Here is a 141,059-nt window from a genome sequence, read left to right as displayed (position 1 = left end):
TTGAAGGGTTGAAGCCCCAAGTTAGGGGAAGGAACGTCAAAATTGTGGGGTCCCCCAAAATTGGGCGGAAGAACTTTTAATATTAGGGGGGAACCCAAAAAAGGAGGGTGGGGGACTCTACAATCGGTTGTGTCCCCCCCAAATTAGGGGAGGAACCCCCAAAATTGGGTGGGCGAATCCCCAAATTGGGGGGAAGAAGACTTAAATGGAAGTGTGAAATTCCAGAATTGAATGTGGACCCCCCCCAGACCTGGGGAGGAATCCCCAAACTTGGGGGGGACCCCCAAAATTGGGGTTAAAGCCCCAGATCCCGGGGAGCTAAGCCCCAAATTAAGGGAAGGAACCTCAAACATGTGGTGAGAACCCCAACATTGGGGGAAAGAACCTTAATATTAGGGTGGCAGGCCAAGAAAGGATGGTGGGGGCCTCCAAAATTGTGGGGGGCTTGGAACTGGGGGGAATCCCCAAAATGGAGGGGGAACCCCAAAAGTGGGGGGGGGGCGAAGCACCAAATTAGGGGAAGGAACCCCAAAATTGCGGGGAAGAACTCTGAAATGGAGAGCTGAAAACCCGAAATTGAGGGGAAACCCCCCAAAACGGCGGGAAAACCCTCCATAAACACGAAACCGGTAATGTAACAGAGCAAAAAATGGCGTCCTACGGCACGCTGCGAGGCTCAATTTTCTGGGGAGTGCTGGGAAATGTAGTTCTTGGCCACCGGGTTTCCGGGAGTCCATATTGTTTTCCCAGAGCATGCCGGGAGATGTAGTTCTCGGACACTGGGCTTCCGGGAGGCCATGTTGGTTTCCCATCTTTGCTAGACTCCGGGTGCTCTGGCTTCACAGAGAAACCCCCAAACTGAAAAATGTACCTGCTAATATATTGGGCTCTAAATGTAGCCCTGGGTTAATTGAATAACAATCCCTGGGTAAGATTGAAGTGCAGGAGGGGTTGGCTACGGTTTTAAGAGCCGGTTTGCAGAAAAGGGATTTCCCGTTAAGAAATGGCATATACTGATTGTTCTCTTCCTTGCTCTGCCAAGACCTGAAGCACATCTTGGAAGCCAGGCAGAATCCGTGGAGCCAATGGAGTTCTCAAGCTCGACTTCAGCTTCTTCCCAGCTAGAAGAAGCAAGGACACGCCGGCTGAGTTCCACAGGCAACGCGCCCGTATCTGTAGACGAGGATTTAGAGATGCTACTTTGGGAACTCTCAGACGGCATACTGGAAGCCGAGCTCGACTTGGACCCAGGGAAGGATGAGGATGACCTCCTCCTTGAGCTTTCCAAGATGATTGATGATTGAACTGCATAGTCCTATGGTATATTAAAAAAAAAAAAAAAAAAAAAAAAAGAAAACAACTCTTCTTCTTGTTGGATACCCTGAGGTGATCCTTTTTCTAACTGAGGCTTTGCAATGAGACTTAAAGCACAGTTGGAACTGGTAGAAATTGGCAGGATCTGCACTCAGTTGTCCTAAGTTTTCCTGCTGGTCAGAGTTAAGGTCTTGTGCATGGTTCCGTAACTATAGGTGGCTACCTTTGATATCAAGAGGACAAAGCACTTGTTTCTTTTGGCACAGAAAGATGTCCATCGGCACGCTGTGGTGGCTGTGAATTGACGTAGTGATGGAGCGATGCTCTGAAGGCTTAAACGGAAAGCTTCTTCCTTCCGCCCCCCTTGGCACAGCTCGATGTTGGGCACATTGTGAAGCCTGGGTGTTCTGATTTCTCGGACAGTTGATACCCAAATCCCGGAGTTACTATGTCAACTCTTGACTTTTATTTGTGTATGCCATTGTTTTGACTGTAATCTTTTCAGATGATGAAGCTGTAGGGGCGGGAGGGAGCAAAATAATTATTCTAGCGTTGTGGACCAAACATGCTGCCAGGAGTGGTGGTGGTGGGGTCAGCCCACCCGGCCTTACTTTCAATTATCAGGGATGATAAAATGGTGTGAAAAGCAGCAGCCCTGCGATACGGCTACGCTACCCCCACTCCCTTCTCTTGTGCTGTACCAAAGTTCCCCCAAGCTTTGGTTGGTGCTTTTTGCTGGTGACAGTAGGACTCCAGGGAGAGTAGTCGGGACTCTCCTGCAGTAACTGGGTCAATTAAGGGTTGGTTTAAGTGCCTCCTGGTTTTTAAAATTGCTCCCCTGAGCTGCTGGCTCTGCTGCCTGCTACAGCAAATGTTCGGGTGCCATCAGCGTCGCACTTGGGCGTGGGCACTGACCCTGCGGAGGAGAGCTGAGACTCGCGTGTATTGTGTACCCTGCCGCCAGTGATCGTTTTCCCCTAGCAGATCTATTTTGAATCATTTCCCTAAATTTTAGAGGAACTTTAGGCTCTTTGTGCTATGATTTGTGAAGCTGTAGGGGCCCTCAGGCATTTGCTGCTGGCAGAGGAAAACCGCTTGTCGAATTTGTTGTAAATACTTTCTGTTTGGACAACAACGCCTGTGTGTGTGTGTGTGTGTGTGTGTGTGTGTGTGCGTGCTTTGACGACCCCCTGCGATGCCCCAGCTCCGCGAGGGAAGCTTTGAAGCGGCTCTGGGAAAACCTCTGCGGAAGAAACCGCTGCTAGTGACTTGCGGAAAACGGACTCCACAATCAGTGAGATTGTAAAGTAGGTATGTTTATTCAGCGCTGGGCAGCACGGGAGGTCGTGGGCATGAAGATTGATGACTCTTCCTCGTCACCGCTAGTTGACCTCTTGTCTTTGCACAGACTCAGTTGCTCCTTGGCTCTTGTCCATCTGCAGGACCAGTTTCTCCCAGTTTCTTAAGACAGGCTCACTCTCTTATTAGGAGACTGACCTTGGTAAGGGGCCCAAGGCTTCTTGCTTTAGTTAATTGGCACAATGCACCATAGTTAGCAAAGACGCTAAGTAGCATCCTAGTTTAACGCTGTCAGCGCTCTATCTCTACTTGATAAGATTCTCCTAACTCCCTCTCTCACTGGAGCCCACGCAGCCCTCCGTCCTGCCGAAGGACTTCACGGGGACTTCTGCCGGCTCCGGGTGCCCGCACACAGACAGAAATGGCTTTGAGAGAAAACAATCAGGAGGAGGAGAGCTCAGAGACTGCGGCCGGCTTCGGCCACCTTCCCCTCGCTTTCCCTCTCCGTGTTCAAACCGAGCACTGTTCTGCCGTCAACCTTCGCTGCCTCTGCCCGCGGCGCTGGGCTTTCGCGTGTGCCATTGCTCCTCTACATATTTTATCCTTCCTTTTGTAAGGAATGGTCCAGCAATTCGTGTCACTAAGGGATTTGAAGGGTTAACATCGAGGCCCGGGTCTAGGTGATAAGAGAACAAAGGGGTTTTTAGGGAAAAGTGCTGACTACTGCAGGGGATGTTGCTAGAGTTTCTGAAATCCGGCGCAGAGGCTCCCAAACGAGGAGGAAGGGGGAGCTGAAGGACAATTGAAGGACAAAAGCCTGGGAGGAAGACAACCAGCATTCAGCCCGAGCAAGCCCCGAGAGACCACCAGAGACTGGTACGCAGGCGCCCCTGGGAGGGGTTTCGGATTCCGGAAACCAATTCTAATAACCCTGCCTCTTCTCGAAGTAGTAATGAATATGTATTAGCCTGGGAGCATCAAAACCAGCCGCCTTACGTAACAGGTGTGCGTCCTGGGGGAGCAGAGACTCCCGGCGCACCCAGCGCTGCTTGCTTGCCTCTATTCGTTTAATAAATTGTAAACTTTGATTGTAATCCTATTTGGATTTATAACAGCCATTTATAACACTTTTTATATTTGTATTTTATTTAAGGCTGTCTTGCCCCCCTCCCCCCCCAGCGTCGCTGCTCGCCAATAAAGCTGGCGCAGGGGCTAAGGGATTTGAAGGGCCTGCTTGTACACCTAAGGGATTTGAGGGCCTGCTTGTACACCTTTGGGGACTGCCTCTTTTGGGGGGGGGGTGGGGGGGTGTTAGGAGCTGCTTGTATACTTTTTTAGGCATTCCTCTGAGAGGGGGTTGGGAGCTTCGTGTATACTGGGGGGGGAGGGCCTCCCTCGAGGTGGAAGGGGGGGGGTTGGAGCGTTTCTACACTGTAGGGGCCTGCCTGTACACTTTTGGGGCCTGCCTTGGAGGGGTTGGGAACTGCTTGTACACCTTTGGGGCCTGCGTCTGCGCGGGGCGGGGCGGGGGGGGTTGGGGGGTTGGAGCTGTTTTTAACCTTTCGGGCTTGCATCTGGAGGGGGTTGGGGCCTGCCTTTGGGGGGGTGGTTGTGAGCTGCTTGTATACTGTAGGGGCCTGCTTGTACACCTTTAGGGCCTGCGTCTGGGGGGGGGTGGGAGCTGCTTGTACACTGTTAGGGCCTGCCTTGGGGGAGGGGTTGGGGCATGTGCCTTGGGGGCATGGGGTTGGGAGCTGCTTCTACGCTGTAGGGGTCTGGGTCTTGGGGGGTTGGGGCTGTTTGTACACCTTTGGGGCGTGCCTCTGGGGAGGATGGGGAGTTGCTTGTACACCTTTGGGGCCTGTGTCTGGGGGGGGGTTGGGGCCTGTGCCGGGGGGGTTGGGAGCTGCTTGTACGCTCTAGGGTCCTCTGGCAGGCTTTGGGGCCTCCCTTTGAGGGGGGCAGTTGGGAGCTGGTTGTACACCTTTGGGGCCTGAGTCTGGGGTGTGGGGGCTGGGGCTGAGGCCTGGGGCCTGGGGCATGCATCTGGGTGGTGGTGGTGGGGGTCCAGTTCATGGGGGGGGTGGGTTGGGAGCTGCTTGTGGACAGTTGGGGTCTGCATCCGGGTGTGGCTGGGGCCTGCTTGTAGACTTCTGCAGCCTGTGTCTGGTGTTTGGGGGCTTTTCTGTAGTGTTTGGGGATTGCATTTTGGCTTTGGGATGTGTCTAGAGCTTCTGGGGCCTAGCTGTAGTGCTTGGGGCCTGCGTCTGGGGCTTTTCTGTAGCATTTTGGTAGCGTGTTTGTGATTTGGGGTCTGTATCCAGGGTTTTGCCTTTTTTGTAGTTTTCAGCTTTGTGTCTGTTTCTTTGTTGGTTGCCTGGGGTTTGGGGTTTGGATCATTAGTCAGTGTCATTAGCGTCGGGGGGTTGATATGAAGGGTTAGGGTTGTGGTTAGAGTTGTTAGGGTTAAAGAGAATAAGGATTTTAGGGTAAGGGGATCAAGGTTGTGGGAATAAAAATGTTTTTGCACAGAGTTACATCGTTTAGAGGGAAGGAAGGTGGTATTGATATATGCTTGCAGTGATAAGAAAGCTTAACAGACAACCTTGTAAAATGCAGACAACCAGAATCCTTAGAGCAATTGGGTGGAAATCACGGTGTAAGAAACATTACCACCTCAAAGAGGAAAACAGTCAAGAAAAAAATAAAATTGACTAGTAACAGGCCAGCAGCTGTGTATTTTCTGTGAAGCACTGGATAGATTGTGAACATGGATTACCCAGTCAATGGGGAAACTGGGGAGGGTCCTGGTCACCGAGAGGAAAAAAAAATTATATAAACTGTGTTATGGAACTAGTAGGTGGCTTGTGGGACGCCTGCCATTGCAATCGTGAATAAAAATGCTACCTCACTGAGATACTTGCCTGAGCCTATGGTATTGGTTACAGAGTGTTTCTAATAAGGTGTTAGGGTGTTAAGGTTTCAGGGCTAAGGCACTAGGGTTGGGTTTCAGGGTTAGGGTTTCCAGGGTTTAGGGTTAGGATTTTAAGGTTGTTAGGGTTGGAGTTATAAGGGTTAGGGTTTGGGGGTTAGTGTGTTAAGGTTTTAAAGTATTTTGTGGTTTTAGTGTTGATAGGGTTTTTAGGGTTAGGGTCTTAGGGTTTTAGTTATGGTCAGGTATTTAGGGTTAGGGTTTTAAGGTCTTATTTTTTTTTTTTTTAAGGTTAGGGTCTCCAGCGTTAGGGCTTTGAGAATCTTTACGTTTTGGGTTAGGGTTTAGAGGGTCTTAATTTTTAGGGTTAGGGCTTTTAGGCGTAGGTCTAGTGTGGTAAATTTTATCGGGTTAGGACTGTAAGGGTTTTTAGGGTTAGGGTTTCTAGGGTTTTTTGGGGTAGGGGTTAGGGTTAGATCCGTGGGAGCCGTAGTGTTAGGGGTCAGGGTTCTTAGGGCTAAGGCCCAATATTAGGGTGGAAGGCCAAACTAAGGGGGGAGCCCCCCCCAAAATTGAAGGGTCGAAGCCCCAATTTAGGGGAAGAAACGTCAAAATTGTGGGGTCCCCCAAAATTGGGCGGAAGAGCTCTTAATATTGGGGGAAACCCAAAAAAGGAGGGTGGGGGACTCTAAAATTGGTTGTGTCCCCCCCCAAATTGGTTGTGTCCCCCCCCAAATTGGTTGTGTCCCCCCCAATTAGGGGAGGAACCCCCAAAATTGGGTGGGCGGACCCCCATATTGGGGGGGCAGAACACTTAAATGGAAGTGTGAAATTCCAGAATTGAATGTGGACCCCCCAGAACAGTCTTCAGGGGTTTAGTGTGGTAAATTTTATCGGGTTAGGGCTGTAAGGGTTTTTAGGGTTAGGGTTTCTAGGGTTTGTTGGGGTAGGGGTTAGGGTTAGATCCGTGGTTGCCATAGCATTAGGGGTCAAGGTTCTTAGGGGTTAGGCCTAATATTAGGGCGGAAGGCCAAAATAAGAGGGTGGGAGCCCCCCCCAAAATTGAAGGGTTGAAGCCCCAAGTTAGGGGAAGGAACGTCAAAATTGTGGGGTCCCCCAAAATTGGGCGGAAGAACTTTTAATATTAGGGGGGAACCCAAAAAAGGAGGGTGGGGGACTCTACAATCGGTTGTGTCCCCCCCAAATTAGGGGAGGAACCCCCAAAATTGGGTGGGCGAATCCCCAAATTGGGGGGAAGAAGACTTAAATGGAAGTGTGAAATTCCAGAATTGAATGTGGACCCCCCCCAGACCTGGGGAGGAATCCCCAAACTTGGGGGGGACCCCCAAAATTGGGGTTAAAGCCCCAGATCCCGGGGAGCTAAGCCCCAAATTAAGGGAAGGAACCTCAAACATGTGGTGAGAACCCCAACATTGGGGGAAAGAACCTTAATATTAGGGTGGCAGGCCAAGAAAGGATGGTGGGGGCCTCCAAAATTGTGGGGGGCTTGGAACTGGGGGGAATCCCCAAAATGGAGGGGGAACCCCAAAAGTGGGGGGGGGGCGAAGCACCAAATTAGGGGAAGGAACCCCAAAATTGCGGGGAAGAACTCTGAAATGGAGAGCTGAAAACCCGAAATTGAGGGGAAACCCCCCAAAACGGCGGGAAAACCCTCCATAAACACGAAACCGGTAATGTAACAGAGCAAAAAATGGCGTCCTACGGCACGCTGCGAGGCTCAATTTTCTGGGGAGTGCTGGGAAATGTAGTTCTTGGCCACCGGGTTTCCGGGAGTCCATATTGTTTTCCCAGAGCATGCCGGGAGATGTAGTTCTCGGACACTGGGCTTCCGGGAGGCCATGTTGGTTTCCCATCTTTGCTAGACTCCGGGTGCTCTGGCTTCACAGAGAAACCCCCAAACTGAAAAATGTACCTGCTAATATATTGGGCTCTAAATGTAGCCCTGGGTTAATTGAATAACAATCCCTGGGTAAGATTGAAGTGCAGGAGGGGTTGGCTACGGTTTTAAGAGCCGGTTTGCAGAAAAGGGATTTCCCGTTAAGAAATGGCATATACTGATTGTTCTCTTCCTTGCTCTGCCAAGACCTGAAGCACATCTTGGAAGCCAGGCAGAATCCGTGGAGCCAATGGAGTTCTCAAGCTCGACTTCAGCTTCTTCCCAGCTAGAAGAAGCAAGGACACGCCGGCTGAGTTCCACAGGCAACGCGCCCGTATCTGTAGACGAGGATTTAGAGATGCTACTTTGGGAACTCTCAGACGGCATACTGGAAGCCGAGCTCGACTTGGACCCAGGGAAGGATGAGGATGACCTCCTCCTTGAGCTTTCCAAGATGATTGATGATTGAACTGCATAGTCCTATGGTATATTAAAAAAAAAAAAAAAAAAAAAAAAAGAAAACAACTCTTCTTCTTGTTGGATACCCTGAGGTGATCCTTTTTCTAACTGAGGCTTTGCAATGAGACTTAAAGCACAGTTGGAACTGGTAGAAATTGGCAGGATCTGCACTCAGTTGTCCTAAGTTTTCCTGCTGGTCAGAGTTAAGGTCTTGTGCATGGTTCCGTAACTATAGGTGGCTACCTTTGATATCAAGAGGACAAAGCACTTGTTTCTTTTGGCACAGAAAGATGTCCATCGGCACGCTGTGGTGGCTGTGAATTGACGTAGTGATGGAGCGATGCTCTGAAGGCTTAAACGGAAAGCTTCTTCCTTCCGCCCCCCTTGGCACAGCTCGATGTTGGGCACATTGTGAAGCCTGGGTGTTCTGATTTCTCGGACAGTTGATACCCAAATCCCGGAGTTACTATGTCAACTCTTGACTTTTATTTGTGTATGCCATTGTTTTGACTGTAATCTTTTCAGATGATGAAGCTGTAGGGGCGGGAGGGAGCAAAATAATTATTCTAGTGTTGTGGACCAAACATGCTGCCAGGAGTGGTGGTGGTGGGGTCAGCCCACCCGGCCTTACTTTCAATTATCAGGGATGATAAAATGGTGTGAAAAGCAGCAGCTCTGCGATACGGCTACGCTACCCCCACTCCCTTCTCTTGTGCTGTACCAAAGTTCCCCCAAGCTTTGGTTGGTGCTTTTTGCTGGTGACAGTAGGACTCCAGGGCGAGTAGTCGGGACTCTCCTGCAGTAACTGGGTCAATTAAGGGTTGGTTTAAGTGCCTCCTGGTTTTTAAAATTGCTCCCCTGAGCTGCTGGCTCTGCTGCCTGCTACAGCAAATGTTCGGGTGCCATCAGCGTTGCACTTGGGCGTGGGCACTGACCCTGCGGAGGAGAGCTGAGACTCGCGTGTATTGTGTACCCTGCCGCCAGTGATCGTTTTCCCCTAGCAGATCTATTTTGAATCATTTCCCTAAATTTTAGAGGAACTTTAGGCTCTTTGTGCTATGATTTGTGAAGCTGTAGGGGCCCTCAGGCATTTGCTGCTGGCAGAGGAAAACCGCTTGTCGAATTTGTTGTAAATACTTTCTGTTTGGACAACAACGCCTGTGTGTGTGTGTGTGTGTGTGTGTGTGTGTGCGCGTGCTTTGACGACCCCCTGCGACGCCCCAGCTCCGCGAGGGAAGCTTTGAAGCGGCTCTGGGAAAACCTCTGCGGAAGAAACCGCTGCTAGTGACTTGCGGAAAAGGGACTCCACAATCAGTGAGATTGTAAAGTAGGTATGTTTATTCAGCGCTGGGCAGCACGGGAGGTCGTGGGCATGAAGATTGATGACTCTTCCTCGTCACCGCTAGTTGACCTCTTGTCTTTGCACAGACTCAGTTGCTCCTTGGCTCTTGTCCATCTGCAGGACCAGTTTCTCCCAGTTTCTTAAGACAGGCTCACTCTCTTATTAGGAGACTGACCTTGGTAAGGGGCCCAAGGCTTCTTGCTTTAGTTAATTGGCACAATGCACCATAGTTAGCAAAGACGCTAAGTAGCATCCTAGTTTAACGCTGTCAGCGCTCTATCTCTACTTGATAAGATTCTCCTAACTCCCTCTCTCACTGGAGTCCACGCAGCCCTCCGTCCTGCCGAAGGACTTCACGGGGACTTCTGCCGGCTCCGGGTGCCCGCACACAGACAGAAATGGCTTTGAGAGAAAACAATCAGGAGGAGGAGAGCTCAGAGACTGCGGCCGGCTTCGGCCACCTTCCCCTCGCTTTCCCTCTCCGTGTTCAAACCGAGCACTGTTCTGCCGTCAACCTTCGCTGCCTCTGCCCGCGGCGCTGGGCTTTCGCGTGTGCCATTGCTCCTCTACATATTTTATCCTTCCTTTTGTAAGGAATGGTCCAGCAATTCGTGTCACTAAGGGATTTGAAGGGTTAACATCGAGGCCCGGGTCTAGGTGATAAGAGAACAAAGGGGTTTTTAGGGAAAAGTGCTGACTACTGCAGGGGATGTTGCTAGAGTTTCTGAAATCCGGCGCAGAGGCTCCCAAACGAGGAGGAAGGGGGAGCTGAAGGACAATTGAAGGACAAAAGCCTGGGAGGAAGACAACCAGCATTCAGCCCGAGCAAGCCCCGAGAGACCACCAGAGACTGGTACGCAGGCGCCCCTGGGAGGGGTTTCGGATTCCGGAAACCAATTCTAATAACCCTGCCTCTTCTCGAAGTAGTAATGAATATGTATTAGCCTGGGAGCATCAAAACCAGCCGCCTTACGTAACAGGTGTGCGTCCTGGGGGAGCAGAGACTCCCGGCGCACCCAGCGCTGCTTGCTTGCCTCTATTCGTTTAATAAATTGTAAACTTTGATTGTAATCCTATTTGGATTTATAACAGCCATTTATAACACTTTTTATATTTGTATTTTATTTAAGGCTGTCTTGCCCCCCTCCCCCCCCAGCGTCGCTGCTCGCCAATAAAGCTGGCGCAGGGGCTAAGGGATTTGAAGGGCCTGCTTGTACACCTAAGGGATTTGAGGGCCTGCTTGTACACCTTTGGGGACTGCCTCTTTTAGGGGGGGGGGGGTGGTGTTAGGAGCTGCTTGTATACTTTTTTAGGCATTCCTCTGAGAGGGGGTTGGGAGCTTCGTGTATACTGGGGGGGGAGGGCCTCCCTCGAGGTGGAAGGGGGGGGGGTTGGAGCGTTTCTACACTGTAGGGGCCTGCCTGTACACTTTTGGGGCCTGCCTTGGAGGGGTTGGGAACTGCTTGTACACCTTTGGGGCCTGCGTCTGCGCGGGGCGGGGGGGGTTGGGGGGTTGGAGCTGGTTTTAACCTTTCGGGCTTGCATCTGGAGGGGGTTGGGGCCTGCCTTTGCGGGGGTGGCTGTGAGCTGCTTGTATACTGTAGGGGCCTGCTTGTACACCTTTGGGGCCTGCGTCTGGGGGGGGGGTGGGAGCTGCTTGTACACTGTTAGGGCCTGCCTTGGGGGAGGGGTTGGGGCATGTGCCTTGGGGGCATGGGGTTGGGAGCTGCTTCTACGCTGTAGGGGTCTGGGTCTTGGGGGGTTGGGGCTGTTTGTACACCTTTGGGGTGTGCCTCTGGGGAGGATGGGGAGTTGCTTGTACACCTTTGGGGCCTGTGTCTGGGGGGGGGTTGGGGCCTGTGCCGGGGGGGTTGGGAGCTGCTTGTACGCTCTAGGGTCCTCTGGCAGGCTTTGGGGCCTCCCTTTGAGGGGGGCAGTTGGGAGCTGGTTGTACACCTTTGGGGCCTGAGTCTGGGGTGTGGGGGCTGGGGCTGAGGCCTGGGGCCTGGGGCATGCATCTGGGTGGTGGTGGGGGGGGGTCCAGTTCATGGGGGGGGTGGGTTGGGAGCTGCTTGTGGACAGTTGGGGTCTGCATCCGGGTGTGGCTGGGGCCTGCTTGTAGACTTCTGCAGCCTGTGTCTGGTGTTTGGGGGCTTTTCTGTAGTGTTTGGGGATTGCATTTTGGCTTTGGGATGTGTCTAGAGCTTCTGGGGCCTAGCTGTAGTGCTTGGGGCCTGCGTCTGGGGCTTTTCTGTAGCATTTTGGTAGCGTGTTTGTGATTTGGGGTCTGTATCCAGGGTTTTGCCTTTTTTGTAGTTTTCAGCTTTGTGTCTGTTTCTTTGTTGGTTGCCTGGGGTTTGGGGTTTGGATCATTAGTCAGTGTCATTAGCATCGGGGGGTTGATATGAAGGGTTAGGGTTGTGGTTAGAGTTGTTAGGGTTAAAGAGAATAAGGATTTTAGGGTAAGGGGATCAAGGTTGTGGGAATAAAAATGTTTTTGCACAGAGTTACATCGTTTAGAGGGAAGGAAGGTGGTATTGATATATGCTTGCAGTGATAAGAAAGCTTAACAGACAACCTTGTAAAATGCAGACAACCAGAATCCTTAGAGCAATTGGGTGGAAATCACGGTGTAAGAAACATTACCACCTCAAAGAGGAAAACAGTCAAGAAAAAAATAAAATTGACTAGTAACAGGCCAGCAGCTGTGTATTTTCTGTGAAGCACTGGATAGATTGTGAACATGGATTACCCAGTCAATGGGGAAACTGGGGAGGGTCCTGGTCACCGAGAGGAAAAAAAAATTATATAAACTGTGTTATGGAACTAGTAGGTGGCTTGTGGGACGCCTGCCATTGCAATCGTGAATAAAAATGCTACCTCACTGAGATACTTGCCTGAGCCTATGGTATTGGTTACAGAGTGTTTCTAATAAGGTGTTAGGGTGTTAAGGTTTCAGGGCTAAGGCACTAGGGTTGGGTTTCAGGGTTAGGGTTTCCAGGGTTTAGGGTTAGGATTTTAAGGTTGTTAGGGTTGGAGTTATAAGGGTTAGGGTTTGGGGGTTAGTGTGTTAAGGTTTTAAAGTATTTTGTGGTTTTAGTGTTGATAGGGTTTTTAGGGTTAGGGTCTTAGGGTTTTAGTTATGGTCAGGTATTTAGGGTTAGGGTTTTAAGGTCTTATTTTTTTTTTTTTAAGGTTAGGGTCTCCAGCGTTAGGGCTTTGAGAATCTTTACGTTTTGGGTTAGGGTTTAGAGGGTCTTAATTTTTAGGGTTAGGGCTTTTAGGCGTAGGTCTAGTGTGGTAAATTTTATCGGGTTAGGACTGTAAGGGTTTTTAGGGTTAGGGTTTCTAGGGTTTTTTGGGGTAGGGGTTAGGGTTAGATCCGTGGGAGCCGTAGTGTTAGGGGTCAGGGTTCTTAGGGCTAAGGCCCAATATTAGGGTGGAAGGCCAAACTAAGGGGGGAGCCCCCCCCAAAATTGAAGGGTCGAAGCCCCAATTTAGGGGAAGAAACGTCAAAATTGTGGGGTCCCCCAAAATTGGGCGGAAGAGCTCTTAATATTGGGGGAAACCCAAAAAAGGAGGGTGGGGGACTCTAAAATTGGGGGGACCCCCCAAATTGGTTGTGTCCCCCCCCAAATTGGTTGTGTCCCCCCCAAAATTGGTTGTGTCCCCCCCAATTAGGGGAGGAACCCCCAAAATTGGGTGGGCGAACCCCCATATTGGGGGGGCAGAACACTTAAATGGAAGTGTGAAATTCCAGAATTGAATGTGGACCCCCCAGAACAGTCTTCAGGGGTTTAGTGTGGTAAATTTTATCGGGTTAGGGCTGTAAGGGTTTTTAGGGTTAGGGTTTCTAGGGTTTGTTGGGGTAGGGGTTAGGGTTAGATCCGTGGTTGCCATAGCGTTAGGGGTCAAGGTTCTTAGGGGTTAGGCCTAATATTAGGGCGGAAGGCCAAAATAAGAGGGTGGGAGCCCCCCCCAAAATTGAAGGGTTGAAGCCCCAAGTTAGGGGAAGGAACGTCAAAATTGTGGGGTCCCCCAAAATTGGGCGGAAGAACTTTTAATATTAGGGGGGAACCCAAAAAAGGAGGGTGGGGGACTCTACAATCGGTTGTGTCCCCCCCAAATTAGGGGAGGAACCCCCAAAATTGGGTGGGCGAACCCCCAAATTGGGGGGAAGAAGACTTAAATGGAAGTGTGAAATTCCAGAATTGAATGTGGACCCCCCCCAGACCTGGGGAGGAATCCCCAAACTTGGGGGGGACCCCCAAAATTGGGGTTAAAGCCCCAGATCCTGGGGAGCTAAGCCCCAAATTAAGGGAAGGAACCTCAAACATGTAGTGAGAACCCCAACATTGGGGGAAAGAACCTTAATATTAGGGTGGCAGGCCAAGAAAGGATGGTGGGGGCCTCCAAAATTGTGGGGGGCTTGGAACTGGGGGGAATCCCCAAAATGGAGGGGGAACCCCAAAAGTGGGGGGGGGGCGAAGCACCAAATTAGGGGAAGGAACCCCAAAATTGCGGGGAAGAACTCTGAAATGGAGAGCTGAAAACCCGAAATTGAGGGGAAACCCCCCAAAACGGCGGGAAAACCCTCCATAAACACGAAACCGGTAATGTAACAGAGCAAAAAATGGCGTCCTACGGCACGCTGCGAGGCTCAATTTTCTGGGGAGTGCTGGGAAATGTAGTTCTTGGCCACCGGGTTTCCGGGAGTCCATATTGTTTTCCCAGAGCATGCCGGGAGATGTAGTTCTCGGACACTGGGCTTCCGGGAGGCCATGTTGGTTTCCCATCTTTGCTAGACTCCGGGTGCTCTGGCTTCACAGAGAAACCCCCAAACTGAAAAATGTACCTGCTAATATATTGGGCTCTAAATGTAGCCCTGGGTTAATTGAATAACAATCCCTGGGTAAGATTGAAGTGCAGGAGGGGTTGGCTACGGTTTTAAGAGCCGGTTTGCAGAAAAGGGATTTCCCGTTAAGAAATGGCATATACTGATTGTTCTCTTCCTTGCTCTGCCAAGACCTGAAGCACATCTTGGAAGCCAGGCAGAATCCGTGGAGCCAATGGAGTTCTCAAGCTCGACTTCAGCTTCTTCCCAGCTAGAAGAAGCAAGGACACGCCGGCTGAGTTCCACAGGCAACGCGCCCGTATCTGTAGACGAGGATTTAGAGATGCTACTTTGGGAACTCTCAGACGGCATACTGGAAGCCGAGCTCGACTTGGACCCAGGGAAGGATGAGGATGACCTCCTCCTTGAGCTTTCCAAGATGATTGATGATTGAACTGCATAGTCCTATGGTATATTGAAAAAAAAAAAAAAAAAAAAAAAGAAAACAACTCTTCTTCTTGTTGGATACCCTGAGGTGATCCTTTTTCTAACTGAGGCTTTGCAATGAGACTTAAAGCACAGTTGGAACTGGTAGAAATTGGCAGGATCTGCACTCAGTTGTCCTAAGTTTTCCTGCTGGTCAGAGTTAAGGTCTTGTGCATGGTTCCGTAACTATAGGTGGCTACCTTTGATATCAAGAGGACAAAGCACTTGTTTCTTTTGGCACAGAAAGATGTCCATCGGCACGCTGTGGTGGCTGTGAATTGACGTAGTGATGGAGCGATGCTCTGAAGGCTTAAACGGAAAGCTTCTTCCTTCCGCCCCCCCTTGGCACAGCTCGATGTTGGGCACATTGTGAAGCCTGGGTGTTCTGATTTCTCGGACAGTTGATACCCAAATCCCGGAGTTACTATGTCAACTCTTGACTTTTATTTGTGTATGCCATTGTTTTGACTGTAATCTTTTCAGATGATGAAGCTGTAGGGGCGGGAGGGAGCAAAATAATTATTCTAGCGTTGTGGACCAAACATGCTGCCAGGAGTGGTGGTGGTGGGGTCAGCCCACCCGGCCTTACTTTCAATTATCAGGGATGATAAAATGGTGTGAAAAGCAGCAGCTCTGCGATACGGCTACGCTACCCCCACTCCCTTCTCTTGTGCTGTACCAAAGTTCCCCCAAGCTTTGGTTGGTGCTTTTTGCTGGTGACAGTAGGACTCCAGGGCGAGTAGTCGGGACTCTCCTGCAGTAACTGGGTCAATTAAGGGTTGGTTTAAGTGCCTCCTGGTTTTTAAAATTGCTCCCCTGAGCTGCTGGCTCTGCTGCCTGCTACAGCAAATGTTCGGGTGCCATCAGCGTCGCACTTGGGCGTGGGCACTGACCCTGCGGAGGAGAGCTGAGACTCGCGTGTATTGTGTACCCTGCCGCCAGTGATCGTTTTCCCCTAGCAGATCTATTTTGAATCATTTCCCTAAATTTTAGAGGAACTTTAGGCTCTTTGTGCTATGATTTGTGAAGCTGTAGGGGCCCTCAGGCATTTGCTGCTGGCAGAGGAAAACCGCTTGTCGAATTTGTTGTAAATACTTTCTGTTTGGACAACAACGCCTGTGTGTGTGTGTGTGTGTGTGTGTGTGTGTGTGTGCGCGTGCTTTGACGACCCCCTGCGACGCCCCAGCTCCGCGAGGGAAGCTTTGAAGCGGCTCTGGGAAAACCTCTGCGGAAGAAACCGCTGCTAGTGACTTGCGGAAAAGGGACTCCACAATCAGTGAGATTGTAAAGTAGGTATGTTTATTCAGCGCTGGGCAGCACGGGAGGTCGTGGGCATGAAGATTGATGACTCTTCCTCGTCACCGCTAGTTGACCTCTTGTCTTTGCACAGACTCAGTTGCTCCTTGGCTCTTGTCCATCTGCAGGACCAGTTTCTCCCAGTTTCTTAAGACAGGCTCACTCTCTTATTAGGAGACTGACCTTGGTAAGGGGCCCAAGGCTTCTTGCTTTAGTTAATTGGCACAATGCACCATAGTTAGCAAAGACGCTAAGTAGCATCCTAGTTTAACGCTGTCAGCGCTCTATCTCTACTTGATAAGATTCTCCTAACTCCCTCTCTCACTGGAGTCCACGCAGCCCTCCGTCCTGCCGAAGGACTTCACGGGGACTTCTGCCGGCTCCGGGTGCCCGCACACAGACAGAAATGGCTTTGAGAGAAAACAATCAGGAGGAGGAGAGCTCAGAGACTGCGGCCGGCTTCGGCCACCTTCCCCTCGCTTTCCCTCTCCGTGTTCAAACCGAGCACTGTTCTGCCGTCAACCTTCGCTGCCTCTGCCCGCGGCGCTGGGCTTTCGCGTGTGCCATTGCTCCTCTACATATTTTATCCTTCCTTTTGTAAGGAATGGTCCAGCAATTCGTGTCACTAAGGGATTTGAAGGGTTAACATCGAGGCCCGGGTCTAGGTGATAAGAGAACAAAGGGGTTTTTAGGGAAAAGTGCTGACTACTGCAGGGGATGTTGCTAGAGTTTCTGAAATCCGGCGCAGAGGCTCCCAAACGAGGAGGAAGGGGGAGCTGAAGGACAATTGAAGGACAAAAGCCTGGGAGGAAGACAACCAGCATTCAGCCCGAGCAAGCCCCGAGAGACCACCAGAGACTGGTACGCAGGCGCCCCTGGGAGGGGTTTCGGATTCCGGAAACCAATTCTAATAACCCTGCCTCTTCTCGAAGTAGTAATGAATATGTATTAGCCTGGGAGCATCAAAACCAGCCGCCTTACGTAACAGGTGTGCGTCCTGGGGGAGCAGAGACTCCCGGCGCACCCAGCGCTGCTTGCTTGCCTCTATTCGTTTAATAAATTGTAAACTTTGATTGTAATCCTATTTGGATTTATAACAGCCATTTATAACACTTTTTATATTTGTATTTTATTTAAGGCTGTCTTGCCCCCCTCCCCCCCCAGCGTCGCTGCTCGCCAATAAAGCTGGCGCAGGGGCTAAGGGATTTGAAGGGCCTGCTTGTACACCTAAGGGATTTGAGGGCCTGCTTGTACACCTTTGGGGACTGCCTCTTTTGGGGGGGGGGGTGGGGGGGTGTTAGGAGCTGGTTGTATACTTTTTTAGGCATTCCTCTGAGAGGGGGTTGGGAGCTTCGTGTATACTGGGGGGGGGAGGGCCTCCCTCGAGGTGGAAGGGGGGGGGTTGGAGCGTTTCTACACTGTAGGGGCCTGCCTGTACACTTTTGGGGCCTGCCTTGGAGGGGTTGGGAACTGCTTGTACACCTTTGGGGCCTGCGTCTGCGCGGGGCGCGGCGGGGGTTGGGGGGTTGGAGCTGGTTTTAACCTTTCGGGCTTGCATCTGGAGGGGGTTGGGGCCTGCCTTTGGGGGGGTGGTTGTGAGCTGCTTGTATACTGTAGGGGCCTGCTTGTACACCTTTGGGGCCTGCGTCTGGGGGGGGGGTGGGAGCTGCTTGTACACTGTTAGGGCCTGCCTTGGGGGAGGGGTTGGGGCATGTGCCTTGGGGGCATGGGGTTGGGAGCTGCTTCTACGCTGTAGGGGTCTGGGTCTTGGGGGGTTGGGGCTGTTTGTACACCTTTGGGGCGTGCCTCTGGGGAGGATGGGGAGTTGCTTGTACACCTTTGGGGCCTGTGTCTGGGGGGGGTTGGGGCCTGTGCCGGGGGGGTTGGGAGCTGCTTGTACGCTCTAGGGTCCTCTGGCAGGCTTTGGGGCCTCCCTTTGAGGGGGGCAGTTGGGAGCTGGTTGTACACCTTTGGGGCCTGAGTCTGGGGTGTGGGGGCTGGGGCTGAGGCCTGGGGCCTGGGGCATGCATCTGGGTGGTGGTGGTGGGGGGTCCAGTTCATGGGGGGGGTGGGTTGGGAGCTGCTTGTGGACAGTTGGGGTCTGCATCCGGGTGTGGCTGGGGCCTGCTTGTAGACTTCTGCAGCCTGTGTCTGGTGTTTGGGGGCTTTTCTGTAGTGTTTGGGGATTGCATTTTGGCTTTGGGATGTGTCTAGAGCTTCTGGGGCCTAGCTGTAGTGCTTGGGGCCTGCGTCTGGGGCTTTTCTGTAGCATTTTGGTAGCGTGTTTGTGATTTGGGGTCTGTATCCAGGGTTTTGCCTTTTTTGTAGTTTTCAGCTTTGTGTCTGTTTCTTTGTTGGTTGCCTGGGGTTTGGGGTTTGGATCATTAGTCAGTGTCATTAGCGTCGGGGGGTTGATATGAAGGGTTAGGGTTGTGGTTAGAGTTGTTAGGGTTAAAGAGAATAAGGATTTTAGGGTAAGGGGATCAAGGTTGTGGGAATAAAAATGTTTTTGCACAGAGTTACATCGTTTAGAGGGAAGGAAGGTGGTATTGATATATGCTTGCAGTGATAAGAAAGCTTAACAGACAACCTTGTAAAATGCAGACAACCAGAATCCTTAGAGCAATTGGGTGGAAATCACGGTGTAAGAAACATTACCACCTCAAAGAGGAAAACAGTCAAGAAAAAAATAAAATTGACTAGTAACAGGCCAGCAGCTGTGTATTTTCTGTGAAGCACTGGATAGATTGTGAACATGGATTACCCAGTCAATGGGGAAACTGGGGAGGGTCCTGGTCACCGAGAGGAAAAAAAAAATTATATAAACTGTGTTATGGAACTAGTAGGTGGCTTGTGGGACGCCTGCCATTGCAATCGTGAATAAAAATGCTACCTCACTGAGATACTTGCCTGAGCCTATGGTATTGGTTACAGAGTGTTTCTAATAAGGTGTTAGGGTTTTAAGGTTTCAGGGCTAAGGCACTAGGGTTGGGTTTCAGGGTTAGGGTTTCCAGGGTTTAGGGTTAGGATTTTAAGGTTGTTAGGGTTGGAGTTACAAGGGTTAGGGTTTGGGGGTTAGTGTGTTAAGGTTTTAAAGTATTTTGTGGTTTTAGTGTTGATAGGGTTTTTAGGGTTAGGGTCTTAGGGTTTTAGTTATGGTCAGGTATTTAGGGTTAGGGTTTTAAGGTCTTATTTTTTTTTTTTAAGGTTAGGGTCTCCAGCGTTAGGGCTTTGAGAATCTTTACGTTTTGGGTTAGGGTTTAGAGGGTCTTAATTTTTAGGGTTAGGGCTTTTAGGCGTAGGTCTAGTGTGGTAAATTTTATCGGGTTAGGACTGTAAGGGTTTTTAGGGTTAGGGTTTCTAGGGTTTTTTGGGGTAGGGGTTAGGGTTAGATCCGTGGGAGCCGTAGTGTTAGGGGTCAGGGTTCTTAGGGCTAAGGCCCAATATTAGGGTGGAAGGCCAAACTAAGGGGGGAGCCCCCCCCAAAATTGAAGGGTCGAAGCCCCAATTTAGGGGAAGAAACATCAAAATTGTGGGGTCCCCCAAAATTGGGCGGAAGAGCTCTTAATATTGGGGGAAACCCAAAAAAGGAGGGTGGGGGACTCTAAAATTGGGGGGACCCCCCAAATTGGTTGTGTCCCCCCCCAAATTGGTTGTGTCCCCCCCAAAATTGGTTGTGTCCCCCCCAATTAGGGGAGGAACCCCCAAAATTGGGTGGGCGAACCCCCATATTGGGGGGGCAGAACACTTAAATGGAAGTGTGAAATTCCAGAATTGAATGTGGACCCCCCAGAACAGTCTTCAGGGGTTTAGTGTGGTAAATTTTATCGGGTTAGGGCTGTAAGGGTTTTTAGGGTTAGGGTTTCTAGGGTTTGTTGGGGTAGGGGTTAGGGTTAGATCCGTGGTTGCCATAGCGTTAGGGGTCAAGGTTCTTAGGGGTTAGGCCTAATATTAGGGCGGAAGGCCAAAATAAGAGGGTGGGAGCCCCCCCCAAAATTGAAGGGTTGAAGCCCCAAGTTAGGGGAAGGAACGTCAAAATTGTGGGGTCCCCCAAAATTGGGCGGAAGAACTTTTAATATTAGGGGGGAACCCAAAAAAGGAGGGTGGGGGACTCTACAATCGGTTGTGTCCCCCCCAAATTAGGGGAGGAACCCCCAAAATTGGGTGGGCGAACCCCCAAATTGGGGGGAAGAAGACTTAAATGGAAGTGTGAAATTCCAGAATTGAATGTGGACCCCCCCCAGACCTGGGGAGGAATCCCCAAACTTGGGGGGGACCCCCAAAATTGGGGTTAAAGCCCCAGATCCCGGGGAGCTAAGCCCCAAATTAAGGGAAGGAACCTCAAACATGTGGTGAGAACCCCAACATTGGGGGAAAGAACCTTAATATTAGGGTGGCAGGCCAAGAAAGGATGGTGGGGGCCTCCAAAATTGTGGGGGGCTTGGAACTGGGGGGAATCCCCAAAATGGAGGGGGAACCCCAAAAGTGGGGGGGGGGCGAAGCACCAAATTAGGGGAAGGAACCCCAAAATTGCGGGGAAGAACTCTGAAATGGAGAGCTGAAAACCCGAAATTGAGGGGAAACCCCCCAAAACGGCGGGAAAACCCTCCATAAACACGAAACCGGTAATGTAACAGAGCAAAAAATGGCGTCCTACGGCACGCTGCGAGGCTCAATTTTCTGGGGAGTGCTGGGAAATGTAGTTCTTGGCCACCGGGTTTCCGGGAGTCCATATTGTTTTCCCAGAGCATGCCGGGAGATGTAGTTCTCGGACACTGGGCTTCCGGGAGGCCATGTTGGTTTCCCATCTTTGCTAGACTCCGGGTGCTCTGGCTTCACAGAGAAACCCCCAAACTGAAAAATGTACCTGCTAATATATTGGGCTCTAAATGTAGCCCTGGGTTAATTGAATAACAATCCCTGGGTAAGATTGAAGTGCAGGAGGGGTTGGCTACGGTTTTAAGAGCCGGTTTGCAGAAAAGGGATTTCCCGTTAAGAAATGGCATATACTGATTGTTCTCTTCCTTGCTCTGCCAAGACCTGAAGCACATCTTGGAAGCCAGGCAGAATCCGTGGAGCCAATGGAGTTCTCAAGCTCGACTTCAGCTTCTTCCCAGCTAGAAGAAGCAAGGACACGCCGGCTGAGTTCCACAGGCAACGCGCCCGTATCTGTAGACGAGGATTTAGAGATGCTACTTTGGGAACTCTCAGACGGCATACTGGAAGCCGAGCTCGACTTGGACCCAGGGAAGGATGAGGATGACCTCCTCCTTGAGCTTTCCAAGATGATTGATGAATGAACTGCATAGTCCTATGGTATATTAAAAAAAAAAAAAAAAAAAAAAAAGAAAACAACTCTTCTTCTTGTTGGATACCCTGAGGTGATCCTTTTTCTAACTGAGGCTTTGCAATGAGACTTAAAGCACAGTTGGAACTGGTAGAAATTGGCAGGATCTGCACTCAGTTGTCCTAAGTTTTCCTGCTGGTCAGAGTTAAGGTCTTGTGCATGGTTCCGTAACTATAGGTGGCTACCTTTGATATCAAGAGGACAAAGCACTTGTTTCTTTTGGCACAGAAAGATGTCCATCGGCACGCTGTGGTGGCTGTGAATTGACGTAGTGATGGAGCGATGCTCTGAAGGCTTAAACGGAAAGCTTCTTCCTTCCGCCCCCCTTGGCACAGCTCGATGTTGGGCACATTGTGAAGCCTGGGTGTTCTGATTTCTCGGACAGTTGATACCCAAATCCCGGAGTTACTATGTCAACTCTTGACTTTTATTTGTGTATGCCATTGTTTTGACTGTAATCTTTTCAGATGATGAAGCTGTAGGGGCGGGAGGGAGCAAAATAATTATTCTAGTGTTGTGGACCAAACATGCTGCCAGGAGTGGTGGTGGTGGGGTCAGCCCACCCGGCCTTACTTTCAATTATCAGGGATGATAAAATGGTGTGAAAAGCAGCAGCTCTGCGATACGGCTACGCTACCCCCACTCCCTTCTCTTGTGCTGTACCAAAGTTCCCCCAAGCTTTGGTTGGTGCTTTTTGCTGGTGACAGTAGGACTCCAGGGCGAGTAGTCGGGACTCTCCTGCAGTAACTGGGTCAATTAAGGGTTGGTTTAAGTGCCTCCTGGTTTTTAAAATTGCTCCCCTGAGCTGCTGGCTCTGCTGCCTGCTACAGCAAATGTTCGGGTGCCATCAGCGTCGCACTTGGGCGTGGGCACTGACCCTGCGGAGGAGAGCTGAGACTCGCGTGTATTGTGTACCCTGCCGCCAGTGATCGTTTTCCCCTAGCAGATCTATTTTGAATCATTTCCCTAAATTTTAGAGGAACTTTAGGCTCTTTGTGCTATGATTTGTGAAGCTGTAGGGGCCCTCAGGCATTTGCTGCTGGCAGAGGAAAACCGCTTGTCGAATTTGTTGTAAATACTTTCTGTTTGGACAACAACGCCTGTGTGTGTGTGTGTGTGTGTGTGTGTGTGTGTGTGTGTGCGCGTGCTTTGACGACCCCCTGCGACGCCCCAGCTCCGCGAGGGAAGCTTTGAAGCGGCTCTGGGAAAACCTCTGCGGAAGAAACCGCTGCTAGTGACTTGCGGAAAAGGGACTCCACAATCAGTGAGATTGTAAAGTAGGTATGTTTATTCAGCGCTGGGCAGCACGGGAGGTCGTGGGCATGAAGATTGATGACTCTTCCTCGTCACCGCTAGTTGACCTCTTGTCTTTGCACAGACTCAGTTGCTCCTTGGCTCTTGTCCATCTGCAGGACCAGTTTCTCCCAGTTTCTTAAGACAGGCTCACTCTCTTATTAGGAGACTGACCTTGGTAAGGGGCCCAAGGCTTCTTGCTTTAGTTAATTGGCACAATGCACCATAGTTAGCAAAGACGCTAAGTAGCATCCTAGTTTAACGCTGTCAGCGCTCTATCTCTACTTGATAAGATTCTCCTAACTCCCTCTCTCACTGGAGCCCACGCAGCCCTCCGTCCTGCCGAAGGACTTCACGGGGACTTCTGCCGGCTCCGGGTGCCCGCACACAGACAGAAATGGCTTTGAGAGAAAACAATCAGGAGGAGGAGAGCTCAGAGACTGCGGCCGGCTTCGGCCACCTTCCCCTCGCTTTCCCTCTCCGTGTTCAAACCGAGCACTGTTCTGCCGTCAACCTTCGCTGCCTCTGCCCGCGGCGCTGGGCTTTCGCGTGTGCCATTGCTCCTCTACATATTTTATCCTTCCTTTTGTAAGGAATGGTCCAGCAATTCGTGTCACTAAGGGATTTGAAGGGTTAACATCGAGGCCCGGGTCTAGGTGATAAGAGAACAAAGGGGTTTTTAGGGAAAAGTGCTGACTACTGCAGGGGATGTTGCTAGAGTTTCTGAAATCCGGCGCAGAGGCTCCCAAACGAGGAGGAAGGGGGAGCTGAAGGACAATTGAAGGACAAAAGCCTGGGAGGAAGACAACCAGCATTCAGCCCGAGCAAGCCCCGAGAGACCACCAGAGACTGGTACGCAGGCGCCCCTGGGAGGGGTTTCGGATTCCGGAAACCAATTCTAATAACCCTGCCTCTTCTCGAAGTAGTAATGAATATGTATTAACCTGGGAGCATCAAAACCAGCCGCCTTACGTAACAGGTGTGCGTCCTGGGGGAGCAGAGACTCCCGGCGCACCCAGCGCTGCTTGCTTGCCTCTATTCGTTTAATAAATTGTAAACTTTGATTGTAATCCTATTTGGATTTATAACAGCCATTTATAACACTTTTTATATTTGTATTTTATTTAAGGCTGTCTTGCCCCCCTCCCCCCCCAGCGTCGCTGCTCGCCAATAAAGCTGGCGCAGGGGCTAAGGGATTTGAAGGGCCTGCTTGTACACCTAAGGGATTTGAGGGCCTGCTTGTACACCTTTGGGGACTGCCTCTTTTGGGGGGGGGGTGGGGGGGTGTTAGGAGCTGGTTGTATACTTTTTTAGGCATTCCTCTGAGAGGGGGTTGGGAGCTTCGTGTATACTGGGGGGGGGGAGGGCCTCCCTCGAGGTGGAAGGGGGGGGGTTGGAGCGTTTCTACACTGTAGGGGCCTGCCTGTACACTTTTGGGGCCTGCCTTGGAGGGGTTGGGAACTGCTTGTACACCTTTGGGGCCTGCGTCTGCGCGGGGCGCGGCGGGGGTTGGGGGGTTGGAGCTGGTTTTAACCTTTCGGGCTTGCATCTGGAGGGGGTTGGGGCCTGCCTTTGGGGGGGTGGTTGTGAGCTGCTTGTATACTGTAGGGGCCTGCTTGTACACCTTTGGGGCCTGCGTCTGGGGGGGGGGTGGGAGCTGCTTGTACACTGTTAGGGCCTGCCTTGGGGGAGGGGTTGGGGCATGTGCCTTGGGGGCATGGGGTTGGGAGCTGCTTCTACGCTGTAGGGGTCTGGGTCTTGGGGGGTTGGGGCTGTTTGTACACCTTTGGGGCGTGCCTCTGGGGAGGATGGGGAGTTGCTTGTACACCTTTGGGGCCTGTGTCTGGGGGGGGGTTGGGGCCTGTGCCGGGGGGGTTGGGAGCTGCTTGTACGCTCTAGGGTCCTCTGGCAGGCTTTGGGGCCTCCCTTTGAGGGGGGCAGTTGGGAGCTGGTTGTACACCTTTGGGGCCTGAGTCTGGGGTGTGGGGGCTGGGGCTGAGGCCTGGGGCCTGGGGCATGCATCTGGGTGGTGGTGGTGGGGGGTCCAGTTCATGGGGGGGGTGGGTTGGGAGCTGCTTGTGGACAGTTGGGGTCTGCATCCGGGTGTGGCTGGGGCCTGCTTGTAGACTTCTGCAGCCTGTGTCTGGTGTTTGGGGGCTTTTCTGTAGTGTTTGGGGATTGCATTTTGGCTTTGGGATGTGTCTAGAGCTTCTGGGGCCTAGCTGTAGTGCTTGGGGCCTGCGTCTGGGGCTTTTCTGTAGCATTTTGGTAGCGTGTTTGTGATTTGGGGTCTGTATCCAGGGTTTTGCCTTTTTTGTAGTTTTCAGCTTTGTGTCTGTTTCTTTGTTGGTTGCCTGGGGTTTGGGGTTTGGATCATTAGTCAGTGTCATTAGCGTCGGGGGGTTGATATGAAGGGTTAGGGTTGTGGTTAGAGTTGTTAGGGTTAAAGAGAATAAGGATTTTAGGGTAAGGGGATCAAGGTTGTGGGAATAAAAATGTTTTTGCACAGAGTTACATCGTTTAGAGGGAAGGAAGGTGGTATTGATATATGCTTGCAGTGATAAGAAAGCTTAACAGACAACCTTGTAAAATGCAGACAACCAGAATCCTTAGAGCAATTGGGTGGAAATCACGGTGTAAGAAACATTACCACCTCAAAGAGGAAAACAGTCAAGAAAAAAATAAAATTGACTAGTAACAGGCCAGCAGCTGTGTATTTTCTGTGAAGCACTGGATAGATTGTGAACATGGATTACCCAGTCAATGGGGAAACTGGGGAGGGTCCTGGTCACCGAGAGGAAAAAAAAAATTATATAAACTGTGTTATGGAACTAGTAGGTGGCTTGTGGGACGCCTGCCATTGCAATCGTGAATAAAAATGCTACCTCACTGAGATACTTGCCTGAGCCTATGGTATTGGTTACAGAGTGTTTCTAATAAGGTGTTAGGGTTTTAAGGTTTCAGGGCTAAGGCACTAGGGTTGGGTTTCAGGGTTAGGGTTTCCAGGGTTTAGGGTTAGGATTTTAAGGTTGTTAGGGTTGGAGTTATAAGGGTTAGGGTTTGGGGGTTAGTGTGTTAAGGTTTTAAAGTATTTTGTGGTTTTAGTGTTGATAGGGTTTTTAGGGTTAGGGTCTTAGGGTTTTAGTTATGGTCAGGTATTTAGGGTTAGGGTTTTAAGGTCTTATTTTTTTTTTTTAAGGTTAGGGTCTCCAGCGTTAGGGCTTTGAGAATCTTTACGTTTTGGGTTAGGGTTTAGAGGGTCTTAATTTTTAGGGTTAGGGCTTTTAGGCGTAGGTCTAGTGTGGTAAATTTTATCGGGTTAGGACTGTAAGGGTTTTTAGGGTTAGGGTTTCTAGGGTTTTTTGGGGTAGGGGTTAGGGTTAGATCCGTGGGAGCCGTAGTGTTAGGGGTCAGGGTTCTTAGGGCTAAGGCCCAATATTAGGGTGGAAGGCCAAACTAAGGGGGGAGCCCCCCCCAAAATTGAAGGGTCGAAGCCCCAATTTAGGGGAAGAAACGTCAAAATTGTGGGGTCCCCCAAAATTGGGCGGAAGAGCTCTTAATATTGGGGGAAACCCAAAAAAGGAGGGTGGGGGACTCTAAAATTGGGGGGACCCCCCAAATTGGTTGTGTCCCCCCCCAAATTGGTTGTGTCCCCCCCAAAATTGGTTGTGTCCCCCCCAATTAGGGGAGGAACCCCCAAAATTGGGTGGGCGAACCCCCATATTGGGGGGGCAGAACACTTAAATGGAAGTGTGAAATTCCAGAATTGAATGTGGACCCCCCAGAACAGTCTTCAGGGGTTTAGTGTGGTAAATTTTATCGGGTTAGGGCTGTAAGGGTTTTTAGGGTTAGGGTTTCTAGGGTTTGTTGGGGTAGGGGTTAGGGTTAGATCCGTGGTTGCCATAGCGTTAGGGGTCAAGGTTCTTAGGGGTTAGGCCTAATATTAGGGCGGAAGGCCAAAATAAGAGGGTGGGAGCCCCCCCCATAATTGAAGGGTTGAAGCCCCAAGTTAGGGGAAGGAACGTCAAAATTGTGGGGTCCCCCAAAATTGGGCGGAAGAACTTTTAATATTAGGGGGGAACCCAAAAAAGGAGGGTGGGGGACTCTACAATCGGTTGTGTCCCCCCCAAATTAGGGGAGGAACCCCCAAAATTGGGTGGGCGAACCCCCAAATTGGGGGGAAGAAGACTTAAATGGAAGTGTGAAATTCCAGAATTGAATGTGGACCCCCCCCAGACCTGGGGAGGAATCCCCAAACTTGGGGGGGACCCCCAAAATTGGGGTTAAAGCCCCAGATCCCGGGGAGCTAAGCCCCAAATTAAGGGAAGGAACCTCAAACATGTGGTGAGAACCCCAACATTGGGGGAAAGAACCTTAATATTAGGGTGGCAGGCCAAGAAAGGATGGTGGGGGCCTCCAAAATTGTGGGGGGCTTGGAACTGGGGGGAATCCCCAAAATGGAGGGGGAACCCCAAAAGTGGGGGGGGGGCGAAGCACCAAATTAGGGGAAGGAACCCCAAAATTGTGGGGAAGAACTCTGAAATGGAGAGCTGAAAACCCGAAATTGAGGGGAAACCCCCCAAAACGGCGGGAAAACCCTCCATAAACACGAAACCGGTAATGTAACAGAGCAAAAAATGGCGTCCTACGGCACGCTGCGAGGCTCAATTTTCTGGGGAGTGCTGGGAAATGTAGTTCTTGGCCACCGGGTTTCCGGGAGTCCATATTGTTTTCCCAGAGCATGCCGGGAGATGTAGTTCTCGGACACTGGGCTTCCGGGAGGCCATGTTGGTTTCCCATCTTTGCTAGACTCCGGGTGCTCTGGCTTCACAGAGAAACCCCCAAACTGAAAAATGTACCTGCTAATATATTGGGCTCTAAATGTAGCCCTGGGTTAATTGAATAACAATCCCTGGGTAAGATTGAAGTGCAGGAGGGGTTGGCTACGGTTTTAAGAGCCGGTTTGCAGAAAAGGGATTTCCCGTTAAGAAATGGCATATACTGATTGTTCTCTTCCTTGCTCTGCCAAGACCTGAAGCACATCTTGGAAGCCAGGCAGAATCCGTGGAGCCAATGGAGTTCTCAAGCTCGACTTCAGCTTCTTCCCAGCTAGAAGAAGCAAGGACACGCCGGCTGAGTTCCACAGGCAACGCGCCCGTATCTGTAGACGAGGATTTAGAGATGCTACTTTGGGAACTCTCAGACGGCATACTGGAAGCCGAGCTCGACTTGGACCCAGGGAAGGATGAGGATGACCTCCTCCTTGAGCTTTCCAAGATGATTGATGATTGAACTGCATAGTCCTATGGTATATTGAAAAAAAAAAAAAAAAAAAAAAAGAAAACAACTCTTCTTCTTGTTGGATACCCTGAGGTGATCCTTTTTCTAACTGAGGCTTTGCAATGAGACTTAAAGCACAGTTGGAACTGGTAGAAATTGGCAGGATCTGCACTCAGTTGTCCTAAGTTTTCCTGCTGGTCAGAGTTAAGGTCTTGTGCATGGTTCCGTAACTATAGGTGGCTACCTTTGATATCAAGAGGACAAAGCACTTGTTTCTTTTGGCACAGAAAGATGTCCATCGGCACACTGTGGTGGCTGTGAATTGACGTAGTGATGGAGCGATGCTCTGAAGGCTTAAACGGAAAGCTTCTTCCTTCCGCCCCCCTTGGCACAGCTCGATGTTGGGCACATTGTGAAGCCTGGGTGTTCTGATTTCTCGGACAGTTGATACCCAAATCCCGGAGTTACTATGTCAACTCTTGACTTTTATTTGTGTATGCCATTGTTTTGACTGTAATCTTTTCAGATGATGAAGCTGTAGGGGCGGGAGGGAGCAAAATAATTATTCTAGCGTTGTGGACCAAACATGCTGCCAGGAGTGGTGGTGGTGGGGTCAGCCCACCCGGCCTTACTTTCAATTATCAGGGATGATAAAATGGTGTGAAAAGCAGCAGCTCTGCGATACGGCTACGCTACCCCCACTCCCTTCTCTTGTGCTGTACCAAAGTTCCCACAAACTTTGGTTGGTGCTTTTTGCTGGTGACAGTAGGACTCCAGGGCGAGTAGTCGGGACTCTCCTGCAGTAACTGGGTCAATTAAGGGTTGGTTTAAGTGCCTCCTGGTTTTTAAAATTGCTCCCCTGAGCTGCTGGCTCTGCTGCCTGCTACAGCAAATGTTCGGGTGCCATCAGCGTTGCACTTGGGCGTGGGCACTGACCCTGCGGAGGAGAGCTGAGACTCGCGTGTATTGTGTACCCTGCCGCCAGTGATCGTTTTCCCCTAGCAGATCTATTTTGAATCATTTCCCTAAATTTTAGAGGAACTTTAGGCTCTTTGTGCTATGATTTGTGAAGCTGTAGGGGCCCTCAGGCATTTGCTGCTGGCAGAGGAAAACCGCTTGTCGAATTTGTTGTAAATACTTTCTGTTTGGACAACAACGCCTGTGTGTGTGTGTGTGTGTGTGTGTGTGTGTGTGTGCGCGTGCTTTGACGACCCCCTGCGACGCCCCAGCTCCGCGAGGGAAGCTTTGAAGCGGCTCTGGGAAAACCTCTGCGGAAGAAACCGCTGCTAGTGACTTGCGGAAAAGGGACTCCACAATCAGTGAGATTGTAAAGTAGGTATGTTTATTCAGCGCTAGGCAGCACGGGAGGTCGTGGGCATGAAGATTGATGACTCCTCCTCGTCACCGCTAGTTGACCTCTTGTCTTTGCACAGACTCAGTTGCTCCTTGGCTCTTGTCCATCTGCAGGACCAGTTTCTCCCAGTTTCTTAAGACAGGCTCACTCTCTTATTAGGAGACTGACCTTGGTAAGGGGCCCAAGGCTTCTTGCTTTAGTTAATTGGCACAATGCACCATAGTTAGCAAAGACGCTAAGTAGCATCCTAGTTTAACGCTGTCAGCGCTCTATCTCTACTTGATAAGATTCTCCTAACTCCCTCTCTCACTGGAGTCCACGCAGCCCTCCGTCCTGCCGAAGGACTTCACGGGGACTTCTGCCGGCTCCGGGTGCCCGCACACAGACAGAAATGGCTTTGAGAGAAAACAATCAGGAGGAGGAGAGCTCAGAGACTGCGGCCGGCTTCGGCCACCTTCCCCTCGCTTTCCCTCTCCGTGTTCAAACCGAGCACTGTTCTGCCGTCAACCTTCGCTGCCTCTGCCCGCGGCGCTGGGCTTTCGCGTGTGCCATTGCTCCTCTACATATTTTATCCTTCCTTTTGTAAGGAATGGTCCAGCAATTCGTGTCACTAAGGGATTTGAAGGGTTAACATCGAGGCCCGGGTCTAGGTGATAAGAGAACAAAGGGGTTTTTAGGGAAAAGTGCTGACTACTGCAGGGGATGTTGCTAGAGTTTCTGAAATCCGGCGCAGAGGCTCCCAAACGAGGAGGAAGGGGGAGCTGAAGGACAATTGAAGGACAAAAGCCTGGGAGGAAGACAACCAGCATTCAGCCCGAGCAAGCCCCGAGAGACCACCAGAGACTGGTACGCAGGCGCCCCTGGGAGGGGTTTCGGATTCCGGAAACCAATTCTAATAACCCTGCCTCTTCTCGAAGTAGTAATGAATATGTATTAGCCTGGGAGCATCAAAACCAGCCGCCTTACGTAACAGGTGTGCGTCCTGGGGGAGCAGAGACTCCCGGCGCACCCAGCGCTGCTTGCTTGCCTCTATTCGTTTAATAAATTGTAAACTTTGATTGTAATCCTATTTGGATTTATAACAGCCATTTATAACACTTTTTATATTTGTATTTTATTTAAGGCTGTCTTGCCCCCCTCCCCCCCCAGCGTCGCTGCTCGCCAATAAAGCTGGCGCAGGGGCTAAGGGATTTGAAGGGCCTGCTTGTACACCTAAGGGATTTGAGGGCCTGCTTGTACACCTTTGGGGACTGCCTCTTTTGGGGGGGGGGTGGGGGCGTGTTAGGAGCTGGTTGTATACTTTTTTAGGCATTCCTCTGAGAGGGGGTTGGGAGCTTCGTGTATACTGGGGGGGGGAGGGCCTCCCTCGAGGTGGAAGGGGGGGGGTTGGAGCGTTTCTACACTGTAGGGGCCTGCCTGTACACTTTTGGGGCCTGCCTTGGAGGGGTTGGGAACTGCTTGTACACCTTTGGGGCCTGCGTCTGCGCGGGGCGCGGCGGGGGTTGGGGGGTTGGAGCTGGTTTTAACCTTTCGGGCTTGCATCTGGAGGGGGTTGGGGCCTGCCTTTGGGGGGGTGGTTGTGAGCTGCTTGTATACTGTAGGGGCCTGCTTGTACACCTTTGGGGCCTGCGTCTGGGGGGGGGGTGGGAGCTGCTTGTACACTGTTAGGGCCTGCCTTGGGGGAGGGGTTGGGGCATGTGCCTTGGGGGCATGGGGTTGGGAGCTGCTTCTACGCTGTAGGGGTCTGGGTCTTGGGGGGTTGGGGCTGTTTGTACACCTTTGGGGCGTGCCTCTGGGGAGGATGGGGAGTTGCTTGTACACCTTTGGGGCCTGTGTCTGGGGGGGGGTTGGGGCCTGTGCCGGGGGGGTTGGGAGCTGCTTGTACGCTCTAGGGTCCTCTGGCAGGCTTTGGGGCCTCCCTTTGAGGGGGGCAGTTGGGAGCTGGTTGTACACCTTTGGGGCCTGAGTCTGGGGTGTGGGGGCTGGGGCTGAGGCCTGGGGCCTGGGGCATGCATCTGGGTGGTGGTGGTGGGGGGTCCAGTTCATGGGGGGGGTGGGTTGGGAGCTGCTTGTGGACAGTTGGGGTCTGCATCCGGGTGTGGCTGGGGCCTGCTTGTAGACTTCTGCAGCCTGTGTCTGGTGTTTGGGGGCTTTTCTGTAGTGTTTGGGGATTGCATTTTGGCTTTGGGATGTGTCTAGAGCTTCTGGGGCCTAGCTGTAGTGCTTGGGGCCTGCGTCTGGGGCTTTTCTGTAGCATTTTGGTAGCGTGTTTGTGATTTGGGGTCTGTATCCAGGGTTTTGCCTTTTTTGTAGTTTTCAGCTTTGTGTCTGTTTCTTTGTTGGTTGCCTGGGGTTTGGGGTTTGGATCATTAGTCAGTGTCATTAGCGTCGGGGGGTTGATATGAAGGGTTAGGGTTGTGGTTAGAGTTGTTAGGGTTAAAGAGAATAAGGATTTTAGGGTAAGGGGATCAAGGTTGTGGGAATAAAAATGTTTTTGCACAGAGTTACATCGTTTAGAGGGAAGGAAGGTGGTATTGATATATGCTTGCAGTGATAAGAAAGCTTAACAGACAACCTTGTAAAATGCAGACAACCAGAATCCTTAGAGCAATTGGGTGGAAATCACGGTGTAAGAAACATTACCACCTCAAAGAGGAAAACAGTCAAGAAAAAAATAAAATTGACTAGTAACAGGCCAGCAGCTGTGTATTTTCTGTGAAGCACTGGATAGATTGTGAACATGGATTACCCAGTCAATGGGGAAACTGGGGAGGGTCCTGGTCACCGAGAGGAAAAAAAAAATTATATAAACTGTGTTATGGAACTAGTAGGTGGCTTGTGGGACGCCTGCCATTGCAATCGTGAATAAAAATGCTACCTCACTGAGATACTTGCCTGAGCCTATGGTATTGGTTACAGAGTGTTTCTAATAAGGTGTTAGGGTTTTAAGGTTTCAGGGCTAAGGCACTAGGGTTGGGTTTCAGGGTTAGGGTTTCCAGGGTTTAGGGTTAGGATTTTAAGGTTGTTAGGGTTGGAGTTATAAGGGTTAGGGTTTGGGGGTTAGTGTGTTAAGGTTTTAAAGTATTTTGTGGTTTTAGTGTTGATAGGGTTTTTAGGGTTAGGGTCTTAGGGTTTTAGTTATGGTCAGGTATTTAGGGTTAGGGTTTTAAGGTCTTATTTTTTTTTTTTAAGGTTAGGGTCTCCAGCGTTAGGGCTTTGAGAATCTTTACGTTTTGGGTTAGGGTTTAGAGGGTCTTAATTTTTAGGGTTAGGGCTTTTAGGCGTAGGTCTAGTGTGGTAAATTTTATCGGGTTAGGACTGTAAGGGTTTTTAGGGTTAGGGTTTCTAGGGTTTTTTGGGGTAGGGGTTAGGGTTAGATCCGTGGGAGCCGTAGTGTTAGGGGTCAGGGTTCTTAGGGCTAAGGCCCAATATTAGGGTGGAAGGCCAAACTAAGGGGGGAGCCCCCCCCAAAATTGAAGGGTCGAAGCCCCAATTTAGGGGAAGAAACGTCAAAATTGTGGGGTCCCCCAAAATTGGGCGGAAGAGCTCTTAATATTGGGGGAAACCCAAAAAAGGAGGGTGGGGGACTCTAAAATTGGGGGGACCCCCCAAATTGGTTGTGTCCCCCCCCAAATTGGTTGTGTCCCCCCCAAAATTGGTTGTGTCCCCCCCAATTAGGGGAGGAACCCCCAAAATTGGGTGGGCGAACCCCCATATTGGGGGGGCAGAACACTTAAATGGAAGTGTGAAATTCCAGAATTGAATGTGGACCCCCCAGAACAGTCTTCAGGGGTTTAGTGTGGTAAATTTTATCGGGTTAGGGCTGTAAGGGTTTTTAGGGTTAGGGTTTCTAGGGTTTGTTGGGGTAGGGGTTAGGGTTAGATCCGTGGTTGCCATAGCGTTAGGGGTCAAGGTTCTTAGGGGTTAGGCCTAATATTAGGGCGGAAGGCCAAAATAAGAGGGTGGGAGCCCCCCCCATAATTGAAGGGTTGAAGCCCCAAGTTAGGGGAAGGAACGTCAAAATTGTGGGGTCCCCCAAAATTGGGCGGAAGAACTTTTAATATTAGGGGGGAACCCAAAAAAGGAGGGTGGGGGACTCTACAATCGGTTGTGTCCCCCCCAAATTAGGGGAGGAACCCCCAAAATTGGGTGGGCGAACCCCCAAATTGGGGGGAAGAAGACTTAAATGGAAGTGTGAAATTCCAGAATTGAATGTGGACCCCCCCCAGACCTGGGGAGGAATCCCCAAACTTGGGGGGGACCCCCAAAATTGGGGTTAAAGCCCCAGATCCCGGGGAGCTAAGCCCCAAATTAAGGGAAGGAACCTCAAACATGTGGTGAGAACCCCAACATTGGGGGAAAGAACCTTAATATTAGGGTGGCAGGCCAAGAAAGGATGGTGGGGGCCTCCAAAATTGTGGGGGGCTTGGAACTGGGGGGAATCCCCAAAATGGAGGGGGAACCCCAAAAGTGTGGGGGGGGCGAAGCACCAAATTAGGGGAAGGAACCCCAAAATTGCGGGGAAGAACTCTGAAATGGAGAGCTGAAAACCCGAAATTGAGGGGAAACCCCCCAAAACGGCGGGAAAACCCTCCATAAACACGAAACCGGTAATGTAACAGAGCAAAAAATGGCGTCCTACGGCACGCTGCGAGGCTCAATTTTCTGGGGAGTGCTGGGAAATGTAGTTCTTGGCCACCGGGTTTCCGGGAGTCCATATTGTTTTCCCAGAGCATGCCGGGAGATGTAGTTCTCGGACACTGGGCTTCCGGGAGGCCATGTTGGTTTCCCATCTTTGCTAGACTCCGGGTGCTCTGGCTTCACAGAGAAACCCCCAAACTGAAAAATGTACCTGCTAATATATTGGGCTCTAAATGTAGCCCTGGGTTAATTGAATAACAATCCCTGGGTAAGATTGAAGTGCAGGAGGGGTTGGCTACGGTTTTAAGAGCCGGTTTGCAGAAAAGGGATTTCCCGTTAAGAAATGGCATATACTGATTGTTCTCTTCCTTGCTCTGCCAAGACCTGAAGCACATCTTGGAAGCCAGGCAGAATCCGTGGAGCCAATGGAGTTCTCAAGCTCGACTTCAGCTTCTTCCCAGCTAGAAGAAGCAAGGACACGCCGGCTGAGTTCCACAGGCAACGCGCCCGTATCTGTAGACGAGGATTTAGAGATGCTACTTTGGGAACTCTCAGACGGCATACTGGAAGCCGAGCTCGACTTGGACCCAGGGAAGGATGAGGATGACCTCCTCCTTGAGCTTTCCAAGATGATTGATGATTGAACTGCATAGTCCTATGGTATATTGAAAAAAAAAAAAAAAAAAAAAAAGAAAACAACTCTTCTTCTTGTTGGATACCCTGAGGTGATCCTTTTTCTAACTGAGGCTTTGCAATGAGACTTAAAGCACAGTTGGAACTGGTAGAAATTGGCAGGATCTGCACTCAGTTGTCCTAAGTTTTCCTGCTGGTCAGAGTTAAGGTCTTGTGCATGGTTCCGTAACTATAGGTGGCTACCTTTGATATCAAGAGGACAAAGCACTTGTTTCTTTTGGCACAGAAAGATGTCCATCGGCACACTGTGGTGGCTGTGAATTGACGTAGTGATGGAGCGATGCTCTGAAGGCTTAAACGGAAAGCTTCTTCCTTCCGCCCCCCTTGGCACAGCTCGATGTTGGGCACATTGTGAAGCCTGGGTGTTCTGATTTCTCGGACAGTTGATACCCAAATCCCGGAGTTACTATGTCAACTCTTGACTTTTATTTGTGTATGCCATTGTTTTGACTGTAATCTTTTCAGATGATGAAGCTGTAGGGGCGGGAGGGAGCAAAATAATTATTCTAGCGTTGTGGACCAAACATGCTGCCAGGAGTGGTGGTGGTGGGGTCAGCCCACCCGGCCTTACTTTCAATTATCAGGGATGATAAAATGGTGTGAAAAGCAGCAGCTCTGCGATACGGCTACGCTACCCCCACTCCCTTCTCTTGTGCTGTACCAAAGTTCCCACAAACTTTGGTTGGTGCTTTTTGCTGGTGACAGTAGGACTCCAGGGCGAGTAGTCGGGACTCTCCTGCAGTAACTGGGTCAATTAAGGGTTGGTTTAAGTGCCTCCTGGTTTTTAAAATTGCTCCCCTGAGCTGCTGGCTCTGCTGCCTGCTACAGCAAATGTTCGGGTGCCATCAGCGTTGCACTTGGGCGTGGGCACTGACCCTGCGGAGGAGAGCTGAGACTCGCGTGTATTGTGTACCCTGCCGCCAGTGATCGTTTTCCCCTAGCAGATCTATTTTGAATCATTTCCCTAAATTTTAGAGGAACTTTAGGCTCTTTGTGCTATGATTTGTGAAGCTGTAGGGGCCCTCAGGCATTTGCTGCTGGCAGAGGAAAACCGCTTGTCGAATTTGTTGTAAATACTTTCTGTTTGGACAACAACGCCTGTGTGTGTGTGTGTGTGTGTGTGTGTGTGTGTGTGCGCGTGCTTTGACGACCCCCTGCGACGCCCCAGCTCCGCGAGGGAAGCTTTGAAGCGGCTCTGGGAAAACCTCTGCGGAAGAAACCGCTGCTAGTGACTTGCGGAAAAGGGACTCCACAATCAGTGAGATTGTAAAGTAGGTATGTTTATTCAGCGCTGGGCAGCACGGGAGGTCGTGGGCATGAAGATTGATGACTCTTCCTCGTCACCGCTAGTTGACCTCTTGTCTTTGCACAGACTCAGTTGCTCCTTGGCTCTTGTCCATCTGCAGGACCAGTTTCTCCCAGTTTCTTAAGACAGGCTCACTCTCTTATTAGGAGACTGACCTTGGTAAGGGGCCCAAGGCTTCTTGCTTTAGTTAATTGGCACAATGCACCATAGTTAGCAAAGACGCTAAGTAGCATCCTAGTTTAACGCTGTCAGCGCTCTATCTCTACTTGATAAGATTCTCCTAACTCCCTCTCTCACTGGAGTCCACGCAGCCCTCCGTCCTGCCGAAGGACTTCACGGGGACTTCTGCCGGCTCCGGGTGCCCGCACACAGACAGAAATGGCTTTGAGAGAAAACAATCAGGAGGAGGAGAGCTCAGAGACTGCGGCCGGCTTCGGCCACCTTCCCCTCGCTTTCCCTCTCCGTGTTCAAACCGAGCACTGTTCTGCCGTCAACCTTCGCTGCCTCTGCCCGCGGCGCTGGGCTTTCGCGTGTGCCATTGCTCCTCTACATATTTTATCCTTCCTTTTGTAAGGAATGGTCCAGCAATTCGTGTCACTAAGGGATTTGAAGGGTTAACATCGAGGCCCGGGTCTAGGTGATAAGAGAACAAAGGGGTTTTTAGGGAAAAGTGCTGACTACTGCAGGGGATGTTGCTAGAGTTTCTGAAATCCGGCGCAGAGGCTCCCAAACGAGGAGGAAGGGGGAGCTGAAGGACAATTGAAGGACAAAAGCCTGGGAGGAAGACAACCAGCATTCAGCCCGAGCAAGCCCCGAGAGACCACCAGAGACTGGTACGCAGGCGCCCCTGGGAGGGGTTTCGGATTCCGGAAACCAATTCTAATAACCCTGCCTCTTCTCGAAGTAGTAATGAATATGTATTAGCCTGGGAGCATCAAAACCAGCCGCCTTACGTAACAGGTGTGCGTCCTGGGGGAGCAGAGACTCCCGGCGCACCCAGCGCTGCTTGCTTGCCTCTATTCGTTTAATAAATTGTAAACTTTGATTGTAATCCTATTTGGATTTATAACAGCCATTTATAACACTTTTTATATTTGTATTTTATTTAAGGCTGTCTTGCCCCCCTCCCCCCCCAGCGTCGCTGCTCGCCAATAAAGCTGGCGCAGGGGCTAAGGGATTTGAAGGGCCTGCTTGTACACCTAAGGGATTTGAGGGCCTGCTTGTACACCTTTGGGGACTGCCTCTTTTGGGGGGGGGGGTGGGGGCGTGTTAGGAGCTGGTTGTATACTTTTTTAGGCATTCCTCTGAGAGGGGGTTGGGAGCTTCGTGTATACTGGGGGGGGGAGGGCCTCCCTCGAGGTGGAAGGGGGGGGGTTGGAGCGTTTCTACACTGTAGGGGCCTGCCTGTACACTTTTGGGGCCTGCCTTGGAGGGGTTGGGAACTGCTTGTACACCTTTGGGGCCTGCGTCTGCGCGGGGCGCGGCGGGGGTTGGGGGGTTGGAGCTGGTTTTAACCTTTCGGGCTTGCATCTGGAGGGGGTTGGGGCCTGCCTTTGGGGGGGTGGTTGTGAGCTGCTTGTATACTGTAGGGGCCTGCTTGTACACCTTTGGGGCCTGCGTCTGGGGGGGGGGTGGGAGCTGCTTGTACACTGTTAGGGCCTGCCTTGGGGGAGGGGTTGGGGCATGTGCCTTGGGGGCATGGGGTTGGGAGCTGCTTCTACGCTGTAGGGGTCTGGGTCTTGGGGGGTTGGGGCTGTTTGTACACCTTTGGGGCGTGCCTCTGGGGAGGATGGGGAGTTGCTTGTACACCTTTGGGGCCTGTGTCTGGGGGGGGGTTGGGGCCTGTGCCGGGGGGGTTGGGAGCTGCTTGTACGCTCTAGGGTCCTCTGGCAGGCTTTGGGGCCTCCCTTTGAGGGGGGCAGTTGGGAGCTGGTTGTACACCTTTGGGGCCTGAGTCTGGGGTGTGGGGGCTGGGGCTGAGGCCTGGGGCCTGGGGCATGCATCTGGGTGGTGGTGGTGGGGGGTCCAGTTCATGGGGGGGGTGGGTTGGGAGCTGCTTGTGGACAGTTGGGGTCTGCATCCGGGTGTGGCTGGGGCCTGCTTGTAGACTTCTGCAGCCTGTGTCTGGTGTTTGGGGGCTTTTCTGTAGTGTTTGGGGATTGCATTTTGGCTTTGGGATGTGTCTAGAGCTTCTGGGGCCTAGCTGTAGTGCTTGGGGCCTGCGTCTGGGGCTTTTCTGTAGCATTTTGGTAGCGTGTTTGTGATTTGGGGTCTGTATCCAGGGTTTTGCCTTTTTTGTAGTTTTCAGCTTTGTGTCTGTTTCTTTGTTGGTTGCCTGGGGTTTGGGGTTTGGATCATTAGTCAGTGTCATTAGCGTCGGGGGGTTGATATGAAGGGTTAGGGTTGTGGTTAGAGTTGTTAGGGTTAAAGAGAATAAGGATTTTAGGGTAAGGGGATCAAGGTTGTGGGAATAAAAATGTTTTTGCACAGAGTTACATCGTTTAGAGGGAAGGAAGGTGGTATTGATATATGCTTGCAGTGATAAGAAAGCTTAACAGACAACCTTGTAAAATGCAGACAACCAGAATCCTTAGAGCAATTGGGTGGAAATCACGGTGTAAGAAACATTACCACCTCAAAGAGGAAAACAGTCAAGAAAAAAATAAAATTGACTAGTAACAGGCCAGCAGCTGTGTATTTTCTGTGAAGCACTGGATAGATTGTGAACATGGATTACCCAGTCAATGGGGAAACTGGGGAGGGTCCTGGTCACCGAGAGGAAAAAAAAAATTATATAAACTGTGTTATGGAACTAGTAGGTGGCTTGTGGGACGCCTGCCATTGCAATCGTGAATAAAAATGCTACCTCACTGAGATACTTGCCTGAGCCTATGGTATTGGTTACAGAGTGTTTCTAATAAGGTGTTAGGGTTTTAAGGTTTCAGGGCTAAGGCACTAGGGTTGGGTTTCAGGGTTAGGGTTTCCAGGGTTTAGGGTTAGGATTTTAAGGTTGTTAGGGTTGGAGTTATAAGGGTTAGGGTTTGGGGGTTAGTGTGTTAAGGTTTTAAAGTATTTTGTGGTTTTAGTGTTGATAGGGTTTTTAGGGTTAGGGTCTTAGGGTTTTAGTTATGGTCAGGTATTTAGGGTTAGGGTTTTAAGGTCTTATTTTTTTTTTTTAAGGTTAGGGTCTCCAGCGTTAGGGCTTTGAGAATCTTTACGTTTTGGGTTAGGGTTTAGAGGGTCTTAATTTTTAGGGTTAGGGCTTTTAGGCGTAGGTCTAGTGTGGTAAATTTTATCGGGTTAGGACTGTAAGGGTTTTTAGGGTTAGGGTTTCTAGGGTTTTTTGGGGTAGGGGTTAGGGTTAGATCCGTGGGAGCCGTAGTGTTAGGGGTCAGGGTTCTTAGGGCTAAGGCCCAATATTAGGGTGGAAGGCCAAACTAAGGGGGGAGCCCCCCCCAAAATTGAAGGGTCGAAGCCCCAATTTAGGGGAAGAAACATCAAAATTGTGGGGTCCCCCAAAATTGGGCGGAAGAGCTCTTAATATTGGGGGAAACCCAAAAAAGGAGGGTGGGGGACTCTAAAATTGGGGGGACCCCCCAAATTGGTTGTGTCCCCCCCAAAATTGGTTGTGTCCCCCCCAAAATTGGTTGTGTCCCCCCCAATTAGGGGAGGAACCCCCAAAATTGGGTGGGCGAACCCCCATATTGGGGGGGCAGAACACTTAAATGGAAGTGTGAAATTCCAGAATTGAATGTGGACCCCCCAGAACAGTCTTCAGGGGTTTAGTGTGGTAAATTTTATCGGGTTAGGGCTGTAAGGGTTTTTAGGGTTAGGGTTTCTAGGGTTTGTTGGGGTAGGGGTTAGGGTTAGATCCGTGGTTGCCATAGCGTTAGGGGTCAAGGTTCTTAGGGGTTAGGCCTAATATTAGGGCGGAAGGCCAAAATAAGAGGGTGGGAGCCCCCCCCAAAATTGAAGGGTTGAAGCCCCAAGTTAGGGGAAGGAACGTCAAAATTGTGGGGTCCCCCAAAATTGGGCGGAAGAACTTTTAATATTAGGGGGGAACCCAAAAAAGGAGGGTGGGGGACTCTACAATCGGTTGTGTCCCCCCCAAATTAGGGGAGGAACCCCCAAAATTGGGTGGGTGAACCCCCAAATTGGGGGGAAGAAGACTTAAATGGAAGTGTGAAATTCCAGAATTGAATGTGGACCCCCCCCAGACCTGGGGAGGAATCCCCAAACTTGGGGGGGACCCCCAAAATTGGGGTTAAAGCCCCAGATCCCGGGGAGCTAAGCCCCAAATTAAGGGAAGGAACCTCAAACATGTGGTGAGAACCCCAACATTGGGGGAAAGAACCTTAATATTAGGGTGGCAGGCCAAGAAAGGATGGTGGGGGCCTCCAAAATTGTGGGGGGCTTGGAACTGGGGGGAATCCCCAAAATGGAGGGGGAACCCCAAAAGTGTGGGGGGGGCGAAGCACCAAATTAGGGGAAGGAACCCCAAAATTGCGGGGAAGAACTCTGAAATGGAGAGCTGAAAACCCGAAATTGAGGGGAAACCCCCCAAAACGGCGGGAAAACCCTCCATAAACACGAAACCGGTAATGTAACAGAGCAAAAAATGGCGTCCTACGGCACGCTGCGAGGCTCAATTTTCTGGGGAGTGCTGGGAAATGTAGTTCTTGGCCACTGGGTTTCCGGGAGTCCATATTGTTTTCCCAGAGCATGCCGGGAGATGTAGTTCTCGGACACTGGGCTTCCGGGAGGCCATGTTGGTTTCCCATCTTTGCTAGACTCCGGGTGCTCTGGCTTCACAGAGAAACCCCCAAACTGAAAAATGTACCTGCTAATATATTGGGCTCTAAATGTAGCCCTGGGTTAATTGAATAACAATCCCTGGGTAAGATTGAAGTGCAGGAGGGGTTGGCTACGGTTTTAAGAGCCGGTTTGCAGAAAAGGGATTTCCCGTTAAGAAATGGCATATACTGATTGTTCTCTTCCTTGCTCTGCCAAGACCTGAAGCACATCTTGGAAGCCAGGCAGAATCCGTGGAGCCAATGGAGTTCTCAAGCTCGACTTCAGCTTCTTCCCAGCTAGAAGAAGCAAGGACACGCCGGCTGAGTTCCACAGGCAACGCGCCCGTATCTGTAGACGAGGATTTAGAGATGCTACTTTGGGAACTCTCAGACGGCATACTGGAAGCCGAGCTCGACTTGGACCCAGGGAAGGATGAGGATGACCTCCTCCTTGAGCTTTCCAAGATGATTGATGATTGAACTGCATAGTCCTATGGTATATTAAAAAAAAAAAAAAAAAAAAAAAAAGAAAACAACTCTTCTTCTTGTTGGATACCCTGAGGTGATCCTTTTTCTAACTGAGGCTTTGCAATGAGACTTAAAGCACAGTTGGAACTGGTAGAAATTGGCAGGATCTGCACTCAGTTGTCCTAAGTTTCCCTGCTGGTCAGAGTTAAGGTCTTGTGCATGGTTCCGTAACTATAGGTGGCTACCTTTGATATCAAGAGGACAAAGCACTTGTTTCTTTTGGCACAGAAAGATGTCCATCGGCACGCTGTGGTGGCTGTGAATTGACGTAGTGATGGAGCGATGCTCTGAAGGCTTAAACGGAAAGCTTCTTCCTTCCGCCCCCCTTGGCACAGCTCGATGTTGGGCACATTGTGAAGCCTGGGTGTTCTGATTTCTCGGACAGTTGATACCCAAATCCCGGAGTTACTATGTCAACTCTTGACTTTTATTTGTGTATGCCATTGTTTTGACTGTAATCTTTTCAGATGATGAAGCTGTAGGGGCGGGAGGGAGCAAAATAATTATTCTAGTGTTGTGGACCAAACATGCTGCCAGGAGTGGTGGTGGTGGGGTCAGCCCACCCGGCCTTACTTTCAATTATCAGGGATGATAAAATGGTGTGAAAAGCAGCAGCTCTGCGATACGGCTACGCTACCCCCACTCCCTTCTCTTGTGCTGTACCAAAGTTCCCCCAAGCTTTGGTTGGTGCTTTTTGCTGGTGACAGTAGGACTCCAGGGCGAGTAGTCGGGACTCTCCTGCAGTAACTGGGTCAATTAAGGGTTGGTTTAAGTGCCTCCTGGTTTTTAAAATTGCTCCCCTGAGCTGCTGGCTCTGCTGCCTGCTACAGCAAATGTTCGGGTGCCATCAGCGTCGCACTTGGGCGTGGGCACTGACCCTGCGGAGGAGAGCTGAGACTCGCGTGTATTGTGTACCCTGCCGCCAGTGATCGTTTTCCCCTAGCAGATCTATTTTGAATCATTTCCCTAAATTTTAGAGGAACTTTAGGCTCTTTGTGCTATGATTTGTGAAGCTGTAGGGGCCCTCAGGCATTTGCTGCTGGCAGAGGAAAACCGCTTGTCGAATTTGTTGTAAATACTTTCTGTTTGGACAACAACGCCTGTGTGTGTGTGTGTGTGTGTGTGTGTGTGTGCGCGTGCTTTGACGACCCCCTGCGACGCCCCAGCTCCGCGAGGGAAGCTTTGAAGCGGCTCTGGGAAAACCTCTGCGGAAGAAACCGCTGCTAGTGACTTGCGGAAAAGGGACTCCACAATCAGTGAGATTGTAAAGTAGGTATGTTTGTTCAGCGCTGGGCAGCACGGGAGGTCGTGGGCATGAAGATTGATGACTCTTCCTCGTCACCGCTAGTTGACCTCTTGTCTTTGCACAGACTCAGTTGCTCCTTGGCTCTTGTCCATCTGCAGGACCAGTTTCTCCCAGTTTCTTAAGACAGGCTCACTCTCTTATTAGGAGACTGACCTTGGTAAGGGGCCCAAGGCTTCTTGCTTTAGTTAATTGGCACAATGCACCATAGTTAGCAAAGACGCTAAGTAGCATCCTAGTTTAACGCTGTCAGCGCTCTATCTCTACTTGATAAGATTCTCCTAACTCCCTCTCTCACTGGAGCCCACGCAGCCCTCCGTCCTGCCGAAGGACTTCACGGGGACTTCTGCCGGCTCCGGGTGCCCGCACACAGACAGAAATGGCTTTGAGAGAAAACAATCAGGAGGAGGAGAGCTCAGAGACTGCGGCCGGCTTCGGCCACCTTCCCCTCGCTTTCCCTCTCCGTGTTCAAACCGAGCACTGTTCTGCCGTCAACCTTCGCTGCCTCTGCCCGCGGCGCTGGGCTTTCGCGTGTGCCATTGCTCCTCTACATATTTTATCCTTCCTTTTGTAAGGAATGGTCCAGCAATTCGTGTCACTAAGGGATTTGAAGGGTTAACATCGAGGCCCGGGTCTAGGTGATAAGAGAACAAAGGGGTTTTTAGGGAAAAGTGCTGACTACTGCAGGGGATGTTGCTAGAGTTTCTGAAATCCGGCGCAGAGGCTCCCAAACGAGGAGGAAGGGGGAGCTGAAGGACAATTGAAGGACAAAAGCCTGGGAGGAAGACAACCAGCATTCAGCCCGAGCAAGCCCCGAGAGACCACCAGAGACTGGTACGCAGGCGCCCCTGGGAGGGGTTTCGGATTCCGGAAACCAATTCTAATAACCCTGCCTCTTCTCGAAGTAGTAATGAATATGTATTAGCCTGGGAGCATCAAAACCAGCCGCCTTACGTAACAGGTGTGCGTCCTGGGGGAGCAGAGACTCCCGGCGCACCCAGCGCTGCTTGCTTGCCTCTATTCGTTTAATAAATTGTAAACTTTGATTGTAATCCTATTTGGATTTATAACAGCCATTTATAACACTTTTTATATTTGTATTTTATTTAAGGCTGTCTTGCCCCCCTCCCCCCCCAGCGTCGCTGCTCGCCAATAAAGCTGGCGCAGGGGCTAAGGGATTTGAAGGGCCTGCTTGTACACCTAAGGGATTTGAGGGCCTGCTTGTACACCTTTGGGGACTGCCTCTTTTGGGGGGGGGGGTGGGGGGGTGTTAGGAGCTGCTTGTATACTTTTTTAGGCATTCCTCTGAGAGGGGGTTGGGAGCTTCGTGTATACTGGGGGGGGGAGGGCCTCCCTCGAGGTGGAAGGGGGGGGGTTGGAGCGTTTCTACACTGTAGGGGCCTGCCTGTACACTTTTGGGGCCTGCCTTGGAGGGGTTGGGAACTGCTTGTACACCTTTGGGGCCTGCGTCTGCGCGGGGCGCGGCGGGGGTTGGGGGGTTGGAGCTGGTTTTAACCTTTCGGGCTTGCATCTGGAGGGGGTTGGGGCCTGCCTTTGGGGGGGTGGTTGTGAGCTGCTTGTATACTGTAGGGGCCTGCTTGTACACCTTTGGGGCCTGCGTCTGGGGGGGGGGTGGGAGCTGCTTGTACACTGTTAGGGCCTGCCTTGGGGGAGGGGTTGGGGCATGTGCCTTGGGGGCATGGGGTTGGGAGCTGCTTCTACGCTGTAGGGGTCTGGGTCTTGGGGGGTTGGGGCTGTTTGTACACCTTTGGGGCGTGCCTCTGGGGAGGATGGGGAGTTGCTTGTACACCTTTGGGGCCTGTGTCTGGGGGGGGGTTGGGGCCTGTGCCGGGGGGGTTGGGAGCTGCTTGTACGCTCTAGGGTCCTCTGGCAGGCTTTGGGGCCTCCCTTTGAGGGGGGCAGTTGGGAGCTGGTTGTACACCTTTGGGGCCTGAGTCTGGGGTGTTGGGGGCTGGGGCTGAGGCCTGGGGCCTGGGGCATGCATCTGGGTGGTGGTGGTGGGGGGTCCAGTTCATGGGGGGGGTGGGTTGGGAGCTGCTTGTGGACAGTTGGGGTCTGCATCCGGGTGTGGCTGGGGCCTGCTTGTAGACTTCTGCAGCCTGTGTCTGGTGTTTGGGGGCTTTTCTGTAGTGTTTGGGGATTGCATTTTGGCTTTGGGATGTGTCTAGAGCTTCTGGGGCCTAGCTGTAGTGCTTGGGGCCTGCGTCTGGGGCTTTTCTGTAGCATTTTGGTAGCGTGTTTGTGATTTGGGGTCTGTATCCAGGGTTTTGCCTTTTTTGTAGTTTTCAGCTTTGTGTCTGTTTCTTTGTTGGTTGCCTGGGGTTTGGGGTTTGGATCATTAGTCAGTGTCATTAGCGTCGGGGGGTTGATATGAAGGGTTAGGGTTGTGGTTAGAGTTGTTAGGGTTAAAGAGAATAAGGATTTTAGGGTAAGGGGATCAAGGTTGTGGGAATAAAAATGTTTTTGCACAGAGTTACATCGTTTAGAGGGAAGGAAGGTGGTATTGATATATGCTTGCAGTGATAAGAAAGCTTAACAGACAACCTTGTAAAATGCAGACAACCAGAATCCTTAGAGCAATTGGGTGGAAATCACGGTGTAAGAAACATTACCACCTCAAAGAGGAAAACAGTCAAGAAAAAAATAAAATTGACTAGTAACAGGCCAGCAGCTGTGTATTTTCTGTGAAGCACTGGATAGATTGTGAACATGGATTACCCAGTCAATGGGGAAACTGGGGAGGGTCCTGGTCACCGAGAGGAAAAAAAAAATTATATAAACTGTGTTATGGAACTAGTAGGTGGCTTGTGGGACGCCTGCCATTGCAATCGTGAATAAAAATGCTACCTCACTGAGATACTTGCCTGAGCCTATGGTATTGGTTACAGAGTGTTTCTAATAAGGTGTTAGGGTTTTAAGGTTTCAGGGCTAAGGCACTAGGGTTGGGTTTCAGGGTTAGGGTTTCCAGGGTTTAGGGTTAGGATTTTAAGGTTGTTAGGGTTGGAGTTATAAGGGTTAGGGTTTGGGGGTTAGTGTGTTAAGGTTTTAAAGTATTTTGTGGTTTTAGTGTTGATAGGGTTTTTAGGGTTAGGGTCTTAGGGTTTTAGTTATGGTCAGGTATTTAGGGTTAGGGTTTTAAGGTCTTATTTTTTTTTTTTAAGGTTAGGGTCTCCAGCGTTAGGGCTTTGAGAATCTTTACGTTTTGGGTTAGGGTTTAGAGGGTCTTAATTTTTAGGGTTAGGGCTTTTAGGCGTAGGTCTAGTGTGGTAAATTTTATCGGGTTAGGACTGTAAGGGTTTTTAGGGTTAGGGTTTCTAGGGTTTTTTGGGGTAGGGGTTAGGGTTAGATCCGTGGGAGCCGTAGTGTTAGGGGTCAGGGTTCTTAGGGCTAAGGCCCAATATTAGGGTGGAAGGCCAAACTAAGGGGGGAGCCCCCCCCAAAATTGAAGGGTCGAAGCCCCAATTTAGGGGAAGAAACATCAAAATTGTGGGGTCCCCCAAAATTGGGCGGAAGAGCTCTTAATATTGGGGGAAATCCAAAAAAGGAGGGTGGGGGACTCTAAAATTGGGGGGACCCCCCAAATTGGTTGTGTCCCCCCCAAAGTTGGTTGTGTCCCCCCCAAAATTGGTTGTGTCCCCCCCAATTAGGGGAGGAACCCCCAAAATTGGGTGGGCGAACCCCCATATTGGGGGGGCAGAACACTTAAATGGAAGTGTGAAATTCCAGAATTGAATGTGGACCCCCCAGAACAGTCTTCAGGGGTTTAGTGTGGTAAATTTTATCGGGTTAGGGCTGTAAGGGTTTTTAGGGTTAGGGTTTCTAGGGTTTGTTGGGGTAGGGGTTAGGGTTAGATCCGTGGTTGCCATAGCGTTAGGGGTCAAGGTTCTTAGGGGTTAGGCCTAATATTAGGGCGGAAGGCCAAAATAAGAGGGTGGGAGCCCCCCCCAAAATTGAAGGGTTGAAGCCCCAAGTTAGGGGAAGGAACGTCAAAATTGTGGGGTCCCCCAAAATTGGGCGGAAGAACTTTTAATATTAGGGGGGAACCCAAAAAAGGAGGGTGGGGGACTCTACAATCGGTTGTGTCCCCCCCAAATTAGGGGAGGAACCCCCAAAATTGGGTGGGCGAACCCCCAAATTGGGGGGAAGAAGACTTAAATGGAAGTGTGAAATTCCAGAATTGAATGTGGACCCCACCCAGACCTGGGGAGGAATCCCCAAACTTGGGGGGGACCCCCAAAATTGGGGTTAAAGCCCCAGATCCCGGGGAGCTAAGCCCCAAATTAAGGGAAGGAACCTCAAACATGTGGTGAGAACCCCAACATTGGGGGAAAGAACCTTAATATTAGGGTGGCAGGCCAAGAAAGGATGGTGGGGGCCTCCAAAATTGTGGGGGGCTTGGAACTGGGGGGAATCCCCAAAATGGAGGGGGAACCCCAAAAGTGTGGGGGGGGCGAAGCACCAAATTAGGGGAAGGAACCCCAAAATTGCGGGGAAGAACTCTGAAATGGAGAGCTGAAAACCCGAAATTGAGGGGAAACCCCCCAAAACGGCGGGAAAACCCTCCATAAACACGAAACCGGTAATGTAACAGAGCAAAAAATGGCGTCCTACGGCACGCTGCGAGGCTCAATTTTCTGGGGAGTGCTGGGAAATGTAGTTCTTGGCCACCGGGTTTCCGGGAGTCCATACTGTTTTCCCAGAGCATGCCGGGAGATGTAGTTCTCGGACACTGGGCTTCCGGGAGGCCATGTTGGTTTCCCATCTTTGCTAGACTCCGGGTGCTCTGGCTTCACAGAGAAACCCCCAAACTGAAAAATGTACCTGCTAATATATTGGGCTCTAAATGTAGCCCTGGGTTAATTGAATAACAATCCCTGGGTAAGATTGAAGTGCAGGAGGGGTTGGCTACGGTTTTAAGAGCCGGTTTGCAGAAAAGGGATTTCCCGTTAAGAAATGGCATATACTGATTGTTCTCTTCCTTGCTCTGCCAAGACCTGAAGCACATCTTGGAAGCCAGGCAGAATCCGTGGAGCCAATGGAGTTCTCAAGCTCGACTTCAGCTTCTTCCCAGCTAGAAGAAGCAAGGACACGCCGGCTGAGTTCCACAGGCAACGCGCCCGTATCTGTAGACGAGGATTTAGAGATGCTACTTTGGGAACTCTCAGACGGCATACTGGAAGCCGAGCTCGACTTGGACCCAGGGAAGGATGAGGATGACCTCCTCCTTGAGCTTTCCAAGATGATTGATGATTAAACTGCATAGTCCTATGGTATATTAAAAAAAAAAAAAAAAAAAAAAAAAAGAAAACAACTCTTCTTCTTGTTGGATACCCTGAGGTGATCCTTTTTCTAACTGAGGCTTTGCAATGAGACTTAAAGCACAGTTGGAACTGGTAGAAATTGGCAGGATCTGCACTCAGTTGTCCTAAGTTTTCCTGCTGGTCAGAGTTAAGGTCTTGTGCATGGTTCCGTAACTATAGGTGGCTACCTTTGATATCAAGAGGACAAAGCACTTGTTTCTTTTGGCACAGAAAGATGTCCATCGGCACGCTGTGGTGGCTGTGAATTGACGTAGTGATGGAGCGATGCTCTGAAGGCTTAAACGGAAAGCTTCTTCCTTCCGCCCCCCTTGGCACAGCTCGATGTTGGGCACATTGTGAAGCCTGGGTGTTCTGATTTCTCGGACAGTTGATACCCAAATCCCGGAGTTACTATGTCAACTCTTGACTTTTATTTGTGTATGCCATTGTTTTGACTGTAATCTTTTCAGATGATGAAGCTGTAGGGGCGGGAGGGAGCAAAATAATTATTCTAGTGTTGTGGACCAAACATGCTGCCAGGAGTGGTGGTGGTGGGGTCAGCCCACCCGGCCTTACTTTCAATTATCAGGGATGATAAAATGGTGTGAAAAGCAGCAGCTCTGCGATACGGCTACGCTACCCCCACTCCCTTCTCTTGTGCTGTACCAAAGTTCCCCCAAGCTTTGGTTGGTGCTTTTTGCTGGTGACAGTAGGACTCCAGGGCGAGTAGTCGGGACTCTCCTGCAGTAACTGGGTCAATTAAGGGTTGGTTTAAGTGCCTCCTGGTTTTTAAAATTGCTCCCCTGAGCTGCTGGCTCTGCTGCCTGCTACAGCAAATGTTCGGGTGCCATCAGCGTCGCACTTGGGCGTGGGCACTGACCCTGCGGAGGAGAGCTGAGACTCGCGTGTATTGTGTACCCTGCCGCCAGTGATCGTTTTCCCCTAGCAGATCTATTTTGAATCATTTCCCTAAATTTTAGAGGAACTTTAGGCTCTTTGTGCTATGATTTGTGAAGCTGTAGGGGCCCTCAGGCATTTGCTGCTGGCAGAGGAAAACCGCTTGTCGAATTTGTTGTAAATACTTTCTGTTTGGACAACAACGCCTGTGTGTGTGTGTGTGTGTGTGTGTGTGTGTGCGCGTGCTTTGACGACCCCCTGCGACGCCCCAGCTCCGCGAGGGAAGCTTTGAAGCGGCTCTGGGAAAACCTCTGCGGAAGAAACCGCTGCTAGTGACTTGCGGAAAAGGGACTCCACAATCAGTGAGATTGTAAAGTAGGTATGTTTATTCAGCGCTGGGCAGCACGGGAGGTCGTGGGCATGAAGATTGATGACTCTTCCTCGTCACCGCTAGTTGACCTCTTGTCTTTGCACAGACTCAGTTGCTCCTTGGCTCTTGTCCATCTGCAGGACCAGTTTCTCCCAGTTTCTTAAGACAGGCTCACTCTCTTATTAGGAGACTGACCTTGGTAAGGGGCCCAAGGCTTCTTGCTTTAGTTAATTGGCACAATGCACCATAGTTAGCAAAGACGCTAAGTAGCATCCTAGTTTAACGCTGTCAGCGCTCTATCTCTACTTGATAAGATTCTCCTAACTCCCTCTCTCACTGGAGCCCACGCAGCCCTCCGTCCTGCCGAAGGACTTCACGGGGACTTCTGCCGGCTCCGGGTGCCCGCACACAGACAGAAATGGCTTTGAGAGAAAACAATCAGGAGGAGGAGAGCTCAGAGACTGCGGCCGGCTTCGGCCACCTTCCCCTCGCTTTCCCTCTCCGTGTTCAAACCGAGCACTGTTCTGCCGTCAACCTTTGCTGCCTCTGCCCGCGGCGCTGGGCTTTCGCGTGTGCCATTGCTCCTCTACATATTTTATCCTTCCTTTTGTAAGGAATGGTCCAGCAATTCGTGTCACTAAGGGATTTGAAGGGTTAACATCGAGGCCCGGGTCTAGGTGATAAGAGAACAAAGGGGTTTTTAGGGAAAAGTGCTGACTACTGCAGGGGATGTTGCTAGAGTTTCTGAAATCCGGCGCAGAGGCTCCCAAACGAGGAGGAAGGGGGAGCTGAAGGACAATTGAAGGACAAAAGCCTGGGAGGAAGACAACCAGCATTCAGCCCGAGCAAGCCCCGAGAGACCACCAGAGACTGGTACGCAGGCGCCCCTGGGAGGGGTTTCGGATTCCGGAAACCAATTCTAATAACCCTGCCTCTTCTCGAAGTAGTAATGAATATGTATTAGCCTGGGAGCATCAAAACCAGCCGCCTTACGTAACAGGTGTGCGTCCTGGGGGAGCAGAGACTCCCGGCGCACCCAGCGCTGCTTGCTTGCCTCTATTCGTTTAATAAATTGTAAACTTTGATTGTAATCCTATTTGGATTTATAACAGCCATTTATAACACTTTTTATATTTGTATTTTATTTAAGGCTGTCTTGCCCCCCTCCCCCCCCAGCGTCGCTGCTCGCCAATAAAGCTGGCGCAGGGGCTAAGGGATTTGAAGGGCCTGCTTGTACACCTAAGGGATTTGAGGGCCTGCTTGTACACCTTTGGGGACTGCCTCTTTTAGGGGGGGGGGGGTGGTGTTAGGAGCTGCTTGTATACTTTTTTAGGCATTCCTCTGAGAGGGGGTTGGGAGCTTCGTGTATACTGGGGGGGGAGGGCCTCCCTCGAGGTGGAAGGGGGGGGGTTGGAGCGTTTCTACACTGTAGGGGCCTGCCTGTACACTTTTGGGGCCTGCCTTGGAGGGGTTGGGAACTGCTTGTACACCTTTGGGGCCTGCGTCTGCGCGGGGCGGGGGGGGTTGGGGGGTTGGAGCTGGTTTTAACCTTTCGGGCTTGCATCTGGAGGGGGTTGGGGCCTGCCTTTGCGGGGGTGGCTGTGAGCTGCTTGTATACTGTAGGGGCCTGCTTGTACACCTTTGGGGCCTGCGTCTGGGGGGGGGGTGGGAGCTGCTTGTACACTGTTAGGGCCTGCCTTGGGGGAGGGGTTGGGGCATGTGCCTTGGGGGCATGGGGTTGGGAGCTGCTTCTACGCTGTAGGGGTCTGGGTCTTGGGGGGTTGGGGCTGTTTGTACACCTTTGGGGTGTGCCTCTGGGGAGGATGGGGAGTTGCTTGTACACCTTTGGGGCCTGTGTCTGGGGGGGGGTTGGGGCCTGTGCCGGGGGGGTTGGGAGCTGCTTGTACGCTCTAGGGTCCTCTGGCAGGCTTTGGGGCCTCCCTTTGAGGGGGGCAGTTGGGAGCTGGTTGTACACCTTTGGGGCCTGAGTCTGGGGTGTGGGGGCTGGGGCTGAGGCCTGGGGCCTGGGGCATGCATCTGGGTGGTGGTGGTGGGGGGTCCAGTTCATGGGGGGGGTGGGTTGGGAGCTGCTTGTGGACAGTTGGGGTCTGCATCCGGGTGTGGCTGGGGCCTGCTTGTAGACTTCTGCAGCCTGTGTCTGGTGTTTGGGGGCTTTTCTGTAGTGTTTGGGGATTGCATTTTGGCTTTGGGATGTGTCTAGAGCTTCTGGGGCCTAGCTGTAGTGCTTGGGGCCTGCGTCTGGGGCTTTTCTGTAGCATTTTGGTAGCGTGTTTGTGATTTGGGGTCTGTATCCAGGGTTTTGCCTTTTTTGTAGTTTTCAGCTTTGTGTCTGTTTCTTTGTTGGTTGCCTGGGGTTTGGGGTTTGGATCATTAGTCAGTGTCATTAGCGTCGGGGGGTTGATATGAAGGGTTAGGGTTGTGGTTAGAGTTGTTAGGGTTAAAGAGAATAAGGATTTTAGGGTAAGGGGATCAAGGTTGTGGGAATAAAAATGTTTTTGCACAGAGTTACATCGTTTAGAGGGAAGGAAGGTGGTATTGATATATGCTTGCAGTGATAAGAAAGCTTAACAGACAACCTTGTAAAATGCAGACAACCAGAATCCTTAGAGCAATTGGGTGGAAATCACGGTGTAAGAAACATTACCACCTCAAAGAGGAAAACAGTCAAGAAAAAAATAAAATTGACTAGTAACAGGCCAGCAGCTGTGTATTTTCTGTGAAGCACTGGATAGATTGTGAACATGGATTACCCAGTCAATGGGGAAACTGGGGAGGGTCCTGGTCACCGAGAGGAAAAAAAATTATATAAACTGTGTTATGGAACTAGTAGGTGGCTTGTGGGACGCCTGCCATTGCAATCGTGAATAAAAATGCTACCTCACTGAGATACTTGCCTGAGCCTATGGTATTGGTTACAGAGTGTTTCTAATAAGGTGTTAGGGTTTTAAGGTTTCAGGGCTAAGGCACTAGGGTTGGGTTTCAGGGTTAGGGTTTCCAGGGTTTAGGGTTAGGATTTTAAGGTTGTTAGGGTTGGAGTTATAAGGGTTAGGGTTTGGGGGTTAGTGTGTTAAGGTTTTAAAGTATTTTGTGGTTTTAGTGTTGATAGGGTTTTTAGGGTTAGGGTCTTAGGGTTTTAGTTATGGTCAGGTATTTAGGGTTAGGGTTTTAAGGTCTTATTTTTTTTTTTTAAGGTTAGGGTCTCCAGCGTTAGGGCTTTGAGAATCTTTACGTTTTGGGTTAGGGTTTAGAGGGTCTTAATTTTTAGGGTTAGGGCTTTTAGGCGTAGGTCTAGTGTGGTAAATTTTATCGGGTTAGGACTGTAAGGGTTTTTAGGGTTAGGGTTTCTAGGGTTTTTTGGGGTAGGGGTTAGGGTTAGATCCGTGGGAGCCGTAGTGTTAGGGGTCAGGGTTCTTAGGGCTAAGGCCCAATATTAGGGTGGAAGGCCAAACTAAGGGGGGAGCCCCCCCCAAAATTGAAGGGTCGAAGCCCCAATTTAGGGGAAGAAACATCAAAATTGTGGGGTCCCCCAAAATTGGGCGGAAGAGCTCTTAATATTGGGGGAAATCCAAAAAAGGAGGGTGGGGGACTCTAAAATTGGGGGGACCCCCCAAATTGGTTGTGTCCCCCCCAAAATTGGTTGTGTCCCCCCCAAAATTGGTTGTGTCCCCCCCAATTAGGGGAGGAACCCCCAAAATTGGGTGGGCGAACCCCCATATTGGGGGGGCAGAACACTTAAATGGAAGTGTGAAATTCCAGAATTGAATGTGGACCCCCCAGAACAGTCTTCAGGGGTTTAGTGTGGTAAATTTTATCGGGTTAGGGCTGTAAGGGTTTTTAGGGTTAGGGTTTCTAGGGTTTGTTGGGGTAGGGGTTAGGGTTAGATCCGTGGTTGCCATAGCGTTAGGGGTCAAGGTTCTTAGGGGTTAGGCCTAATATTAGGGCGGAAGGCCAAAATAAGAGGGTGGGAGCCCCCCCCAAAATTGAAGGGTTGAAGCCCCAAGTTAGGGGAAGGAACGTCAAAATTGTGGGGTCCCCCAAAATTGGGCGGAAGAACTTTTAATATTAGGGGGGAACCCAAAAAAGGAGGGTGGGGGACTCTACAATCGGTTGTGTCCCCCCCAAATTAGGGGAGGAACCCCCAAAATTGGGTGGGCGAACCCCCAAATTGGGGGGAAGAAGACTTAAATGGAAGTGTGAAATTCCAGAATTGAATGTGGACCCCCCCCAGACCTGGGGAGGAATCCCCAAACTTGGGGGGGACCCCCAAAATTGGGGTTAAAGCCCCAGATCCCGGGGAGCTAAGCCCCAAATTAAGGGAAGGAACCTCAAACATGTGGTGAGAACCCCAACATTGGGGGAAAGAACCTTAATATTAGGGTGGCAGGCCAAGAAAGGATGGTGGGGGCCTCCAAAATTGTGGGGGGCTTGGAACTGGGGGGAATCCCCAAAATGGAGGGGGAACCCCAAAAGTGGGGGGGGGGCGAAGCACCAAATTAGGGGAAGGAACCCCAAAATTGCGGGGAAGAACTCTGAAATGGAGAGCTGAAAACCCGAAATTGAGGGGAAACCCCCCAAAACGGCGGGAAAACCCTCCATAAACACGAAACCGGTAATGTAACAGAGCAAAAAATGGCGTCCTACGGCACGCTGCGAGGCTCAATTTTCTGGGGAGTGCTGGGAAATGTAGTTCTTGGCCACCGGGTTTCCGGGAGTCCATACTGTTTTCCCAGAGCATGCCGGGAGATGTAGTTCTCGGACACTGGGCTTCCGGGAGGCCATGTTGGTTTCCCATCTTTGCTAGACTCCAGGTGCTCTGGCTTCACAGAGAAACCCCCAAACTGAAAAATGTACCTGCTAATATATTGGGCTCTAAATGTAGCCCTGGGTTAATTGAATAACAATCCCTGGGTAAGATTGAAGTGCAGGAGGGGTTGGCTACGGTTTTAAGAGCCGGTTTGCAGAAAAGGGATTTCCCGTTAAGAAATGGCATATACTGATTGTTCTCTTCCTTGCTCTGCCAAGACCTGAAGCACATCTTGGAAGCCAGGCAGAATCCGTGGAGCCAATGGAGTTCTCAAGCTCGACTTCAGCTTCTTCCCAGCTAGAAGAAGCAAGGACACGCCGGCTGAGTTCCACAGGCAACGCGCCCGTATCTGTAGACGAGGATTTAGAGATGCTACTTTGGGAACTCTCAGACGGCATACTGGAAGCCGAGCTCGACTTGGACCCAGGGAAGGATGAGGATGACCTCCTCCTTGAGCTTTCCAAGATGATTGATGATTAAACTGCATAGTCCTATGGTATATTAAAAAAAAAAAAAAAAAAAAAAAAAAAGAAAACAACTCTTCTTCTTGTTGGATACCCTGAGGTGATCCTTTTTCTAACTGAGGCTTTGCAATGAGACTTAAAGCACAGTTGGAACTGGTAGAAATTGGCAGGATCTGCACTCAGTTGTCCTAAGTTTTCCTGCTGGTCAGAGTTAAGGTCTTGTGCATGGTTCCGTAACTATAGGTGGCTAACTTTGATATCAAGAGGACAAAGCACTTGTTTCTTTTGGCACAGAAAGATGTCCATCGGCACGCTGTGGTGGCTGTGAATTGACGTAGTGATGGAGCGATGCTCTGAAGGCTTAAACGGAAAGCTTCTTCCTTCCGCCCCCCTTGGCACAGCTCGATGTTGGGCACATTGTGAAGCCTGGGTGTTCTGATTTCTCGGACAGTTGATACCCAAATCCCGGAGTTACTATGTCAACTCTTGACTTTTATTTGTGTATGCCATTGTTTTGACTGTAATCTTTTCAGATGATGAAGCTGTAGGGGCGGGAGGGAGCAAAATAATTATTCTAGTGTTGTGGACCAAACATGCTGCCAGGAGTGGTGGTGGTGGGGTCAGCCCACCCGGCCTTACTTTCAATTATCAGGGATGATAAAATGGTGTGAAAAGCAGCAGCTCTGCGATACGGCTACGCTACCCCCACTCCCTTCTCTTGTGCTGTACCAAAGTTCCCCCAAGCTTTGGTTGGTGCTTTTTGCTGGTGACAGTAGGACTCCAGGGCGAGTAGTCGGGACTCTCCTGCAGTAACTGGGTCAATTAAGGGTTGGTTTAAGTGCCTCCTGGTTTTTAAAATTGCTCCCCTGAGCTGCTGGCTCTGCTGCCTGCTACAGCAAATGTTCGGGTGCCATCAGCGTCGCACTTGGGCGTGGGCACTGACCCTGCGGAGGAGAGCTGAGACTCGCGTGTATTGTGTACCCTGCCGCCAGTGATCGTTTTCCCCTAGCAGATCTATTTTGAATCATTTCCCTAAATTTTAGAGGAACTTTAGGCTCTTTGTGCTATGATTTGTGAAGCTGTAGGGGCCCTCAGGCATTTGCTGCTGGCAGAGGAAAACCGCTTGTCGAATTTGTTGTAAATACTTTCTGTTTGGACAACAACGCCTGTGTGTGTGTGTGTGTGTGTGTGTGTGTGTGCGCGTGCTTTGACGACCCCCTGCGACGCCCCAGCTCCGCGAGGGAAGCTTTGAAGCGGCTCTGGGAAAACCTCTGCGGAAGAAACCGCTGCTAGTGACTTGCGGAAAAGGGACTCCACAATCAGTGAGATTGTAAAGTAGGTATGTTTATTCAGCGCTGGGCAGCACGGGAGGTCGTGGGCATGAAGATTGATGACTCTTCCTCGTCACCGCTAGTTGACCTCTTGTCTTTGCACAGACTCAGTTGCTCCTTGGCTCTTGTCCATCTGCAGGACCAGTTTCTCCCAGTTTCTTAAGACAGGCTCACTCTCTTATTAGGAGACTGACCTTGGTAAGGGGCCCAAGGCTTCTTGCTTTAGTTAATTGGCACAATGCACCATAGTTAGCAAAGACACTAAGTAGCATCCTAGTTTAACGCTGTCAGCGCTCTATCTCTACTTGATAAGATTCTCCTAACTCCCTCTCTCACTGGAGCCCACGCAGCCCTCCGTCCTGCCGAAGGACTTCACGGGGACTTCTGCCGGCTCCGGGTGCCCGCACACAGACAGAAATGGCTTTGAGAGAAAACAATCAGGAGGAGGAGAGCTCAGAGACTGCGGCCGGCTTCGGCCACCTTCCCCTCGCTTTCCCTCTCCGTGTTCAAACCGAGCACTGTTCTGCCGTCAACCTTCGCTGCCTCTGCCCGCGGCGCTGGGCTTTCGCGTGTGCCATTGCTCCTCTACATATTTTATCCTTCCTTTTGTAAGGAATGGTCCAGCAATTCGTGTCACTAAGGGATTTGAAGGGTTAACATCGAGGCCCGGGTCTAGGTGATAAGAGAACAAAGGGGTTTTTAGGGAAAAGTGCTGACTACTGCAGGGGATGTTGCTAGAGTTTCTGAAATCCGGCGCAGAGGCTCCCAAACGAGGAGGAAGGGGGAGCTGAAGGACAATTGAAGGACAAAAGCCTGGGAGGAAGACAACCAGCATTCAGCCCGAGCAAGCCCCGAGAGACCACCAGAGACTGGTACGCAGGCGCCCCTGGGAGGGGTTTCGGATTCCGGAAACCAATTCTAATAACCCTGCCTCTTCTCGAAGTAGTAATGAATATGTATTAGCCTGGGAGCATCAAAACCAGCCGCCTTACGTAACAGGTGTGCGTCCTGGGGGAGCAGAGACTCCCGGCGCACCCAGCGCTGCTTGCTTGCCTCTATTCGTTTAATAAATTGTAAACTTTGATTGTAATCCTATTTGGATTTATAACAGCCATTTATAACACTTTTTATATTTGTATTTTATTTAAGGCTGTCTTGCCCCCCTCCCCCCCCAGCGTCGCTGCTCGCCAATAAAGCTGGCGCAGGGGCTAAGGGATTTGAAGGGCCTGCTTGTACACCTAAGGGATTTGAGGGCCTGCTTGTACACCTTTGGGGACTGCCTCTTTTAGGGGGGGGGGGGTGGTGTTAGGAGCTGCTTGTATACTTTTTTAGGCATTCCTCTGAGAGGGGGTTGGGAGCTTCGTGTATACTGGGGGGGGAGGGCCTCCCTCGAGGTGGAAGGGGGGGGGTTGGAGCGTTTCTACACTGTAGGGGCCTGCCTGTACACTTTTGGGGCCTGCCTTGGAGGGGTTGGGAACTGCTTGTACACCTTTGGGGCCTGCGTCTGCGCGGGGCGGGGGGGGTTGGGGGGTTGGAGCTGGTTTTAACCTTTCGGGCTTGCATCTGGAGGGGGTTGGGGCCTGCCTTTGCGGGGGTGGCTGTGAGCTGCTTGTATACTGTAGGGGCCTGCTTGTACACCTTTGGGGCCTGCGTCTGGGGGGGGGGTGGGAGCTGCTTGTACACTGTTAGGGCCTGCCTTGGGGGAGGGGTTGGGGCATGTGCCTTGGGGGCATGGGGTTGGGAGCTGCTTCTACGCTGTAGGGGTCTGGGTCTTGGGGGGTTGGGGCTGTTTGTACACCTTTGGGGTGTGCCTCTGGGGAGGATGGGGAGTTGCTTGTACACCTTTGGGGCCTGTGTCTGGGGGGGGGTTGGGGCCTGTGCCGGGGGGGTTGGGAGCTGCTTGTACGCTCTAGGGTCCTCTGGCAGGCTTTGGGGCCTCCCTTTGAGGGGGGCAGTTGGGAGCTGGTTGTACACCTTTGGGGCCTGAGTCTGGGGTGTGGGGGCTGGGGCTGAGGCCTGGGGCCTGGGGCATGCATCTGGGTGGTGGTGGTGGGGGGTCCAGTTCATGGGGGGGGTGGGTTGGGAGCTGCTTGTGGACAGTTGGGGTCTGCATCCGGGTGTGGCTGGGGCCTGCTTGTAGACTTCTGCAGCCTGTGTCTGGTGTTTGGGGGCTTTTCTGTAGTGTTTGGGGATTGCATTTTGGCTTTGGGATGTGTCTAGAGCTTCTGGGGCCTAGCTGTAGTGCTTGGGGCCTGCGTCTGGGGCTTTTCTGTAGCATTTTGGTAGCGTGTTTGTGATTTGGGGTCTGTATCCAGGGTTTTGCCTTTTTTGTAGTTTTCAGCTTTGTGTCTGTTTCTTTGTTGGTTGCCTGGGGTTTGGGGTTTGGATCATTAGTCAGTGTCATTAGCGTCGGGGGGTTGATATGAAGGGTTAGGGTTGTGGTTAGAGTTGTTAGGGTTAAAGAGAATAAGGATTTTAGGGTAAGGGGATCAAGGTTGTGGGAATAAAAATGTTTTTGCACAGAGTTACATCGTTTAGAGGGAAGGAAGGTGGTATTGATATATGCTTGCAGTGATAAGAAAGCTTAACAGACAACCTTGTAAAATGCAGACAACCAGAATCCTTGGAGCAATTGGGTGGAAATCATGGTGTAAGAAACATTACCACCTCAAAGAGGAAAACAGTCAAGAAAAAAATAAAATTGACTAGTAACAGGCCAGCAGCTGTGTATTTTCTGTGAAGCACTGGATAGATTGTGAACATGGATTACCCAGTCAATGGGGAAACTGGGGAGGGTCCTGGTCACCGAGAGGAAAAAAAAATTATATAAACTGTGTTATGGAACTAGTAGGTGGCTTGTGGGACGCCTGCCATTGCAATCGTGAATAAAAATGCTACCTCACTGAGATACTTGCCTGAGCCTATGGTATTGGTTACAGAGTGTTTCTAATAAGGTGTTAGGGTGTTAAGGTTTCAGGGCTAAGGCACTAGGGTTGGGTTTCAGGGTTAGGGTTTCCAGGGTTTAGGGTTAGGATTTTAAGGTTGTTAGGGTTGGAGTTATAAGGGTTAGGGTTTGGGGGTTAGTGTGTTAAGGTTTTAAAGTATTTTGTGGTTTTAGTGTTGATAGGGTTTTTAGGGTTAGGGTCTTAGGGTTTTAGTTATGGTCAGGTATTTAGGGTTAGGGTTTTAAGGTCTTATTTTTTTTTTTTTAAGGTTAGGGTCTCCAGCGTTAGGGCTTTGAGAATCTTTACGTTTTGGGTTAGGGTTTAGAGGGTCTTAATTTTTAGGGTTAGGGCTTTTAGGCGTAGGTCTAGTGTGGTAAATTTTATCGGGTTAGGACTGTAAGGGTTTTTAGGGTTAGGGTTTCTAGGGTTTTTTGGGGTAGGGGTTAGGGTTAGATCCGTGGGAGCCGTAGTGTTAGGGGTCAGGGTTCTTAGGGCTAAGGCCCAATATTAGGGTGGAAGGCCAAACTAAGGGGGGAGCCCCCCCCAAAATTGAAGGGTCGAAGCCCCAATTTAGGGGAAGAAACGTCAAAATTGTGGGGTCCCCCAAAATTGGGCGGAAGAGCTCTTAATATTGGGGGAAACCCAAAAAAGGAGGGTGGGGGACTCTAAAATTGGGGGGACCCCCCAAATTGGTTGTGTCCCCCCCCAAATTGGTTGTGTCCCCCCCAAAATTGGTTGTGTCCCCCCCAATTAGGGGAGGAACCCCCAAAATTGTGTGGGCGAACCCCCATATTGGGGGGGCAGAACACTTAAATGGAAGTGTGAAATTCCAGAATTGAATGTGGACCCCCCAGAACAGTCTTCAGGGGTTTAGTGTGGTAAATTTTATCGGGTTAGGGCTGTAAGGGTTTTTAGGGTTAGGGTTTCTAGGGTTTGTTGGGGTAGGGGTTAGGGTTAGATCCGTGGTTGCCATAGCGTTAGGGGTCAAGGTTCTTAGGGGTTAGGCCTAATATTAGGGCGGAAGGCCAAAATAAGAGGGTGGGAGCCCCCCCCAAAATTGAAGGGTTGAAGCCCCAAGTTAGGGGAAGGAACGTCAAAATTGTGGGGTCCCCCAAAATTGGGCGGAAGAACTTTTAATATTAGGGGGGAACCCAAAAAAGGAGGGTGGGGGACTCTACAATCGGTTGTGTCCCCCCCAAATTAGGGGAGGAACCCCCAAAATTGGGTGGGCGAACCCCCAAATTGGGGGGAAGAAGACTTAAATGGAAGTGTGAAATTCCAGAATTGAATGTGGACCCCCCCCAGACCTGGGGAGGAATCCCCAAACTTGGGGGGGACCCCCAAAATTGGGGTTAAAGCCCCAGATCCCGGGGAGCTAAGCCCCAAATTAAGGGAAGGAACCTCAAACATGTGGTGAGAACCCCAACATTGGGGGAAAGAACCTTAATATTAGGGTGGCAGGCCAAGAAAGGATGGTGGGGGCCTCCAAAATTGTGGGGGGCTTGGAACTGGGGGGAATCCCCAAAATGGAGGGGGAACCCCAAAAGTGGGGGGGGGGCGAAGCACCAAATTAGGGGAAGGAACCCCAAAATTGCGGGGAAGAACTCTGAAATGGAGAGCTGAAAACCCGAAATTGAGGGGAAACCCCCCAAAACGGCGGGAAAACCCTCCATAAACACGAAACCGGTAATGTAACAGAGCAAAAAATGGCGTCCTACGGCACGCTGCGAGGCTCAATTTTCTGGGGAGTGCTGGGAAATGTAGTTCTTGGCCACCGGGTTTCCGGGAGTCCATATTGTTTTCCCAGAGCATGCCGGGAGATGTAGTTCTCGGACACTGGGCTTCCGGGAGGCCATGTTGGTTTCCCATCTTTGCTAGACTCGGGTGCTCTGGCTTCACAGAGAAACCCCCAAACTGAAAAATGTACCTGCTAATATATTGGGCTCTAAATGTAGCCCTGGGTTAATTGAATAACAATCCCTGGGTAAGATTGAAGTGCAGGAGGGGTTGGCTACGGTTTTAAGAGCCGGTTTGCAGAAAAGGGATTTCCCGTTAAGAAATGGCATATACTGATTGTTCTCTTCCTTGCTCTGCCAAGACCTGAAGCACATCTTGGAAGCCAGGCAGAATCCGTGGAGCCAATGGAGTTCTCAAGCTCGACTTCAGCTTCTTCCCAGCTAGAAGAAGCAAGGACACGCCGGCTGAGTTCCACAGGCAACGCGCCCGTATCTGTAGACGAGGATTTAGAGATGCTACTTTGGGAACTCTCAGACGGCATACTGGAAGCCGAGCTCGACTTGGACCCAGGGAAGGATGAGGATGACCTCCTCCTTGAGCTTTCCAAGATGATTGATGATTGAACTGCATAGTCCTATGGTATATTGAAAAAAAAAAAAAAAAAAAAAAAGAAAACAACTCTTCTTCTTGTTGGATACCCTGAGGTGATCCTTTTTCTAACTGAGGCTTTGCAATGAGACTTAAAGCACAGTTGGAACTGGTAGAAATTGGCAGGATCTGCACTCAGTTGTCCTAAGTTTTCCTGCTGGTCAGAGTTAAGGTCTTGTGCATGGTTCCGTAACTATAGGTGGCTACCTTTGATATCAAGAGGACAAAGCACTTGTTTCTTTTGGCACAGAAAGATGTCCATCGGCACGCTGTGGTGGCTGTGAATTGACGTAGTGATGGAGCGATGCTCTGAAGGCTTAAACGGAAAGCTTCTTCCTTCCGCCCCCCTTGGCACAGCTCGATGTTGGGCACATTGTGAAGCCTGGGTGTTCTGATTTCTCGGACAGTTGATACCCAAATCCCGGAGTTACTATGTCAACTCTTGACTTTTATTTGTGTATGCCATTGTTTTGACTGTAATCTTTTCAGATGATGAAGCTGTAGGGGCGGGAGGGAGCAAAATAATTATTCTAGCGTTGTGGACCAAACATGCTGCCAGGAGTGGTGGTGGTGGGGTCAGCCCACCCGGCCTTACTTTCAATTATCAGGGATGATAAAATGGTGTGAAAAGCAGCAGCTCTGCGATACGGCTACGCTACCCCCACTCCCTTCTCTTGTGCTGTACCAAAGTTCCCCCAAGCTTTGGTTGGTGCTTTTTGCTGGTGACAGTAGGACTCCAGGGCGAGTAGTCGGGACTCTCCTGCAGTAACTGGGTCAATTAAGGGTTGGTTTAAGTGCCTCCTGGTTTTTAAAATTGCTCCCCTGAGCTGCTGGCTCTGCTGCCTGCTACAGCAAATGTTCGGGTGCCATCAGCGTTGCACTTGGGCGTGGGCACTGACCCTGCGGAGGAGAGCTGAGACTCGCGTGTATTGTGTACCCTGCCGCCAGTGATCGTTTTCCCCTAGCAGATCTATTTTGAATCATTTCCCTAAATTTTAGAGGAACTTTAGGCTCTTTGTGCTATGATTTGTGAAGCTGTAGGGGCCCTCAGGCATTTGCTGCTGGCAGAGGAAAACCGCTTGTCGAATTTGTTGTAAATACTTTCTGTTTGGACAACAATGCCTGTGTGTGTGTGTGTGTGTGTGTGTGTGTGTGTGTGCGCGTGCTTTGACGACCCCCTGCGACGCCCCAGCTCCGCGAGGGAAGCTTTGAAGCGGCTCTGGGAAAACCTCTGCGGAAGAAACCGCTGCTAGTGACTTGCGGAAAAGGGACTCCACAATCAGTGAGATTGTAAAGTAGGTATGTTTATTCAGCGCTGGGCAGCACGGGAGGTCGTGGGCATGAAGATTGATGACTCTTCCTCGTCACCGCTAGTTGACCTCTTGTCTTTGCACAGACTCAGTTGCTCCTTGGCTCTTGTCCATCTGCAGGACCAGTTTCTCCCAGTTTCTTAAGACAGGCTCACTCTCTTATTAGGAGACTGACCTTGGTAAGGGGCCCAAGGCTTCTTGCTTTAGTTAATTGGCACAATGCACCATAGTTAGCAAAGACGCTAAGTAGCATCCTAGTTTAACGCTGTCAGCGCTCTATCTCTACTTGATAAGATTCTCCTAACTCCCTCTCTCACTGGAGTCCACGCAGCCCTCCGTCCTGCCGAAGGACTTCACGGGGACTTCTGCCGGCTCCGGGTGCCCGCACACAGACAGAAATGGCTTTGAGAGAAAACAATCAGGAGGAGGAGAGCTCAGAGACTGCGGCCGGCTTCGGCCACCTTCCCCTCGCTTTCCCTCTCCGTGTTCAAACCGAGCACTGTTCTGCCGTCAACCTTCGCTGCCTCTGCCCGCGGCGCTGGGCTTTCGCGTGTGCCATTGCTCCTCTACATATTTTATCCTTCCTTTTGTAAGGAATGGTCCAGCAATTCGTGTCACTAAGGGATTTGAAGGGTTAACATCGAGGCCCGGGTCTAGGTGATAAGAGAACAAAGGGGTTTTTAGGGAAAAGTGCTGACTACTGCAGGGGATGTTGCTAGAGTTTCTGAAATCCGGCGCAGAGGCTCCCAAACGAGGAGGAAGGGGGAGCTGAAGGACAATTGAAGGACAAAAGCCTGGGAGGAAGACAACCAGCATTCAGCCCGAGCAAGCCCCGAGAGACCACCAGAGACTGGTACGCAGGCGCCCCTGGGAGGGGTTTCGGATTCCGGAAACCAATTCTAATAACCCTGCCTCTTCTCGAAGTAGTAATGAATATGTATTAGCCTGGGAGCATCAAAACCAGCCGCCTTACGTAACAGGTGTGTGTCCTGGGGGAGCAGAGACTCCTGGCGCACCCAGCGCTGCTTGCTTGCCTCTATTCGTTTAATAAATTGTAAACTTTGATTGTAATCCTATTTGGATTTATAACAGCCATTTATAACACTTTTTATATTTGTATTTTATTTAAGGCTGTCTTGCCCCCCTCCCCCCCCAGCGTCGCTGCTCGCCAATAAAGCTGGCGCAGGGGCTAAGGGATTTGAAGGGCCTGCTTGTACACCTAAGGGATTTGAGGGCCTGCTTGTACACCTTTGGGGACTGCCTCTTTTGGGGGGGGGGTGGGGGGGTGTTAGGAGCTGCTTGTATACTTTTTTAGGCATTCCTCTGAGAGGGGGTTGGGAGCTTCGTGTATACTGGGGGGGGGAGGGCCTCCCTCGAGGTGGAAGGGGGGGGGTTGGAGCGTTTCTACACTGTAGGGGCCTGCCTGTACACTTTTGGGGCCTGCCTTGGAGGGGTTGGGAACTGCTTGTACACCTTTGGGGCCTGCGTCTGCGCGGGGCGCGGCGGGGGTTGGGGGGTTGGAGCTGGTTTTAACCTTTCGGGCTTGCATCTGGAGGGGGTTGGGGCCTGCCTTTGGGGGGGTGGTTGTGAGCTGCTTGTATACTGTAGGGGCCTGCTTGTACACCTTTGGGGCCTGCGTCTGGGGGGGGGGTGGGAGCTGCTTGTACACTGTTAGGGCCTGCCTTGGGGGAGGGGTTGGGGCATGTGCCTTGGGGGCATGGGGTTGGGAGCTGCTTCTACGCTGTAGGGGTCTGGGTCTTGGGGGGTTGGGGCTGTTTGTACACCTTTGGGGCATGCCTCTGGGGAGGATGGGGAGTTGCTTGTACACCTTTGGGGCCTGTGTCTGGGGGGGGGTTGGGGCCTGTGCCGGGGGGGTTGGGAGCTGCTTGTACGCTCTAGGGTCCTCTGGCAGGCTTTGGGGCCTCCCTTTGAGGGGGGCAGTTGGGAGCTGGTTGTACACCTTTGGGGCCTGAGTCTGGGGTGTGGGGGCTGGGGCTGAGGCCTGGGGCCTGGGGCATGCATCTGGGTGGTGGTGGTGGGGGGTCCAGTTCATGGGGGGGGTGGGTTGGGAGCTGCTTGTGGACAGTTGGGGTCTGCATCCGGGTGTGGCTGGGGCCTGCTTGTAGACTTCTGCAGCCTGTGTCTGGTGTTTGGGGGCTTTTCTGTAGTGTTTGGGGATTGCATTTTGGCTTTGGGATGTGTCTAGAGCTTCTGGGGCCTAGCTGTAGTGCTTGGGGCCTGCGTCTGGGGCTTTTCTGTAGCATTTTGGTAGCGTGTTTGTGATTTGGGGTCTGTATCCAGGGTTTTGCCTTTTTTGTAGTTTTCAGCTTTGTGTCTGTTTCTTTGTTGGTTGCCTGGGGTTTGGGGTTTGGATCATTAGTCAGTGTCATTAGCGTCGGGGGGTTGATATGAAGGGTTAGGGTTGTGGTTAGAGTTGTTAGGGTTAAAGAGAATAAGGATTTTAGGGTAAGGGGATCAAGGTTGTGGGAATAAAAATGTTTTTGCACAGAGTTACATCGTTTAGAGGGAAGGAAGGTGGTATTGATATATGCTTGCAGTGATAAGAAAGCTTAACAGACAACCTTGTAAAATGCAGACAACCAGAATCCTTAGAGCAATTGGGTGGAAATCACGGTGTAAGAAACATTACCACCTCAAAGAGGAAAACAGTCAAGAAAAAAATAAAATTGACTAGTAACAGGCCAGCAGCTGTGTATTTTCTGTGAAGCACTGGATAGATTGTGAACATGGATTACCCAGTCAATGGGGAAACTGGGGAGGGTCCTGGTCACCGAGAGGAAAAAAAAAATTATATAAACTGTGTTATGGAACTAGTAGGTGGCTTGTGGGACGCCTGCCATTGCAATCGTGAATAAAAATGCTACCTCACTGAGATACTTGCCTGAGCCTATGGTATTGGTTACAGAGTGTTTCTAATAAGGTGTTAGGGTTTTAAGGTTTCAGGGCTAAGGCACTAGGGTTGGGTTTCAGGGTTAGGGTTTCCAGGGTTTAGGGTTAGGATTTTAAGGTTGTTAGGGTTGGAGTTATAAGGGTTAGGGTTTGGGGGTTAGTGTGTTAAGGTTTTAAAGTATTTTGTGGTTTTAGTGTTGATAGGGTTTTTAGGGTTAGGGTCTTAGGGTTTTAGTTATGGTCAGGTATTTAGGGTTAGGGTTTTAAGGTCTTATTTTTTTTTTTTAAGGTTAGGGTCTCCAGCGTTAGGGCTTTGAGAATCTTTACGTTTTGGGTTAGGGTTTAGAGGGTCTTAATTTTTAGGGTTAGGGCTTTTAGGCGTAGGTCTAGTGTGGTAAATTTTATCGGGTTAGGACTGTAAGGGTTTTTAGGGTTAGGGTTTCTAGGGTTTTTTGGGGTAGGGGTTAGGGTTAGATCCGTGGGAGCCGTAGTGTTAGGGGTCAGGGTTCTTAGGGCTAAGGCCCAATATTAGGGTGGAAGGCCAAACTAAGGGGGGAGCCCCCCCCAAAATTGAAGGGTCGAAGCCCCAATTTAGGGGAAGAAACATCAAAATTGTGGGGTCCCCCAAAATTGGGCGGAAGAGCTCTTAATATTGGGGGAAACCCAAAAAAGGAGGGTGGGGGACTCTAAAATTGGGGGGACCCCCCAAATTGGTTGTGTCCCCCCCAAAATTGGTTGTGTCCCCCCCAAAATTGGTTGTGTCCCCCCCAATTAGGGGAGGAACCCCCAAAATTGGGTGGGCGAACCCCCATATTGGGGGGGCAGAACACTTAAATGGAAGTGTGAAATTCCAGAATTGAATGTGGACCCCCCAGAACAGTCTTCAGGGGTTTAGTGTGGTAAATTTTATCGGGTTAGGGCTGTAAGGGTTTTTAGGGTTAGGGTTTCTAGGGTTTGTTGGGGTAGGGGTTAGGGTTAGATCCGTGGTTGCCATAGCGTTAGGGGTCAAGGTTCTTAGGGGTTAGGCCTAATATTAGGGCGGAAGGCCAAAATAAGAGGGTGGGAGCCCCCCCCAAAATTGAAGGGTTGAAGCCCCAAGTTAGGGGAAGGAACGTCAAAATTGTGGGGTCCCCCAAAATTGGGCGGAAGAACTTTTAATATTAGGGGGGAACCCAAAAAAGGAGGGTGGGGGACTCTACAATCGGTTGTGTCCCCCCCAAATTAGGGGAGGAACCCCCAAAATTGGGTGGGTGAACCCCCAAATTGGGGGGAAGAAGACTTAAATGGAAGTGTGAAATTCCAGAATTGAATGTGGACCCCCCCCAGACCTGGGGAGGAATCCCCAAACTTGGGGGGGACCCCCAAAATTGGGGTTAAAGCCCCAGATCCTGGGGAGCTAAGCCCCAAATTAAGGGAAGGAACCTCAAACATGTGGTGAGAACCCCAACATTGGGGGAAAGAACCTTAATATTAGGGTGGCAGGCCAAGAAAGGATGGTGGGGGCCTCCAAAATTGTGGGGGGCTTGGAACTGGGGGGAATCCCCAAAATGGAGGGGGAACCCCAAAAGTGGGGGGGGGGCGAAGCACCAAATTAGGGGAAGGAACCCCAAAATTGCGGGGAAGAACTCTGAAATGGAGAGCTGAAAACCCGAAATTGAGGGGAAACCCCCCAAAACGGCGGGAAAACCCTCCATAAACACGAAACCGGTAATGTAACAGAGCAAAAAATGGCGTCCTACGGCACGCTGCGAGGCTCAATTTTCTGGGGAGTGCTGGGAAATGTAGTTCTTGGCCACCGGGTTTCCGGGAGTCCATATTGTTTTCCCAGAGCATGCCGGGAGATGTAGTTCTCGGACACTGGGCTTCCGGGAGGCCATGTTGGTTTCCCATCTTTGCTAGACTCCGGGTGCTCTGGCTTCACAGAGAAACCCCCAAACTGAAAAATGTACCTGCTAATATATTGGGCTCTAAATGTAGCCCTGGGTTAATTGAATAACAATCCCTGGGTAAGATTGAAGTGCAGGAGGGGTTGGCTACGGTTTTAAGAGCCGGTTTGCAGAAAAGGGATTTCCCGTTAAGAAATGGCATATACTGATTGTTCTCTTCCTTGCTCTGCCAAGACCTGAAGCACATCTTGGAAGCCAGGCAGAATCCGTGGAGCCAATGGAGTTCTCAAGCTCGACTTCAGCTTCTTCCCAGCTAGAAGAAGCAAGGACACGCCGGCTGAGTTCCACAGGCAACGCGCCCGTATCTGTAGACGAGGATTTAGAGATGCTACTTTGGGAACTCTCAGACGGCATACTGGAAGCCGAGCTCGACTTGGACCCAGGGAAGGATGAGGATGACCTCCTCCTTGAGCTTTCCAAGATGATTGATGATTGAACTCCATAGTCCTATGGTATATTAAAAAAAAAAAAAAAAAAAACAACTCTTCTTCTTGTTGGATACCCCGAGGTGATCCTTTTTCTAACTGAGGCTTTGCAATGAGACTTAAAGCACAGTTGGAACTGGTAGAAATTGGCAGGATCTGCACTCAGTTGTCCTAAGTTTCCCTGCTGGTCAGAGTTAAGGTCTTGTGCATGGTTCCGTAACTATAGGTGGCTACCTTTGATATCAAGAGGACAAAGCACTTGTTTCTTTTGGCACAGAAAGATGTCCATCGGCACGCTGTGGTGGCTGTGAATTGACGTAGTGATGGAGCGATGCTCTGAAGGCTTAAACGGAAAGCTTCTTCCTTCCGCCCCCCTTGGCACAGCTCGATGTTGGGCACATTGTGAAGCCTGGGTGTTCTGATTTCTCGGACAGTTGATACCCAAATCCCGGAGTTACTATGTCAACTCTTGACTTTTATTTGTGTATGCCATTGTTTTGACTGTAATCTTTTCAGATGATGAAGCTGTAGGGGCGGGAGGGAGCAAAATAATTATTCTAGCGGTGTGGACCAAACATGCTGCCAGGAGTGGTGGTGCTGGGGTCAGCCCACCCGGCCTTACTTTCAGTTATCAGGGATGATAAAATGGTGTGAAAAGCAGCAGCTCTGCGATACGGCTACGCTACCCCCACTCCCTTCTCTTGTGCTGTACCAAAGTTCCCCCAAGCTTTGGTTGGTGCTTTTTGCTGGTGACAGTAGGACTCCAGGGCGAGTAGTCGGGACTCTCCTGCAGTAACTGGGTCAATTAAGGGTTGGTTTAAGTGCCTCCTGGTTTTTAAAATTGCTCCCCTGAGCTGCTGGCTCTGCTGCCTGCTACAGCAAATGTTCGGGTGCCATCAGCGTCGCACTTGGGCGTGGGCACTGACTCTGCGGAGGAGAGCTGAGGCTCGGGTGTATTGTGTACCCTGCCGCCAGTGATCGTTTTCCCCTAGCAGATCTATTTTGAATCATTTCCCTAAATTTTAAAGGAACTTTAGGCTCTTTGTGCTATGATTTGTGAAGCTCTAGGGGCCCTCAGACATTTGCTGCTGGCAGAGGAAAACCGCTTGTCGAATTTGTTGTAAATACTTTCTGTTTGGACAACAACGCCTGTGTGTGTGTGTGTGCGTGTGCGTGTGTGTGCGCGTGCGTGCTTTGACGACCCCCTGCGACGCCCCAGCTCCGCGAGGGAAGCTTTGAAGCGGCTCTGGGAAAACCTCTGCGGAAGAAACCGCTGCTAGTGACTTGCGGAAAAGGGACTCCACAATCAGTGAGATTGTAAAGTAGGTATGTTTATTCAGCGCTGGGCAGCACGGGAGGTCGTGGGCATGAAGATTGATGACTCTTCCTCGTCACCGCTAGTTGACCTCTTTTCTTTGCACAGACTCAGTTGCTCCTTGGCTCTTGTCCACCTGCAGGACCAGTTTCTCCCAGTTTCTTAAGATAGGCTCACTCTCTTATTAGGAGACTGACCTTGGTAAGGGGCCCAAGGCTTCTTGCTTTAGTTAATTGGCACAATGCACCATAGTTAGCAAAGACGCTAAGTAGCATCCTAGTTTAACGCTGTCAGCGCTCTATCTCTACTTGATAAGATTCTCCTAACTCCCTCTCTCACTGGAGCCCACGCAGCCCTCCGTCCTGCCGAAGGACTTCACGGGGACTTCTGCCGGCTCCGGGTGCCCGCACACAGACAGAAATGGCTTTGAGAGAAAACAATCAGGAGGAGGAGAGCTCAGAGACTGCGACCGGCTTCGGCCACCTTCCCCTCGCTTTCCCTCTCCGTGTTCAAACCGAGCAATGTTCTGCCGTCAACCTTCGCTGCCTCTGCCCGCGGCGCTGGGCTTTCGCGTGTGCCATTGCTCCTCTACATATTTTATCCTTCCTTTTGTAAGGAATGGTCCAGCAATTCGTGTCACTAAGGGATTTGAAGGGTTAACATCGAGGCCCGGGTCTAGGTGATAAGAGAACAAAGGGGTTTTTAGGGAAAAGTGCTGACTACTGCAGGGGATGTTGCTAGAGTTTCTGAAATCCGGCGCAGAGGCTCCCAAACGAGGAGGAAGGGGGAGCTGAAGGACAATTGAAGGACAAAAGCCTGAGAGGAAGACAACCAGCATTCAGCCCGAGCAAGCCCCGAGAGACCACCAGAGACTGGTACGCAGGCGCCCCTGGGAGGGGTTTCGGATTCCGGAAACCAATTCTAATAACCCTGCCTCTTCTCGAAGTAGTAATGAATATGTATTAGCCTGGGAGCATCAAAACCAGCCGCCTTAAGTAACAGGTGTGCGTCCTGGGGGAGCAGAGACTCCCGGCGCACCCAGCGCTGCTTGCTTGCCTCTATTCGTTTAATAAATTGTAAACTTTGATTGTAATCCTATTTGGATTTATAACAGCCATTTATAACACTTTTTATATTTGTATTTTATTTAAGGCTGTCTTGCCCCCCTCCCCCCCCAGCCTCGCTGCTCGCCAATAAAGCTGGCGCAGGGGCTAAGGGATTTGAAGGGCCTGCTTGTACACCTAAGGGATTTGAGGGCCTGCTTGTACACCTTTGGGGACTGCCTCTTTTGGGGGGGGGGGGTGGTGTTAGGAGCTGGTTGTATACATTTTTAGGCATTCCTCTGAGAGGGGGTTGGGAGCTTCGTGTATACTGGGGGGGGGAGGGCCTCCCTCGAGGTGGAAGGGGGGGGGTTGGAGCGTTTCTACACTGTAGGGGCCTGCCTGTACACTTTTGGGGCCTGCCTTGGAGGGGTTGGGAACTGCTTGTACACCTTTGGGGCCTGCGTCTGCGCGGGGCGCGGCGGGGGTTGGGGGGTTGGAGCTGGTTTTAACCTTTCGGGCTTGCATCTGGAGGGGGTTGGGGCCTGCCTTTGGGGGGGTGGTTGTGAGCTGCTTGTACACTGTAGGGGCCTGCTTGTACACCTTTGGGGCCTGCGTCTGGGGGGGGGGGTGGGAGCTGCTTGTACACTTTTAGGGCCTGCCTTGGGGGAGGGGTTGGGGCATGTGCCTTGGGGGCATGGGGTTGGGAGCTGCTTCTACGCTGTAGGGGTCTGGGTCTTGGGGGGTTGGGGCTGTTTGTACACCTTTGGGGCGTGCCTCTGGGGAGGATGGGGAGTTGCTTGTACACCTTTGGGGCCTGTGTCTGGGGGGGGGTTGGGGCCTGTGCCGGGGGGGGGGTTGGGGCCTGTGCCGGGGGGGTTGGGAGCTGCTTGTACGCTCTAGGGTCCTCTGGCAGGCTTTGGGGCCTCCCTTTGAGGGGGGCAGTTGGGAGCTGGTTGTACACCTTTGGGGCCTGAGTCTGGGGTGTGGGGGCTGGGGCTGAGGCCTGGGGCCTGGGGCATGCATCTGGGTGGTGGTGGTGGGGGGTCCAGTTCATGGGGGGGGTGGGTTGGGAGCTGCTTGTGGACAGTTGGGGTCTGCATCCGGGTGTGGCTGGGGCCTGCTTGTAGACTTCTGCAGCCTGTGTCTGGTGTTTGGGGGCTTTTCTGTAGTGTTTGGGGATTGCATTTTGGCTTTGGGATGTGTCTAGAGCTTCTGGGGCCTAGCTGTAGTGCTTGGGGCCTGCGTCTGGGGCTTTTCTGTAGCATTTTGGTAGCGTGTTTGTGATTTGGGGTCTGTATCCAGGGTTTTGCCTTTTTTGTAGTTTTCAGCTTTGTGTCGGTTTCTTTGTTGGTTGCCTGGGGTTTGGGGTTTGGATCATTAGTCAGTGTCATTAGCGTCGGGGGGTTGATATGAAGGGTTAGGGTTGTGGTTAGAGTTGTTAGGGTTAAAGAGAATAAGGATTTTAGGGTAAGGGGATCAAGGTTGTGGGAATAAAAATGTTTTTGCACAGAGTTACATCGTTTAGAGGGAAGGAAGGTGGTATTGATATATGCTTGCAGTGATAAGAAAGCTTAACAGACAACCTTGTAAAATGCAGACAACCAGAATCCTTAGAGCAATTGGGTGGAAATCACGGTGTAAGAAACATTACCACCTCAAAGAGGAAAACAGTCAAGAAAAAAATAAAATTGACTAGTAACAGGCCAGCAGCTGTGTATTTTCTGTGAAGCACTGGATAGATTGTGAACATGGATTACCCAGTCAATGGGGAAACTGGGGAGGGTCCTGGTCACCGAGAGGAAAAAAAAATTATATAAACTGTGTTATGGAACTAGTAGGTGGCTTGTGGGACGCCTGCCATTGCAATCGTGAATAAAAATGCTACCTCACTGAGATACTTGCCTGAGCCTATGGTATTGGTTACAGAGTGTTTCTAATAAGGTGTTAGGGTGTTAAGGTTTCAGGGCTAAGGCACTAGGGTTGGGTTTCAGGGTTAGGGTTTCCAGGGTTTAGGGTTAGGATTTTAAGGTTGTTAGGGTTGGAGTTATAAGGGTTAGGGTTTGGGGGTTAGTGTGTTAAGGTTTTAAAGTATTTTGTGGTTTTAGTGTTGATAGGGTTTTTAGGGTTAGGGTCTTAGGGTTTTAGTTATGGTCAGGTATTTAGGGTTAGGGTTTTAAGGTCTTATTTTTTTTTTTTTTAAGGTTAGGGTCTCCAGCGTTAGGGCTTTGAGAATCTTTACGTTTTGGGTTAGGGTTTAGAGGGTCTTAATTTTTAGGGTTAGGGCTTTTAGGCGTAGGTCTAGTGTGGTAAATTTTATCGGGTTAGGACTGTAAGGGTTTTTAGGGTTAGGGTTTCTAGGGTTTTTTGGGGTAGGGGTTAGGGTTAGATCCGTGGGAGCCGTAGTGTTAGGGGTCAGGGTTCTTAGGGCTAAGGCCCAATATTAGGGTGGAAGGCCAAACTAAGGGGGGAGCCCCCCCCAAAATTGAAGGGTCGAAGCCCCAATTTAGGGGAAGAAACGTCAAAATTGTGGGGTCCCCCAAAATTGGGCGGAAGAGCTCTTAATATTGGGGGAAACCCAAAAAAGGAGGGTGGGGGACTCTAAAATTGGTTGTGTCCCCCCCCAAATTGGTTGTGTCCCCCCCCAAATTGGTTGTGTCCCCCCCAATTAGGGGAGGAACCCCCAAAATTGGGTGGGCGGACCCCCAAATTGGGGGGGCAGAACACTTAAATGGAAGTGTGAAATTCCAGAATTGAATGTGGACCCCCCAGAACAGTCTTCAGGGGTTTAGTGTGGTAAATTTTATCGGGTTAGGGCTGTAAGGGTTTTTAGGGTTAGGGTTTCTAGGGTTTGTTGGGGTAGGGGTTAGGGTTAGATCCGTGGTTGCCATAGCATTAGGGGTCAAGGTTCTTAGGGGTTAGGCCTAATATTAGGGCGGAAGGCCAAAATAAGAGGGTGGGAGCCCCCCCCAAAATTGAAGGGTTGAAGCCCCAAGTTAGGGGAAGGAACGTCAAAATTGTGGGGTCCCCCAAAATTGGGCGGAAGAACTTTTAATATTAGGGGGGAACCCAAAAAAGGAGGGTGGGGGACTCTACAATCGGTTGTGTCCCCCCCAAATTAGGGGAGGAACCCCCAAAATTGGGTGGGCGAATCCCCAAATTGGGGGGAAGAAGACTTAAATGGAAGTGTGAAATTCCAGAATTGAATGTGGACCCCCCCCAGACCTGGGGAGGAATCCCCAAACTTGGGGGGGACCCCCAAAATTGGGGTTAAAGCCCCAGATGCCGGGGAGCTAAGCCCCAAATTAAGGGAAGGAACCTCAAACATGTGGTGAGAACCCCAACATTGGGGGAAAGAACCTTAATATTAGGGTGGCAGGCCAAGAAAGGATGGTGGGGGCCTCCAAAATTGTGGGGGGCTTGGAACTGGGGGGAATCCCCAAAATGGAGGGGGAACCCCAAAAGTGGGGGGGGGGCGAAGCACCAAATTAGGGGAAGGAACCCCAAAATTGCGGGGAAGAACTCTGAAATGGAGAGCTGAAAACCCGAAATTGAGGGGAAACCCCCCAAAACGGCGGGAAAACCCTCCATAAACACGAAACCGGTAATGTAACAGAGCAAAAAATGGCGTCCTACGGCACGCTGCGAGGCTCAATTTTCTGGGGAGTGCTGGGAAATGTAGTTCTTGGCCACCGGGTTTCCGGGAGTCCATATTGTTTTCCCAGAGCATGCCGGGAGATGTAGTTCTCGGACACTGGGCTTCCGGGAGGCCATGTTGGTTTCCCATCTTTGCTAGACTCCGGGTGCTCTGGCTTCACAGATGTAAGAAATGGTCCAGCAATTCGTGCCACTAAGGGGTTTTGAAGGGTTAACATTGAGGCCTGGGTTTAGGCGAGAAGAGAACAAAGGGATTTCTTCGGAGAAAAACTGCTGACTTTGCACGAATGTGCAGTAACTTCTGACAGCCGGCCAAGAGACCACTAGATAAGGAGGAAGAATATGAGCCTCCCTGTCCGAGCGGCCCCCAAGAAACTAACAGAGACTGATAAGCAGGCGCACCTGGGAGGACTTCGGATTCGGGAAACCAATTATAATAACCCTGCCTCTTCTAGAAGTAGTAATGAATATGTATTAGCCTAGGAGCATAAAAACCAGCCGCCTTACGTAACAGGTGTGCGTCCCGGTGGAGCAGAGACTCCCGGCGCACCCAGCGCTGTTTGCTTGCCTCTATTCGTTTAATAAATTGTAAACTCTGATTGTAATCCTATTTGGAACTCAGTCATTTATAACAATTGGGGGCTCGTCCGGGATGGTCTTGGTTCCTGAATTCTGACTTGATCTAGGAGGGGCGCCCCCACCATTTGGTGGCTCCTGTTCGAGTCAGGTCAGGGCTAATGCCATCTTGAACCTGAATAAGGGCAAGCAAAGATTTAGATTTTTTTATGAGCTCCCTTTGCCGGCTGCAGCACTGTATTTTGCCCGTAATTCTGCGCGCGAAGATCCGAACGAAGACGACGGAGTCGTAAGTATTTAGGGCGTATACCGTTCGGTTGGGTGGGTTTCGGTTGCCTGTGTGTGAGAGAGTGTGACTGAGACGGAACGTAGTTCCGAAGCGATTGTGGAGGTCTTCTAACTGCGGTTCCAATCTCCCGCGAGGGACTTGGCCGGTGAAGGACCGAAGCGATTCCTATAGGATTCGTGGGTGGGTGATAGGTCCTAAACCCCCTGCAAGACACTCTCACTAAGGCAACCAAGGGCTGTAGGAATTGCCACAGTAAAATTCCTAGATGGGTCAGACAAAATTGAAGACCCGGGACCAGAGAAAAGGGAGCAAATTACCAGACATACCACCAGAAAGTCCATTAGGGATAATGATTAGAAATTGGAACGATAGGGGCCCCAGAAAAGGGAAAAAGTAAATTAAAAATGGTTCAGTATTGTATGACAGAATGGCCAAAGGAGCCTTTAAGACCACATGTCTTTTGGCCCGTTTTCGGATCCTTTGAAGACTGGGTTTGCCAGGCCTTAAATATACATGTTAATTCAAAGGAACCTTTTAGCCAGGAGGAAAGTGATTATGCAGGATTATGGATCAGGATCTCACGTCCTTTTCCAGCCTCAATATTTACACTAAAAGCAGACGAGAAGTTTGACGAAGAAGAGAACAAAAAAATAAAAAATAAAAAAAAAAAAAAGGAAAAAGAAAAAGATGATGAATGGGAGTCATTGGATAACCTACCACCTCTATATCCTAACAATCCACCCCCGGTGGTGCATCTTGTAATCCTGTTTTGTTCTTAAATGTTTTGACTGTGTCAAGGAGGAAGGTGGGAGCATTATCTAAGTAACAGTTTAGAAGTTTGGGTATATTCACGGTGGTGTTCGGTCAGTTTCCCAAGTATCGGGGGAGCGGGGCTGACTGATTATCAAAGTGGTAGAACGGAGAGTCACTTCTTTGGTGGTTCGGGCCTGAGCCCTGGGAATTTGGTAAGAAGGGGGAGAGCGAATTTATTTAGGCCTCAATACCTTTTTAAAACCCCATCTTGACGGATACACAGGAGTGATTCCTTGTTTTGTGTAGGCTTACTAACAAAGTGCATGAGAAAAATTAGCATTTGGCTTGAAATTCGGTCTTATTGAAATGTAAATTTTGTGGAAAAGGTGTTATTGTTTGTCTAGAAGACAGAAGGCTGAGTGCTTCAGGTGTTTTTCCGAAGTCCTGCGGATTTATGATTGGAATGGGGCTCATTAATAATCTGAAATAGTAAAGTTTGTATGTGGAAAGAAGAGTTTAATCCCAGAGAATTGGGACATTTGGGAAGAAGATTAGGAAAAGATAGTAAAAACCTGCAATAAAAAGGTTTGCGTGGAAATTGAAACAAGGGACAGTAACTAATATAAATAAATAAAAGGGAATGGGAAATCAAGGAAAAGGGGAAAATCCAAAAAAAAAAAAAAAAAAAAAAAAAAAAGACGTCCTAAAAAAGAAAAAGCCTCCTTGGGTGCATATTGGCACATTGGAAGGATATTGTTAGAAATGGGGGCACAGAAAGCAAGAGGACTTTCACTAAGTATTGCAATCAATGGTGGCCACTATATAAACTAAATGGCCACTTTATGGATCAATCGACTATAACAGTGTCTTGCAATTAATGTTTTTGAGGAGAGAAGGGAAATAGGATGAAATGTTGTATAGTGATATGTTGTTTCAGCATGTTGGAGGGAAAAGGTTTGGAATTAAGTTGGCCCCTGACTGAGCCTTTGGTGTTGGCATTAGAAAAGTACGGGCTGGAGAAAGATAAAGGAAGTGTTAAAAGGGTTGTTGAAGGTGTTAAAGGTTGTGTGGCATGTAGTATTTAACAGAGCTGTTTGAAGTTGAATGAGCAGGGGAAGAGGATGTAGGAATGTTAATAGTTCCGCCTCAACCCGAGGCTGAGATCTCTAAATCGCGGTGTGAGCCCTCTGGGGCAGGGGGACCGTGATGGGTCCGAGAGAGTTGTCGTGGAAACAGAAAAGCAGCTAACTTTTGAAACAACCTGAGTTCGTGTGTGAGCTCAGATTGCCAATGGGACCGCTCAGGGAACTTTCAACGATTGCATTCCCCTGAGCGACCCCCTCACTGAGACCCTAATCACCCCGGAAATTATGTAAATACTAAAATCTGGTTAAATTGGCTATTGGGAATTGAGAATCTGTTCCAACAAGGTCCAAAAGAAACCCCTATGGAATTTATGGAATTTTTGAATTTCTGGACCAACTTTGAAATGCAATGAAAAAAAAAAAAAATGGACCTGGCTTAAAAAAAAAAAAAAAAAAAAAAAAAAAAGAGAGAGAGGCAACTGGCTAACCTCTTTCCAGGGCAATCAGCCCCTGATATCAGAAAGAAATTGTCTTAGGCTGCAGGACAAACAACAGTCAGGAATGATGGGGACCTGGGGCATCTACCCTAGCAGGTCCACTAGTTGAAATAAAGCTAGGAAACGAAGACAGGCTTGAATTTTTTGTTGGTTATGGGAGCTTCTTTCTCTGTGTTAATTAGGCTGTAAATGTAATAGGAGCAACATATTCAGTGTTAAATAGTTTAAAAGGACGATTAGGAACTAAGACAACTACAATAATTGGAGCCACAGGGAAAGAGGAAGAATGGTCATTCTTACGACCCCTTGATTTGCGTTTTGGGGGTGAGGAACTAACCCATAAATTTTAGTATGTACCAGAATGCCCGATGCCACTCTTGGGACGGGATCTATTAGCCAAATTAGATGCAACAATAACCTTTGAGGATGGAGAATTAATAATGAAGGTACCTGAGTCCAAAGTAGGCCAAATCCTAATGATCAAAGATAAACCCTTTGTTAATATTCCAAGAGAAGTAGAAAATGCAGTTATAGCAACAGTACGGGAAACAGATGTACCAGGGAAGTCGAAACTGGCACAACTGGTAAAGGTGGAATTAAAGGAAGGAGCCAAACCTGTTTGAATCAAACAATATCCACTTAAGATAGAAGCTAGGCACGGGAATAGTGAAAATTATTGACAAATTTCTCAAATATCAGATTCTGGAAGAATGTAAATCGGAATACAATACTCCAATTTTTCCAGTAAAGAAGCCGAATGGCGAGTATAGATCTGTACAAGATCTTAGAGCAATAAATGAAATAACAAAGGATATTCACCCGGTAGTAGCTAATCCTTACACATTGTTAACATCTGTGAAAGAGAAATATAAATGGTTTACCGTGATAGATTTAAAGGATGCCTTCTTTTGCATACCTCTTGATAAAGATAGTAGAAAATTATTTGCCTTCAAATGGGAAAACGTATTGAAGTTTTTGGACCACATATGGTAACAACCGTTTTGGAACAAAGGGGGGGGGCACTGGTTATCACCCAGCCGGATGATGAAATATCAGGCAATCCTAACTGAACAAGATGACATAACCTTGAAAACGACTAACCTGTTATATCCAGCAGTATTTCTAGGAACCGTTCCAGAAGAAGGACCGTTGGAACACAGTTGTGTGCAAATAATCGAACATACGCCAGCCACAAAGATTTGAAGGATGTACCCCTTGAAAGGTATTCAGTGGGAATACCACACTCCGTGGCACCCACAAAGCTCAGGGAAAGTAGAAAGGATGAATCAAACAATAAAACAACAATTGGCTAAGTTAATGATCGAGACACAGCTGCCCTGGACGAAATGCTTACCATTGGCACTTTTAAACATAAGAACTAAACCACACAGTGAGACTGGATTATCATCATATGAAATGTTATATGGTATGCCTTATTCTCAAGGGATGCCCCTAGGGAACAATGTAGTTGAGGATCATAGTATCCAGAAATACATAATTACCATTGGAAGGAGATTACAGGAGATAAGAGAAATTGGGATGATGACTCAGACACCACCTTTAGGATTTGCTATTCATAAAATACAACCAGGAGACAAGGTCTTAATAAAAACCTGGAGAGAAGAATCATTGAACCCCCGATGGGAGGGACTGTACCTTGTTTTACTTACTACTGAAACAGCTGTGAGAACAGCAAGAAGGGGTTGGACCCACGCATCCAGAATAAAAGGACCAATAACTACCGAAGCCTGGAGGGTTGAGTCCACTCCTGGGGAACTGAAACTGAGACTAAAGAGGAACTGATATCCCAGCAATGAGGTTCTGCATGAATTAAGGGCACTGGATAAAGAGGACAAGGCTGAAGGGAGGAAAGGGAGAAGGCAAGACCGGGGTAGGACCCTCCACTGCGGCGTGTATGGTCTACCGAGGGAGGCAACCCCTATGGGTATTGACCGCCGAGTGAGAGTGCCTCGACCGGACTTCTCCCACACCAAGATCAGTTTGTCCTGAGAAAAATAACATGAGAACCTTTTAAACCCATAATAAAATTGTGATTAGTTTTTCCAGGAGCTGGATCACCCTGAAGGGCTGAATGGTAACACAAGCTCTGAAAGCGGGCCCAACCCCATGATTGAAGGCGCTTCCCACACTCTCAAGATTGGACGGCGAAAAAGGCTTATAATATGACAGGTCGCCAAAGAGAACTGAATTGTGACTGTAAGTGGAAACCCAACGTGGGAGCTTGGAAGCGTGCATATACGAGTACAAACGGGGCAGACATTGTAACAGGACCACTCGGTAACAAGGACACTCTGTATTATCACGCCCCAAAGGGTAAAGATGGATGGGATGGTCATTTTCCAAACGGGACGTGGGCCCTAAAGGGACATTATTGGGTGTGTGGCAAACATGCTTACAAGAGGCTACCTGGAAACTGGTCGGGAATATGCTATGGGGGGTACATAAGACCCTTGTTCTTTTTATTGTCACAAACACAAGGAAATCATTTAGGAATAAGATTATATGATGACCTGAACAGAGTAAAACGATCTATTGATACTTCCTTATCCGGGGATAGTGCCCAAAAATGGGGAAAGGATGAATGGCCTCCTGAAAGAATCATACAGCATTATGGGCCAGCCACCTGGAACCCAAATGAGTTGATATCAGGAGCCCGAGAACCTATTTATAATTTGAACCGAATAATTAGGTTGCAAGCTATCCTCGAAGTTGTAACAAATCAAACAGCGACAGCCTTGGATCTTTTGGCTGACCAATCCACTCAAATGAGAAATGCTATATTCCAACATAGAATGGTCTTAGACTATTTACTAGCAGAAGAAGGGGGAGTATGTGGAAAACTGAACGATTCTAATTGTTGTCTACAGATTGATGATAATGGAAAAGTGGTCAAGCAGATAACAAAGGAAATTAGAAAGCTAGCCCACGTCCCAGTACAAACTTGGAAGGGTATGGATTGGGATTGCTTTTCATGGTTGCCTGGTGAACCATGGGTTAAAAGGATGCTGTTTTTATTTTTATGTGGTATAGTGACATTATTGTTTATACCTTTTATGATACCTTGCTTTACGTTGTTGATACGGCGAGTAATAAATAGCACCCAATTTGTGATGACTTCAGTGGAGAGAAAAGGTGACGTGTCGATAATGATGCTTAAGAAGTGGACACCCCGAGAACTGACTGATGAAATCCAATTGTTACTGACAAAGGTTGAAGGAGAGACACGAATTGATGATTAAAAAAAAAAAAGGGAGGAATTGTAAGAAATGGTCCAGCAATTCGTGCCACTAAGGGGTTTTGAAGGGTTAACATTGAGGCCTGGGTTTAGGCGAGAAGAGAACAAAGGGATTTCTTCGGAGAAAAACTGCTGACTTTGCACGAATGTGCAGTAACTTCTGACAGCCGGCCAAGAGACCACTAGATAAGGAGGAAGAATATGAGCCTCCCTGTCCGAGCGGCCCCCAAGAAACTAACAGAGACTGATAAGCAGGCGCACCTGGGAGGACTTCGGATTCGGGAAACCAATTATAATAACCCTGCCTCTTCTAGAAGTAGTAATGAATATGTATTAGCCTAGGAGCATAAAAACCAGCCGCCTTACGTAACAGGTGTGCGTCCCGGTGGAGCAGAGACTCCCGGCGCACCCAGCGCTGTTTGCTTGCCTCTATTCGTTTAATAAATTGTAAACTCTGATTGTAATCCTATTTGGAACTCAGTCATTTATAACAATTGGGGGCTCGTCCGGGATGGTCTTGGTTCCTGAATTCTGACTTGATCTAGGAGGGGCGCCCCCACCATTTGGTGGCTCCTGTTCGAGTCAGGTCAGGGCTAATGCCATCTTGAACCTGAATAAGGGCAAGCAAAGATTTAGATTTTTTTATGAGCTCCCTTTGCCGGCTGCAGCACTGTATTTTGCCCGTAATTCTGCGCGCGAAGATCCGAACGAAGACGACGGAGTCGTAAGTATTTACGGCGTATACCGTTCGGTTGGGTGGGTTTCGGTTGCCTGTGTGTGTGAGAGTGTGACTGAGACGGAACGTAGTTCCGAAGCGATTGTGGAGGTCTTCTAACCGCGGTTCCAATCTCCCGCGAGGGACTTGGCCGGTGAAGGACCGAAGCGATTCCTATAGGATTCGTGGGTGGGTGATAGGTCCTAAACCCCCTGCAAGACACTCTCACTAAGGCAACCAAGGGCTGTAGGAATTGCCACAGTAAAATTCCTAGATGGGTCAGACAAAATTGAAGACCCGGGACCAGAGAAAAGGGAGCAAATTACCAGACATACCACCAGAAAGTCCATTAGGGATAATGATTAGAAATTGGAACGATAGGGGCCCCGGAAAAGGGAAAAAGTAAATTAAAAATGGTTCAGTATTGTATGACAGAATGGCCAAAGGAGCCTTTAAGACCACATGTCTTTTGGCCCGTTTTCGGATCCTTTGAAGACTGGGTTTGCCAGGCCTTAAATATACATGTTAATTCAAAGGAACCTTTTAGCCAGGAGGAAAGTGATTATGCAGGATTATGGATCAGGATCTCACGTCCTTTTCCAGCCTCAATATTTACACTAAAAGCAGACGAGAAGTTTGACGAAGAAGAGAACAAAAAAATAAAAAATAAAAAATAAAAAAAAAAAAAGGAAAAAGAAAAAGATGATGAATGGGAGTCATTGGATAACCTACCACCTCTATATCCTAACAATCCACCCCCGGTGGTGCATCTTGTAATCCTGTTTTGTTCTTAAGTGTTTTGACTGTGTCAAGGAGGAAGGTGGGAGCATTATCTAAGTAACAGTTTAGAAGTTTGGCTATATTCGCGGTGGTGTTCGGTCAGTTTCCCAAGTATCGGGGGAGCGGGGCTGACTGATTATCAAAGTGGTAGAACGGAGAGTCACTTCTTTGGTGGTTCGGGCCTGAGCCCTGGGAATTCGGTAAGAAGGGGGAGAGCGAATTTATTTAGGCCTCAATACCTTTTTAAACCCCCATCTTGACGGATACACAGGAGTGATTCCTTGTTTTGTGTAGGCTTACTAACAAAGTGCATGAGAAAAATTAGCATTTGGCTTGAAATTCGGTCTTATTGAAATGTAAATTTTGTGGAAAAGGTGTTATTGTTTGTCTAGAAGACAGAAGGCTGAGTGCTTCAGGTGTTTTTCCGAAGTCCTGCGGATTTATGATTGGAATGGGGCTCATTAATAATCTGAAATAGTAAAGTTTGTATGTGGAAAGAAGAGTTTAATCCCAGAGAATTGGGACATTTGGGAAGAAGATTAGGAAAAGATAGTAAAAACCTGCAATAAAATGGTTTGTGTGGAAATTGAAACAAGGGACAGTAACTAATATAAATAAATAAAAGGGAATGGGAAATCAAGGAAATGGGTAAAATCCAAAACAAAGACGTCCAAAAAAAAAAAAAAAGCCTCCTCGGGTGCATATTGGCACATTGGAAGGATATTGTTAGAAATGGGGGCACAGAAAGCAAGAGGACTTTCACTAAGTATTGCAATCAATGGTGGCCACTATATAAACTAAATGGCCACTTTATGGATCAATCGACTATAACAGTGTCTTGCAATTAATGTTTTTGAGGAGAGAAGGGAAATAGGATGAAATGTTGTATAGTGATATGTTGTTTCAGCATGTTGGAGGGAAAAGGTTTGGAATTAAGTTGGCCCCTGACTGAGCCTTTGGTGTTGGCATTAGAAAAGTACGGGCTGGAGAAAGATAAAGGAAGTGTTAAAAGGATTGTTGAAGGTGTTAAAGGTTGTGTGGCATGTAGTATTTAACAGAGCATTTTGATGCTGAATGAGCAGGGAAAGAGGATGTAGGAATTCTGATAGTTCCGCCTCAACCCGAGGCTGAGATCTCAAAATCACGGTGTGAGCCCTCTGGGGCGGAGGGACCATGATGGGTCCGAGAGAGTTGTCGTGGAAACAGAAAAGCAGCTAACTCTTGAAACAACCTGAGTTCCTGTGTGAGCTCAGATTGCCAATGGGACCGCTCAGGGAACTTTCAACGATTGCATTCCCCTGAGCGACCCCCTCACTGAGACCCTAATCACCCCGGAAATTATGTAAATACTAAAATCTGGTTAAATTGGCTATTGGGAATTGAGAATCTGTTCCAACAAGGTCCAAAAGAAACCCCTATGGAATTTATGGAATTTTTGAATTTCTGGACCAACTTTGAAATGCAATGAAAAAAAAAAAAAAAATGGACCTGGCTTAAAAAAAAAAAAAAAAAAAAGAGAGAGAGAGGCAACTGGCTAACCTCTTTCCAGGGCAATCAGCCCCTGATATCAGAAAGAAATTGTCTTAGGCTGCAGGACAAACAACAGTCAGGAATGATGGGGACCTGGGGCATCTACCCTAGCAGGTCCACTAGTTGAAATAAAGCTAGGAAACGAAGACAGAGGCTTGAATTTTTTGTTGGTTATGGGAGCTTCTTTCTCTGTGTTAATTAGGCTGTAAATGTAATAGGAGCAACATATTCAGTGTTAAATAGTTTAAAAGGACGATTAGGAACTAAGACAACTACAATAATTGGAGCCACAGGGAAAGAGGAAGAATGGTCATTCTTACGACCCCTTGATTTGCGTTTTGGGGGTGAGGAACTAACCCATAAATTTTAGTATGTACCAGAATGCCCGATGCCACTCTTGGGACGGGATCTATTAGCCAAATTAGATGCAACAATAACCTTTGAGGATGGAGAATTAATAATGAAGGTACCTGAGTCCAAAGTAGGCCAAATCCTAATGATCAAAGATAAACCCTTTGTTAATATTCCAAGAGAAGTAGAAAATGCAGTTATAGCAACAGTACGGGAAACAGATGTACCAGGGAAGTCGAAACTGGCACAACCGGTAAAGGTGGAATTAAAGGAAGGAGCCAAACCTGTTCGAATCAAACAATATCCACTTAAGATAGAAGCTAGGCATGGGAATGGTGAAAATTATTGACAAATTTCTCAAATATCAGATTCTGGAAGAATGTAAATCGGAATACAATACTCCAATTTTTCCAGTAAAGAAGCCGAATGGCGAGTATAGATTTGTACAAGATCTTAGAGCAATAAATGAAATAACAAAGGATATTCACCCGGTAGTAGCTAATCCTTACACATTGTTAACATCTGTGAAAGAGAAATATAAATGGTTTACCGTGATAGATTTAAAGGATGCCTTCTTTTGCATACCTCTTGATAAAGATAGTAGAAAATTATTTGCCTTCAAATGGGAAAACGTATTGAAGTTTTTGGACCACATATGGTAACAACCGTTTTGGAACAAAGGGGGGGGGGGGGGGCACTGGTTATCACCCAGCTGGATGATGAAATATCAGGCAATCCTAACTGAACAAGATGACATAACCTTGAAAACGACTAACCTGTTATATCCAGCAGTATTTCTAGGAACTGTTCCAGAAGAAGGACCGTTGGAACACAGTTGTGTGCAAATAATCGAACATACGCCAGCCACAAAGATTTGAAGGATGTACCCCTTGAAAGGTATTCAGTGGGAATACCACACTCCGTGGCACCCACAAAGCTCAGGGAAAGTAGAAAGGATGAATCAAACAATAAAACAACAATTGGCTAAGTTAATGATCGAGACACAGCTGCCCTGGACGAAATGCTTACCATTGGCACTTTTAAACATAAGAACTAAACCACACAGTGAGACTGGATTATCATCATATGAAATGTTATATGGTATGCCTTATTCTCAAGGGATGCCCCTAGGGAACAATGTAGTTGAGGATCATAGTATCCAGAAATACATAATTACCATTGGAAGGAGATTACAGGAGATAAGAGAAATTGGGATGATGACTCAGACACCACCTTTAGGATTTGCTATTCATAAAATACAACCAGGAGACAAGGTCTTAATAAAAACCTGGAGAGAAGAATCATTTAACCCCCGATGGGAGGGACTGTACCTTGTTTTACTTACTACTGAAACAGCTGTGAGAACAGCAAGAAGGGGTTGGACCCACGCATCCAGAATAAAAGGACCAATAACTACCGAAGCCTGGAGGGTTGAGTCCACTCCTGGGGAACTGAAACTGAGACTAAAGAGGAACTGATATCCCAGCAATGAGGTTCTGCATGAATTAAGGGCACTGGATAAAGAGGACAAGGCTGAAGGGAGGAAAGGGAGAAGGCAAGACCGGGGTAGGACCCTCCACTGCGGCGTGTATGGTCTACCGAGGGAGGCAACCCCTATGGGTATTGACCGCCGAGTGAGAGTGCCTCGACCGGACTTCTCCCACACCAAGATCAGTTTGTCCTGAGAAAAATAACATGAGAACCTTTTAAACCCATAATAAAATTGTGATTAGTTTTTCCAGGAGCTGGATCACCCTGAAGGGCTGAATGGTAACACAAGCTCTGAAAGCGGGCCCAACCCCCTGATTGAAGGCGCTTCCCACACTCTCAAGATTGGACGGCGAAAAAGGCTTATAATATGACAGGTCGCCAAAGAGAACTGAATTGTGACTGTAAGTGGAAACCCAACGTGGGAGCTTGGAAGCGTGCATATACGAGTACAAACGGGGCAGACATTGTAACAGGACCACTCGGTAACAAGGACACTCTGTATTATCACGCCCCAAAGGGTAAAGATGGATGGGATGGTCCTTTTCCAAACGACGTGGGCCCTAAAGGGACATTATTGGGTGTGTGGCAAACATGCTTACAAGAGGCTACCTGGAAACTGGTCGGGAATATGCTATGGGGGGTACATAAGACCCTTGTTCTTTTTATTGTCACAAACACAAGGAAATCATTTAGGAATAAGATTATATGATGACCTGAACAGAGTAAAACGATCTATTGATACTTCCTTATCCGGGGATAGTGCCCAAAAATGGGGAAAGGATGAATGGCCTCCTGAAAGAATCATACAGCATTATGGGCCAGCTACCTGGAACCCGAATGAGTTGGTATCAGGAGCCCGAGAACCTATTTATAATTTGAACCGAATAATTAGGTCGCAAGCTATCCTCGAAGTTGTAACCAATTAAACAGCGACGACCTTGGATCTTCTGGCTGATCAATCCACTCAGATGAGGAATGCTATCTTTCAACGTAGAATGGTCTTAGACTATTTACTAGCAGAAGAAGGGGGAGTGTGTGGAAAACTGAACGATTCTAATTGTTGTTTACAAATTGATGATAATGGAAAAGTGGTTAAGCAGATAACAAAAGAAATTAAAAAGCTAGCCCACGTCCCAGTACAAACTTGGAAGGGTATGGATTGGGATTTCTTTTCATGGTTGCCCGGTGGACCATGGGTTAAAAGGATGCTATTTTTATTTTTATGTGGTGTAATGACATTATTGTTTATACCTTGTATGATACCTTGCTTTACGTTGTTGATACGGCGGATAATAAATAGCACCCAATTTGTGATGACTTTGGGAGAGAAAAGGTGATGTGTCGATAATGATGCTTAAGAAATGGACACCCCGAGAACTGACTGATGAAATCCAACTGCTACTAACAAAAGTTGAAGAAGAGACACGAATTGATGATATTAAAAAAAAAAAAAGGGAGGAATTGTAAGGAATAGTCCAGCAATTCGTGCCACTAAGGGGTGTGAAGGGTTAACATCGAGGCCTGGGTTTAGGCGAGAAGAGAACAAAGGGATTTCTTCAGAGAAAAACTGCTGACTTTGCACGGACGTGCAGTAACTTCTGGCAGCCGGCCAAGAGACCACTAGATAAGGAGGAAGAATATGAGCCTCCCTGTCCGAGCGGCCCCCAAGAAACTAACAGAGACTGATAAGCAGGCGCACCTGGGAGGACTTCGGATTCGGGAAACCAATTATAATAACCCCGCCTCTTCTAGAAGTAGTAATGAATATGTATTAGCCTAGGAGCATAAAAACCAGCCGCCTTACGTAACAGGTGTGCGTCCTGGTGGAGCAGAGACTCCCGGCGCACCCAGCGCTGTTTGCTTGCCTCTATTCATTTAATAAATTGTAAACTTTGATTGTAATCCTATTTGGGACCCAGTCATTTATAACATCAACTCTTGACTTTTATTTGTGTATGCCATTGTTTTGACTGTAATCTTTTCAGATGATGAAGCTGTAGGGGCGGGAGGGAGCAAAATAATTATTCTAGCGTTGTGGACCAAACATGCTGCCAGGAGTGGTGGTGCTGGGGTCAGCCCACCCGGCCTTACTTTCAATTATCAGGGATGATAAAATGGTGTGAAAAGCAGCAGCTCTGCGATACGGCTACGCTACCCCCACTCCCTTCTCTTGTGCTGTACCAAAGTTCCCCCAAGCTTTGGTTGGTGCTTTTTGCTGGTGACAGTAGGACTCCAGGGCGAGTAGTCGGGACTCTCCTGCAGTAACTGGGTCAATTAAGGGTTGGTTTAAGTGCCTCCTGGTTTTTAAAACTGCTCCCCTGAGCTGCTGGCTCTGCTGCCTGCTACAGCAAATGTTCGGGTGCCATCGGCGTTGCACTTGGGCGTGGGCACTGACCCTGCGGAGGAGAGCTGAGACTCGCGTGTATTGTGTACCCTGCCGCCAGTGATCGTTTTCCCCTAGCAGATCTATTTTGAATCATTTCCCTAAATTTTAGAGGAACTTTAGGCTCTTTGTGCTATGATTTGTGAAGCTGTAGGGGCCCTCAGGCATTTGCTGCTGGCAGAGGAAAACCGCTTGTCGAATTTGTTGTAAATACTTTCTGTTTGGACAACAACGCCTGTGTGTGTGTGTGTGCGTGTGTGTGTGTGTGCGCGTGCGTGCTTTGACGACCCCCTGCGACGCCCCAGCTCCGCGAGGGAAGCTTTGAAGCGGCTCTGGGAAAACCTCTGCGGAAGAAACCGCTGCTAGTGACTTGCGGAAAAGGGACTCCACAATCAGTGAGATTGTAAAGTAGGTATGTTTATTCAGCGCTGGGCAGCACGGGAGGTCGTGGGCATGAAGATTGATGACTCTTCCTCGTCACCGCTAGTTGACCTCTTGTCTTTGCACAGACTCAGTTGCTCCTTGGCTCTTGTCCATCTGCAGGACCAGTTTCTCCCAGTTTCTTAAGATAGGCTCACTCTCTTATTAGGAGACTGACCTTGGTAAGGGGCCCAAGGCTTCTTGCTTTAGTTAATTGGCACAATGCACCATAGTTAGCAAAGACGCTAAGTAGCATCCTAGTTTAACGCTGTCAGCGCTCTATCTCTACTTGATAAGATTCTCCTAACTCCCTCTCTCACTGGAGCCCACGCAGCCCTCCGTCCTGCCGAAGGACTTCACGGGGACTTCTGCCGGCTCCGGGTGCCCGCACACAGACAGAAATGGCTTTGAGAGAAAACAATCAGGAGGAGGAGAGCTCAGAGACTGCGGCCGGCTTCGGCCACCTTCCCCTCGCTTTCCCTCTCCGTGTTCAAACCGAGCACTGTTCTGCCGTCAACCTTCGCTGCCTCTGCCCACGGCGCTGGGCTTTCGCGTGTGCCATTGCTCCTCTACATATTTTATCCTTCCTTTTGTAAGGAATGGTCCAGCAATTCGTGTCACTAAGGGATTTGAAGGGTTAACATCGAGGCCCGGGTCTAGGTGATAAGAGAACAAAGGGGTTTTTAGGGAAAAGTGCTGACTACTGCAGGGGATGTTGCTAGAGTTTCTGAAATCCGGCGCAGAGGCTCCCAAACGAGGAGGAAGGGGGAGCTGAAGGACAATTGAAGGACAAAAGCCTGGGAGGAAGACAACCAGCATTCAGCCCGAGCAAGCCCCGAGAGACCACCAGAGACTGGTACGCAGGCGCCCCTGGGAGGGGTTTCGGATTCCGGAAACCAATTCTAATAACCCTGCCTCTTCTCGAAGTAGTAATGAATATGTATTAGCCTGGGAGCATCAAAACCAGCCGCCTTACGTAACAGGTGTGCGTCCTGGGGGAGCAGAGACTCCCGGTGATTAGGGAAGCTGAGGCGATTCCAGATAAGAAAGGGTTAAGAATGAAACTATTAAAGGAGAACAGAACATTAGGTGTAGGGCAGGAAACAGATGTACGGACAATGTATCTCGAAATAGGACATATACGGGCAATATATCTCGAACAAGACATTGGAATCCAAGATAAGAAAATAATGAGCAGAAGATTCGAAGAAAAAACAGTCCTTGCGGTTAGGAAGAAAGCTAAATCAGCAGAATCCTGACCAAGGGTGAAAAGTACACTGTGAGGAAGACTTATGGCCTTCCTCTCTGAGACCACCGACCACAGCTCGACGACCCCTGCCCAAGACCACTGAGAGGATCTGCGCAGGCGCAGGACACAAAAAACTGATTAGCATGAGAAGCGAGAGTAGGCGGGGTTAGATAATGAATATGTATAGGCGTTAATAAAATATTAATCACTGTGATGTATAAATTTGGGACGGCTTTTCACTTCGGGATGCACGATAGGCGGAAAGATCCCCCGTGCATCCGGCGCCGTCAATAAAGAATAAATCACTTAAAGAAATTGGATTTATGATCTTTGAATCAATCTGGCGACCCAGATGGGACTTCTTCTCTGTCGGACCGCAGGACCCGCTGGGAACAGGACTCCCTAGGGTACCCCCGGGATTTCCCGGAGGGACTCCTCGACTCAACGGATCACTGCGGAGGCAGACACGGACCCCATCATTGTAAGTGATTATATTCTTTATTTTGGTTTATTTGGTTGACCGGTCAATTGGGGTCGTCTGTAAGTCGGAAAGTAAAAGTTTTCTGCAGGACGGCATTTGGTTTTTTGGAAAGCACTCAGTTGCTGTTGGGAAACAAATAACCTTTGCATGCGAGGTTAGTGTTACGTTGTGTTTAAATGTGGAACTTGACCTTGGCTATTGTCTTTGGGATTTTGATTGTACACTTTATAACGTTACTAGGATCTTGGTGTTATTGTGGAAAGCTGCCGGCTTGTATTGTGTAACAAGAAACATTCTGAACTGTAACATGGGGGGGCAGCAGAGTAGTGGGATTCCAAAGAAAAGCCCGTTGGGATGTATCTTGAGTCATTGGAAAAATATAGGGGGATCCCCCGGTGGAACTGAAAATAAGAAAACGTTGATAAAATATTGTAATCAATGGTGGCCACTTTATAAGTTGGATTGTGAGGGAAATGGCCACTGAATGGAACCTTAAATTATAATACTTTACTACAGTTAATGTTGTTTCTAAGGAGAGAGGGAAAGTGGGATGAGGTGTCATACGCAGATATGTTTTTCACTTTGAGAAACCACCCGGAATGGCAGAAGGAGTGTGGAATTAACTTAGCCCCACAGGATCCTTTGATCCTGGCAATAGAAAAGGATATGAAGAAGGAAGGGGCAGGAAAAATGAAAAGATGTTGTTCGGCGTGCAGTATCGGGCAGAGATGTTTGAAATTGAATGAGTCAGAGGAGAGAATGGAGGATTATGTCCTCCCGCCCCAGATAATAGAACAAGGCGTGGGGGCGAGACCAGGAAACGGCAGAATAGATAAGAAAAATGAGAGTTGGGGGAATGGAGACTTTACCCCGATCACGGCTCAAACCCGAAGTAAGGTCGGGCCCGTTATTCAAGCCCCGTTACGACAGGCTATGGGGGCTAACGGACCAGCTCGGATAAAAGTACCTTTCACAACTGCCGAGTTAGATTCACGGAAGGAAGCTGTGAAAGGATACCGGGATGATCCAGAATCAGTGGCCCGGAGGTTTGAGCTGATTGGAAAGAATTTAAATCCCGATTGGAAAGAAATAGAGATAATGCTGGCAGCATTATCGGAAACTGGAAAAGCAACTGGTAATTAAGAATGCACAAACTCAAGTACAGACCCAGGTAACGTCAGTTTTACCTGGAACTGTGGAGGTATATGTGCCCAGAGTGGACCCAAACTGGGACTATAATGATGAGGGTGATTATAGGTTATTAAAAAGATATCAGGAATGGATTAGGATCGCCTTGGAAAGTGCGATACCAAAGTCTGTAAACTGGTCTAGGTTATATACCATAAAACAGGGGCAAACTGAGACCCCGTCAGAATTTCTCGATCGGCTAAGGACAGCAATGCAAAAATTTACAACGATAGACCCCTCTTCTGAGGAAGGTAAAGTCCAGCTAGTATCATTGTTCTTGGGTCAGTCTGCGGACGATATAAGGCGGAAGCTTCAGAAAATGAAAGAGCCGGATGTGAGAGATTTAGAAAGGCTGGTGGAAGAGGCATGGAGGGTATTTAGGAATCGAGAAGGGAATGAGAAACAAAGGCTGGGTAGGGCTATTGCTGCGGCAACTGTTGCGGCCTTACAGAGGCAAGAAGAACCTTTTCGGGGAAAAGGAAGAGGGAATGGGATAAGGGGAAGGTCAGTAAAGCCTCCCCTGAGACCAAATCAGTGTGCATATTGTAGGGAAGTGGGTCATTGGAAAAGGGAATGTCGGAAACAATGGGAGAAGAACAGGTTGATGGTAGCTAGTGTATCTCCCGACCAATGAAGTGGACCGGGGGATTCTACCCTAGCAGATCCGCTGGTTAAAATTAAGCTAGGGAAATCAGGACAGGAAGTGGAGTTTTTAATTGACACAGGAGCGACTTATTCTGTGTTAAACCAGAAATTGATACCAGAGGATGAGGATTTTGTGACGGTGATAGGAGCTACAGGCCAGCACGAGAAAGCCTTTTTCCTAAGGCCTTTAAAATATAAGTTAGGGAAACAGATGGGAATACATAGGTTTTTATATTTACCAGGATCCCCGAAGTCTTTGCTGGGGCGAGATTTACTAGAACAATTAGAAGCGGAAATTGTCTTTGAAAAAGGGAAGGTGGGGTTAAAGGTGAGAGAAGAAAAGCTGATAACCGCGCTAAGCTTAACGCTGATACAAGCAGACCCCATCGGTAAAGTACCTTCGGAGATTTTAGACCAAGTTTACCCAGGAGTCTGGGCTACTGACATCCCTGGGCGAGCCAAAAATGCAGCCCCGATAGTGGTGAGATTAAAGCCAGGGGAAAGGCCAGTTAAGATTAAGCAATATCCCCTAAGATTAGAAGACAGGAAAGGAATTAAGGGGATAGTGGATAAGTTTTTAAAACATGGACTGCTGGTTGAGTGTGAATCTGAAATATAATACTCCTATACTACCAATTAAGAAGCCAGATGGGAAGAACTATAGATTAGTGCAGGATTTAAGAGCTATAAATAAGATCACTGAAGATATACACCCTGTGGTAGCCAACCCGTACACATTACTGACTAAATTAAAAGATAATTTAGTTTGGTTTACCGTACTGGATTTAAAAGATGCCTTCTTCTGCCTGACTTTAGCCCCAGAAAGTCAGAAGCTTTTTGCTTTTGAATGGGAAAATCCAGACTCAGGACGAAAGGCTCAATTGACCTGGACCGTATTGCCGCAGGGATTCAAAAACAGCCCCACGATTTTTGGGAATCAACTAGCAAAAGAGCTTGAGGTTTGGGAGGCCCCAAACACCGAAGGAGTTCTGCTGCAATACGTTGATGACCTTTTGATAGCCACTGAGAATAGGAGCAGCTGCATGCAATGGACGATAAGTCTCCTTAATTTTCTGGGTTTGAATGGGTATCGAGTCTCTCAACAGAAGGCTCAGCTGATTCAGTCACGTGTAACTTACTTGGGGTTTGAGATTTCAGGGGGACAAAGGGAGTTAGGAACAGAACGGAAAGAAACTATCTGCCGTACCCCAGAACCACAGACCATTAAGGAATTACAAACTTTTCTAGGGATGACAGGTTGGTGCCGTCTATGGATTAATAATTATGGACTAATTGTAAAACCCCTATATGACCTCATCAAGAATAACCAATCGAAATTGGTCTGGACGGGGGAAGCACGGGCTGCCTTTAAGAAGCTTAAATTGGAGTTAATGCGAGCACCAGCTTTGGGTCTACCGGACTTGTCTAAACCCTTTTGGTTGTACTCCTATGAGAGACAAGGGATGGCTCTGGGGGTGCTGGCACAGAAGCTGGGCCCCTACAGGAGAGCTGTGGCCTACTTCTCTAAACAACTGGATGAAGTAAGTAAAGGTTGGCCGGGTTGCCTTCGAGCGGTGGCCGCTGTCATCATGAATATACAGGAGGCTCGGAAGTTCACTATGGGACAGAAGATAACCGTGCTGGTATCACACACTGTCTCGGCAGTCTTGGAGCAGAAAGGGGCACACTGGTTATCCCCTCAAAGATTTTTAAAATACCAAGCAATACTGGTGGAGCAAGATGACGTAGAAATTGTGGTTACTAACATTGTGAACCCAGCTTCTTTCCTTAGTAACGCTCCTGACGAGCCAGTGGTCCACGATTGTATCCAAACTATGGAAACTGTGTATTCTAGCCGACCAGATCTCAAGGAGGAGCCCTTGGAAGACGCGGACGAATCATGGTATACTGATGGAAGCAGCTTTGTGAAACAAGGACAACGCAAAGCAGGGTATGCGGTGACGACCACTCAACAGGTAATTGAGTCGAAACCATTACCCCTTGGGACGTCTGCTCAGAAAGCAGAAATAATTGCCCTTACGCGGGCATTGGAACTAGCAGCAGGAAAGAAAGTAAATATCTGGACAGACTCTAAGTATGCATTTGGTGTGGTGCATGCACATGGGGCTATCTGGAAGGAACGAGGATTATTAACGGCCCAAGGAAAACAAATAAAATATGCTGAGGAGATTTTGAAGTTGTTGGAAGCGGTAAAGCACCCAGAGAAGGTGGCTGTTATACATTGCCGGGGACACCAAAAAGGAACCGCTGACTTCGAGGTAGGGAACCGATTGGCTGACCAAGAAGCAAAAAGGGTGGCCGGATTGGCTGAGGCAGAAGCGCTCACTTTAATACCAGACGGTAAAATACAAACTTTAGGTGAAGGACAGGAACCTAGGTACACACGGGAAGATCAAAAGTTAATTGGGGACCTGGGAGGAAAAGCAAGGAGTGATGGATGGGTATACCTGAAAGATAATAGGGTTGTACTACCCTCTAATTTAATATGGCCTATGGTCATGGCAGAACATAATAAGACTCATTGGGGAGCAGACACCTTATATAAAAATCTGAGTCGAGTCTTGGTGGGAAGAAATCTGTATACTACGGTAAAACAAGTAACCCAGCAATGCAGTATTTGTTTGCATCATAACCCTAATACAGAAAATAGGGTAAAGTTCGGAATAATCAGTAAAGGAAACTATCCAGGACAACAATGGCAGATAGATTTTTCAGAACTGCCAAGAAAAGGGGGGTATCGATACTTGTTGGTTTTGACAGATACTTTTTCCGGGTGGCCGGAGGCTTTTCCCTGTCGAACCAACAAGGCAAGAGAAGTGGTTAAGGTTTTACTGAATGAGATAATACCGCGTTTCGGAATTCCGGCAGCAATGTCCTCAGATAGAGGCTCTCATTTTTGTGCGCAAATAGTTCAAGAAGTAAGTAAGGTCTTAGGGGTAGACTGGCAACTCCATACCCCTTACAGACCACAGGCAAGCGGACAAGTGGAAAAGATGAATCATCTAATCAAACAACAAATAGCCAAAATAGGGCAAGAGACTAATTTATCATGGCCTCAGTCTCTCCCTTTGGCTTTACTTAGAATTAGAGTAAAACCACGGACAAAGGAAAATCTAAGCCCTTTTGAAATATTATACGGAAGACCCTATCAGTTTTTGTTCAGCGGGGAGGACCTGACGCAACTGGGGTCGGGATACTTGTATAATTATTTAATAGGACTCCAAAAACAGTTGGATCAAATATCTAAAGTTGTCTCAGGAACCAGGGCTAGAGGGCTGGACCAACCAATCCACCCCTTTAAACCTGGGGATTATGTGTATGTAAAAGCATTTGCAGGTCGCCCTTTGGAAGAAAAGTGGACGGGACCATACCAGGTGCTGCTGACAACACATACCGCCATCAAGATTAAGGAGCAAACGGCCTGGATCCATTATTCGAGAGTGAAGAAAGCTCCAAAAGCCCCCTGGAAAGTAACGCTGGGTGACGGTGAACTGAAACTAAAGTTCAGTCAAGCGAAATGAAGACACTATGGTCAGGAGTATTTAGTAATGTAGTTAGCAGAAATTTAGTTAACAGAATTGTTTTATTTCTGTGGCTTATAGTTGTAATTGTGATTCAAGAATTGGAAGGTGCTTCTATGATGATAGAGAATGGTGGGTGGCCTTGGTCTGAAGCCGTAACCACAGAGGATAAGAGCATTAATGGAAAGTTAGCTGTTGTGGTTATTTGGCGAACAAATGGTGATCATTTACATGCATTATCAGAATGGCGAAATTTAGGGGAAGGGTGGATACACCAAAGAACTGTAGGGGACGAAATTGAAATAGGGTGCCGTATGATTAATGGAACAGCCCACGAGAAAGCAACGGGGATTTTAGTAAAACCGACTTCCAAAAGTGGCCAACAAGAAGGTTGTATCCGCCCAGGTAAATTAGATTGTTGGTATAATTTTATATTAACACAGACTGTAGCAGTTAACTGTTTTTGGACTAATAATGGTCAAAAGCTCGAGATCAAGGAAGGCGAGAGCCTCATGATAAATTTTACAATATATGCTATACTTCCTACAACAGTGAGACCCCCTATTGCACTTCCTTCCCCTACAACCTATGCCCAAGCCCCAGTCAAGCTGGAACCCAAAATTTATGAAACAGGCCCATATGTAGTAAGGAACACAGGCCAACAACAATTGTTATTTAATCCAGAATGGTCTCTCAAGCGTGTTGAATTGCTAATACAAATTAACATCTCAGCAGTTCAACCAGCCTGTTCTCCTTTCCTAAAGACATCATTAGAAGGCTGGACAATATGGTCACAAAAGCAAGTACACCTCAGGGGCAGAACACAAAGAGACTTAACTGGAATGCTAGGAACAGGATTAGGAGTTTTAAATGGAATTGATTCAGAAATACTAATGAATAAGCTAGCCACAGCAACAAGCGATTTGACAAAACTAAAACAGCCCCTGCAATCATCCTTACTGGCATTGGGAACTAGCCAATGGCAAGTTTCAAAGGTGTTACCAATATGGGAAAAGGCTGAAGACCAGGACCACAGACTAATAATAGATGCACTTAGTATGGCGCAAGATAATGTATCTTTAGCTCTTAGTTGTATACAGGTACAGTTATGGATGCAGGCAACGGCTGCCTTGATCATTAGGGAAGGAAGTGAAGGCATTTTTCCGGCTGAAGTCCGAAAGATTGTTTGGGACAATGCCAATGATTTTGAAAAGAAGTTCCAATCTTGGTGGACTCTGGTAAATTTTACCTATGATCCCATTATTAACATGGCTACTGCCTTTGTGCTTACTATACGTAATGCTACAGTTTATGTTATCCACCCCATTGTTGCACTAGGGTTAAATCATGAGGAAACAGTGCTCTATCCTTCGGAGCATAGAACCTGGGCCCGGATGAAGAACGGGAAATGGCAGTCTGTGAATCTAGAATCATGTGTTACCCGGGAACAACAAGGATTTATTTGTGAGAGCAACACAATTGATGCTCAGGATGTCTGTCTTGACACTGAGCAAGGTGTTTGCCACTTTGAAATTCATCCAAATACTAGTCAAAAGACTGTGCTTGTATATATTGGTCAAGGCTGTGTGTGTTTAAGGACTGCTTGTGCTTTTGTAGAAGTAGATGAGGAAAACATAACTCTACCTAGCAAAAATCACTCTAACTTTTGTATTTGTAACTTTGTTAGAATCATCGGGTGTGATTTTTTATATTCAGCACCAGTGGTATCCCACCAGTTGATCAAGTCCAACAACACAATGTATCACAAGTTATTACCCACACCTATTGGGATGAACCTCACGCTAGTGAAGCAATTACTTAAACACCAAGACCTGATCAAAATTTTAAAAGGCATTCAGGAAGATGGAGAGAAGACTTTAATCACTGTCCACCATGATACAAAAGAAATAAACAGAGTTTTGCAAAGAGTAAAACAAGACACAGATCGTAGCTGGTGGGACAAACTCTTTGGATGGTCGCCAACTGCAACTGGGATTTTGAACACATTGTGTCACCCAATTATTGTTCTATTGATGTTAGTTGGTATAAGTTTAATATTATCTTTTGTAATACTTGTTTGGAATTGGAAATTGTTACAACGAATGGCAATATTATCTTCCCTGACGAGAGTACATGGCAAGGTATTGAGGGATACATATCGTAGAGGCTGGGAAGAAGAATTTTTGTATTCGGAAAGGTCTCTACCGACATAGAGGAAATATAGAAACAAACAAAGGTTCTGTATAAGATTAGTAAGGATAACATTTCATGGGGCTTTGAGGAAATATGGAATAAGTTAACCTCATGGTTACCCAATTTTCAATAGTTAGAACAAGTTTTTACTGATCTGGTTATGTTATTGGCAGTAGGAATATTTGTATGTATGTTACTGCGATACTGCTAATGATAAGGGCATGCAATGCAAAAGAATTTGCATGGGGAAAAGAAAAGGGGGGATTGATTAGGGAAGCTGAGGCGATTCCAGATAAGAAAGGGTTAAGAATGAAACTATTAAAGGAGAACAGAACATTAGGTGTAGGGCAGGAAACAGATGTACGGACAATGTATCTCGAAATAGGACATATACGGGCAATATATCTCGAACAAGACATTGGAATCCAAGATAAGAAAATAATGAGCAGAAGATTCGAAGAAAAAACAGTCCTTGCGGTTAGGAAGAAAGCTAAATCAGCAGAATCCTGACCAAGGGTGAAAAGTACACTGTGAGGAAGACTTATGGCCTTCCTCTCTGAGACCACCGACCACAGCTCGACGACCCCTGCCCAAGACCACTGAGAGGATCTGCGCAGGCGCAGGACACAAAAAACTGATTAGCATGAGAAGCGAGAGTAGGCGGGGTTAGATAATGAATATGTATAGGCATTAATAAAATATTAATCACTGTGATGTATAAATTTGGGACGGCTTTTCACTTCGGGATGCACGATAGGCGGAAAGATCCCCCGTGCATCCGGCGCCGTCAATAAAGAATAAATCACTTAAACAAATTGGATTTATGATCTTTGAATCACCGGCGCATCCAGCGCTGCTTGCTTGCCTCTATTCGTTTAATAAATTGTAAACTTTGATTGTAATCCTATTTGGATTTATAACAGCCATTTATAACACTTTCTATATTTGTATTTTATTTAAGGCTGTCTTGCCCCCCTCCCCCCCCAGCCTCGCTGCTCGCCAATAAAGCTGGCGCAGGGGCTAAAGGATTTGAAGGGCCTGCTTGTACACCTAAGGGATTTGAGGGCCTGCTTGTACACCTTTGGGGACTGCCTCTTTTGGGGGGGGGGGGTGGTGTTAGGAGCTGCTTGTATACTTTTTTAGGCATTCCTCTGAGAGGGGGTTGGGAGCTTCGTGTATACTGGGGGGGGAGGGCCTCCCTCGAGGTGGAAGGGGAGGGGTTGGAGCGTTTCTACACTGTAGGGGCCTGCCTGTACACTTTTGGGGCCTGCCTTGGAGGGGTTGGGAACTGCTTGTACACCTTTGGGGCCTGCGTCTGCGCGGGGCGGGGGGGGTTGGGGGGTTGGAGCTGGTTTTAACCTTTCGGGCTTGCATCTGGAGGGGGTTGGGGCCTGCCTTTGGGGGGGTGGTTGTGAGCTGCTTGTATACTGTAGGGGCCTGCTTGTACACCTTTGGGGCCTGCGTCTGGGGGGGGGTGGGAGCTGCTTGTACACTGTTAGGGCCTGCCTTGGGGGAGGGGTTGGGGCATGTGCCTTGGGGGCATGGGGTTGGGAGCTGCTTCTACGCTGTAGGGGTCTGGGTCTTGGGGGGTTGGGGCTGTTTGTACACCTTTGGGGCGTGCCTCTGGGGAGGATGGGGAGTTGCTTGTACACCTTTGGGGCCTGTGTCTGGGGGGGGGGGTTGGGGCCTGTGCCGGGGGGGTTGGGAGCTGCTTGTACGCTCTAGGGTCCTCTGGCAGGCTTTGGGGCCTCCCTTTGAGGGGGGCAGTTGGGAGCTGGTTGTACACCTTTGGGGCCTGAGTCTGGGGTGTGGGGGCTGGGGCTGAGGCCTGGGGCCTGGGGCATGCATCTGGGTGGTGGTGGTGGGGGGTCCAGTTCATGGGGGGGGTGGGTTGGGAGCTGCTTGTGGACAGTTGGGGTCTGCATCCGGGTGTGGCTGGGGCCTGCTTGTAGACTTCTGCAGCCTGTGTCTGGTGTTTGGGGGCTTTTCTGTAGTGTTTGGGGATTGCATTTTGGCTTTGGGATGTGTCTAGAGCTTCTGGGGCCTAGCTGTAGTGCTTGGGGCCTGCGTCTGGGGCTTTTCTGTAGCATTTTGGTAGCGTGTTTGTGATTTGGGGTCTGTATCCAGGGTTTTGCCTTTTTTGTAGTTTTCAGCTTTGTGTCTGTTTCTTTGTTGGTTGCCTGGGGTTTGGGGTTTGGATCATTAGTCAGTGTCATTAGCGTCGGGGGGTTGATATGAAGGGTTAGGGTTGTGGTTAGAGTTGTTAGGGTTAAAGAGAATAAGGATTTTAGGGTAAGGGGATCAAGGTTGTGGGAATAAAAATGTTTTTGCACAGAGTTACATCGTTTAGAGGGAAGGAAGGTGGTATTGATATATGCTTGCAGTGATAAGAAAGCTTAACAGACAACCTTGTAAAATGCAGACAACCAGAATCCTTAGAGCAATTGGGTGGAAATCACGGTGTAAGAAACATTACCACCTCAAAGAGGAAAACAGTCAAGAAAAAAATAAAATTGACTAGTAACAGGCCAGCAGCTGTGTATTTTCTGTGAAGCACTGGATAGATTGTGAACATGGATTACCCAGTCAATGGGGAAACTGGGGAGGGTCCTGGTCACCGAGAGGAAAAAAAAAATTATATAAACTGTGTTATGGAACTAGTAGGTGGCTTGTGGGACGCCTGCCATTGCAATCGTGAATAAAAATGCTACCTCACTGAGATACTTGCCTGAGCCTATGGTATTGGTTACAGAGTGTTTCTAATAAGGTGTTAGGGTTTTAAGGTTTCAGGGCTAAGGCACTAGGGTTGGGTTTCAGGGTTAGGGTTTCCAGGGTTTAGGGTTAGGATTTTAAGGTTGTTAGGGTTGGAGTTATAAGGGTTAGGGTTTGGGGGTTAGTGTGTTAAGGTTTTAAAGTATTTTGGGGTTTTAGTGTTGATAGGGTTTTTAGGGTTAGGGTCTTAGGGTTTTAGTTATGGTCAGGTATTTAGGGTTAGGGTTTTAAGGTCTTATTTTTTTTTTTTAAGGTTAGGGTCTCCAGCGTTAGGGCTTTGAGAATCTTTACGTTTTGGGTTAGGGTTTAGAGGGTCTTAATTTTTAGGGTTAGGGCTTTTAGGCGTAGGTCTAGTGTGGTAAATTTTATCGGGTTAGGACTGTAAGGGTTTTTAGGGTTAGGGTTTCTAGGGTTTTTTGGGGTAGGGGTTAGGGTTAGATCCATGGGAGCCGTAGTGTTAGGGGTCAGGGTTCTTAGGGCTAAGGCCCAATATTAGGGTGGAAGGCCAAACTAAGGGGGGAGCCCCCCCCAAAATTGAAGGGTCGAAGCCCCAATTTAGGGGAAGAAACGTCAAAATTGTGGGGTCCCCCAAAATTGGGCGGAAGAGCTCTTAATATTGGGGGAAACCCAAAAAAGGAGGGTGGGGGACTCTAAAATTGGGGGGACCCCCCAAATTGGTTGTGTCCCCCCCCAAATTGGTTGTGTCCCCCCCAAAATTGGTTGTGTCCCCCCCAATTAGGGGAGGAACCCCCAAAATTGGGTGGGCGAACCCCCATATTGGGGGGGCAGAACACTTAAACGGAAGTGTGAAATTCCAGAATTGAATGTGGACCCCCCAGAACAGTCTTCAGGGGTTTAGTGTGGTAAATTTTATCGGGTTAGGGCTGTAAGGGTTTTTAGGGTTAGGGTTTCTAGGGTTTGTTGGGGTAGGGGTTAGGGTTAGATCCGTGGTTGCCATAGCGTTAGGGGTCAAGGTTCTTAGGGGTTAGGCCTAATATTAGGGCGGAAGGCCAAAATAAGAGGGTGGGAGCCCCCCCCAAAATTGAAGGGTTGAAGCCCCAAGTTAGGGGAAGGAACGTCAAAATTGTGGGGTCCCCCAAAATTGGGCGGAAGAACTTTTAATATTAGGGGGGAACCCAAAAAAGGAGGGTGGGGGACTCTACAATCGGTTGTGTCCCCCCCAAATTAGGGGAGGAACCCCCAAAATTGGGTGGGCGAACCCCCATATTGGGGGGGAAGAAGACTTAAATGGAAGTGTGAAATTCCAGAATTGAATGTGGACCCCCCCCAGACCTGGGGAGGAATCCCCAAACTTGGGGGGGACCCCCAAAATTGGGGTTAAAGCCCCAGATCCCGGGGAGCTAAGCCCCAAATTAAGGGAAGGAACCTCAAACATGTGGTGAGAACCCCAACATTGGGGGAAAGAACCTTAATATTAGGGTGGCAGGCCAAGAAAGGATGGTGGGGGCCTCCAAAATTGTGGGGGGCTTGGAACTGGGGGGAATCCCCAAAATGGAGGGGGAACCCCAAAAGTGGGGGGGGGGCGAAGCACCAAATTAGGGGAAGGAACCCCAAAATTGCGGGGAAGAACTCTGAAATGGAGAGCTGAAAACCCGAAATTGAGGGGAAACCCCCCAAAACGGCGGGAAAACCCTCCATAAACACGAAACCGGTAATGTAACAGAGCAAAAAATGGCGTCCTACGGCACGCTGCGAGGCTCAATTTTCTGGGGAGTGCTGGGAAATGTAGTTCTTGGCCACCGGGTTTCCGGGAGTCCATATTGTTTTCCCAGAGCATGCCGGGAGATGTAGTTCTCGGACACTGGGCTTCCGGGAGGCCATGTTGGTTTCCCATCTTTGCTAGACTCCGGGTGCTCTGGCTTCACAGAGAAACCCCCAAACTGAAAAATGTACCTGCTAATATATTGGGCTCTAAATGTCGCCCTGGGTTAATTGAATAACAATCCCTGGGTAAGACTGAAGTGCAGGAGGGGTTGGCTACGGTTTTAAGAGCCGGTTTGCAGAAAAGGGATTTCCCGTTAAGAAATGGCATATACTGATTGTTCTCTTCCTTGCTCTGCCAAGACCTGAAGCACATCTTGGAAGCCAGGCAGAATCCATGGAGCCAATGGAGTTCTCAAGCTCGACTTCAGCTTCTTCCCAGCTAGAAGAAGCAAGGACACGCCGGCTGAGTTCCACAGGCAACGCGCCCGTATCTGTAGACAAGGATTTAGAGATGCTACTTTGGGAACTCTCAGACGGCATACTGGAAGCCGAGCTCGACTTGGACCCAGGGAAGGATGAGGATGACCTCCTCCTTGAGCTTTCCAAGATGATTGATGATTGAACTGCATAGTCCTATGGTATATTGAAAAAAAAAAAAAAAAAAAAAAAAGAAAACAACTCTTCTTCTTGTTGGATACCCTGAGGTGATCCTTTTTCTAACTGAGGCTTTGCAATGAGACTTAAAGCACAGTTGGAACTGGTAGAAATTGGCAGGATCTGCACTCAGTTGTCCTAAGTTTTCCTGCTGGTCAGAGTTAAGGTCTTGTGCATGGTTCCGTAACTATAGGTGGCTACCTTTGATATCAAGAGGACAAAGCACTTGTTTCTTTTGGCACAGAAAGATGTCCATCGGCACGCTGTGGTGGCTGTGAATTGACGTAGTGATGGAGCGATGCTCTGAAGGCTTAAACGGAAAGCTTCTTCCTTCCGCCCCCCCTTGGCACAGCTCGATGTTGGGCACATTGTGAAGCCTGGGTGTTCTGATTTCTCGGACAGTTGATACCCAAATCCTGGAGTTACTATGTCAACTCTTGACTTTTATTTGTGTATGCCATTGTTTTGACTGTAATCTTTTCAGATGATGAAGCTGTAGGGGCGGGAGGGAGCAAAATAATTATTCTAGCGTTGTGGACCAAACATGCTGCCAGGAGTGGTGGTGGTGGGGTCAGCCCACCCGGCCTTACTTTCAGTTATCAGGGATGATAAAATGGTGTGAAAAGCAGCAGCTCTGCGATACGGCTACGCTACCCCCACTCCCTTCTCTTGTGCTGTACCAAAGTTCCCCCAAGCTTTGGTTGGTGCTTTTTGCTGGTGACAGTAGGACTCCAGGGCGAGTAGTCAGGACTCTCCTGCAGTAACTGGGTCAATTAAGGGTTGGTTTAAGTGCCTCCTGGTTTTTAAAATTGCTCCCCTGAGCTGCTGGCTCTGCTGCCTGCTACAGCAAATGTTCGGGTGCCATCAGCGTCGCACTTGGGCGTGGGCACTGACCCTGCGGAGGAGAGCTGAGACTCGCGTGTATTGTGTACCCTGCCGCCAGTGATCGTTTTCCCCTAGCAGATCTATTTTGAATCATTTCCCTAAATTTTAGAGGAACTTTAGGCTCTTTGTGCTATGATTTGTGAAGCTGTAGGGGCCCTCAGGCATTTGCTGCTGGCAGAGGAAAACCGCTTGTCGAATTTGTTGTAAATACTTTCTGTTTGGACAACAACGCCTGTGTGTGTGTGTGTGCGTGTGTGTGTGTGTGCGCGTGCGTGCTTTGACGACCCCCTGCGATGCCCCAGCTCCGCGAGGGAAGCTTTGAAGCGGCTCTGGGAAAACCTCTGCGGAAGAAACCGCTGCTAGTGACTTGCGGAAAAGGGACTCCACAATCAGTGAGATTGTAAAGTAGGTATGTTTATTCAGCGCTGGGCAGCACGGGAGGTCGTGGGCATGAAGATTGATGACTCTTCCTCGTCACCGCTAGTTGACCTCTTGTCTTTGCACAGACTCAGTTGCTCCTTGGCTCTTGTCCATCTGCAGGACCAGTTTCTCCCAGTTTCTTAAGACAGGCTCACTCTCTTATTAGGAGACTGACCTTGGTAAGGGGCCCAAGGCTTCTTGCTTTAGTTAATTGGCACAATGCACCATAGTTAGCAAAGACGCTAAGTAGCATCCTAGTTTAACGCTGTCAGCGCTCTATCTCTACTTGATAAGATTCTCCTAACTCCCTCTCTCACTGGAGCCCACGCAGCCCTCCGTCCTGCCGAAGGACTTCACGGGGACTTCTGCCGGCTCCGGGTGCCCGCACACAGACAGAAATGGCTTTGAGAGAAAACAATCAGGAGGAGGAGAGCTCAGAGACTGCGGCCGGCTTCGGCCACCTTCCCCTCGCTTTCCCTCTCCGTGTTCAAACCGAGCACTGTTCTGCCGTCAACCTTCGCTGCCTCTGCCCGCGGCGCTGGGCTTTCGCGTGTGCCATTGCTCCTCTACATATTTTATCCTTCCTTTTGTAAGGAATGGTCCAGCAATTCGTGTCACTAAGGGATTTGAAGGGTTAACATCGAGGCCCGGGTCTAGGTGATAAAAGAACAAAGGGGTTTTTAGGGAAAAGTGCTGACTACTGCAGGGGATGTTGCTAGAGTTTCTGAAATCCGGCGCAGAGGCTCCCAAACGAGGAGGAAGGGGGGGATGAAGGACAATTGAAGGACAAAAGCCTGGGAGGAAGACAACCAGCATTCAGCCCGAGCAAGCCCCGAGAGACCACCAGAGACTGGTACGCAGGCGCCCCTGGGAGGGGTTTCGGATTCCGGAAACCAATTCTAATAACCCTGCCTCTTCTCGAAGTAGTAATGAATATGTATTAGCCTGGGAGCATCAAAACCAGCCGCCTTACGTAACAGGTGTGCGTCCTGGGGGAGCAGAGACTCCCGGCGCATCCAGCGCTGCTTGCTTGCCTCTATTCGTTTAATAAATTGTAAACTTTGATTGTAATCCTATTTGGATTTATAACAGCCATTTATAACACTTTCTATATTTGTATTTTATTTAAGGCTGTCTTGCCCCCCTCCCCCCCCAGCCTCGCTGCTCGCCAATAAAGCTGGCGCAGGGGCTAAGGGATTTGAAGGGCCTGCTTGTACACCTAAGGGATTTGAGGGCCTGCTTGTACACCTTTGGGGACTGCCTCTTTTGGGGGGGGGGGGTGGGGTGGTGTTAGGAGCTGCTTGTATACTTTTTTAGGCATTCCTCTGAGAGGGGGTTGGGAGCTTCGTGTATACTGGGGGGGGGAGGGCCTCCCTCGAGGTGGAAGGGGGGGGGTTGGAGCGTTTCTACACTGTAGGGGCCTGCCTGTACACTTTTGGGGCCTGCCTTGGAGGGGTTGGGAACTGCTTGTACACCTTTGGGGCCTGCGTCTGCGCGGGGCGGGGGGGGTTGGGGGGTTGGAGCTGGTTTTAACCTTTCGGGCTTGCATCTGGAGGGGGTTGGGGCCTGCCTTTGGGGGGGTGGTTGTGAGCTGCTTGTATACTGTAGGGGCCTGCTTGTACACCTTTGGGGCCTGCGTCTGGGGGGGGGTGGGAGCTGCTTGTACACTGTTAGGGCCTGCCTTGGGGGAGGGGTTGGGGCATGTGCCTTGGGGGCATGGGGTTGGGAGCTGCTTCTACGCTGTAGGGGTCTGGGTCTTGGGGGGTTGGGGCTGTTTGTACACCTTTGGGGCGTGCCTCTGGGGAGGATGGGGAGTTGCTTGTACACCTTTGGGGCCTGTGTCTGGGGGGGGGGGTGTTGGGGCCTGTGCCGGGGGGGTTGGGAGCTGCTTGTACGCTCTAGGGTCCTCTGGCAGGCTTTGGGGCCTCCCTTTGAGGGGGGCAGTTGGGAGCTGGTTGTACACCTTTGGGGCCTGAGTCTGGGGTGTGGGGGCTGGGGCTGAGGCCTGGGGCCTGGGGCATGCATCTGGGTGGTGGTGGTGGGGGGTCCAGTTCATGGGGGGGGTGGGTTGGGAGCTGCTTGTGGACAGTTGGGGTCTGCATCCGGGTGTGGCTGGGGCCTGCTTGTAGACTTCTGCAGCCTGTGTCTGGTGTTTGGGGGCTTTTCTGTAGTGTTTGGGGATTGCATTTTGGCTTTGGGATGTGTCTAGAGCTTCTGGGGCCTAGCTGTAGTGCTTGGGGCCTGCGTCTGGGGCTTTTCTGTAGCATTTTGGTAGCGTGTTTGTGATTTGGGGTCTGTATCCAGGGTTTTGCCTTTTTTGTAGTTTTCAGCTTTGTGTCGGTTTCTTTGTTGGTTGCCTGGGGTTTGGGGTTTGGATCATTAGTCAGTGTCATTAGCGTCGGGGGGTTGATATGAAGGGTTAGGGTTGTGGTTAGAGTTGTTAGGGTTAAAGAGAATAAGGATTTTAGGGTAAGGGGATCAAGGTTGTGGGAATAAAAATGTTTTTGCACAGAGTTACATCGTTTAGAGGGAAGGAAGGTGGTATTGATATATGCTTGCAGTGATAAGAAAGCTTAACAGACAACCTTGTAAAATGCAGACAACCAGAATCCTTAGAGCAATTGGGTGGAAATCACGGTGTAAGAAACATTACCACCTCAAAGAGGAAAACAGTCAAGAAAAAAATAAAATTGACTAGTAACAGGCCAGCAGCTGTGTATTTTCTGTGAAGCACTGGATAGATTGTGAACATGGATTACCCAGTCAATGGGGAAACTGGGGAGGGTCCTGGTCACCGAGAGGAAAAAAAAAATTATATAAACTGTGTTATGGAACTAGTAGGTGGCTTGTGGGACGCCTGCCATTGCAATCGTGAATAAAAATGCTACCTCACTGAGATACTTGCCTGAGCCTATGGTATTGGTTACAGAGTGTTTCTAATAAGGTGTTAGGGTTTTAAGGTTTCAGGGCTAAGGCACTAGGGTTGGGTTTCAGGGTTAGGGTTTCCAGGGTTTAGGGTTAGGATTTTAAGGTTGTTAGGGTTGGAGTTATAAGGGTTAGGGTTTGGGGGTTAGTGTGTTAAGGTTTTAAAGTATTTTGTGGTTTTAGTGTTGATAGGGTTCTTAGGGTTAGGGTCTTAGGGTTTTAGTTATGGTCAGGTATTTAGGGTTAGGGTTTTAAGGTCTTATTTTTTTTTTTTAAGGTTAGGGTCTCCAGCGTTAGGGCTTTGAGAATCTTTACGTTTTGGGTTAGGGTTTAGAGGGTCTTAATTTTTAGGGTTAGGGCTTTTAGGCGTAGGTCTAGTGTGGTAAATTTTATCGGGTTAGGACTGTAAGGGTTTTTAGGGTTAGGGTTTCTAGGGTTTTTTGGGGTAGGGGTTAGGGTTAGATCCGTGGGAGCCGTAGTGTTAGGGGTCAGGGTTCTTAGGGCTAAGGCCCAATATTAGGGTGGAAGGCCAAACTAAGGGGGGAGCCCCCCCCAAAATTGAAGGGTCGAAGCCCCAATTTAGGGGAAGAAACGTCAAAATTGTGGGGTCCCCCAAAATTGGGCGGAAGAGCTCTTAATATTGGGGGAAACCCAAAAAAGGAGGGTGGGGGACTCTAAAATTGGGGGGACCCCCCAAATTGGTTGTGTCCCCCCCCAAATTGGTTGTGTCCCCCCCAAAATTGGTTGTGTCCCCCCCAATTAGGGGAGGAACCCCCAAAATTGGGTGGGCGAACCCCCATATTGGGGGGGCAGAACACTTAAACGGAAGTGTGAAATTCCAGAATTGAATGTGGACCCCCCAGAACAGTCTTCAGGGGTTTAGTGTGGTAAATTTTATCGGGTTAGGGCTGTAAGGGTTTTTAGGGTTAGGGTTTCTAGGGTTTGTTGGGGTAGGGGTTAGGGTTAGATCCGTGGTTGCCATAGCGTTAGGGGTCAAGGTTCTTAGGGGTTAGGCCTAATATTAGGGCGGAAGGCCAAAATAAGAGGGTGGGAGCCCCCCCCAAAATTGAAGGGTTGAAGCCCCAAGTTAGGGGAAGGAACGTCAAAATTGTGGGGTCCCCCAAAATTGGGCGGAAGAACTTTTAATATTAGGGGGGAACCCAAAAAAGGAGGGTGGGGGACTCTACAATCGGTTGTGTCCCCCCCAAATTAGGGGAGGAACCCCCAAAATTGGGTGGGCGAACCCCCATATTGGGGGGGAAGAAGACTTAAATGGAAGTGTGAAATTCCAGAATTGAATGTGGACCCCCCCCAGACCTGGGGAGGAATCCCCAAACTTGGGGGGGACCCCCAAAATTGGGGTTAAAGCCCCAGATCCCGGGGAGCTAAGCCCCAAATTAAGGGAAGGAACCTCAAACATGTGGTGAGAACCCCAACATTGGGGGAAAGAACCTTAATATTAGGGTGGCAGGCCAAGAAAGGATGGTGGGGGCCTCCAAAATGGTGGGGGGCTTGGAATTGGGGGGAATCCCCAAAATGGAGGGTGAACCCCAAAAGGGGGGGGGGCGAAGCACCAAATTAGGGGAAGGAACCCCAAAATTGCGGGGAAGAACTCTGAAATGGAGAGCTGAAAACCCGAAATTGAGGGGAAACCCCCCAAAACGGCGGGAAAACCCTCCATAAACACGAAACCGGTAATGTAACAGAGCAAAAAATGGCGTCCTACGGCACGCTGCGAGGCTCAATTTTCTGGGGAGTGCTGGGAAATGTAGTTCTTGGCCACCGGGTTTCCGGGAGTCCATATTGTTTTCCCAGAGCATGCCGGGAGATGTAGTTCTCGGACACTGGGCTTCCGGGAGGCCATGTTGGTTTCCCATCTTTGCTAGACTCCGGGTGCTCTGGCTTCACAGAGAAACCCCCAAACTGAAAAATGTACCTGCTAATATATTGGGCTCTAAATGTCGCCCTGGGTTAATTGAATAACAATCCCTGGGTAAGACTGAAGTGCAGGAGGGGTTGGCTACGGTTTTAAGAGCCGGTTTGCAGAAAAGGGATTTCCCGTTAAGAAATGGCATATACTGATTGTTCTCTTCCTTGCTCTGCCAAGACCTGAAGCACATCTTGGAAGCCAGGCAGAATCCGTGGAGCCAATGGAGTTCTCAAGCTCGACTTCAGCTTCTTCCCAGCTAGAAGACGCAAGGACACGCCGGCTGAGTTCCACAGGCAACGCGCCCGTATCTGTAGACAAGGATTTAGAGATGCTACTTTGGGAACTCTCAGACGGCATACTGGAAGCCGAGCTCGACTTGGACCCAGGGAAGGATGAGGATGACCTCCTCCTTGAGCTTTCCAAGATGATTGATGATTGAACTGCATAGTCCTATGGTATATTGAAAAAAAAAAAAAAAAAAAAAAAAGAAAACAGCTCTTCTTCTTGTTGGATACCCTGAGGTGATCCTTTTTCTAACTGAGGCTTTGCAATGAGACTTAAAGCACAGTTGGAACTGGTAGAAATTGGCAATATCTGCACTCAGTTGTCCTAAGTTTTCCTGCTGGTCAGAGTTAAGGTCTTGTGCATGGTTCCGTAACTATAGGTGGCTACCTTTGATATCAAGAGGACAAAGCACTTGTTTCTTTTGGCACAGAAAGATGTCCATCGGCACGCTGTGGTGGCTGTGAATTGACGTAGTGATGGAGCGATGCTCTGAAGGCTTAAACGGAAAGCTTCTTCCTTCCGCCCCCCCTTGGCACAGCTCGATGTTGGGCACATTGTGAAGCCTGGGTGTTCTGATTTCTCGGACAGTTGATACCCAAATCCCGGAGTTACTATGTCAACTCTTGACTTTTATTTGTGTATGCCATTGTTTTGACTGTAATCTTTTCAGATGATGAAGCTGTAGGGGCGGGAGGGAGCAAAATAATTATTCTAGCGTTGTGGACCAAACATGCTGCCAGGAGTGGTGGTGGTGGGGTCAGCCCACCCGGCCTTACTTTCAATTATCAGGGATGATAAAATGGTGTGAAAAGCAGCAGCTCTGCGATACGGCTACGCTACCCCCACTCCCTTCTCTTGTGCTGTACCAAAGTTCCCCCAAGCTTTGGTTGGTGCTTTTTGCTGGTGACAGTAGGACTCCAGGGCGAGTAGTCGGGACTCTCCTGCAGTAACTGGGTCAATTAAGGGTTGGTTTAAGTGCCTCCTGGTTTTTAAAATTGCTCCCCTGAGCTGCTGGCTCTGCTGCCTGCTACAGCAAATGTTCGGGTGCCATCAGCGTCGCACTTGGGCGTGGGCACTGACCCTGCGGAGGAGAGCTGAGACTCGCGTGTATTGTGTACCCTGCCGCCAGTGATCGTTTTCCCCTAGCAGATCTATTTTGAATCATTTCCCTAAATTTTAGAGGAACTTTAGGCTCTTTGTGCTATGATTTGTGAAGCTGTAGGGGCCCTCAGGCATTTGCTGCTGGCAGAGGAAAACCGCTTGTCGAATTTGTTGTAAATACTTTCTGTTTGGACAACAACGCCTGTGTGTGTGTGTGTGCGTGTGTGTGTGTGTGCGCGTGCGTGCTTTGACGACCCCCTGCGATGCCCCAGCTCCGCGAGGGAAGCTTTGAAGCGGCTCTGGGAAAACCTCTGCGGAAGAAACCGCTGCTAGTGACTTGCGGAAAAGGGACTCCACAATCAGTGAGATTGTAAAGTAGGTATGTTTATTCAGCGCTGGGCAGCACGGGAGGTCGTGGGCATGAAGATTGATGACTCTTCCTCGTCACCGCTAGTTGACCTCTTGTCTTTGCACAGACTCAGTTGCTCCTTGGCTCTTGTCCATCTGCAGGACCAGTTTCTCCCAGTTTCTTAAGACAGGCTCACTCTCTTATTAGGAGACTGACCTTGGTAAGGGGCCCAAGGCTTCTTGCTTTAGTTAATTGGCACAATGCACCATAGTTAGCAAAGACGCTAAGTAGCATCCTAGTTTAACGCTGTCAGCGCTCTATCTCTACTTGATAAGATTCTCCTAACTCCCTCTCTCACTGGAGCCCACGCAGCCCTCCGTCCTGCCGAAGGACTTCACGGGGACTTCTGCCGGCTCCGGGTGCCCGCACACAGACAGAAATGGCTTTGAGAGAAAACAATCAGGAGGAGGAGAGCTCAGAGACTGCGGCCGGCTTCGGCCACCTTCCCCTCGCTTTCCCTCTCCGTGTTCAAACCGAGCACTGTTCTGCCGTCAACCTTCGCTGCCTCTGCCCGCGGCGCTGGGCTTTCGCGTGTGCCATTGCTCCTCTACATATTTTATCCTTCCTTTTGTAAGGAATGGTCCAGCAATTCGTGTCACTAAGGGATTTGAAGGGTTAACATCGAGGCCCGGGTCTAGGTGATAAGAGAACAAAGGGGTTTTTAGGGAAAAGTGCTGACTACTGCAGGGGATGTTGCTAGAGTTTCTGAAATCCGGCGCAGAGGCTCCCAAACGAGGAGGAAGGGGGGGATGAAGGACAATTGAAGGACAAAAGCCTGGGAGGAAGACAACCAGCATTCAGCCCGAGCAAGCCCCGAGAGACCACCAGAGACTGGTACGCAGGCGCCCCTGGGAGGGGTTTCGGATTCCGGAAACCAATTCTAATAACCCTGCCTCTTCTCGAAGTAGTAATGAATATGTATTAGCCTGGGAGCATCAAAACCAGCCGCCTTACGTAACAGGTGTGCGTCCTGGGGGAGCAGAGACTCCCGGCGCATCCAGCGCTGCTTGCTTGCCTCTATTCGTTTAATAAATTGTAAACTTTGATTGTAATCCTATTTGGATTTATAACAGCCATTTATAACACTTTCTATATTTGTATTTTATTTAAGGCTGTCTTGCCCCCCTCCCCCCCCAGCCTCGCTGCTCGCCAATAAAGCTGGCGCAGGGGCTAAGGGATTTGAAGGGCCTGCTTGTACACCTAAGGGATTTGAGGGCCTGCTTGTACACCTTTGGGGACTGCCTCTTTTGGGGGGGGGGGTGGGGGGGTGTTAGGAGCTGCTTGTATACTTTTTTAGGCATTCCTCTGAGAGGGGGTTGGGAGCTTCGTGTATACTGGGGGGGGAGGGCCTCCCTCGAGGTGGAAGGGGAGGGGTTGGAGCGTTTCTACACTGTAGGGGCCTGCCTGTACACTTTTGGGGCCTGCCTTGGAGGGGTTGGGAACTGCTTGTACACCTTTGGGGCCTGCGTCTGCGCGGGGCAGGGGGGGTTGGGGGGTTGGAGCTGGTTTTAACCTTTCGGGCTTGCATCTGGAGGGGGTTGGGGCCTGCCTTTGGGGGGGTGGTTGTGAGCTGCTTGTATACTGTAGGGGCCTGCTTGTACACCTTTAGGGCCTGCGTCTGGGGGGGGGGTGGGAGCTGCTTGTACACTGTTAGGGCCTGCCTTGGGGGAGGGGTTGGGGCATGTGCCTTGGGGGCATGGGGTTGGGAGCTGCTTCTACGCTGTAGGGGTCTGGGTCTTGGGGGGTTGGGGCTGTTTGTACACCTTTGGGGCGTGCCTCTGGGGAGGATGGGGAGTTGCTTGTACACCTTTGGGGCCTGTGTCTGGGGGGGGGGGGTTGGGGCCTGTGCCGGGGGGGTTGGGAGCTGCTTGTACGCTCTAGGGTCCTCTGGCAGGCTTTGGGGCCTCCCTTTGAGGGGGGCAGTTGGGAGCTGGTTGTACACCTTTGGGGCCTGAGTCTGGGGTGTGGGGGCTGGGGCTGAGGCCTGGGGCCTGGGGCATGCATCTGGGTGGTGGTGGTGGGGGGTCCAGTTCATGGGGGGGGTGGGTTGGGAGCTGCTTGTGGACAGTTGGGGTCTGCATCCGGGTGTGGCTGGGGCCTGCTTGTAGACTTCTGCAGCCTGTGTCTGGTGTTTGGGGGCTTTTCTGTAGTGTTTGGGGATTGCATTTTGGCTTTGGGATGTGTCTAGAGCTTCTGGGGCCTAGCTGTAGTGCTTGGGGCCTGCGTCTGGGGCTTTTCTGTAGCATTTTGGTAGCGTGTTTGTGATTTGGGGTCTGTATCCAGGGTTTTGCCTTTTTTGTAGTTTTCAGCTTTGTGTCTGTTTCTTTGTTGGTTGCCTGGGGTTTGGGGTTTGGATCATTAGTCAGTGTCATTAGCGTCGGGGGGTTGATATGAAGGGTTAGGGTTGTGGTTAGAGTTGTTAGGGTTAAAGAGAATAAGGATTTTAGGGTAAGGGGATCAAGGTTGTGGGAATAAAAATGTTTTTGCACAGAGTTACATCGTTTAGAGGGAAGGAAGGTGGTATTGATATATGCTTGCAGTGATAAGAAAGCTTAACAGACAACCTTGTAAAATGCAGACAACCAGAATCCTTAGAGCAATTGGGTGGAAATCACGGTGTAAGAAACATTACCACCTCAAAGAGGAAAACAGTCAAGAAAAAAATAAAATTGACTAGTAACAGGCCAGCAGCTGTGTATTTTCTGTGAAGCACTGGATAGATTGTGAACATGGATTACCCAGTCAATGGGGAAACTGGGGAGGGTCCTGGTCACCGAGAGGAAAAAAAAAATTATATAAACTGTGTTATGGAACTAGTAGGTGGCTTGTGGGACGCCTGCCATTGCAATCGTGAATAAAAATGCTACCTCACTGAGATACTTGCCTGAGCCTATGGTATTGGTTACAGAGTGTTTCTAATAAGGTGTTAGGGTTTTAAGGTTTCAGGGCTAAGGCACTAGGGTTGGGTTTCAGGGTTAGGGTTTCCAGGGTTTAGGGTTAGGATTTTAAGGTTGTTAGGGTTGGAGTTATAAGGGTTAGGGTTTGGGGGTTAGTGTGTTAAGGTCTTAAAGTATTTTGTGGTTTTAGTGTTGATAGGGTTTTTAGGGTTAGGGTCTTAGGGTTTTAGTTATGGTCAGGTATTTAGGGTTAGGGTTTTAAGGTCTTATTTTTTTTTTTTAAGGTTAGGGTCTCCAGCGTTAGGGCTTTGAGAATCTTTACGTTTTGGGTTAGGGTTTAGAGGGTCTTAATTTTTAGGGTTAGGGCTTTTAGGCGTAGGTCTAGTGTGGTAAATTTTATCGGGTTAGGACTGTAAGGGTTTTTAGGGTTAGGGTTTCTAGGGTTTTTTGGGGTAGGGGTTAGGGTTAGATCCGTGGGAGCCGTAGTGTTAGGGGTCAGGGTTCTTAGGGCTAAGGCCCAATATTAGGGTGGAAGGCCAAACTAAGGGGGGAGCCCCCCCCAAAATTGAAGGGTCGAAGCCCCAATTTAGGGGAAGAAACGTCAAAATTGTGGGGTCCCCCAAAATTGGGCGGAAGAGCTCTTAATATTGGGGGAAACCCAAAAAAGGAGGGTGGGGGACTCTAAAATTGGTTGTGTCCCCCCCCAAATTGGTTGTGTCCCCCCCCAAATTGGTTGTGTCCCCCCCAAAATTGGTTGTGTCCCCCCCAATTAGGGGAGGAACCCCCAAAATTGGGTGGGCGAACCCCCATATTGGGGGGGCAGAACACTTAAACGGAAGTGTGAAATTCCAGAATTGAATGTGGACCCCCCAGAACAGTCTTCAGGGGTTTAGTGTGGTAAATTTTATCGGGTTAGGGCTGTAAGGGTTTTTAGGGTTAGGGTTTCTAGGGTTTGTTGGGGTAGGGGTTAGGGTTAGATCCGTGGTTGCCATAGCGTTAGGGGTCAAGGTTCTTAGGGGTTAGGCCTAATATTAGGGCGGAAGGCCAAAATAAGAGGGTGGGAGCCCCCCCCAAAATTGAAGGGTTGAAGCCCCAAGTTAGGGGAAGGAACGTCAAAATTGTGGGGTCCCCCAAAATTGGGCGGAAGAACTTTTAATATTAGGGGGGAACCCAAAAAAGGAGGGTGGGGGACTCTACAATCGGTTGTGTCCCCCCCAAATTAGGGGAGGAACCCCCAAAATTGGGTGGGCGAACCCCCATATTGGGGGGGAAGAAGACTTAAATGGAAGTGTGAAATTCCAGAATTGAATGTGGACCCCCCAGAACAGTCTTCAGGGGTTTAGTGTGGTAAATTTTATCGGGTTAGGGCTGTAAGGGTTTTTAGGGTTAGGGTTTCTAGGGTTTGTTGGGGTAGGGGTTAGGGTTAGATCCGTGGTTGCCATAGCGTTAGGGGTCAAGGTTCTTAGGGGTTAGGCCTAATATTAGGGCGGGTGATTAGGGAAGCTGAGGCGATTCCAGATAAGAAAGGGTTAAGAATGAAACTATTAAAGGAGAACAGAACATTAGGTGTAGGGCAGGAAACAGATGTACGGACAATGTATCTCGAAATAGGACATATACGGGCAATATATCTCGAACAAGACATTGGAATCCAAGATAAGAAAATAATGAGCAGAAGATTCGAAGAAAAAACAGTCCTTGCGGTTAGGAAGAAAGCTAAATCAGCAGAATCCTGACCAAGGGTGAAAAGTACACTGTGAGGAAGACTTATGGCCTTCCTCTCTGAGACCACCGACCACAGCTCGACGACCCCTGCCCAAGACCACTGAGAGGATCTGCGCAGGCGCAGGACACAAAAAACTGATTAGCATGAGAAGCGAGAGTAGGCGGGGTTAGATAATGAATATGTATAGGCGTTAATAAAATATTAATCACTGTGATGTATAAATTTGGGACGGCTTTTCACTTCGGGATGCACGATAGGCGGAAAGATCCCCCGTGCATCCGGCGCCGTCAATAAAGAATAAATCACTTAAAGAAATTGGATTTATGATCTTTGAATCAATCTGGCGACCCAGATGGGACTTCTTCTCTGTCGGACCGCAGGACCCGCTGGGAACAGGACTCCCTAGGGTACCCCCGGGATTTCCCGGAGGGACTCCTCGACTCAACGGATCACTGCGGAGGCAGACACGGACCCCATCATTGTAAGTGATTATATTCTTTATTTTGGTTTATTTGGTTGACCGGTCAATTGGGGTCGTCTGTAAGTCGGAAAGTAAAAGTTTTCTGCAGGACGGCATTTGGTTTTTTGGAAAGCACTCAGTTGCTGTTGGGAAACAAATAACCTTTGCATGCGAGGTTAGTGTTACGTTGTGTTTAAATGTGGAACTTGACCTTGGCTATTGTCTTTGGGATTTTGATTGTACACTTTATAACGTTACTAGGATCTTGGTGTTATTGTGGAAAGCTGCCGGCTTGTATTGTGTAACAAGAAACATTCTGAACTGTAACATGGGGGGGCAGCAGAGTAGTGGGATTCCAAAGAAAAGCCCGTTGGGATGTATCTTGAGTCATTGGAAAAATATAGGGGGATCCCCCGGTGGAACTGAAAATAAGAAAACGTTGATAAAATATTGTAATCAATGGTGGCCACTTTATAAGTTGGATTGTGAGGGAAATGGCCACTGAATGGAACCTTAAATTATAATACTTTACTACAGTTAATGTTGTTTCTAAGGAGAGAGGGAAAGTGGGATGAGGTGTCATACGCAGATATGTTTTTCACTTTGAGAAACCACCCGGAATGGCAGAAGGAGTGTGGAATTAACTTAGCCCCACAGGATCCTTTGATCCTGGCAATAGAAAAGGATATGAAGAAGGAAGGGGCAGGAAAAATGAAAAGATGTTGTTCGGCGTGCAGTATCGGGCAGAGATGTTTGAAATTGAATGAGTCAGAGGAGAGAATGGAGGATTATGTCCTCCCGCCCCAGATAATAGAACAAGGCGTGGGGGCGAGACCAGGAAACGGCAGAATAGATAAGAAAAATGAGAGTTGGGGGAATGGAGACTTTACCCCGATCACGGCTCAAACCCGAAGTAAGGTCGGGCCCGTTATTCAAGCCCCGTTACGACAGGCTATGGGGGCTAACGGACCAGCTCGGATAAAAGTACCTTTCACAACTGCCGAGTTAGATTCACGGAAGGAAGCTGTGAAAGGATACCGGGATGATCCAGAATCAGTGGCCCGGAGGTTTGAGCTGATTGGAAAGAATTTAGATCCCGATTGGAAAGATATAGAGATAATGCTGGCAGCATTATCGGAAACTGGAAAAGCAACTAGTAATTAAGAATGCACAAACTCAAGTACAGACCCAGGTAACGTCAGTTTTACCTGGAACTGTGGAGGTATATGTGCCCAGAGTGGACCCAAACTGGGACTATAATGATGAGGGTGATTATAGGTTATTAAAAAGATATCAGGAATGGATTAGGATCGCCTTGGAAAGTGCGATACCAAAGTCTGTAAACTGGTCTAGGTTATATACCATAAAACAGGGGCAAACTGAGACCCCGTCAGAATTTCTCGATCGGCTAAGGACAGCAATGCAAAAATTTACAACGATAGACCCCTCTTCTGAGGAAGGTAAAGTCCAGCTAGTATCATTGTTCTTGGGTCAGTCTGCGGACGATATAAGGCGGAAGCTTCAGAAAATGAAAGAGCCGGATGTGAGAGATTTAGAAAGGCTGGTGGAAGAGGCATGGAGGGTATTTAGGAATCGAGAAGGGAATGAGAAACAAAGGCTGGGTAGGGCTATTGCTGCGGCAACTGTTGCGGCCTTACAGAGGCAAGAAGAACCTTTTCGGGGAAAAGGAAGAGGGAATGGGATAAGGGGAAGGTCAGTAAAGCCTCCCCTGAGACCGAATCAGTGTGCATATTGTAGGGAAGTGGGTCATTGGAAAAGGGAATGTCGGAAACAATGGGAGAAGAACAGGTTGATGGTAGCTAGTGTATCTCCCGACCAATGAAGTGGACCGGGGGATTCTACCCTAGCAGATCCGCTGGTTAAAATTAAGCTAGGGAAATCAGGACAGGAAGTGGAGTTTTTAATTGACACAGGAGCGACTTATTCTGTGTTAAACCAGAAATTGATACCAGAGGATGAGGATTTTGTGACGGTGATAGGAGCTACAGGCCAGCACGAGAAAGCCTTTTTCCTAAGGCCTTTAAAATATAAGTTAGGGAAACAGATGGGAATACATAGGTTTTTATATTTACCAGGATCCCCGAAGTCTTTGCTGGGGCGAGATTTACTAGAACAATTAGAAGCGGAAATTGTCTTTGAAAAAGGGAAGGTGGGGTTAAAGGTGAGAGAAGAAAAGCTGATAACCGCGCTAAGCTTAACGCTGATACAAGCAGACCCCATCGGTAAAGTACCTTCGGAGATTTTAGACCAAGTTTACCCAGGAGTCTGGGCTACTGACATCCCTGGGCGAGCCAAAAATGCAGCCCCGATAGTGGTGAGATTAAAGCCAGGGGAAAGGCCAGTTAAGATTAAGCAATATCCCCTAAGATTAGAAGACAGGAAAGGAATTAAGGGGATAGTGGATAAGTTTTTAAAACATGGACTGCTGGTTGAGTGTGAATCTGAAATATAATACTCCTATACTACCAATTAAGAAGCCAGATGGGAAGAACTATAGATTAGTGCAGGATTTAAGAGCTATAAATAAGATCACTGAAGATATACACCCTGTGGTAGCCAACCCGTACACATTACTGACTAAATTAAAAGATAATTTAGTTTGGTTTACCGTACTGGATTTAAAAGATGCCTTCTTCTGCCTGACTTTAGCCCCAGAAAGTCAGAAGCTTTTTGCTTTTGAATGGGAAAATCCAGACTCAGGACGAAAGGCTCAATTGACCTGGACCGTATTGCCGCAGGGATTCAAAAACAGCCCCACGATTTTTGGGAATCAACTAGCAAAAGAGCTTGAGGTTTGGGAGGCCCCAAACACCGAAGGAGTTCTGCTGCAATACGTTGATGACCTTTTGATAGCCACTGAGAATAGGAGCAGCTGCATGCAATGGACGATAAGTCTCCTTAATTTTCTGGGTTTGAATGGGTATCGAGTCTCTCAACAGAAGGCTCAGCTGATTCAGTCACGTGTAACTTACTTGGGGTTTGAGATTTCAGGGGGACAAAGGGAGTTAGGAACAGAACGGAAAGAAACTATCTGCCGTACCCCAGAACCACAGACCATTAAGGAATTACAAACTTTTCTAGGGATGACAGGTTGGTGCCGTCTATGGATTAATAATTATGGACTAATTGTAAAACCCCTATATGACCTCATCAAGAATAACCAATCGAAATTGGTCTGGACGGGGGAAGCACGGGCTGCCTTTAAGAAGCTTAAATTGGAGTTAATGCGAGCACCAGCTTTGGGTCTACCGGACTTGTCTAAACCCTTTTGGTTGTACTCCTATGAGAGACAAGGGATGGCTCTGGGGGTGCTGGCACAGAAGCTGGGCCCCTACAGGAGAGCTGTGGTCTACTTCTCTAAACAACTGGATGAAGTAAGTAAAGGTTGGCCGGGTTGCCTTCGAGCGGTGGCCGCTGTCATCATGAATATACAGGAGGCTCGGAAGTTCACTATGGGACAGAAGATAACCGTGCTGGTATCACACACTGTCTCGGCAGTCTTGGAGCAGAAAGGGGCACACTGGTTATCCCCTCAAAGATTTTTAAAATACCAAGCAATACTGGTGGAGCAAGATGACGTAGAAATTGTGGTTACTAACATTGTGAACCCAGCTTCTTTCCTTAGTAACGCTCCTGACGAGCCAGTGGTCCACGATTGTATCCAAACTATGGAAACTGTGTATTCTAGCCGACCAGATCTCAAGGAGGAGCCCTTGGAAGACGCGGACGAATCATGGTATACTGATGGAAGCAGCTTTGTGAAACAAGGACAACGCAAAGCAGGGTATGCGGTGACGACCACTCAACAGGTAATTGAGTCGAAACCATTACCCCTTGGGACGTCTGCTCAGAAAGCAGAAATAATTGCCCTTACGCGGGCATTGGAACTAGCAGCAGGAAAGAAAGTAAATATCTGGACAGACTCTAAGTATGCATTTGGTGTGGTGCATGCACATGGGGCTATCTGGAAGGAACGAGGATTATTAACGGCCCAAGGAAAACAAATAAAATATGCTGAGGAGATTTTGAAGTTGTTGGAAGCGGTAAAGCACCCAGAGAAGGTGGCTGTTATACATTGCCGGGGACACCAAAAAGGAACCGCTGACTTCGAGGTAGGGAACCGATTGGCTGACCAAGAAGCAAAAAGGGTGGCCGGATTGGCTGAGGCAGAAGCGCTCACTTTAATACCAGACGGTAAAATACAAACTTTAGGTGAAGGACAGGAACCTAGGTACACACGGGAAGATCAAAAGTTAATTGGGGACCTGGGAGGAAAAGCAAGGAGTGATGGATGGGTATACCTGAAAGATAATAGGGTTGTACTACCCTCTAATTTAATATGGCCTATGGTCATGGCAGAACATAATAAGACTCATTGGGGAGCAGACACCTTATATAAAAATCTGAGTCGAGTCTTGGTGGGAAGAAATCTGTATACTACGGTAAAACAAGTAACCCAGCAATGCAGTATTTGTTTGCATCATAACCCTAATACAGAAAATAGGGTAAAGTTCGGAATAATCAGTAAAGGAAACTATCCAGGACAACAATGGCAGATAGATTTTTCAGAACTGCCAAGAAAAGGGGGGTATCGATACTTGTTGGTTTTGACAGATACTTTTTCCGGGTGGCCGGAGGCTTTTCCCTGTCGAACCAACAAGGCAAGAGAAGTGGTTAAGGTTTTACTGAATGAGATAATACCGCGTTTCGGAATTCCGGCAGCAATGTCCTCAGATAGAGGCTCTCATTTTTGTGCGCAAATAGTTCAAGAAGTAAGTAAGGTCTTAGGGGTAGACTGGCAACTCCATACCCCTTACAGACCACAGGCAAGCGGACAAGTGGAAAAGATGAATCATCTAATCAAACAACAAATAGCCAAAATAGGGCAAGAGACTAATTTATCATGGCCTCAGTCTCTCCCTTTGGCTTTACTTAGAATTAGAGTAAAACCACGGACAAAGGAAAATCTAAGCCCTTTTGAAATATTATACGGAAGACCCTATCAGTTTTTGTTCAGCGGGGAGGACCTGACGCAACTGGGGTCGGGATACTTGTATAATTATTTAATAGGACTCCAAAAACAGTTGGATCAAATATCTAAAGTTGTCTCAGGAACCAGGGCTAGAGGGCTGGACCAACCAATCCACCCCTTTAAACCTGGGGATTATGTGTATGTAAAAGCATTTGCAGGTCGCCCTTTGGAAGAAAAGTGGACAGGACCATACCAGGTGCTGCTGACAACACATACCGCCATCAAGATTAAGGAGCAAACGGCCTGGATCCATTATTCGAGAGTGAAGAAAGCTCCAAAAGCCCCCTGGAAAGTAACGCTGGGTGACGGTGAACTGAAACTAAAGTTCAGTCAAGCGAAATGAAGACACTATGGTCAGGAGTATTTAGTAATGTAGTTAGCAGAAATTTAGTTAACAGAATTGTTTTATTTCTGTGGCTTATAGTTGTAATTGTGATTCAAGAATTGGAAGGTGCTTCTATGATGATAGAGAATGGTGGGTGGCCTTGGTCTGAAGCCGTAACCACAGAGGATAAGAGCATTAATGGAAAGTTAGCTGTTGTGGTTATTTGGCGAACAAATGGTGATCATTTACATGCATTATCAGAATGGCGAAATTTAGGGGAAGGGTGGATACACCAAAGAACTGTAGGGGACGAAATTGAAATAGGGTGCCGTATGATTAATGGAACAGCCCACGAGAAAGCAACGGGGATTTTAGTAAAACCGACTTCCAAAAGTGGCCAACAAGAAGGTTGTATCCGCCCAGGTAAATTAGATTGTTGGTATAATTTTATATTAACACAGACTGTAGCAGTTAACTGTTTTTGGACTAATAATGGTCAAAAGCTCGAGATCAAGGAAGGCGAGAGCCTCATGATAAATTTTACAATATATGCTATACTTCCTACAACAGTGAGACCCCCTATTGCACTTCCTTCCCCTACAACCTATGCCCAAGCCCCAGTCAAGCTGGAACCCAAAATTTATGAAACAGGCCCATATGTAGTAAGGAACACAGGCCAACAACAATTGTTATTTAATCCAGAATGGTCTCTCAAGCGTGTTGAATTGCTAATACAAATTAACATCTCAGCAGTTCAACCAGCCTGTTCTCCTTTCCTAAAGACATCATTAGAAGGCTGGACAATATGGTCACAAAAGCAAGTACACCTCAGGGGCAGAACACAAAGAGACTTAACTGGAATGCTAGGAACAGGATTAGGAGTTTTAAATGGAATTGATTCAGAAATACTAATGAATAAGCTAGCCACAGCAACAAGCGATTTGACAAAACTAAAACAGCCCCTGCAATCATCCTTACTGGCATTGGGAACTAGCCAATGGCAAGTTTCAAAGGTGTTACCAATATGGGAAAAGGCTGAAGACCAGGACCACAGACTAATAATAGATGCACTTAGTATGGCGCAAGATAATGTATCTTTAGCTCTTAGTTGTATACAGGTACAGTTATGGATGCAGGCAACGGCTGCCTTGATCATTAGGGAAGGAAGTGAAGGCATTTTTCCGGCTGAAGTCCGAAAGATTGTTTGGGACAATGCCAATGATTTTGAAAAGAAGTTCCAATCTTGGTGGACTCTGGTAAATTTTACCTATGATCCCATTATTAACATGGCTACTGCCTTTGTGCTTACTATACGTAATGCTACAGTTTATGTTATCCACCCCATTGTTGCACTAGGGTTAAATCATGAGGAAACAGTGCTCTATCCTTCGGAGCATAGAACCTGGGCCCGGATGAAGAACGGGAAATGGCAGTCTGTGAATCTAGAATCATGTGTTACCCGGGAACAACAAGGATTTATTTGTGAGAGCAACACAATTGATGCTCAGGATGTCTGTCTTGACACTGAGCAAGGTGTTTGCCACTTTGAAATTCATCCAAATACTAGTCAAAAGACTGTGCTTGTATATATTGGTCAAGGCTGTGTGTGTTTAAGGACTGCTTGTGCTTTTGTAGAAGTAGATGAGGAAAACATAACTCTACCTAGCAAAAATCACTCTAACTTTTGTATTTGTAACTTTGTTAGAATCATCGGGTGTGATTTTTTATATTCAGCACCAGTGGTATCCCACCAGTTGATCAAGTCCAACAACACAATGTATCACAAGTTATTACCCACACCTATTGGGATGAACCTCACGCTAGTGAAGCAATTACTTAAACACCAAGACCTGATCAAAATTTTAAAAGGCATTCAGGAAGATGGAGAGAAGACTTTAATCACTGTCCACCATGATACAAAAGAAATAAACAGAGTTTTGCAAAGAGTAAAACAAGACACAGATCATAGCTGGTGGGACAAACTCTTTGGATGGTCGCCAACTGCAACTGGGATTTTGAACACATTGTGTCACCCAATTATTGTTCTATTGATGTTAGTTGGTATAAGTTTAATATTATCTTTTGTAATACTTGTTTGGAATTGGAAATTGTTACAACGAATGGCAATATTAGCTTCCCTGACGAGAGTACATGGCAAGGTATTGAGGGATACATATCGTAGAGGCTGGGAAGAAGAATTTTTGTATTCGGAAAGGTCTCTACCGACATAGAGGAAATATAGAAACAAACAAAGGTTCTGTATAAGATTAGTAAGGATAACATTTCATGGGGCTTTGAGGAAATATGGAATAAGTTAACCTCATGGTTACCCAATTTTCAATAGTTAGAACAAGTTTTTACTGATCTGGTTATGTTATTGGCAGTAGGAATATTTGTATGTATGTTACTGCGATACTGCTAATGATAAGGGCATGCAATGCAAAAGAATTTGCATGGGGAAAAGAAAAGGGGGGATTGATTAGGGAAGCTGAGGCGATTCCAGATAAGAAAGGGTTAAGAATGAAACTATTAAAGGAGAACAGAACATTAGGTGTAGGGCAGGAAACAGATGTACGGACAATGTATCTCGAAATAGGACATATACGGGCAATATATCTCGAACAAGACATTGGAATCCAAGATAAGAAAATAATGAGCAGAAGATTCGAAGAAAAAACAGTCCTTGCGGTTAGGAAGAAAGCTAAATCAGCAGAATCCTGACCAAGGGTGAAAAGTACACTGTGAGGAAGACTTATGGCCTTCCTCTCTGAGACCACCGACCACAGCTCGACGACCCCTGCCCAAGACCACTGAGAGGATCTGCGCAGGCGCAGGACACAAAAAACTGATTAGCATGAGAAGCGAGAGTAGGCGGGGTTAGATAATGAATATGTATAGGCATTAATAAAATATTAATCACTGTGATGTATAAATTTGGGACGGCTTTTCACTTCGGGATGCACGATAGGCGGAAAGATCCCCCGTGCATCCGGCGCCGTCAATAAAGAATAAATCACTTAAACAAATTGGATTTATGATCTTTGAATCACCGGCGCATCCAGCGCTGCTTGCTTGCCTCTATTCGTTTAATAAATTGTAAACTTTGATTGTAATCCTATTTGGATTTATAACAGCCATTTATAACACTTTCTATATTTGTATTTTATTTAAGGCTGTCTTGCCCCCCTCCCCCCCCAGCCTCGCTGCTCGCCAATAAAGCTGGCGCAGGGGCTAAAGGATTTGAAGGGCCTGCTTGTACACCTAAGGGATTTGAGGGCCTGCTTGTACACCTTTGGGGACTGCCTCTTTTGGGGGGGGGGGTGGTGTTAGGAGCTGCTTGTATACTTTTTTAGGCATTCCTCTGAGAGGGGGTTGGGAGCTTCGTGTATACTGGGGGGGGAGGGCCTCCCTCGAGGTGGAAGGGGAGGGGTTGGAGCGTTTCTACACTGTAGGGGCCTGCCTGTACACTTTTGGGGCCTGCCTTGGAGGGGTTGGGAACTGCTTGTACACCTTTGGGGCCTGCGTCTGCGCGGGGCGGGGGGGGTTGGGGGGTTGGAGCTGGTTTTAACCTTTCGGGCTTGCATCTGGAGGGGGTTGGGGCCTGCCTTTGGGGGGGTGGTTGTGAGCTGCTTGTATACTGTAGGGGCCTGCTTGTACACCTTTGGGGCCTGCGTCTGGGGGGGGGTGGGAGCTGCTTGTACACTGTTAGGGCCTGCCTTGGGGGAGGGGTTGGGGCATGTGCCTTGGGGGCATGGGGTTGGGAGCTGCTTCTACGCTGTAGGGGTCTGGGTCTTGGGGGGTTGGGGCTGTTTGTACACCTTTGGGGCGTGCCTCTGGGGAGGATGGGGAGTTGCTTGTACACCTTTGGGGCCTGTGTCTGGGGGGGGGGGTTGGGGCCTGTGCCGGGGGGGTTGGGAGCTGCTTGTACGCTCTAGGGTCCTCTGGCAGGCTTTGGGGCCTCCCTTTGAGGGGGGCAGTTGGGAGCTGGTTGTACACCTTTGGGGCCTGAGTCTGGGGTGTGGGGGCTGGGGCTGAGGCCTGGGGCCTGGGGCATGCATCTGGGTGGTGGTGGTGGGGGGTCCAGTTCATGGGGGGGGTGGGTTGGGAGCTGCTTGTGGACAGTTGGGGTCTGCATCCGGGTGTGGCTGGGGCCTGCTTGTAGACTTCTGCAGCCTGTGTCTGGTGTTTGGGGGCTTTTCTGTAGTGTTTGGGGATTGCATTTTGGCTTTGGGATGTGTCTAGAGCTTCTGGGGCCTAGCTGTAGTGCTTGGGGCCTGCGTCTGGGGCTTTTCTGTAGCATTTTGGTAGCGTGTTTGTGATTTGGGGTCTGTATCCAGGGTTTTGCCTTTTTTGTAGTTTTCAGCTTTGTGTCTGTTTCTTTGTTGGTTGCCTGGGGTTTGGGGTTTGGATCATTAGTCAGTGTCATTAGCGTCGGGGGGTTGATATGAAGGGTTAGGGTTGTGGTTAGAGTTGTTAGGGTTAAAGAGAATAAGGATTTTAGGGTAAGGGGATCAAGGTTGTGGGAATAAAAATGTTTTTGCACAGAGTTACATCGTTTAGAGGGAAGGAAGGTGGTATTGATATATGCTTGCAGTGATAAGAAAGCTTAACAGACAACCTTGTAAAATGCAGACAACCAGAATCCTTAGAGCAATTGGGTGGAAATCACGGTGTAAGAAACATTACCACCTCAAAGAGGAAAACAGTCAAGAAAAAAATAAAATTGACTAGTAACAGGCCAGCAGCTGTGTATTTTCTGTGAAGCACTGGATAGATTGTGAACATGGATTACCCAGTCAATGGGGAAACTGGGGAGGGTCCTGGTCACCGAGAGGAAAAAAAAAATTATATAAACTGTGTTATGGAACTAGTAGGTGGCTTGTGGGACGCCTGCCATTGCAATCGTGAATAAAAATGCTACCTCACTGAGATACTTGCCTGAGCCTATGGTATTGGTTACAGAGTGTTTCTAATAAGGTGTTAGGGTTTTAAGGTTTCAGGGCTAAGGCACTAGGGTTGGGTTTCAGGGTTAGGGTTTCCAGGGTTTAGGGTTAGGATTTTAAGGTTGTTAGGGTTGGAGTTATAAGGGTTAGGGTTTGGGGGTTAGTGTGTTAAGGTTTTAAAGTATTTTGTGGTTTTAGTGTTGATAGGGTTTTTAGGGTTAGGGTCTTAGGGTTTTAGTTATGGTCAGGTATTTAGGGTTAGGGTTTTAAGGTCTTATTTTTTTTTTTTAAGGTTAGGGTCTCCAGCGTTAGGGCTTTGAGAATCTTTACGTTTTGGGTTAGGGTTTAGAGGGTCTTAATTTTTAGGGTTAGGGCTTTTAGGCGTAGGTCTAGTGTGGTAAATTTTATCGGGTTAGGACTGTAAGGGTTTTTAGGGTTAGGGTTTCTAGGGTTTTTTGGGGTAGGGGTTAGGGTTAGATCCGTGGGAGCCGTAGTGTTAGGGGTCAGGGTTCTTAGGGCTAAGGCCCAATATTAGGGTGGAAGGCCAAACTAAGGGGGGAGCCCCCCCCAAAATTGAAGGGTCGAAGCCCCAATTTAGGGGAAGAAACGTCAAAATTGTGGGGTCCCCCAAAATTGGGCGGAAGAGCTCTTAATATTGGGGGAAACCCAAAAAAGGAGGGTGGGGGACTCTAAAATTGGGGGGACCCCCCAAATTGGTTGTGTCCCCCCCCAAATTGGTTGTGTCCCCCCCAAAATTGGTTGTGTCCCCCCCAATTAGGGGAGGAACCCCCAAAATTGGGTGGGCGAACCCCCATATTGGGGGGGCAGAACACTTAAACGGAAGTGTGAAATTCCAGAATTGAATGTGGACCCCCCAGAACAGTCTTCAGGGGTTTAGTGTGGTAAATTTTATCGGGTTAGGGCTGTAAGGGTTTTTAGGGTTAGGGTTTCTAGGGTTTGTTGGGGTAGGGGTTAGGGTTAGATCCGTGGTTGCCATAGCGTTAGGGGTCAAGGTTCTTAGGGGTTAGGCCTAATATTAGGGCGGAAGGCCAAAATAAGAGGGTGGGAGCCTCCCCCAAAATTGAAGGGTTGAAGCCCCAAGTTAGGGGAAGGAACGTCAAAATTGTGGGGTCCCCCAAAATTGGGCGGAAGAACTTTTAATATTAGGGGGGAACCCAAAAAAGGAGGGTGGGGGACTCTACAATCGGTTGTGTCCCCCCCAAATTAGGGGAGGAACCCCCAAAATTGGGTGGGCGAACCCCCATATTGGGGGGGAAGAAGACTTAAATGGAAGTGTGAAATTCCAGAATTGAATGTGGACCCCCCCCAGACCTGGGGAGGAATCCCCAAACTTGGGGGGGACCCCCAAAATTGGGGTTAAAGCCCCAGATCCCCTGGAGCTAAGCCCCAAATTAAGGGAAGGAACCTCAAACATGTGGTGAGAACCCCAACATTGGGGGAAAGAACCTTAATATTAGGGTGGCAGGCCAAGAAAGGATGGTGGGGGCCTCCAAAATTGTGGGGGGCTTGGAATTGGGGGGAATCCCCAAAATGGAGGGTGAACCCCAAAAGGGGGGGGGCGAAGCACCAAATTAGGGGAAGGAACCCCAAAATTGCGGGGAAGAACTCTGAAATGGAGAGCTGAAAACCCGAAATTGAGGGGAAACCCCCCAAAACGGCGGGAAAACCCTCCATAAACACGAAACCGGTAATGTAACAGAGCAAAAAATGGCGTCCTACGGCACGCTGCGAGGCTCAATTTTCTGGGGAGTGCTGGGAAATGTAGTTCTTGGCCACCGGGTTTCCGGGAGTCCATATTGTTTTCACAGAGCATGCCGGGAGATGTAGTTCTCGGACACTGGGCTTCCGGGAGGCCATGTTGGTTTCCCATCTTTGCTAGACTCCGGGTGCTCTGGCTTCACAGAGAAACCCCCAAACTGAAAAATGTACCTGCTAATATATTGGGCTCTAAATGTCGCCCTGGGTTAATTGAATAACAATCCCTGGGTAAGACTGAAGTGCAGGAGGGGTTGGCTACGGTTTTAAGAGCCGGTTTGCAGAAAAGGGATTTCCCGTTAAGAAATGGCATATACTGATTGTTCTCTTCCTTGCTCTGCCAAGACCTGAAGCACATCTTGGAAGCCAGGCAGAATCCGTGGAGCCAATGGAGTTCTCAAGCTCGACTTCAGCTTCTTCCCAGCTAGAAGACGCAAGGACACGCCGGCTGAGTTCCACAGGCAACGCGCCCGTATCTGTAGACAAGGATTTAGAGATGCTACTTTGGGAACTCTCAGACGGCATACTGGAAGCCGAGCTCGACTTGGACCCAGGGAAGGATGAGGATGACCTCCTCCTTGAGCTTTCCAAGATGATTGATGATTGAACTGCATAGTCCTATGGTATATTGAAAAAAAAAAAAAAAAAAAAAAAAGAAAACAGCTCTTCTTCTTGTTGGATACCCTGAGGTGATCCTTTTTCTAACTGAGGCTTTGCAATGAGACTTAAAGCACAGTTGGAACTGGTAGAAATTGGCAGGATCTGCACTCAGTTGTCCTAAGTTTTCCTGCTGGTCAGAGTTAAGGTCTTGTGCATGGTTCCGTAACTATAGGTGGCTACCTTTGATATCAAGAGGACAAAGCACTTGTTTCTTTTGGCACAGAAAGATGTCCATCGGCACGCTGTGGTGGCTGTGAATTGACGTAGTGATGGAGCGATGCTCTGAAGGCTTAAACGGAAAGCTTCTTCCTTCCGCCCCCCCTTGGCACAGCTTGATGTTGGGCACATTGTGAAGCCTGGGTGTTCTGATTTCTCGGACAGTTGATACCCAAATCCCGGAGTTACTATGTCAACTCTTGACTTTTATTTGTGTATGCCATTGTTTTGACTGTAATCTTTTCAGATGATGAAGCTGTAGGGGCGGGAGGGAGCAAAATAATTATTCTAGCGTTGTGGACCAAACATGCTGCCAGGAGTGGTGGTGGTGGGGTCAGCCCACCCGGCCTTACTTTCAATTATCAGGGATGATAAAATGGTGTGAAAAGCAGCAGCTCTGCGATACGGCTACGCTACCCCCACTCCCTTCTCTTGTGCTGTACCAAAGTTCCCCCAAGCTTTGGTTGGTGCTTTTTGCTGGTGACAGTAGGACTCCAGGGCGAGTAGTCGGGACTCTCCTGCAGTAACTGGGTCAATTAAGGGTTGGTTTAAGTGCCTCCTGGTTTTTAAAATTGCTCCCCTGAGCTGCTGGCTCTGCTGCCTGCTACAGCAAATGTTCGGGTGCCATCAGCGTCGCACTTGGGCGTGGGCACTGACCCTGCGGAGGAGAGCTGAGACTCGCGTGTATTGTGTACCCTGCCGCCAGTGATCGTTTTCCCCTAGCAGATCTATTTTGAATCATTTCCCTAAATTTTAGAGGAACTTTAGGCTCTTTGTGCTATGATTTGTGAAGCTGTAGGGGCCCTCAGGCATTTGCTGCTGGCAGAGGAAAACCGCTTGTCGAATTTGTTGTAAATACTTTCTGTTTGGACAACAACGCCTGTGTGTGTGTGTGTGCGTGTGTGTGTGTGTGCGCGTGCGTGCTTTGACGACCCCCTGCGATGCCCCAGCTCCGCGAGGGAAGCTTTGAAGCGGCTCTTGGAAAACCTCTGCGGAAGAAACCGCTGCTAGTGACTTGCGGAAAAGGGACTCCACAATCAGTGAGATTGTAAAGTAGGTATGTTTATTCAGCGCTGGGCAGCACGGGAGGTCGTGGGCATGAAGATTGATGACTCTTCCTCGTCACCGCTAGTTGACCTCTTGTCTTTGCACAGACTCAGTTGCTCCTTGGCTCTTGTCCATCTGCAGGACCAGTTTCTCCCAGTTTCTTAAGACAGGCTCACTCTCTTATTAGGAGACTGACCTTGGTAAGGGGCCCAAGGCTTCTTGCTTTAGTTAATTGGCACAATGCACCATAGTTAGCAAAGACGCTAAGTAGCATCCTAGTTTAACGCTGTCAGCGCTCTATCTCTACTTGATAAGATTCTCCTAACTCCCTCTCTCACTGGAGCCCACGCAGCCCTCCGTCCTGCCGAAGGACTTCACGGGGACTTCTGCCGGCTCCGGGTGCCCGCACACAGACAGAAATGGCTTTGAGAGAAAACAATCAGGAGGAGGAGAGCTCAGAGACTGCGGCCGGCTTCGGCCACCTTCCCCTCGCTTTCCCTCTCCGTGTTCAAACCGAGCACTGTTCTGCCGTCAACCTTCGCTGCCTCTGCCCGCGGCGCTGGGCTTTCGCGTGTGCCATTGCTCCTCTACATATTTTATCCTTCCTTTTGTAAGGAATGGTCCAGCAATTCGTGTCACTAAGGGATTTGAAGGGTTAACATCGAGGCCCGGGTCTAGGTGATAAGAGAACAAAGGGGTTTTTAGGGAAAAGTGCTGACTACTGCAGGGGATGTTGCTAGAGTTTCTGAAATCCGGCGCAGAGGCTCCCAAACGAGGAGGAAGGGGGAGCTGAAGGACAATTGAAGGACAAAAGCCTGGGAGGAAGACAACCAGCATTCAGCCCGAGCAAGCCCCGAGAGACCACCAGAGACTGGTACGCAGGCGCCCCTGGGAGGGGTTTCGGATTCCGGAAACCAATTCTAATAACCCTGCCTCTTCTCGAAGTAGTAATGAATATGTATTAGCCTGGGAGCATCAAAACCAGCCGCCTTACGTAACAGGTGTGCGTCCTGGGGGAGCAGAGACTCCCGGCGCACCCAGCGCTGCTTGCTTGCCTCTATTCGTTTAATAAATTGTAAACTTTGATTGTAATCCTATTTGGATTTATAACAGCCATTTATAACACTTTTTATATTTGTATTTTATTTAAGGCTGTCTTGCCCCCCTCCCCCCCCCAGCCTCGCTGCTCACCAATAAAGCTGGCGCAAGGACTCCTGCCTGCGACCATAGAGACGCGGTCCTCCCGGCCTGCTAGAGCGGCCCCCCACGCTCCTCCAGCATCCCAGCGTCCCTTGTGCGCTCCCGCCCGGCCTCAGGGGCTTCCGGAGGCGGCCCAGCAGGGGCGGCGGGAGCAGCGAGGCGGCGGCAGCCATGGCGTACCGCGGGCAGGACCAGAAGGTGCAGACGGTGATGGTGCAGCCCATCGTAGCCTTCCTGCGGCCGGGGAGCGATGGGGGAGCGGGTGGGGGGCGGCCCGGGCCTCAGGGGTCTCGGCCCGGACCTTGAGGCCTTGTCCCGGGGCCCTGGGGCCTCGTTGCAGGGTTTGAGGCCTTGTCTTGAGGCCTTGTCCCGGGCCTGGAGCTCTTGTCCCCGTGCTGAGCCCTTCACGCAGTGCCCCAGAACCTCATCTTCCGCTACCTGCAGAGCGTGAGTAGCGCGGGGAGAGGACGGGGAGGGGATGGGGATGGGGATTTGGAGGGGGTGGGGGGAGCGGGGAGGGTCCGGGGATCTCCCTCGCTGAGTTTTCGGCTCCCACCCGTTGCTCGGGGCAGGTTTGTGGGGAATGGAGAGCTGTGCGGCGTGGTGGTGGGTACAAGGAGCTGCTGCGCAGCCCGGCGTTTCCCCCTCGTGTTAACGGGAGTGGGATCGTGCAGCCGGGCGTGCAGGAGTGTTCCCTTGTGACTGGAAACGTGTCCTTCAGCAAACGTGTAGTATTCACCCAGTCATATAAGACTCTAAAATGTCAGACTGTTAATTGAAACTGCCCCTGAGAGTTGCTCCTTGGAGTTTTTGGGAGCTCTAGCGGCTATGGTTAGCGGGTATTTCTGAACACACGAGAGAGAACAAAACTGCTCGCGGTGTTTGTGTTCCAATTTACTCTCCTCCTTCGTTCTGCAGAGCTCGAGGATCCAGGTGTGGCTGAGCAAGTGAATGTGCGGATAGAAGGCTGCATCATCGTGAGTGTCAGCACGACCCCACGTTACATCGTTAGTTTGTTTTCCCTCATTCACAATCCTATTTTTTCTTGTCAAGAAAAACTAGCCCAAGGGAAAAAAGAAATCGTGCTTCTCTAACAATTAGTCTTCGTTGTCCAGCCTGGGTCAGCACAGCTGACGATGGTTCGTGTTGTTGCTGAACTAATTGCCACTGTTGCCGATTTCTAGGGCTTTGACGAGTACGTGAATTTGGCGCTGGACGACGCAGAGGAGATTCACTCCAAGGCAAAATCAAGGAAACAGCTGGGTGTGTCGTGTGTCTGTGCAACCCGAGTGACGCGCGGTCTGAAACCTGCCTGGGTGAGCCTTCTAGGTAGCAGCACTGAGACGTACCAACCGTGTGACGAGCCTTGCTGTTGAAGTTCAGTGAGCAATTCCTGGCTACATCTCTGTCCCTGATGATTTTTGAGCTGCTGATTTTGCTGGATGAAGGAGAATCTGTCCCTGCCTGAGACCAGTTCTGGTCTTTGAAACGTGTAATACCAGGCGGCCTGCACTCTGCATGATGGGCAAAACCCTGCTCAACCACACAAAACACTTTCTGAAAACACGAGATTATTCTCAGGTTCTGGGCTCTCTCTAATCCCCTCTTTCCCTTCTCTGTGCTGCAGGCTGGATTGTGTTAAAAGGGGACAACATCACTCTTCTACAGAGCGTTTCTAAGTAGAATTTGCCATCCTTAGAACAAAGGTGGCTGCCGTGCTGCGGAGTGACTGAGTGCCAGGGGAACGCGGCCCACTGGTAGATAGGAAGTTATTTGTAACTGGGGTTGCATGCTGAGGTCAAAAGTCTTTCCTTTGTGGGAGCGAGTTGTTTGTAGCTTGAAACAATACGTGATGTATTTCACAAATAGCCATTTTTCACATTAACTGTAAATGTAAACCACAAATCTGCCTGTTTTCAGTCTCTTCCTTCTGTGAATGGAGAAGGAGGAGAAATATAGAAGCGTGGGCTTTTCCTTTTGCTGTGGATCTGATAAGTTTCGATAACGCTATGTGCTTTCTTGACCATTACATCTGCGTTATGTGGCCAGGGTGGACTCGTTCAGGGCACGGAAGCCCCACACAGTCCTTGAGCTAGCAGGGTGCTAAGGAGGGTGTTGGAGATTTTGCATACAATTGCAGCCCTTTGTTGCTGCAGTGACAGGTTCCTCAGATTCTTTCTAAACAGGGTTTAGCTTGTTGAGAATCTTTTTGGGAGTGTTTATTGTGGATCAGTCAGTAAAAGTATCTTAGTGGGCCCGTGAGGGATTTGGGGCTGTGGTGCAGTAACCCAGTGTTTACAAGTGTTACTGCTATGCATGCTTGTCCAATAACGTCTCCAGATCAGAGAGTGAGAGCGGGCAACTGGTTTGGATTAAATCTGTCACTTCTTGCTGCTTTGGACAGAGCCTGTAGATTAAACCCTTGTGCTGTTCAATAAGCTGGGGTATCAGATGTGTCGGTTGGGTTTTTATCATTTGATTTATTTTTTTTATCCGTTTGGAGATCTGTCTTTTCTATTTAAGTTTCCCCAAGAGAGCTGAGTTGCTTGATGCATCGACCAAAGAGAAGTTCCCCGGCTGACTTGGGACAGCCAGTCCCCTCGTTTTTCTGATCACAAAAAAAAAAAAAAAAAAAAAAGAAAAAGAAAAAAATCGAAGAAGAAAAATTTTGACTGTAACTGTAACTCAGAAACTAAGATTACCTAAATGGAGAGAAATGAATTTTGATGCACAGGCTGTGCTAGAAATCTGTTAATCAGCATTCAGTTTTTCAAAACTTCAATTTGTGTATCATCATCATGAAAATTAATAAATTCAAGGTGGGAGATCCTTTCCTGAAAGGGAAGGACAGAAATACGAGTCTTGCTGTGGGGCCTACCCAGCGCAGTTCTGCCATTCCGAGAAGTAATACGTCAGGAGTGTCACAGCAGACGTTCCCAGGAAGAAACCTTTGAGGGGCAGCGTGACACACTTGATTGGCTAAAGCAGCTTCAGCTGGACAGCCTGCTGCCGGGATGGGTAATTCTAAGTTGTGTTCAAGTTGCTGAGTTCCTTTCAGCATGTAGTAAAGATGTAACGTGCCGATGTCGTTTGGGAACAGGAGGCATTACGTGTCACCAGCAGTGGGCACGTAGGGAACAAAACAGTATCTTACGAGGTCCTCCACATCTGCCTTTCATTTTGTCCTTGGTTTGCCAGCTGGAGCTTTCAGGAGGTGAGGAAGGAGGCTGTCCCAGTGAATAGTTCAGGTGTTGCAGGGTATTTGTGATGCAGTGCTTGTAAAATTTACCTGCCCGCATCTCCTGTTACAGGCAGCCCCCCGTGGGCCCTGTGAGATGGGGAGCTGCTGCCCGGGGTTAGGCCCAAGGTGCCCTGTCAGGCCCAGGGCCGCCCTTCCCCTTCCCCTCGCCCTGCCCTTCCCTCCCGCTCCTCAGCCCTTGCTCAGGCCTTTTGGGCCGTCTGGCCGTCCGTCTGTCCATCCATCCGGCCGTCTGGCCGTCCATCTGGCCCTGTGTCCCTCCATCCCACCGCCCTGCCCCGTCCCTGCCGTCTCCCTAGGGAAGCAAAGAGTCCCTGGGCTGCCTTCAGGGGGGAGGTTCTGCTCAGGAAATTAAAGCTTCCCCCTTAACGGGCGCCTTGCGAGTTATTTTGAGTTCCAACCTTCTGCCTTCCTTTCGTAGCAGTGCCTCTGAGGGGTGCGCTGTAAGGTAGCCGTCATCTGGCGCGCTGCTCCTGCGTTTCCCAAAGGAACTGCCTTCGGGATCTGACTAACTCTGGATGCACGCGGTTGTCACCTTAATTTCTCCGTTAGTTTGCTGAAAACAACCCGCTTGGGTGACCTTTGTGTTTGTTTCTTCAAACTTGGATCGAGGAGGTCTCTGTTTCCTTATGTTGATGTTCACGACGAAAGTGCAGAAGGGATGCTTACTGTTGCCCGGGTCAGTCCTGTTGCCAGGATGGGAATGTTTAGCCTACCGGCCCTCTGGTGCTGTTAGGCTGCACTCGGAGTGTGAGCTCTGGGCCTTATTTGGAAAAGACTGCGTTATTTGAGTGTACAAACCCGAGATATTCTGCGGATAGGTGATTCTCAAACCACGTCAGAACCACCGCTGTGACGTGTGCTGGAGTCGGACGCGCGTTTGACTGATCAGGCGGAGCAGGTGAATTGAATTTGTTGCTGGATGGCGAGGTGTTCTGGGGGAAGAGCTAGTCTAAGGAAAACTTCCTCTTACTGCCCCTTCCCATCTCAAATGGCCACTGCCTGGGGAAATTGCTTCTTTATGACATTAACTACAACGTTACAGTGAGGATGAGGAATCATCATTACTCCCATAGTTATTTGCTGCCAGGCCGCAGCGTTGATTTCAGAGATTTAAAAAAAAAAACAACAGGAAAAAGAAAGGAAGTATGTATTCTTTCACATACTCTCTTTTCCCTGAGAGTAAATGTTGTAGCTTCAGCAGTACCCTTCCTCTGGAAACGATTCCCAGTGCCTGCTCAGACACTGGGGAGTAAAATGACAGAACAATGGAGGAGAGCCACCCGATATAAAGAAAGGAAAAAAGGGGTTATGGATGAAGGGAAAGCAACTACATAAAAAATTGGTGCTATCTAAAAATTGGTTAACGGTTTGGGACCTGCAGGTGCTGCCTACACGTGCGTGTGTTGCAGTCGTGCCTGTTGCCACTGCGCAAAATGGAGAGAGCTTCTTTGTCGAATGCAGCATGTTAAAGAATGCGCCATTGCCTGGAAGAAATGCACGGCCTTCCCTCGTGTGGGACTTCTTCCCCATTGATCTGTGGTTTACCTGAAGGTTTACCATAACCTACATAAGTTTCAAAAGCAAGCAAGCAACCAACCAAAAAACAACACCAACATTAAAGAGTGGCAAGGCAGATGCTCATCTGGGGACTCTGACTCATCGGTGACATCACCAAGCAAAGCATTGTGAGCGCTTCGGGTCGGGGCTGCTGTGGCAAGCCTCGCAGCCGGGAGGGAGAGCGGGTACGGTTCGCCTCTGGCGGGTCTGTGTCAGCCCTCTGCCCTGGTGGCTTCGTTAGCAGTGAGAGTTTGACTGCTGTGTTCCCAGCTTTCGCTTCTGCACCGACCGTGTGGCAGAGCCCGCAAGCTGCTTCCTCAGCTGGAAGAGGAAGAGGAGTGACCTCAACTGTGCCGAGGTAAAGCAGAACCGTTGAAAAGATTTGTCAAAGATGCGGCTGGTACCAGCGCAGCCGCTGCAGCTGCAGCAGGTCCTGGAGCATTGGAGAAGATAGAGAGGGGTTTCTTCGTGAAAAGAATGCTGTGAAAGTGTTTTCACGCCAGAAATTAGGAGAAGCGCCTCTGTTGTTTGGATATCCTCTATTGACCTGGCACACGGGCATTACAGCATACCTGGCACACTCTTTGTATTGTTTGTAAAAGAAAAAAAAAAAAAAGTGTTTTAGGGCAGGCCAAAAACCTGCCTTGGCACTTCCACATCGCAGCAGTGCTTGCAGGCCGTGCATCCTGGATGCCAGGCAAGGATCTAAATCCGATGGTGCTGTTGGTAACGTGAAGTTCAGGAAGCACTTCTGGGTTTTTCTGCTCTTCCATGTGAATTTTTGCCCTGTGAAGGTGGTGTACTGAGCTCTTTTCTTACCAACAAATAGGTTTAAAAGCAGTTACAGCAAGGATGAGCTGTGTTAGCAGGAGGCTCTTCTGTGCTTTGACCATGGGAAGATGAATGGTTTACCTATGCACCGTTAAATATAATTTGACACCTAGCACACAACACTTGCAGCCTGTGGGGTGCTTTAACAAGCAGGTAAATCAGCGGAGACTGTTTTGCAGCAAGGCTGATGCTGGGTGATTAAAAAGCAGGGTCACAACAAGGAGAAAAAAAAAAAAAAAAAGCTTTGGAGATCTTTTTTAAAATGAGACTGCTTTTTATGGCATTTAGGGCTGTGAGGTATCCTTGGTTTTTGCTTTCTTCCCATTCCTTAGACCAGATCCATTCATATCCTGAACAGCGTTCTGGGTCTGTTCAGGAAAATGGAAGGCAACAAGCAAAATGATGAGCTCCTTGGGCATTCAAAAGAGCTCAGTCTGGGAAAGATTTCAAGTCCAACTTCCATGCTAAGGAGCACCAGTAATTTTTAGAAGTAGATGCAGAGGAATCTGCATGGCACTAAGTGTGTTTCTGAAGGTGCTAAAGGTCAGAAGTGACGATTCCTCTCAATACTAAAGAAGAGAAGGAAACCTTGCACTTAACTACTGTTTTTATTCCCTTTGTCAAGCAGTCAAAACCAACAACTAATACGGGAACCCAACTTTTCCCCTCTTTACTTTAGATTTGGGAAAATTCCCTGCCAAAATAATACTTCCTGGAAAATTCACTAGTGTTTGTGTGAGTAAAAGGTTCCAACCTTTTATTATTAATTTGTAAGAACTATTTCATCCGCTTTTGTCCAGAAGAGTCAGAAATAATTTGCACAGAAATGTGCAGCATTTTAATGAAAGGCTTCAGAATCACTCTAATTTGAACTTTATCTGGTCTGGTTGCAGGTTTTATGACATTTAGTGTCTTAAAAAAAAAATCAAAATATCTGACTTCACATCAGAAAAAAAAAACCTGCTTGTGGCTAAATAAAATCTGTTGCAGCTCTGGTCATTGAAAAATCATTGGCTGTTAAATTGGACCTAAGTCATCTTTTCTAACCTTTCATGATCTTGCAGCAATGGATGATGATGGATATATGGATTAGGGAACAGCACGTGATGGCAAACCTGTGGTATTTGCTACAGCGCAGAAAGAAAACAAATTGCTTCCAAAAAATCAAACTAATTCAAAATTCTTGGTATCATGCAGCCATGCCACTGGCAAAGTGAGCATTGCCCTGCCTCTCAAAGCTTGCTGTATCCTTGATCTGCTGTCTTCCTGCTGTTAATTGATTGCAACTCTACGTGTCTGATCAGGGCTACGAGTTGTTCTCGATATGGATACCATACGACATATACTGTGCACGCTTGTGTGTATAGATATGTTTATCCTGTATGCATGTACATATTTGATCTGGATAGGCTGGAGCGATGGGCTGAGGTCAACTGTATGAAGATCAACAAGGCCAAGTGCCGGGTCCTGCACCTGGGGCGCAACAACCCCAAGCAGAGCTACAGGCTGGGAGATGAGTGGCTGGAAAGCTGCCTGGCCGAGAAGGACCTGGGAGTGTTGGTTGACAGTCGGCTGAATATGAGCCAGCAGCGTGCCCAGGTGGCCAAGAAGGCCAACAGCATCCTGGCCTGTATAAGAAGCAGTGTGGCCAGCAGGTCTAGGGAAGTGATTGTCCCCCTGTACTCGGCTCTGGTGAGGCCGCACCTTGAGTACTGTGTTCAGTTTTGGGCCCCTCGCTACAGGAAGGACATGGACGTGCTCGAGCGAGTCCAGAGAAGGGCGACCAAGCTGGTGAGGGGTCTGGAGAACAAGTCTTACGAGGAGCGGCTGAGGGAGCTGGGCTTGTTCAGCCTGGAGAAGAGGAGGCTCAGGGGCGACCTTATCGCTCTCTACAGTTACCTTAAAGGAGGCTGTAAAGAGGTGGGGGTTGGTCTGTTCTCCTACGTGCCTGGTGACAGGACGAGGGGGAATGGGCGAAAGTTGCGACAGGGGAGTTTTAGGTTGGATGTTAGGAAGTACTTCTTTACCGAAAGGGTTATTAAGCATTGGAACGGGCTGCCCAGGGAGGTGGTGGAGTCACCATCCCTGGAGGTCTTTAAAAGACGTTTAGATGTAGAGCTTAGCGATATGGTTTAGTGGAGTACTTAGTGTTAGGTCGGAGGTTGGACTCGATGATCTTGAGGTCTCTTCCAACCTAGAAATCCGTGATACTGTGTGATACATATGTATGCATATTTGTGTGCTGGCCCCCAGATCACTCATGGTATAAAGCATTGGCCTCGAAGGCATACTCATCAAAATATTTGGTAGATCCTCCATTTTTTTCTAGTTCCCTCAAAATGAGAGAGTTTTTACGCGCTCTCTGTGTCAAAAAGGCAAAACTTCTGATTTCCACTGTCGCTCTCGCTAACTTTCTATCACTCACTCCTCATGTGTGTGTCTAAACACATATGTGTGTATGCGTATGCACATTTGTGTATTTCTGTGCACTGGTGTGTTTTTTGCTGTACAGGTAATAAAGACGGGGAAAGGTTTTAGTGTTTTCTTAATAGGTGAAGAAATCTTGAAGACCAGAGATTGGAACATACTGAATTTTGAATTAAAAAAAAAAAAAAAAAAGTCAAATTTTCTGGCTGTGGAAGATGGAGCCTCATTTTTGCAGCCACTTTGAATCACGAGTTCATCTCTAAATGCACTGGGTTTTTTTGTTTTTGTTTTGTTTTGTGGTGTTTTTTTTTTTGGTTTTTATTTTTTGAAGAGCTAACTAACCCTGGCTGTCTCCAGTCTGAGAGAGTGTTCAGATGGACTTGCTTCCTCCATTAGTTATAAGCTGTTTAAAAGCACATCCTATGTTTGAATTGTGGATGAGAGGCTCCCTTGGCAAAGTGAGGAGGCAAATTCTTCCTACCCCTTTATCATTAATTCACGGATTCAGTGTTGGTTCGGCCTCCAGGAGAAGTTAACTGGAAGTCTTTGAAGATCGATAACTTTGCTGAGGTTGTCCAGGTAGGTGAACTCGAAGACCCACAGTGACTGGAACGTGCTATTTAATGCGTCATACTGCGTTCTGTAGAAGTTACTCGTAGCCATAGTTGATCATTGCCTTGCATGTATGATCAGGTGGTTTTTGAAGAAGTGACTCCCTTTTCAGGCTTCCGGATGTGCTCCAAGGCATATTATTGAGGACGTGGAAGAGAACACTTGCTGACAAAGCTCCTGGCAGCTTTACAGAACTTTAGTTTAATATTGTGTTAGTTCCCGTAACAGCTGATTTCAAGGCATTGCTCTCCTCAAGAGACTAATTTGATGAACAGAAGAAAGCTGGAAAAATGCTTGTTACTCATTATTTTTCACTTGTTGGTACTTTGTTTAGGGTTACTTTTAAAAAGAAGATTTCACTGATCACAAGCCAGTGGAAGACTTTCAGCCCAAGCAAGGGTGAAGACAGCTCTCTCCAAGAGCAGAGGAAGTCCCTGTGGAGAGAACCCGAGCTTGTTATCAGAACTTGTCGGCATGTCTAAACAAGGAGACGATTGCTACTTCTATTTCTATTCTACCTGTACCAAGGTATGGCTGGGTTTCTTTTGCTTTGCTTTGCTTTGTTTTTTTGTTGTTGTTTTTTTTTTTTTTTCATTTTTTTCAGGAAGGGGTAGAGTAGGAGGAGGAGGCACACTGGTCTTTGGTTAACGTGATAACCAGATAGATTCTGAATTCAATCGTAGCAACCTGAGGCAGTAGCATGGACGTTTTTGAGGCTGTACTATATTTTCCTTGTTGGTTTCCTTTTGGTTACAGGGAGACAACTGTTCCTTCCGCCACTGTGAAGCTGCTCTGGGGAACGAGACAGTCTGCACGCTGTGGCAGGAGGGTCGTTGTTTCAGGAATGTCTGCCGATTCAGACACATGGAAATCGATGTGAGTGCCTAAAGATGTGTTCTCAAAATAAATCAACAAAAGCATTTTTCAGTGCTGTAGGTGTGCTGATTGTGCTTTTGCAGGACAGAGTCCTTTGCTTTGGAATTACACTGGTTTCTGTTAGCAGGGGAGGGGGTGGGAGGAAGGAGAGGGAAATAAAATCAATGCCTTAGGTATGTCTTAGCAAGATTTTCTTTTATTAGACGCCGACAGTATTTTCTCAACAGATGCAGAATAACCGCTAACTAGACTGCTAAAAGCTGCTGGAGCAGGGGGGTAATAAACAGGCTGTACTAGCCTCCTGAGAGCAGGCTTGATAATGATCTATCAGGTCTCTTGTGTCCCGGAGTCCTTCAGATAATGCTGTTCTAGCTGCCTGGGCTAGGAAGCAGTGGGGAAAGTTAAAGGTGCAGAAGAACGAAGTCTCCGAGAAGTAGTTCTGGATAGAGTTAACGTAGGCAATTTAAGATGTTCTTTTTCCCTCTGAATAATCCTAGTATAATCCTGGGTGTATTAGTTTAACCCACCCTAAACTGATGTCTGAGAGTGCCTGTCTTCTCAAACTGAATGATGACAAGGCTAAACGTGCATAGTGGTTACAGCTTCTGCAAACTTTGTGAATATGCCCGGAAATACTATACTTCCGTGATAAACTGACCTTTGGAATGATGTTTCAGCACTGTATTGTGACAGCCCTATCGCTGTCGTGACCTGGAACTGTGCATCTCTTTGCAAACCTTAGGTGCATGTTATCACGAGCTTGTCTTTCTTTCTGTCTTCAGAAAAAGCGCGCTGAGATTCCCTGCTACTGGGAGAAGCAGCCAGTAGGCTGTCAGAAAGCCAACTGTGCTTTTCATCACGCAAAGGGACGTTACATCGATGGCGTCTTCTTACCACCAAGCAAGAGTGAGTTTAGGTCCTTTTTCTTTAAGTATTGAAGAATTAATTTTGCATATTACTTAGTGGGTGCCAATAGTGTAGGAGACATCAGGTAACCGTTCATTTGTGAGTGCAGGAAAAGGTCTGCAGTCCTAGGTGGTCAGCTAAACCGAGTGTACTGCTGCTGTACTGCTGGTATTTGTTTTCTGCTTTCATGCTCAGCTTCTCTCTGCTTTGTGTGATA

At 48.9% G+C, this 141,059-nt stretch overlaps 5 long non-coding RNA genes across 6 annotated transcripts; 3 read left to right on the top strand and 2 right to left on the bottom strand.

The window, feature by feature from the left end:
- The first annotated feature begins 74,464 nt into the window (after positions 1–74,464).
- LOC308187430 lies at positions 74,465–101,834 on the top strand. The gene is made up of 3 exons (XR_013944683.1): positions 74,465–77,960; positions 78,797–80,718; positions 101,820–101,834. It is a non-coding gene; the product is annotated as an uncharacterized lncRNA (long non-coding RNA).
- On the top strand, positions 93,210–97,184 carry LOC308187428. The gene is made up of 2 exons (XR_013944681.1): positions 93,210–95,215; positions 95,943–97,184. It is a non-coding gene; the product is annotated as an uncharacterized lncRNA (long non-coding RNA).
- LOC308187429 lies at positions 94,570–95,944 on the bottom strand. The gene is made up of 2 exons (XR_013944682.1): positions 95,320–95,944; positions 94,570–95,226 (listed from the first exon to the last, which is right to left on the bottom strand). It is a non-coding gene; the product is annotated as an uncharacterized lncRNA (long non-coding RNA).
- Positions 101,835–104,816: 2,982 nt separating the features above from the next.
- LOC308187433 lies at positions 104,817–119,253 on the top strand. Of its 2 annotated transcripts, none has more exons than XR_013944685.1 (3): positions 104,817–104,831; positions 114,451–115,326; positions 118,861–119,253. It is a non-coding gene; the product is annotated as an uncharacterized lncRNA (long non-coding RNA). The 2 variants fall into 2 exon arrangements; XR_013944686.1 differs by lacking the exon at positions 104,817–104,831 and adding an exon at positions 108,833–109,602.
- Positions 119,204–123,716, bottom strand: LOC308187434. The gene is made up of 2 exons (XR_013944687.1): positions 121,098–123,716; positions 119,204–121,004 (listed from the first exon to the last, which is right to left on the bottom strand). It is a non-coding gene; the product is annotated as an uncharacterized lncRNA (long non-coding RNA).
- Positions 123,717–141,059: the final 17,343 nt, after the last annotated feature.

Source organism: Anser brachyrhynchus, assembly GCF_964034855.1.
Source record: "Anser brachyrhynchus genome assembly, contig: SCAFFOLD_176, whole genome shotgun sequence".
Lineage (NCBI taxonomy): Eukaryota > Metazoa > Chordata > Aves > Anseriformes > Anatidae > Anser > Anser brachyrhynchus.
The sequence above is the reverse complement of the archived record's forward strand: the minus strand, read 5'-3'. Positions and strand labels throughout refer to the sequence as shown.